This window comes from Prinia subflava, chromosome 4 (genome assembly GCF_021018805.1).
Source record: "Prinia subflava isolate CZ2003 ecotype Zambia chromosome 4, Cam_Psub_1.2, whole genome shotgun sequence".
NCBI classification, from domain to species: domain Eukaryota; kingdom Metazoa; phylum Chordata; class Aves; order Passeriformes; family Cisticolidae; genus Prinia; species Prinia subflava.
In genome coordinates, this window is record NC_086250.1 from 49,174,316 (window position 1) to 49,311,581 (window position 137,266).

At 39.3% G+C, this 137,266-nt stretch overlaps 1 protein-coding gene and 1 long non-coding RNA gene across 2 annotated transcripts; both read left to right on the forward strand.

Annotated features, from left to right (window-relative positions):
• Window positions 1-71,144: 71,144 nt before the first annotated feature.
• On the forward strand, window positions 71,145-100,348 carry TES (testin LIM domain protein). The gene is made up of 7 exons (XM_063396710.1): window positions 71,145-71,299; window positions 82,100-82,185; window positions 91,747-91,996; window positions 93,135-93,470; window positions 96,790-97,005; window positions 97,530-97,688; window positions 98,914-100,348. The coding sequence occupies exons 1-7, from the start codon at window positions 71,273-71,275 to the stop codon at window positions 99,103-99,105; spliced, it is 1,266 nt and encodes a 421-aa protein (XP_063252780.1). The 5' UTR covers window positions 71,145-71,272; the 3' UTR covers window positions 99,106-100,348.
• A 12,165-nt stretch (window positions 100,349-112,513) lies between these two features.
• LOC134550227 (uncharacterized) lies at window positions 112,514-121,300 on the forward strand. Its single transcript, XR_010080282.1, has 3 exons — window positions 112,514-113,505; window positions 116,080-116,288; window positions 118,668-121,300. It is a non-coding gene; the product is annotated as an uncharacterized LOC134550227 (long non-coding RNA).
• The last annotated feature ends 15,966 nt before the right edge of the window (window positions 121,301-137,266 follow it).

The window sequence follows — 137,266 nt, forward strand, 5'->3', positions numbered from 1 at the left end:
AGGACTCTCTCAAGCTATAATTTTATTCATAAAATTGATACACTTAGGAAGGGTGGTGGATGTTGAGCCTGGAAGTCATGGAGGAGTTCATATTTTTGTCATTAAAGCCTTTGACAACTACAAGAATGCAAAATGCTGATTATGAATTGCCACATGACCCTGTAACTTCCAAGCCTCAGTGAGGGGCAGCATTCATAGGCCTAGGCTAAAATTGGGCCAGGGGCTCTCCTAAGAGTAGGACTGCCTAGACATGTCCTAGACATAGTTAAATGTATAAGTGTGGATTGACAGGTCACTACTGCTCAGAGTTCTGAGCTGGGAATAAATACATGGGAAGAAGTCAGGACATCCTGTGATTAAACCATGACTGGTTCTCTTCTTATATCTGTCTTCCACACTTTTCCTCCTTCACATCAAGAATCACAACAGACTTAAAAAACAGTAGACAACTCCAAATCTTTAAAAGACTGTTACCCATAATTCTAATTTTGAGACAAAAATCAAATTTTGATTCAGCATTAATGCTCTCTTCAACTACTGAAGGCAGTGGATCTGCTGAACTTACTCTTTGAGTCACAGTGACATCAGTGATTTGCATACCACAGGAATTATCACACAGAGGTAGGTTAACAGCTGTGCTCAGAAGTGTAGAGGTGTGCGCAAATATAGATAGAGCAAAAATAAAAATTTAAAAAAAAACGAAAGAAAAATGAGGTATATGGGAGAAAGAATAGAGTCTGTGGACTTTAGACACTGTAAGGTTAAAAAGATGAAGACTGTGAAGTTTGAAAAAGACAAGAAAAGAAGATATATTATGAAAGTCTACAAAATAATGAGTGAGCCTGAGGATCTCACACAGATCTCTCTATTTATTTCTCACTTTCTCATCTCTTTGGTCTCCATTTTGCTCCTCCTATTTCTAGAACTTCCAAAATGTATTTTGCTTTTTCCCAATTCCCTTTTCCCTCTTATTTATGAACCCCTTCACATGATTTTCCACACCTCCTATTTTCTATGTACCTCTTCTCATGATAGAATTAGTAATACAAAATCTAAGTATTTTCTTAATATTAATAAATGTAAGTATTATTTTTTAAAATAAAAATATTATAGTGCATAGAACTAAAAAGTAATGTATTTAAAGTGACTGTCATGAAATAATCTGCATAGACTGACAGCCCTGCTGCTACAAACTGCTTCAGCAAAAAGTCTAGGAAGACTTAAAGCATAGCAACTTCAATTACTTTACCTGTGGTAATTTAACATAAAACTAAATTTTAACCCTTAACCATCATCTCACAAGCTAATTCGAAGTGGAATCACAAAGTTTGGAGAATTCTGTACTTTCTCTGAAGCAAAAAAACATAGAGGTGGAATTTGACTGTGTTTATGACAAAATGCAGATACCTACATCCAAGCTAATTATCTAGACTTTTCTTTCAGTCAACAGGGAGAAAAATATCACTTTGAGGGTGCAATCCATCTTACTTCAAAGTACATGCCTAAGGTAAGCCAGATAAATTGAATCTTAGATGGGTTCACTTGCCCACTGTCTACAATAATTGCTAAGGGATCTAGTTCAGATGTAGACACTGGTTTCATAGATAGGCGAGAGCCCAGTGAGGGTGCTCTGAAACAGATTTTCAAGCTCTATGGACAGCTGTACTATTCTAGCTTAAGTATTCTTGTGTTTCTGTGTGCTGCTGCTATGTCATTTACACAGCAGTTGTGGCCTGGAGCAAAGCCCTGTGATGGTATTGCAGAGCCTGTGGAGGGAGATGGGATGTATACATGGATCTGAAATGGTTCTTCTTGGACACAGAGGGCACTTTCAGGCTTTTAAATGATACAAAGTTTTGTGGGAGCAGTAAGACACTGCCGTTCTGTTCTCCCTTTCATAGTGTCTCCTAATCTGTCAAAAATCCTTCAAATTATGCGCCAATCCACCAAAAATACATATCAGCTTAAGAAAGGATTTGAGCTATTGTGTGAAGTGCAGGAGTTGCTGCAATCAAGAGAGCACATCTAAAAAAGAAACTGGAAAGATGCCAGTACCAGACACTGGGTAAATGAGACTCCCTGCATGGGAGGTATATGGCAGGTAGCACAGGACATTAAAGATATTTATGACTTTCAGTATACTTTTAAAAAGCCATGACTTCCCTCCTAGCAATGTCTGGACTGGACCTATTCCATCTTTAAATACAAAATTTGCCTGCAGAAAGGTTTCAAAAGAGAAAGTATTAAAATTACGTCCCAGCAGCCTAAACCAATTATTTCCAAAAGAAATATAGCCATTGACGGACAGACATATTTGTGAGAAGCTTGTCTTCAAGCTTCCTTAGTGTCCCATGTCACTGTAACAATATTACTCTTCCTAGCCACTCATTGACAAAATAATAGTAGAGTGGGTATTTTAAAGGCAGGCTCTTACACAGAGCTTTTCCCAGTATATGCAGTAAAACATTGTTCTTATGTAATTACTCATTAGTCAGGTGCCTGAAATCAGATTTCAATCACTCTCCATGGCATACCTTTCCTGTGCATTTTGGAGAACATGCTCTCAGTGTTTTGGTATCTCTTAGCTGTTGAGGGATTTTTCTGCAGGTTGCCTTTATATTTCATTTTACACTATTTAAACAGATAATGCTCCCAAAATCTTTCATGGTAATTTAGATTTTTTTAAACTTTAATGATTTACTGGTGTCTGGCTAGTCCTCACCTTCTACCAGCTTCCTACTGGATGTGTGGTGGTATGAGTTGACACAGCATCCAGTAACAGCCCGATCAGCCTCCAAATATACAGCTAAATCAGTATCCCTAGGCCTATTCAATGATTACTTATTCATTTATTTGTATACATTTTTGATATGGAAATTTTGTTTATTATTTTGCTGCAATGTTGCTCGTTACCAGTTGATCAAGGTCTCTGAATCACATCTTTGACAAAGTTATGGGTTTCCAGCACAAAGAACCCCAAGAAGAAAAGGGGAAACAGCCTCGAGTTGCTCCAGGGGAGATTTAGATTGGGTATCAGGACAAATTTCTTTGCAGAAAAGTCTTGTCAAGCATTGGAACAGACTCCCCTGGGAAGTGACAAAGTCATCATTCCTGGAGCTATCTAGAAAGAGTGTAGATGTGGCACTTAGGCACAGGGTTTAGTGGTGGACTTGGCAGTATTAGGTTAACAGTGGACTTGATGTTCTTTAAGGTCTTTTCCAACCTAAACTGTTCTATTCTGTTCCATTTTATTTTATCTTGTTTGTTAGTTTTAACTGATTGCTTGAAGAAAAAAAGATACTAAAATTTCCACCAAAACTAATATTTGACAATAACCACTCCTAGAGAAATTTCCTTCAAAGGATGTTCCTAGTCAGTATTTAAAGTGAACTTTCACTAATGTAGTGGAACACTCCTGAGGAAAGGGCAGCATGGTGTAAACCTTTGCCCAGTGACTGACAGATGCCATTCCTCATAACATATTGACTTTCACCTTATCAGGAATCTGAGCAGAAGTCACTATTGAGTCACAAACGACATCCTACTTTCACCTGGGTTTTCTTTTGAAACTTTCAATCAGGATGTTTGCTAAAGCCAAAGCATCTTACTTTATAGAGCTTACAAGTACAGCAGGGAAAAATCTGGTGGCTCTTTTACCATCTTGGGTATTTCTCTAGGTTAACCTGGCTTCCCGGACAGCACAGATAACTTCTCTTGATCAACACGGAAATTAATCTGGATCAAGATTTTGTGTCCCTAAGAGAGGTCTCAGTGTTCAAACTCTTTCTTGGGCCTTTGCTACTGTTTTTTTAAAGTACCAAACTAACCCTTTCTTGCTACTTCCCAAACCCTTGATCTCAAAGACAGTATTCTCAATGGCATTCTATGACAAATCTTCACTCAAGATGGATTCCCCATTAGTGTTCGCTCTGGGCAATGAAAAACTGCTTTAAGGAAGTTTTATTACTTGACTGCCATGCAAACATGCTACATCTGTGAACATAAGAACTTCTGGGCAAAGAAAATTTGAGACTTGCCAAAAGGTACAAGCCTCCATCCCATTAACCTCCAGATCTCAACTTTATTGCCCCTCAGAGATTTGTAACTCCTCCATTCTTTTCAACAAATCTCTTTTCTCCTTCCAAACAGCCAACAAAGACTTTGCTGACAAATCTCCAGTACAAAATTTACTCAGTAGTAAGTCTTACTACAAGGCAATGACTGAGTCCTTAAAGGTGTACTGGCACCCCACAAAGGTGAAAAGGAATCGTGTCCAGAAGTCAGACCATCTATAGGTATACTTAAAACACGACCTCTTCATTATGGATTGGACATAATTTCTTGTCTACATCCTGAAACCTGCAGTGAAAAATACCTCTGGTCTCTTCTTTGAGTTCTTCTAGAGGTATTGCTGCCTGTCTGCCCTGATTTTTTTTCTTCTAATCTTTCTCTCTAGTAATATGTGACTTTCCACATTTTTTTTTTATTTCTTACTTCTTTCTCTTTTTCTCTCCTCTTATTTTTTTTCTCAATATTTTTCCTCAGTCCTCCTAGTTTCCCTGTCTCCTATTTCTTTCACCACTTCTCTCTCCTATTCCCCCTTGCTTTAATTTTCCTCAGCCCCTTTTCTCCATCTTTTCCACTTCTTGCACTGTGATTCCCAACCTGCAAAGACTGCTATCCCCACAGGCTCTGCAGCACCCTTTGATCATCCTCTAGCCTCTGCAAGCCAGCTCCTGCAGCAGTTCCATGTGCTTCAGTTAACCCAGAGACTCCAGCGAGGCTGAGAGGGACTTGCCTTGCAGGTACCAGAGGAGGGTTAGCATTGCCCTGAAAGGTGAAGCAGAGAGGGTCAGTTTGCCAAAGCAGAGAGACTGGCAAGAAGCATGGTGCCAGCCACATGCTGCCTCATTCATGTTCCCCCAATTAAAGCAGCCTGTAGGGAAAGTAGCATGCCACTGCAGTGCCTTGGTGTACTGACCCCTCCGAGTGCTTGTTAGTGCTCACCATACTCAGCATTTCCTCTCCCTGATTGATAGGACGATATGTGTGTGTATGGCAGAGAGCAGATTCATTACAGCACATTAGCCAGACAGGCAGACAAATGCCCACAGGGGCAGAAAAGCTGTAAGGAATAAATAAAAACTTTATTATTTTTCTAAAACTTCTTTTCCCCAGGCTACATTGAGGAATACTGGAGGAACAAGAGAGTGGAGAGAGCCCAGAAGAGAAAGGGAGTGGTAGGAAATGGAAGGAAAGTTTATTAGCAGACAAAGAAAAGTTTAAAATATTCATTGTTGGATTCAGAGTTTGAAACTCTATTTATGTTTTTATTTTCAGTCCCACTGCTAACTAGGAAAGAAAGGTTCAGTGCATCAGATACCAAGGTATCAGAACATTCCTGATGTAACATGTCTGAAATGTCTGAAATCTGGCTGCTCCACTTAGTGAAATTCATAATTCCTCAGTTTTAAAAATGAAAAACAAACTAGTACCAGCCTTTATCAACAGCTGCCACCATGTGGTATTTGAAATACCACAGTTTCTTCCAAATAGAAAGAAATATGGTGGCACCATCAGATCTGTTCAGTGATGAGTTTTTAGCCTCCTCTCGGTAACTCACAACTCATAAGAGGTGATGTGGCTGTGGGGCAGTTCTGCACCCCTGCATACTCTGCTAAGGCTGAGGAGATAGCCTGTGCAAAATTGTCCTGGACACCACAGCCACTGTACCAAACCTCTTGTCCATCACCCATCCTTGGAGATGGGGGACCAGACCACCATCCAGGACTGCCCCAGGGTATCAAAAACAGTGCATGAAGAAAGTGTATTCCCAAATGTCTGGTGCCAAAACCTTTTCTGCAAGGCACAGATTTACCAGGCTGCAGCATCCTCTCTCCCTCTGTCATGAGGTGCTGTCTGCTCTGACACAGGGCAGGAAAGCAAACACAGAGCTGCTGGACTCTGTTCTCACTGCCCTCTGGCTGGATCTCAGCCTGTCTGCTGCCTGAAAATGCATTGTGGTGTTGAAAGAAAACCCCAGAGACATTTCACTATCCAAAAGGAAGATAGAGTGTAAATTGTCAGCACTGGACCTTTAGAGAGTTGATCCAACAGTTAATGATTTAAAGAACATGTTGTGAGGCAGCACAGGGACAAGACCTAGTTAGTTTAATACCTTGGTATTTGCTTGCTTGAGCCCTATTTATTTTTTAGAACATGTTAATTCTAGCAGCTTCATCTTTACCTCTCTCCTGACTTCATTTAGGTGCACTCCAAAATGAGCTAAATGTGTTACAATTAAGAATAGCTTTTGGGAGATAACACAGCATTCTGAAATCTGCTTTGTAAATATCCACTGGTAACATAGGTACCTCTGAGATTGCTGGAGCTTTGTCTGATGAAAAGTGTGTTCCCATTGGAAAAAATCCATTGAACGCAGGATACTGTGAAACTGGCATATGGCACTGTGAATAATGTGCATGGGCTTCTCGAGGGTGCTTGTCTGGCCACTTTTGATCCTGTAGCTTTCCTCTGAGCTGAAACTGTAGTCCAGTAAGTGCCTGCAGCATTGCTTTATTTCTTCCCTTCCCTCTATTCGCAGAGCTGAAAAAATCACTATAAAACACAACACAAAATAGAAGCAGCAATTTAATTTCTTGAACAGTGTACATCTACTACTAAAAAAAAAAAAAGAAAACAAAAAAACACCAGATTAATATTATGGTTATAGGGCACCCATAAGAACAGAATTCCTAACATAGTACTGGGGAGGAAAAAAAAAAAGGAAAGGAAAAAAAAAGATGAGAAGAAACAGTTGGCATTCAGTTAACAATCATGTTTGGAGGTTTGTGACTGACTTTGTTATTCCAAGGGAAGCCAGGTACCAGGCTCTTGGGATTAGGTACAAAGGCAAGAAAAAAGTGGACATGTATGAATCTCAAAGGTGACTGCTGGGTTAATAAAACAGTCTGTTTTCTGTTCACCCACTCTTCCTCTCAGTGTGCAAGTACATTAAAATATGTCAAAAGGAAAGCCATTTGCTGGGGAAAAATAATTCAGCTAAAAGTCAAAATTTCCAGCTGGTGTGTTGCCTTGGTGTGTGCAAGTGCGCTAACAAAGTGACCCACACTTCTCACTGGATGAAAGTTGGTATCCTCATTAAAGTAGAAACAAACACTTGAAAACAGGAACAACTGCCAGTTAAAAAAAAAGGACCACAATTGAAATGAGAAGCCTTCATTTTTCCACATTCTGTTTCCTACTTGCTCTATAGCAGATACTATAGATATATTTAAGTAACTACTTGAAAAGTAATGAAAGCAAAACTGATTTTGTATGCAGTAACCATTTCCATTTGCTGGGGGAATTGCATTGCTAACAACCATTCACATTATCATCTCGTGTTTAGAAGAAGAAATATTTTCACAGTCCAGTTTCTAAACTGCCACATACAACACAACGGTTGCTTCCTGCAAAGAGTCACCCTTTCAAAAGGGAGTAGCTCTGGGGAAGAAAACCTTATATCAGAATTGCTCACACTAGAAAGTGATTGTAGGATCAACCTCCAACCCTTTAAAATAAAAGCACGTTTATAGTGGCATATACTGCTTTTGCCCCAGGAAACACAATGAGACTTGAACACAATCACTAATTCACTGCAGTATGAACATTTCATGTAATATGAACAGCAAGAGACATTAGATCTTCCTTGGCCCAGGCCCTGACAGAAAGCACTGCTAGATAAACAGAAAGCAAAATGAGGGAAGTGGTACACCACAGTGTGGGCAGCCTTTTGTTTATTGATGATATGATTTTCCCTGGGGGTGAAAAGAAAAAGAAGAAAAAAGGAATAAAGAAGAATTCCAAAATCTCTGATGACCTCAGCAGAGTTTATTGTGATGAAGCACAGAATCCCTTCACGGTGAGGTTGGAAAGACCTCTGGAGATCATCTCGTCCAACTGCCCTGCTCAAAGCAGATTCAGCCACAGTATGTTGCTCAGGGCAGTGTTGAATTTTAAATACCATCAAGGACACAGATTACACAGTCTCCCCAAGCAAACTATTCCAGTGTTTGATCATGTATGCACTAAAACAAATAATTTTCTTTAGAGAAATTGAAATTTTGCCCATTTCAATTTGTGCCTATTGCCTCTTGCCCTGTCATTGGGCACTTAAGACCCTAGCTTCATCTTTTTTCCTCCCCATCCAGCAGGTGTTTACACACATGAAGGTCATCCTGAGCCTTCTGTTCTCCAGGCTGAACACTGGTAGCTCTCTCACCCTCTCATAATTCACAAGTTCCAAGCCCTTCAGCATCTTTTTGGCCTCCTGCTGACTCCCATACATCCATATCCTTTTTGTATTAGGCAGCTCAGAACTGGACCCATCACTGCACCTGCAGCCTCTCCAGGGCTGAGAGGAACAGGATCACCCTTAATGCACTTATGCAGTGTGGTTTCTGATGCACCCAAGGAGAGGCTGTTGGAATTTCTTGTTGAAAGGCAGTGCTGTGGGGCTCATAGCTCTCCAGAGTCTCCAGGGCCTTCTCTACAAGCTGCTTCCCAGATAGCCACAGATAGAACAAGGATTTGGCTTTTTTCTTTCAGTGCACCTTCAGTTAAGGCTCTGATGTTACATACATCACAAAAACTACAGCACTGCTTCTCACAGCAGCCTCTTCTAAGAGATACAAGTAAGAGGGAAGGCTGAGGAGCAGTCTAGCTAACACACCTGTGCAAATTCAAAAAGAAAATGAAATAAAGTACTGTATCTCCTAACTGCTGATGTTGTTCCTTAGTCACAGAGAGTTCTTGCGTACACAGGCTTTGATCCATTGTGCCTGCATTATTTACCAGCTCCACAGGTACATGCATAGTCAGCTCCAGTCTAAAGCTCAGCAAAAACTGAAGGCTTCCCATGTGCCCAGAAAGTCACCTTGGTCTTGTGCCTTAACCATGGGACTGACTGGTGTTGCTTCCCCTGCAGTGTGAACGATTTCTCCTCCTCACCTCCCTGGCCCTCTCTCCTATTTTGGAGACATTCAGTGTGAGTACCTTTAAAGGTCTGAAATACGAAAAATGAGAAGGTGACTGTACCTGCCCATTCCTGGTCACCACAGTCTTATCGTGCCCATTTGGTGGTCCCACTCACATACTAAAAACCTAATCTTGCAGTCCTTTTGCAAACTGAACTCCCTGTTGACTGATATGTCTTTGTATTAAAAATTTACTGGATATGCAGAGCAGCAGTTCTGAACAAAGGAATTTAGTCATTTTTCTTTTAGTTTTCCCTTCCAAAAATGCCCTAAGGCAGTCATCTATTTCAGTCAATGGAAGGCTGAAAATGTTCAATCAAAAAAAATCTATTTTTGCTCAACAGAAACATAAAAGACATCTAAAAGCCACAAATATTATTTTTGTACACATTGAGGACCAGATGTCTTCACATTTTATTGACCTTTTTGTTAACTCCTTACTTGCCAACTTTTTGCCTGGAGCTACTTTTGACAGTGAAGAAATATCTGTTTATTAAGGAATACATACTTATGATCTTTTAGTTCTATTTTTGGGGAAAGAGGAGGACAGTTATATACACAAATGTTAAGTATAAAAGACATACAGAAACTTCAAACATGCTTCCCTCTATAAAATATTCATTTATCTGAGCAATTTTACAATCTAAAAAATAATTTTTAAAAAGTTAAAATGATATTTTGAAACTAATCCAACTTAACTTACATGGTTTGCACAATATGTAACAATAGCCAAACAAAATAAATAGTAAATACAATTAATTTTACAGTAATTTCAAATACAATTTGCGTTATTCAGAAGTGATCAAGTAGTACCAGGAAATTTTTTAAAAATCATGCAGTACCCTTATCTTTTATCCTTTATAGTTTTGGACTTTCAAAATTTTCTAGTCAGACCATCAAGTCAAAGAATTCCAATGGAAACAAAAAAATGAAAGCTCTGTTAAAATTAAAACTATATATATAATTTCAAAGTTAAAAGTATCATAAGAATTTTGCATGAAGGTTAGCTTCAAGTTAAAGGTAAATATATACTGATTTGCAAATATTCAAATATAATCCATTGTAGCCTTAGCTCCAATATCCGTAGCAATGGCAAGCAACAAACATCTATTTATGCTGGTAGCAGTTTAGTCCTTGTCATGTCACTCCAGTGAAAATAAACTGATGTTTAAAAATTCAATGCACTTTATATAATGCAAAGTCTGGCTGCCTTTTTTTTTTTTTTTTTTCCCAGTTTGAACAAAATATAAGATGGAGAAATTCTGAAAAAGAAGTTTTACACTCTACAAAGGGCATAGGGAAACAAATAGGATTAGTTCAAATACTAAGTGATGAAGATAATGAGCAAGTTTGCTTTCCTGGGAATTGGAAACATAATTCACTAAAACAGAATTTCAGCAGTGTGGAAAAGGAGTATTAGTGCAATAAAAGACAGGAGTGAGAACTGGTCAGACAGCTGCATTAAGTTAAAAGGGAGGACACCAAGGAGCTTTGGAAATACACATTCAGGTGCATCACAGTATGACACAGACAAAAGCCCTGCTGTAGAACACTAACACCTAAGAATCACACCTAGAATAATGATAAATGCATACTTTCTTGAGAAGCCTATACCAGAAGGATTAATAAAGTGGAAGGAAATTAAATGAAAGTAAACAGCAAGTATTAATATGGGACTTAGGATCTGAGCTATGAAGAAAGCTTAAAAGAATTACATGATAAATAATTCTAACATATCTATTAACATACATCATTCTAACATATATATGTGCTTCTAACCTATATATTATATGTAATTATATATATAGTATATATTCTGTATGTTAAAATATATATTAAAAACCTGCATGCCAAGAAAGAAACTACTATTACAAGAAGAAAATAAGTTATTCTTATAATTATGGTGACATTAAGAGTATTAAGTAGAATATCACAACAATTATTCATAGAAAATATGGAAAAACAGGGATATATTTTTCCCAAGGAAAAAAAAAGTGATATAATCCCCACCACTTGATTTGTTTAAATTGAGACATGGCAAAACATTAGTGAAGTTATTGTACAGTAGGTCATGATCCTGTATTGGCAGGGGATGGACAAAATGACCTAGCAGGTCTTTTCCCTCTCAGTCTTCTTTGATTCTAAAAGGCTCTAAGTCAGATGTTTCCATCATTTGTCTACAAGACCAGCAGAGCTAGAGCTACCACAGGGAGACCAGTTAGGGTGAGGGTGAATGTAGACTGGCTAATAAAATATCAGAAGCCCATAAAGGTCAAGAAATTCTTTCTCTTTTATTGTTATAAATATATATGTATCTTCTTTTCAGGGTTCAGTGTGAATGACTGCGCAGAAAACTAAATTTTAAGACATTGAAAAGCAAAATGCAGAGGGATCAGGCTGGAGTAGCAGCAAAGAAAATGTGCAGTCCCCTGCCACCAACTTTTTGAAAATGTAAGTCTGAAAGGCAAGGCAGTATCAGGATTTCATGCACAAATTTTTTTTCCTGATTACCATTCTCATTGAAACAAGGTCTTGAAGAAAAGCTCCTAACAATAGTTTCATTGATGCCTGTCTATGCTATTTCCAGTTTTCCTCTAGCAATCAAAAGTATTAGAAAATAATGTCTGAGAAATAACCTAGAACCAAAGACAGCTATTTCATTTGAGGATGTTCAGGAAAAGCCTGGTGACCCTGGTGACAATTAGGGTTTCTTGTAATGAAAGCAGGAGGTGCTGACACACGATAGCAACCATTGGTGATCAGGATCTGCCGTGGCCTGGGTCTGTTTGAACACAGAGTCTGAGCACCATCCCTGGAGTTCCCTGAGGGCTTCCTACCTCCACTCTGGGTCAGAAGTGTGTTCAGCTGCGTTGGGTGTCAGGTTCACAGTGTGTGAATGGGACAGCTAAATATTACTGCTTACATCCCATTACGGTTGTGTCACTTCTGCAGAGGTGTCCAGCCTAACGCACAAGTGGAAAAAGACACAGAGAAAGGGCAGCATCAGTAGTCTCCAGCTACTGACACTCAGAATTGGGGGTGTCTGTCCATGGGGCCACCCTATTTTGCCACCTTTTGAAGCTGAAGAGAAAGCCCTCTGACCTGCTGAGAGCTTTATCTGAGGTCACTTATTACATTCATACGAGGAAACAAAGAGCATCTCTGGGGAGAGAACATGGAAAGGAGTACATAGGATAAAGTAACAAAGTCTTCTGTAAGGTGACACCTATTTTTTCTCTTTTCCAATGTGTAACAACTAGATATTGTCACCTTTTTAGCATTATCTTAATGAGAAACAGTCCACACCCACTTGTATTCTATTACATTGTTGGTTTTAACATTTTGCTGTGTTTTTTGAATGTGTACATACACACTCATTTAAACATAGGCATATTTTCTACCCAAACTAAAATGCATCAGAGCCACCATCCATTTATGATCTAAATGTATTTGCTAATATATTCTTGTGGTGTAATTCTCAGGACAGTGTTTAGGTAACAGAAGTCCCATGGCCTTTTGGAAGGGCATGTGCTCTTCATAGCAAGGGGGTTTGAAAATTCCTCTTCAGTGCATCTTCCTGCCTTCAGCATCAAAGGCAGATTCAGGAATACAGGATATAAAATCCCAATAATTCATTAAATGAGCATTTTAACACAATAACAAACATCAGAGACTATAGTACAATTAACAGAGAACCTTGAATCACCAGCTCTAGATGCCCTCAGTTGTCAGAACATTTTGCAGTCTGGAAGTGTTCCTTACAGTATTTGTCCCAGGGGCCTTAATATAATCAATTCACCAGACTACCAAAAAAAGGGAGTATTTTCTGGTTTTTGAATCAAAGAATTTTGAATCATTCAATTTCTTATCATGAAAAACAAACTAAACTGTTGATATTTTCTTTTTTAAAAAAATACTATTTTCTCTTTTTTTTTCAATAGTATATCTGCATATGTGGTAATTTTGCAACAAATTTGATTAATTACTCCCTGGTATCTTACAGATTAGCAACAATCCGCAGTTCATGACTGCAATACATTGCCTTACAGCACTCAAAGTGGAAATTAGACCCACACATGGCCAATTAGTATATTCAAATGCTGATTAGTACTGTCAATTTTGTTAATGAAAACATTAGGGACTATGAACACTATGTATAGGCATCTCTAAAAATAATACATTTGCTGTAAATGATCAGTCTGGATATTGACATAGAATGTGTAGTTTGATTTGATGATTTCCTTTCCATTTAGGGACAACGCAGTTTACATGCTGAGATTTAGGTTTCCAGCTCACAGAGCCAAAACCAGACATGGTAATTACCAGCACAATGGCAACTCTTCTGAGTGAGGCCTTCTAGGAGCAGATGACCCCACTGTGCTGGGCAGTTCAGCCCTGGGGAAGAGGCTATTAATGGATGTATAAGGGAAACAAATTCCATCAGCAATCTGGAGTCAAGATGAACAATGTAATTTTGCAATTTAGGCAGAGTTGTTTTGTTCCATTTAGGTGACCCAATAATCAATACAACTTATTGTGTTCAAAAAGATAAAATCATGAACAGTTATAATACAACCTATAAAGATACATGCTTGAAACACTGAGTAACTCCATAAAAGACATCAATACTTATCACCACCAACCATAAAGAAATAAACACAAAGTCCTTTGATTGGCACACTTCCTATTGTCAAGACACAAGAATCCTGTCCACCCCAAACAGATGGAAGAGTAACCTCTGTTTGTCACACAGTATTTGCACCATCACATCGTGAAGCTCCTGTCTCAGTGAAGCTGCAGGATTAGTTTTATATAGTTTTATTAGTTTACATCAAATGCTTGGGACTGTATATGGACGAGAGATGCTGAGAAGACTCCACAGAGCCCTCTCCATATTCATTCCCAGAGCTCACCTCACAAGGTACACCAGTACACCACTTTGCTGACAGTCTGCAGACATCCTGATCAAAACTAGGTTCACTGCAAGCACAGAGGCATCTCAATAGTCAAAAGGCACTACTGTGGTACACTCCTTTCCACTTCCACACAGAAACTTCAGCTCCCACCTCAGGCTGCTTCCTCACCCAAACTGGGCCTTCTGCAGTCCTTTGGTGTCCCCTCAGTAAGAGTCTTAGCACTTCCTAGGCAATGTAATGCAATCTTCTCCATGACCTTTGATAGAATATTTGTCTTTCAGATGAATTCAATTTCCATGGACCCTCTAATGAAAATACATTCTATCCTATGTGGAATGCAAATTCAGATCAGATAAGTTTGACAACCTCTCCTTATGCAAAGTGTATCAAAAACAGTGTTATGAACCCATTGAGTTCAATAAAGTACAAAAAACATCTTATTTCATGAAATAAATTTTAAATATAATTATTTGGGTTTAAGATTCTTAACTATTCAGGTTTTTCTCTGTATCAGAAGAGCCAAAAGCTTTTATTTTTGAAAGACAGAATGTATGAGATACTATTGTATTCATAAAATTTGAGGGAGTGAAACGGTAAGAAAATAATCACATAATACTAACAAAAACATCTTTTTTGTATGTACTATCACACTACTTGTTATGAGCTGCATGTCAGAAGAATACATCTGGTTTTATTTTTCCTCTGAGTATTAAACTTATTAAGGTAAGTATTGAGGGAGGAAATGAAGAGAAAATAACACATGCAATAAATAGGTATATACAGCTGAAAAAAGCTGCCTATGACATAAATAGTTATGTCATGATGTCCCAAGGAGGCTTGCATTCTAATACATTAAGTGTGACCTCTCTATAGGAAAAAAATACCAGGTCCTCATGCTCTAGACCATGGACTAGCCTTGCAGCAGCCCCCCACACAAATTGAGAGCAAGGCATAATCCTGTCAGTCTTACATTTTCTCTGAGAAGTCTGTAACAATGTGTGCAGCAGACCTGTTACCAGAAGCACAGTTGCTACATATTAAATCAGATGAAGAGCACAAAAATTCCTCCACAGACAGCCTGAACACACAAGTATTCACAGCGAGTGTGAATACCTGCTGGCCAGTTTTAAGTTCCTGATATTTCTCAACTTTTCTATAGGAGACTTTCCTGCTTTTGTGTTCTTCTCCATCTCCCTGTCCCTGTACCAAGGGGAGTCCTGGAAATGAAGATGAAGCATCTCTTTGATCTTCATTTTGTGACCTTCAGCAGGCAAAAGATCAGCAGTGCAAAAATTTTTTCTCAATCTCTGCAAATTTACACTGCAGCAATGCTCAAAGTGATACAAGAGATTTGTTGCTATAATTTAATTAATCCCAAGAAATTATATCAAGCTACAACTATTGAAACTAATAATATGATATGATGATAATGTCTACTATCATCATCATCATGTTTTACATGCATAAGACTTTTCTGATTCTCAGTAGCCTGCTGGGCAAAGATGAAGTGCAATTTTTACCTCATGGCAGCACAATTGTCTTTCCAATAGAAAACTGTAGGAGGTTTTAATGTTGGCCCAGTGTATTTTGCCCATAACCTTGCTCTCAGAAGTGCTTTCTACACAGGAACATGCATACAAAAAATTTGTCTGGGCCATGTCCAGGAATGAGAACATTTCAACTAGAATAGTTAATAGTTCAGATGCAATCATGCGGTTCACAAGTTTAGACAGCCTAAACAACAGACACTTCTGTCAGGTTCACCAGAATACACAGATATTTTTAAAAATCTTTTCATGCAGCCCAAGTATTCCCTCTTGTAGTTTTCAGCATAATTTTCATTCTAATGCAATAACTTCAGTCTTGGAGCATCACTCTTTAAGGGTGTCTTGTACTGAAAAATATGTGTGCTTGTTATGCCTTGTTTGCTTGCTCCTCATAGCAGGTGCTGGTATGGTGAGGAACATGGATGGATATTCTCAGTGCTGAGTTATGTTATCAAGTAAATGCTGTAATATTCTTCTTACATTCAGGACAATTGATCTCTCATAATTATCTTTCAATCTATCATGTTGTAAAACTTATATATGCAATTGTGCAGCTTCCTCACAAGATAGTTACGATATCTGCAAAAACTGTTGAACTTTAGCTTGTGTAAGATTGTAAATTACCATTTTGTAACTAAAGAAAGCTGCTTTAGAGGGAGAAAAAACTGATAGCTTTGCCTTCTTCATGTTTCACAGGCTTTATGTTTGCCTTCTCAATTCTAGAAGAGTCATGGAATATGAATAGAAACACCTATCTCCGTGGAGGTGAAAGGACTTAGGGATCGGGGACTCCACACATTTCTTATTACTCAGGTTCAAAACAAGGGTTTACATGCAAGGCACACATCCCAGTTTTAAAAGTAGAATATGTGTCTGCAAATCCGAGAGAAAGAGAAACAGAAAAATGTCTGAAATCTTTTTTCTAGTATAAGTAGGAAAAATATCTTGCAGTAGATTGGAAAGAAATACAAGCAAATGTCACCCAACTTTTCATACTGGCTGTTTGACATGATATGTGCATGGTACCAGCTAGAACTTCTCTCAACTCATCAGCAAACATGAAGTGAAACCCAAAATGCTAGAAAAAATGATCAAAGCTTCTGCCTACCCATAGTTATAATATTTAAATGAGTCCTGAGTCCTGAGATTAGGATTTTAAATCTCCTTGATTAAGCTTTAATAAATGCCACCACAGATGCATAGTTACTACGTTTAAGCTACCAGTCTGAGTATGAAAATGACAGCATCCAGTTAATAATGCCAGTTATGAGAATCTTGTGCATTCTTTTTGCCTCACTATTTGCCTTCCCTCTGGGTCTTTTGCTTCTCACTTATTCTTCCTGAGTAATATTTTTCTGTGCTGGACTTGCAGGGATAACAGGCCAATACTTTTTACTCAGACAGTTCCCTTCTTGTTCTACTTCTGGGATACAGTTTCTTTTCTCATGACTGCCACAAAATGGAAGTTTGGCCTCCTAAATTACTGGATCTTAATGGTAAGGCCATTTACCTTCACATATCAGGGCTCCTTCAAGCAACGTGCTGCCCTTGCCTCACTACACTGTGACTGTCTATTAGGTTGCCTCTGTGAAATTTCTGAAAGATTTTCTCCTCTTCTCTTTCACCTTTCAGTCTTTGAGCATGAACCTGCATGGAATGAATGCACAGAGGGCCCTGAGGACAAGAAGAATTACTCTTAAGGGAAGACTAAATGCCATCCCAACCATTCTCTGCTGACAGAACCAGAGATCAGTGCTCCCATCTTGGCTCTCTAGAAACCTTGGACCTAATTAGGTGATTGATTACATATGCGTTGTTGTCATACAAATAAACATCTGGGTTAAAACATATATAGATATATAGATATATAGATATATAAGTACTGCTGGAAGAATATCAGTTACTGAGTTCTTGAGAATTATTCTATATCAATTACAGCTGCTATGTTTTTCAGAATCCTATGACTTAGGATCCTCCCTGTTCACCTGTCTCAAGGTACCCATTACTAATGTGCTCTTCATGTAAATACCTTTATTAATGGCCTCTCTCATTTAAGCACGAATAATTTCCTTCTAAGAAGGTGTTGTGGCTTAACATAGTTCAGTTTTTAGTTAAGGAAAAATGCACAAGCTTCGGAAGTGATTCCCTGTAAGGACCTTGGCAGCTTCCTTCAGACCTGACAGAACCAACCACTACAGAAGGTTGCAACCTGTGACACATGACACCTTTTTAAAAGATAAAAGCAGAACTGTGTAATAAGTTCTGGAGTGAAAAACCCCATGGATGCGTTGAACCTAACAAATTCATCTGAAATTCATTTAGGGTATAGTTCAGCATTCCTCATCCTGCTAAAAGTACCACAGAATGTGTGATGATTGCAATGAAACCAAATGTTAGGGGTTTTTTTCATTTAAACAATAACTCAGCAATGTAAAAGGTCTCACAGCTCTCTATGGCAACAGTGGTATTTTATTATATAATCAGCTAATCATTTTATTTAAATATTTCCATTGTAGTGTACAGCACCGAGGCTGCCCCTTGTCTGTCTAACTCCCATTAAATAACTTTCTTAGGTCCTGACAAGACCATAAAGCATGTACAGCATGACAATGCCATGCACAATGATACATAGAGGTATATATCTTCTTGCCATGGATCCAGCAGGTGTAGCTCACTGGGATATTCTGTTTTCATTGAGATAACATTTTAAGGAAAAATCCAACAAGATGTACTGTATTTAACACAGCAATATTAAAACACGGGTGCAGCTACTTTGGTACCAAGAGACATTTCCTTTAGTACCAGTAGACATTTAGACTAACTTCTTAATAGAAAGTTCTGTGTTAAAACACCATGTTCTAGAATAGAAAGGTACTGAGAAACCTTTTCTGTTTTATAGGGATTGACTTCTCTTTTTCAAGATCTTCTGTAATACTTTGCTCAAAATAGCACATAAGTCCACTTCAAAAATATTGCCGACTTTTGTTTACTAAAAAAAGTTCACACTGAGAATCAAAACCATATTAAATAAAGTTGCAAAAATAATTTTGATACAGCAATCCATTCTTTTTCTGTAAAATTGGTTTGATCAATATTCAGAAGTTATATAATTATATGAATTTTACAAAATATTACTAAAACTCTTAAACAATATGTTTATGTAAGCAAATCAAATATTTTGATGCTCAAATCAAGCTACAGTTCATACATTTTGATTTAAAAGATAAAATATATGCATGAAAACAATAAACTTATTAATAGTCACTAATAGAACTACAAATAAATACTCAACTCATGTCATGTAATGTGATAAACATATACCATGTTGCTTCTATAATCTCACAGATATTTTAGTTTACGGACCATTCCATTTTGAAGATATATATTTTCCACTTAATGAAGAACATCATTTATGTAAACAAAAAAAAAATTAAAATAATTGGTTTGTTTGTTGTCATGTATTTTGTTTGTTTTTTTATCGAGAAAGTATTTAAACAAAAGACTGGTAGTTGGTAGTTTAAGCTCTGATTACAGTAGAAAAGACATATACAGATAGGTAAGCGATACAGTTTTTCCTAGATTATACCCCTTTATTTTATAATTCTTTCTAAATGTGGGGGGCTTTGTCAAAACTTGCATCTTTATGTCACAAGAAGAAGTTATTTATAAGTATATCACAATAAGATATCTGTTGCAGTCAATGAAGTTAATAATGGGATTTAATGGCATTCAGTTTATGAACTTTCAGTAATCTTGTTTTATGACAGTTATATGAAAGTTTCCAAGAGCTGCCTACATTTACTGTCAAAGAACCCTACAGTATTTCTGCTTTAGTCAGAGAATCATTGGTACTTTAATTATAAAAGCATACTTACTAGGCAAACTGCTGCAGGATTTCTACATCACAGCTTATTCACTAAATCAAAGCCTTTTCTCCTATCATGATGATTGTAAAATTTAGACTTGTCATTCTAGTCTAGATCTAGATGTAGTTTGGGATAATTAAAAGCAAAATTCAGAAATTCAGAATCTCCTTTTCCTCCCCTCTCTATTTAAACATTTATTTTTCAATGCTTTGCTTACAGTCCTGTAACAAATACTGCTACCATGCTGGTTAAAATCTCTATGCATAACAGCTAATTGGCTATCCAAGACATCTTCTTTCAATGAGCAGTGGTTATTGAATAGAATACAGTGGTATTCTTGGAAAAGGAAAAAAAAAGACAAGAATAATGGGCACTAGAATGACCATACAAAAAGAGGAGAAATCTCAGATTAGCCCAAACTCCCAGGCCCTAATCACTGACAGAAGAATCTGATAAATCAAGGAAAAAGACATCAATCCATTCAAACAGGATTAAAGGTTTAAGCTGAAAACCAACAAACTTGTTAGCCTTTGTGGGAAAAATTTGCATCAGGATATTTTAGATATGAAACAGGCAACTAAAATATTTCCAATTGCCTATTTAGTACCTCACATAAAATACAAGAAAATAACACAGAATATAAAATCAATGTTTAAGTAAACTGATTCATGTAAGAATGTTGCAGAGTGCAATGAGCAAGCAATAATCGACATTTGAAGCTGTAAGTTTACTGGCATGAAAATAAATATTTGTTATTAAAATGTATTTTTGAATGAGAACACACCTTTGTTAACAAATAGATATGTGGGGGTTTTTTTAGACTTTCAATCATCTGGTTAGAATAACATACTTCATGTGGTGGACATTTACTAGTGCTCTGGAGAAAACTGAGAGAAATTGCTATGATAGAAATTTCCTTTCTGACTACAGAAGGCAGCTACCAAATTTGTTTTATCCCTTTATTTAGTGGAAAAAGAAAAGACAGATATTGTTCATTACAGTTTATGTTATCCCTAAATCTCTTGCCATAGTGACTACAATTTAAAAGGCCATGCAACAAAAGGATGAAAATAAAATTTGTATGCCACATGCAATACCATCTACACCAGCTTTATATCACTGTTGCTGATGATTTTCCAGATGAAATGTTATTTCAATCATTCTAAAAATAAAAAGGCGTTATACCACTTTTTCTGTTTTAATGAGTAGATAAGTCATTTTTTAGCCAAATTATTAACTATAGTGCCTGATTCATTAACATTATTTGACTTATATTTGTATTCTTTCTTACTGTTCGAAACCTTTGAAAAGAAGGATTAGAAATCATTATTTTAATATCCATTTCTTTCACAGAATCAATTTTTTTTCAGGAGGAAAAACTCTTGTCGATTGCTAGCTATTTCCTTTTTTCAATAATTATTGGCAATCCTGATGCCATTCCATTTGTGACATACCCATAACTTAGATAATTATTTGATTTGCCAGTATCTTCTCTTTGCTAATAGTCTCTTTAAATATCCTTAAGGAAGCTTCTTTTACAATAAATGCATGGTAGTAGACATCTTATTTATTAAATTAACTTCAATCCCAGTAAGCATATACAGTATACCAGAAATTTAAACAATGACATTCTATGTGGAACTTGTTATTGGTCTGGGAATATTTGACCTGGAATGCCATTAACTTATCTTATACATTTTAAAATCATGTTTAAAATGCTGCAAAACTAAGATTGTAGTGAATTTAATTTCAAAGTCATTTTGGATGTCCTTTCAAACTGTATGTGGTAATCCTTGATTTTTGCACTGATGCTAAATGTTAATGAACAGAGCCACAGTGTACCATTTCACCTAGAGCAATGAAAACATTAAAATCTCTTTAGAAGACTGAATAAAACTTTATTTTATAAATATAATCCTTGTTGAAGCTCTATCATTTCACTGTACTTTTGAAATAAGAGCACATGGAAAATATGGAAGAGTTCCTTTGAGATAGCTAACTAAAGCTACAAAATGAGCATGGTACAGTATTTCCAAGGAACACGGTTCAAAAGTTGTACGATTACTACTAAGGTTGTTTTATTCTTTACCACATTTGGAACAGGAAGTCTGTGTTGTTCTTGAAGAATTCTGAAAAGCAATGTCACAGTCTGATGACCTCTTCTCCTCATTAAAACGTTCCCAAAGACAGCTCTCTGCATGATGTTTTGTAGCTTCAGCAGCCATGAACTAATTTGTACCTCTTATTTTGATCATGCACTGGTGAAAGAACCAAACAATATTTTTCTTTAAACACAGAGAGGTCTTTCAACAGCTCAGCATGCACTTCTACCCTCTTTTTAATCTTGGAGCACCTATTTATTTGCTCTTTTCACCACTAAATCTTCTTTGCTCCTTTCTGCCCCCCTGCAAAGCTGCTAGTTAAAATCTTCAGTGTTTTTTCTTCATAGGCTTAAACCATTAGAAGAGTATTACCATAAAAAGGGAGACAAGGACTCAGAGATATGGTGCACCAGAATTTGCATTTCTAATTTTTAATCCAATTAAACTAAAATAATATTTATTTAGCTACAACCTTTCTATAATGGGTATAAATTCACTAAAGCTAATGGAAAATTTTCTTCCTGGAGGAAATTAGTTATAGGTGTTCACTGTGATAACTGATTGGTTCTGCATACTGAGTGTCTCCAGATTTTGCATATAGGTAATTAGTATTCAGCCAGTTGATTGTTTATTTTACACACCTTCTTTTTGTGCGTGTGCAATTCATTATGCAAGTCATTTTTTGCTCTACATGGTGGATTCTGTATATGCAAATTTTTAGAGTGTCTAAGGGCAATAGTTTTTAATACATACCTGGAAAGAAAGGCTGCATGTATTGGCATAACTGCATTACAACCAAGTATTGTTTTTTCAGACAGCTACTGAAGAAAAACTTATGGCATTATTACTTGTGTTTCCTTTTCTATCAGTACATTTTAATCAGTAATGTATACTTGGTGTAAAAAGTATGCCTTTTGTAAATCCAAATTCATCTAAACTCACAGAGAGCCTCATTGGCTGTACAATGTACACTCAATGGGTGTACATTGATTTTAGCTCAAGTAATGAAGACAGGCTTTTTTAGCCTCTCAGGTTTTTTATTAAGGAAAGAGGATAGGAACCACTTGGAGAGAAAGTCCTAAATCTTGCCTTTTTAAGAGAGAAAAGCTGTGTTCTGACTCATGATCCCAGGTATAGCTGCGAAATGGGAAATTCCTTGCCCAGGACTTTCCCCTGCACTCCTGTATCCTGTGTGGGCACACGTCCACAAGGGCCCACTCCATGCTTGAGCAGACCCCCTGTGCACAGGGACTGCCAGCAAACTGCCACTGGAGACTGCAAACTGGCATTGGAAAGATATCCACCCCTCTTGAGGAAGGTCTGCCATAAATCACCATCCCTGCTCTCCCATCCTGACTATCTGACTCCAGAACTTTGTGGTCCAAATTACTAAGGGTAGTCACGGGCTCTGGGAATGATGGCAACGACTGTAATGACACCAAAGCAGCATTCCCTGTATCCACCACTCCTAGTCATGGATATTCACCTGCATGTATTTCACTCATTTATTTAACATTGTAGTGGATATTTTCCTCAAGTATGAACCGTTCCATTATCTGGAGAAAATGGAGGCACAGCCAATTAACTATTCCTGGTTGTTGCTCTGTATTTTACACAGCAAGGAAATTCATAGTCCTAGGAGATGACGTTCTTACCTAAAAGATTATTTTTGGAATTTTGTTTTGATTTCTTGGGCTGCAGGGAGTTTCTTAGAAGAGCACATTAACAAAACAAACAAACAAAAGCAGTTCTCAGCAGACTCTTGCATTACCTTGGTGTAAATTTTTCAAAACTTAATAATCTTAAGTTTACAAGTTTTTAATCTTAAGTTTACCTTGCATTAGAAGAGGAACAGACATGCAAATAAAAATTAAATTTTTCAGAAGTCCAAATAAATAGGCACAGCTATATACACAATTTCCCTACTTAGTTATAGGTATCCTGTGTGCATGTATGGATCAGTGAACTGTCATCAAGTACGTTCTTGCTGGTGTGTGTTGACCAGTATTTCTACAGAAAAAATAATGTTTTGTTCAGTACTGTTCAGAATGAAGTTAAGGTTCTTCTAGCATGTTCCTCAGGAGACAATTTCATTTTATGACTCCTTTTACCTTTATATGAATAATGTTTTGTTAGAGGATATAATTTATGCATTTTACTTTGAGTAGCCTTATGTTTTTCATAAAAGAAATGTCATTGGACTGAATTTTGTCAAGGGGTATTTCTGTTTGGTTTTTTAAATTAAGGCTGAAATAAATAATATGGCCTATATTAAACTGAATTTTAGCCAAAAAAGTCTGTTTTATAAACACATGTGTAACTGAAAATGGGGTGTATACCATTAGGCTGGTACCCCATCACACCCTGGCAACTCTTGTTATGGCATTTTTCTGGAGCAAAAAGACTTGCCCTTGTTGGAGAAGGATCAGACTAGGGAACATTTAAAACACATGGGTGCATATGTGACTTAGTTGCACATCATTTGTGAAGCCTCTCATGATCATCTTTCCTAGAAGAAAGCAAATGTCAGCCTCAAAGAGGGGCAAGAAGGAAGATTCAGAGAAAGGGAGACATACACAGGCTTACTGAAGGTAGTAAGGCAGAAGACCATGGAGATGATGAGAGAGGTGAAGAGGCTGAAAGGGCTGGGACTAGTCAGCCTAGAGAACTCTAAATGCTGATGGTAGGCAGCAAAAAGAAAAATAGAGACAGAATTCTCAGCAGTGCCAAAGAGACATTGGGCAGAAATTGAAATATGAAATTACAATTAAATGTAAGAAAAAGCTTTTTTTTTTACTGTTCTAACACTGGAGCAGGTAGCCTGAGGAGATTGTGCAGTCACCATCCTTGGAGATATTCAGAATTAAACTGTACACATCCATGAGCAGTGTGCTATAGCTCACCCTGTTCTGAGCAGGGAAGGTGGACTAGGTGATTGCCAGAGGTCCCTCTAATTAACCATGCAGTGATTCTGTGTTTTTTCAATGCAAGTGAATCAGACACCCCATGAACAGATTCTGACACAGTGATAAATGCTCTGAATTTGTTTCCATAATCATGCAATAATCTCAGGGAAGCTCTGTAGCTGTCATCCCCTGATGTTTGGATTAAAACTATTTACCAGGCAGGGAAAGGTTGTGTTTTCCATCAGGAAATTATAAAAAGCCCTTGCAGTGTTGGGAAGGATGATGTCAGGATTGGTGTGGCTTGTTCAAAGCAATCCAAATAACTCCTACTAGGTTAGAGAGATGCACCAATTTTATGAAGTTTTCTGTAGGTTTTGGAATAAATTTGCTGACAGCTAAAGGGAGCCTAATGCAGCAGGAATGGGCTGGGATTTTGAAAGGAAAAAATCAATCCTACTCTGCTGGAAAATTCCCACACCTTCCTCGCCTAAAATCTGGTGTTTATAATACAATCTCTATTTATGATAAGATCTTCTGACCAGATCCAGACCAGTTAGGTCTAGATTTAAGGATGGAATATTCACCACAATTGTGTATGGTGTAAGCAATTAAATGGATTTTTTTTTCGCTCCATAAAGTAATTTTCCAACTTTACTAAGCCTCAAGCTAGTTGAAACCTTTCCTTCTGATGAAAAACCACAGATAAGTGTATGACAAAACTGAGGAAATTTCTGAGATCCTCTTTTTCCGTGGAACTATTCGTTACTATTGAACATGACACAGAAAGGGCCCCAGTTGGACTGAGCAGCTGCCTGTGACTGCTGAGTAATGGTTTTGTTTCCACGCTGTTTCCTCTAACTGCTGGGATAAAGGACTACACTTTGTTTATGAAAGACAGGCTCTGGGGGAAAGGAAGCAGATGCCACATTGTACATCAAAAATGTAGATCCTTGCTCAACTGCCAGAAGAGGTGAGAGGTGCATTGAGCATGTCAAGGAGAAAAGTTAAAGCAAGAGAAAAAAATAAAAAATAAAGGCAATGTCACAATAGGGATATGCTAGAAATAACCTAATCAGAAGGACATAAAAGAGTGGGGCTTGGTAGATTTTGGGGTAGGCTTTTTTTCTTTGCAAATAATACAAGCATCCAAATGGTGCCCCTCTCACTTGTTATGGGGAACTGGAATCATACACGGAAAAGTGCTGCAAAATATCATCAGGATGAAAAAAGTCTAGTAGGCTTTCAGAACATATTGAGGACAACTTTCTTCTAGGAAGATGGAAGAAGGTACTAAGAAGTTTGCATCTGTATTACAACTGATTCTGACTAACAGGAAGGATCTGATTAAGAAGTTTGAGGTAGGAAGTAATATTGGTTAAAGTGATTACAAAACTGTGATGTTCTCGAACCTAGAAAAGGGAGGAATCAGAGCAGCTGCTTAAGGAAAATGGAGTCAAAAAAAGCAGAATTCACCAGATTGAGGGAACTGGAAGGTGTGGTCTCTTGGGACTTTATTCTAAGGGAAAGAAAAAAAGACTGCAACAGAGTTCACAGTTACTGGAAGGGACTGTACTGAAGATACAAGTGTAGACTCTCACATTGTAAAAGAAACATGGAGCACACTAAGAGACCAATATGGCTCCATCAGAAGCTCTTTAAGAGACAAGAAAAGGAAAAGGAAAGCAGAAAAATCTAACGATAAATGCAAATATAAAAAGAAATACACAAGCAGGAACAAGGACTTACAAGCATAGATGTAAGACTATAAAGGAATAACATGCAGTGTATTCATTCAAAATGAATATGAATTTCATCTAACAAAAAACATAAAATGCAACAAGAAAAACAGTTTAGGAATGGGAGGACAGCAAGAAACGGAATGTCTAGTACCTTACAAGGAAAGAAAAAGAACAGCAGATAGCAAAGCTGAAAAGTTTGTATAATCTTTGCTTCAGCACTCACAAAGGGTGAGGTTTGATCAGATATTGGTAGACAGTAAACCTATTAATGCTATTGGCACTGTTTTAAATATCATTCTTGCTTGCAAAATACAGAAATAGAGAGTACAAATAGATAAGCTTAGGTAAATAGGCGTGTGCCAACCCAGGAAAAAGCACTCACAAAGTAATTATTAAAAGTTATCTGCCCAGTTGTGAGAAGAAATCAAGCAACAGGCTGCAGACATCCATAGCAGGCTGCATTCAGTAATTTCCTCAGTTTCTTGACTGACTGACTAGAGAACACATTTGTCACATTTATAGAGCTGTTCAAACTAGAACAGGTTACAAATGTTCGGACAAACTTGGTTTAATTTTTTTAGTAATGTTAATAAACAAAAGGCACATTTTGAAATCAGCATGGTAAAATTTAATATAGGCTAAAGTTCTAAGTAAGGAATATTCAAGTGATAAATACAATAGGGAAAAAGTTGACTATTCAGCCATACTGAAAGCTTTGGGCTTTCAGTCAATCAGACATTTGATTTAAGCCAAGAATATGATACCATTGTAAAAAGACATTCAAGGACATACTTTGAGGAGCATCACGTACAAGACACAAGAATTGTTTACTGTAGGAGACATCACTTAGAGTGGAGTGTTAGTTTTTGAGTTCTGTAATGTTATACAGAGATTAATTCTCCTTTGGGAAACAGCCCAGTAGTTAATAATATAAGAGACAGAAAATATTACCTCCAAGGTCTGTTAAAAGAAATATTCTGTTTTATTAAAAAAATTAGAGGAGATGGGAATATTCTTTCAATATATGAAAGGGCTTTAGAGATAGTATGAAACCCACTGTCATTTTTGCCCTCCACAGACTTGATAAAAGCTAAAAGAACTAAGATTTGCTATCAATAAGAACATTTTAAATTTTAAGATGGTTAAGTATTTGAACAGGCTGCTTGGAAATATTCCATTAGAGGTGTTTAGGAGTAGGTTTGATAAAGAGAATGACAGGGCTGAAAAATCCCCTGTACACTATCTGGTTATTTTCTCAATATGGTCCTATACTAATTATTCTATCTTGATTTATTATAGCAAGATTTCACTAGACTGTTGTCCCATTTATTCTTGAAAAAATCTATGCAGCATCTCCAAAAACACTTTATGACATGAGGAACATGAAGAAATTTGCACTAACAGTGATCAGATTTTTCAAATCAACTAGCTAGAATACTAGATGTAAGTGTTTTAAACAGAACAGGGTTAAAAAAAATAGTGACTAGACAAAAATATTTTCTGGCTTTCCATATTGTAAGAATTAAAAATGGAGGGCCCTCTTTTTTAGCAGTTACAAGTAACCTTCCTGTCAAGTAAGATTTTTTCTGATTTTTCCAAGTATGCAATTGATTACCTCCCTTGCCTCACAGCACTCTGCCACAGCACAGTACTTTAACAAATTGGTTACTGAGAAATGTCAGGAAGTTTAGTCAAAATCTGAATTTAGAAGACCTGGACTTTTATGCTCTTCTATGCTGATTTTCATGTAAAAACTTGTCATATTAATGAGTTCAGAAAATGTTGTCTTTTTTATTGTCTAAGCCAGCCATTTTTAAAAAGGGCACAGATCTCCCATACAATTCCAGTGTTTTAAAAGGGGACAGGTGCACCCCTGGGATAAGCAGGGGAGTGAACAGCTTGTTTAACCTCTACTTTCACAATGTCTCCAATTTCATGGGCAGTTTCCCCAGTAACTCAGACAAGAGTTAGAAAGTCTGACCCTGGATATCACCCAGAGACAACCACCTGCTTACAGGACTGACTTCTGTTTCCTTTGATTTAATGGAAGGACAGGCTCTTCTATTAAAGAGGTCAACTGATCCAAGAGGGACTCTGCTTACAGCCAGGAAAAAATCTCTGGTGTGATTTTGTCTAACAGAGGATGAATCTTTTCTTTTCTAATCCGCTCATGCGCGTGCCCAAACTATTTCTGGTTCAAATGTAGTTTCATCAGGGCTATAAATTAAACTCTCACAGTGTGAAACATCTGAGAAAAGTCCCCAAAACATAATATTTATCTACTTAGTGATGCCAGTGGACTGATTGTCACTGGAGTAAGAGTTGTACTTCAGTATTGTATGATTTAGCTATATGATGCAGAATCTTGGCAAATCTCACATTTCTCTTAGGCTTAAAATCTGACTTAAATAACTGCTAGACCTTAACTACTAATTCTTCCTCCAAAGAGGCTTTTACTATTCACCCAGGACCTATTAAATGAAGGATGCAGAAGGGAAGATTTCAGAGGACAATTCCTGTAAACAAATAGCAGATGAAGGAACAGTTTATCACAATCCCATAGATCTGAATACACAAAAAGCTGAGTCTCTTCTTTTGCTGATCTTACAGTAAAACTCCATAGTAATAGTGCCTGACCACACATAGTTCTCACTAGTCTCTGGAAAACAGTAGTCAGGACTGCTGAGAACCTGGCTAGTGTAACCCAATTTGTGGGAGAGAGGATTGTCATGAGATTTCTCTGAAGAGATGAGAAGGACACTCTTCTACCATTCTAAGGAAGTAAATGTTACTCCTGCTTATGGATAACCTCAATCTACCTGTCTACTCCTGCTAATGGACTCCTTCAACCTACCTGCCTTCATGAAGAGTGCTTGTTAGAATAACTCCCAATGGATAAGGCTTAGGATTCATGTACATTTGTTAGACTTTTCCCCTTCAGAATTTTGCCATTCTGAAAAACTACCTCAAAAACTCTATGCTAAACTAAAAATCCATGGCAACTTTTCCTTTATTCAAAGAGCTTTTGATGCACTGAGAATAACATAGTATAGACTGAGTAGAATAGCTTGAATATGACCTCTGAGGAGAGGCTGTTTCTTGATTCTCTCATATTTCAGACCCAGAGTAGCCCAGTTCTTCCTTGAGGTGGTTGTCACACAAGCTGTGTCTCCCTGCTTCTTTACAGAGGCATTACTAAGTGTCCCTGTCTGAAACCACTGCTGCTACTGGCCAAAAGTATAGCTCTCTTTCGCCAACAAAAATGTAAATCAACACATATTGGTGGTGTACTGCTTCCCTACAGGTCCTTGGTATAGTTCAGTTTAGCTTCATCCCACATCATGGTTTACTACATGGCAGGGGAGTTGGAAGCTAGCTAGCTAGCTAATCATTAAAAGTCCCTTGCAATCCAAAACATTCCAGAATTCTATGATTATACCATAACACCTGCCCTCCCATATTTTTGTAAGTAATTTACTTGCCAGATAAATTAAACAATAGGAGAAAAAAAACCCAAACAAAATAAATTCCCGCATCCATAATGAAATTACATTAACTATAATTTATTATTTAAAGACAACTACGAGGACACTATTGAATTTTCGACAAAGAGGAAATTTTTTTTTTTCCAGAAATATTTAATTTACAGTTTAGAGAGAGCAAGTTTCTGTTCAGTCGTGCAAGTCTTGATTTTTGTTTTAGGGCAACAGCATTTCTAGTTCCTGGCATTTTTAGTATGTTACGTTTTCTCCACTAGATGTCCCCAGCCAGTCACAGTACAGTTGTCTTTCACTGATCGGATATCCGTAATCTGAAAGGTTAGATACTTCCTTTGAAGTGCGTATTATAAAGATATCACGATTAATGACTTTCATTCTAGAGTTCATTTTATCTGGAAGATTAGCCAGACAGGGATCCTCCAGAAAAACACAACGATTTAATTATCAGCTTAAAACATAACAGCTTCCCAGTTTAGGGAGAAATTAGGAATCATGTATGCTTTCTTCTCTGAAAATATTTAAGTAATCAAAGTCTTAAAACAAATAAAAATCCTTGTTGTACAAATCCTTCTATAGCAAAACGGAAGCCTTAGCAGGTTTTGTTGGGGTTTTTGGTGTTTTGGGGGGGGGGGGGGGGGGGTGTTTGTTTGTTTGTGTTTGTTTTGTGTTTGTTTGTTTGTTTTGTTGTTGTTGGGGTTTTTTTTGTTTTGGTTGGGTTTTTTTTCCTGTTACTCGGTTACTTTCAAAGGATCTGTAACAATTTCACAGAACCCTTCACAGCTGACTGAGCTAACACCGGGAGTCTTGCTTAATTTCAGTTTTAATGGATCTTTAAACTAGAATGAGACTAAAATCTGGAATGACCATAAATATCATTTTAAGCATTTCCCACCTCTCCAAAATGTAGGAGGTTGGAAACAAAAACTTTTGTATAGGACTTTTAAGGCAGGTAAACTGAGCTACAAGTAACTTTGCCTTTTCCGACGTGCAGCGAGCTCTGCGCGGCTTTGGGGCTTTGCGAGCCCTCGGCTTGAGCACTGCTACAGCAGAGCAGTGCAGTGCACTGAGGTGTCTCCTGTTTGAGGGGTGCAACAGGGATTTGTAAAAGGCAGCAGCGTGTCTTCATCTAGAACCATTTAGCAGCGTGTTTCCGACTCTCAGGGGATCAGCTAAAATGTTAGTGCTGTCTACAGGAGCAGCTTCTGTACCAGAGAGAAAAAGAAAAAAAAACCAAAGCAAGTACTCTGCAACTCAGTCATTCTCTGGAATGACGATAAACACTGACTAGGGGACAATAACCTTCCAGTGGTTTCATCAGCAGAGCCGCTGGGACCCACAGTGACAATAAAAGGCATCATTTTGCCAGTACAAACAATGAATAGATGTGAGGAGCAGTGAAACAAAGCCCCGTGCTCTTGTTGCTGTACATTTTTACAGTTAGTTAGGTAACTTTGTTACTTCCAGAACTCAAGTCAGATAATCTTTGCTACCAGGAAACTTTGTCTGGGGTTTTTGGTTTTTCTTTTGTGTAAAAGGCTTGAAAGAATCTTACAGTGGAAAAATGGGAGTCTTAAAGTTGAGTTGTCTGAGAAGGCGGCTGAGAGGCTTTTTTTCCTTTTCTTGTGACAAGGAATCTTGCAGGGTTTGTGTAGGGTTTGATTTTGGAAAGACAAGAGTCTAATTTGCAGGTGTTTCCTCTCAAAGCTTTTTTCTCTGTAGCCCTGATGATCAATACTTTCCCCCCCCCCAAAAAAAAAAAAAGATGAAACAACAGTATTACAGGACTCGGGGAAGCAAACGCCAAGAAGTACAAAGTAGAGTAAAAGAGAATAAAGGGAAATATTTTCAAAATTTTCTGTTGTTTTCTTTCTCTTCATGGAGAAAAGCAACAGAGGAATTTCCCTATGCCAGGGAAACTCTCCACTGACCCCATTGCAGCAACTTTCCTCTCCCCTTATGAGCATCTGGCCCACAAGGAGTTCCCGACTGCTGTCACCTGCAGTAGCTTGCGCCAGGGTTTGGCACTAACCCTCAGGAGTCAGCCTGAGTTCTCACAGTTTGAAAACTTTCCCCCCTGTCCCCCTTACACAGCTCTGTGCCTTGGCCTCTGGGCTGCACAGGATGAGGCAGGGGTGCCGGCTGGGGCTGGCAGGTTCTCAGTGTGTGAGGACAGAGCAGAGCTGCCCTGGCTGGGCTGCCAGGCTGTGGGATGGCCTGGGGAGGCTGCCAGCCCCCACCTGCCCGCGCTCCCACCTTGCAACACAGGGACCCTGGGAGCAGAGCTGCTCCTGCTCCGCTCGCCCTGCCCCACCAAATGGCTTCTCCTTCCCACGGCAACATGAAGCCTCGGTTGCTTCTTGCTTGGGCAGAGAAATCAGAGGAACACTGATGTCGCAAATATCTTAGAAAAGTTAGCCACCCTGGCTAGAAATAGGCCAGATGAGATTCCCATTTCTTTCTCTTTCAATCTTTTGTGACTTTAACAAGTGGAGTAGTGTGCATCCTCTACCTACATGCAACTAGCGACAGTCAGCACTTTGTGAAAGAACTGTGCGAAGTAGAATCAGTTTGATACTTCTTCACTTAGGCCTCAAGCAAATTCAGTCAAACAAATGGCAATAAATGGCTTGGGCATTCGTCCAAAAGTCAACAACACAGTTTTACTGCTGGCTTCCTGTGTCATCTTCAATTCCCTGAAGAGCTGCCTCTCTGAGCACCCCTGACTGCAAAGCAGAGGTAATGTGCAACCGTCTGAATTCTGTGTTAGTCTGTGAGACAGTATCAACTTCTAGGAACTAGTCTTTTTATATGTATTCTGCATGCTCACTGTATCTTATATTGGCTCACAAACAGAGTGAAGTAAGTTACCACAGAGTTGAGGTTTCCCTGAATAATATGCAAGGGTTGACTTTTACCTCCTCTGTACTCTAAAATTCATAGAAGCATACCAATATGTCCAAAACTGAGAGCTGAGGTCCTAGATTGTCTGGATTTTGTCCAAAACTAGGGCAGAGTATCTGAATTAATGCAGTGCAAAATTTCTGTGACTCTTTTTTGTGGTAGAAATAGTGTTCAGAGTTTTCAAAATGTGACTTACGCACAAGGGAGGTTTGACAATGTAAAAGGAGAACATTTCCTCCCTGAAGTTCACGTGGTAGGCTGACTAAAGCTCTCTGGGGGTTCCCCTTCTGCAGACATCAAGCAGAGGAAATATTGCCAAATATATCAGATCATCCCTTTTATTCTACCCTTTCCTGTCTGTAGGCAGAACTCCCCTTAGATACCCCATAGAGTTTATCTGGTGGACAAGGTAAAAACCTCAGCTTTTCTTTTTGTCATTTATACACTCTTAAATTTTTCCCTTGACATTCCCAACTTCTCTGCTTTGTCTTCTCCCTATTAGAAAACCATATGCTTTCTCAGTAGTCCAAGTGTCCTGATACCATAAAGAAGGGAAAGTTCATTGACTACGTAAGCCCACTCATTATCCTCTTCTACAGAGTCAAGCTCTGCTTTATTTATCCTTCTCATCTTTTTCCAGACTACATTCATCTTGCTGAAAGTTCATGTGTGGTCTAAGCTCGCCATCTAGGCTCCTTAATAGAGACATAGAAAATGATTCATTTCATGTCTGTTTTAAACCTTCAGAGGATAAAATTACTCACCTTGGGAGGAGTTTTTCTACTTCTTATCCCTCTCAAGAGAAAATCTAGACAAAAGTTTCGACTGAATGCTTAACATGCTTTGATGAAAATTAGATGGGATGACTTTCAGTCCCACTCACCAAAACCTTCCCCATAAGTATTTGCTCTGCTCCTCCATTCACTCGTAGTTTAGAAATTGCAGAGGCATCCCAAGGAGCCTCAAAAGGAAGGAGGCATGTCATGATTTATAAAGCTTGCAAAGCAGTTGATCCACTGAGCCAAATAAGGACTGGAAATACTATACAAATATTGGAAAAGGTTAGTGTTGCCTGTCGTGTCTGTGCCTCTGCAAAAGATGTGATGTCTGGAAAAAGGGGATACATTACTTCCAAGAAGCTGCACCATCTCACCACTTCACTGCTCAGAAATTACAAGTTAGAAACCAAGAGAACACTAAGTTAAATTGCACCCTAAAAAAGGGTGTTCAGATTGCCTGAACTCTCGACTCCCTTCATAGGCCAATTAGCTAACGCCATTCTGGGTTTAAAGTCATGCAGATTGACACACACCTACAGCTCCAGGATCCTGGAGTAGGAACTTCCAGCACGAGCTCTATTTTGTATAAATCTGTGACACACCGTTGCACATAGGCCCAAGGCTTTTCCTGCAGAAAGCACATAGAATGTTTTACTTGATCCAGAGCTTGTGAAATAGAAGATGGTCTTTCCTTACAATTTGCTGAACCAGAAGAATTTTTGTACTCATTTAGAGGCAGGTGGGAATCTCATTCACCATTTCTGATTTTTAATTTTCCATTTTGAAACAGCATAAACAAATGAAATAAAAACGTTAATATGAAAGTGTAAAGAAGGTAGTAAATACTTCATGTATTTTTTGTAATAAGTGGTATTTTTTTCAGTATAAACACTTGTAGAGAGGGTGTTTTAAAAATTCCCAGCTATATGTTGTACATTTTAATGAAGCTTCTTAGCTACACTGTTGTAGTTAAACCAGTATTATTTCATGATATTATAAGGCATTAAAGTGTAATATGGAACAGAGTTTAGATGGGATTGGGTGGGTTTCCTTCTAGACGCTACAGTTCTATTTTATCTTTTTATACTCTATAACTCCTATGTTCTTGAAAGATGAAACTCAAAAAACCTTGTTGTGCATAGGATTTTAATGAAATTTTCAGAAAAAAAAATGTTATTAACACAACCTGATAGATGGTCTGAACCAACATTCTTTCTCCTGTCAGATGTAATACTCTTCCAGAACAAACCATGTGTCACTTGCCTCTCACTCATAAGTGTATGTTTAAGTGTTTGGGAAAGTGAAGGATTCTGAATTTTATTTTCCGGAAAATATATTATTTTGAATTCGTTTAGGCTTAAAAAAGTATATTTCCCTTGAAAGTTCAATTTTAACAGGTCTGTTAGTTACCATACTAGGAGTTCCTTCTGAATGTAATTCTCTTTTCTAAGATAAAATCTACCAGACCATCAGATGTTCTGCTAGACTTCAGACTCCGTATTAAATCATTACAATCTAGGAACACCTTAAAAAGATGTTCATTTCACACTTTTTTTTTCTCTTTGTTTTGAATGGAGATTAACATATTCCCAAGAATTAGGAGCAGTGAAGAGGAAATAACAGTAATCATTGGGAGCTCCTAAAAGCAGTCCCTCAGAGACAAAATAAATACTTTTTTGAAAGGCATAGCACAGAGAAAATCCTTATGATGCTTAAGATCATAATTGCACAATTTAAGATATGCAACACAAAAAATCTCCCAGGAATATTGCTAAAATCTGCAAAGTGAAACCAATCAGAATAATAACAATTTCAATAACAGACATCATCATCATCATTATTACTAGTATTATTATTATTATTATTATAACTTAAGATTAGCTTCTGAGATGTACAAAATCAAACTTGTTGCTGACATTTTTTCCGAGGGAGCAGCAACCTTCCAACACAATCTCACATATTTTATACTTGTTGCACAATACCACACATTTAATATTTATTGTTGATTAAAACAATGAAGGAGCCAGAGCTCGTGTTTGCTAATGATCAAAGAACACAGAATGACAGTGATCCCATATCTCAGTACTGAAATACAGATCTGCCTGATTACAGTCATATAGCACCAGCACCTCTTGGAGTATTGCTGGCAGAGTGAAATAGTAAAATTCTCATCATTGAACAATTTAGCATGCATAGAAGTCTATCCACTACTGAAAAATCTTTACTGAGAACTGAAGAGTATAAAGTATCCATCAGTACAATCATAAAATAAAATGTAAAAACCTGCATTCATATACTTTTACATCAGATCATACAGATTAAAATGCACTGCTACAGAAGTACTTCAGGTAATCGTTCAAAAATCATGTATATCAAGAGGACTCTTTGGCTAAGGTTCAAGATTAAGAGACACCAGTTTGAGTAGCTATATATAGAAATCCTCATTGCACGGGGTATCTAAGCTTCCATTACAGCCAGTGATTTCAAGGCAGCAAGAGTAATTCAGTTTCCATTGCAGAAGTTGGTCAGTTGAATCACCCTCCAGGCAGTTCTGACCATATCAACCAGATATCCATGGAGGTCAAGCCAGTTTAGGCAGCTAGCTCACATGTGGACAAAATATTGTGTGAATCCCAGAGCAAATCCCATCTCTTTAAAGGTTTTTAAAACACGATATGATGGAACTTTCTGAGTAAAGCATAGCTTCATTCTGTTCCATCTGCTTCCACTAGGAATCGTCCTGGCTCCTGGCTTGGAAGAGCAACTTAAATGCTGTATGTAATTGATCTTCTTCTGCCCTTTGTGTATGAGACACAATATATTATTTAATTGCAATATCATATCATTTTCTCTCAAAACTCCATTTGAGAATGGAAGCAGCCTGATGGGACACATGATAAAGGAGAATTTCAGGCATAAAAGATACTGCACACTTGTTTGAGATCTCCTTCCATGGTTCTTGTATGCTTTAAAAAATCTATTTGAGAGTATTTACACTGTTCTTTGCTATTGTATTCCTCAATTAATACTTCTCTCTCTCTCTGAATCTCTCTGCACTTCTCATTAATTTTGTAGGCAAGTGATGTTTATTTTTTCCCCTCTGATTCTAATTCAAATTATCTGAGAAACAATTTACATGTAGAAGTTGGATACTACAGATCGGCCAAAACAGTATGAAAAACAGACAGGAGGGAACTGATCTGTGATGCATTCTTAGACTTGGAAATCACAGCCTTCAATGAAAAATCACAGTAATCACATTGAGAGAAGTACAAAAAAGTCTCTAGAAGTGTTTTCTAATATTAAGATGTTATTATGGTGCTCCAGCAGCTGTTCGGGACCTTCTCAGACTGCTGAGGCTGAAACCTACAACCCATTACTTCCCAGGAGATTGCCCTAAGCACACCACAAATTTTCATCTCATATTTTACACTAAGATAGAGCTCAGCCAGGCCCACTGTGAGAAGGAGGGATAGAGGTCTTGGGACCCAACTCAAGGGCCTGCTTATGCATCATGAATTGAAACATCTGTGGAGAAAATGTTCAATAGGCTTGCTTAGCAGGGACTAGCCATAGTTGCTGTTGGGAAAAAAAACCAAATCTCTGAAGCCCAGTCATAGCCATTGCTCATCCATCACTTATAAGCATGTTTTTCTCCTACTCTAAAGTAGTAGTGTCATATTAGAATGATTTCATAGAATTTTTTAATCCCTTTTTCAAGTAAATGAACACAGAGACCTATAAATAAGTTTTAAATTACTGTCTCTATCACACACTGCTGTTGAGGACATAAAATCTCCTGGGAGTTTGAGCTGTGTTAATTAAATCCAAAAAAAAAAAAACCTCCATAAGGTCTACAGCATGCTTAATGAATTAACATGGAGGCCCCATTGAGCAAAAGCCTTTTAAACTCCGGTGAAACAAATCAACCCACATTTTATTATTATCCACTTAACAAATTTAATCTGTTGCTTTATATCATGTGAGACCAGTTTTTCATAAATGCTAATTAAAACCATTAAAAATGGAAATCTTCTAAGGGGCTTATGCAAAGTGTGAATATTGATGCAAAGAGATAGGCCTGTTTGTCGTTCTGAAAGAAAGATAGTGCTTCTGCTACAACCAGCTGTGCTTGGGAAATCTGCTGGGAGTAAGCACAGGCGCCTAGAGCAATTTGGAGCATGAAGGGGCTACAAAAAGCACTGCCTAAAGGAAGCTGGTACTGCCATTTCACTGACAGGATAGCACCAGTGTTGATGAATGCCATCACATTTGAACCACAGAAAGCTGGAGAGAGTAAAACAAACTAAAACAAAAAATAAAGCTGATTTGAATCCTTAGAGTCCATACATATTGAAGGCAATTTAGGGGTGCTCTGTAACTTGGCTGATGATTGATCAATGTATAGGTAAAGTGATGCTTATAGAAAAGAGTGGAACTGAGTCACGTAGGATGCTCAACCCATCCCAGGGAACAACCCCCCCAGGAAGCAACAGGGAGTTAGAAAATTCACAGCCACACAGTTCTTCTTTAGCAACTGGGTTTAATCCGTCAAATATTTTTTTTCCAAGCGTGCCATGAGGAGAACATGCATATGATTGCTGCCAGATTTGCTGCTGTTAGATCCTAAACAAGATGGCAGATTAGTAGGAAAAACACAAAAAGAATATGAAAAGTTCAGAGTTTAAAAATATTCATAAAGTTCCTATAAGCAGACATAAATCCTGCTTTCTTTACACAAACACCTGACCTTTACTTTTTGTCTTGTACATGGAATCATTTTTCTTTTTTTTATTTAAGCTCTTCAGACTAATTCATTTCCCAACACTTCAACAAAAATCAGAAACATTAGAGCCTCACATTCACAAAATCATGGCAAATAACACCTTGAATTGCCATCGGGAAATCATCTCATCCATTCCCCAGATCTGCTATGTGATAAAATATTGCACCCATATTATTCCAGGTGGATGTTTGTATATGATTTTTTAAAGCTCCTGTAAAAGAAATACCTACAGAGAAAACTAGACACTTCTCAGTGGCAACATGTGTAGGCCTTAGCCTACACATAAGCTCAGTTTTTATTATTATCTCCTTACTGTATTTACTAAACCAAAACTCACTCACTTTTATTTTACTTTTATATTTATGTCGTGTTCGTATCATATATTAAAGTATGCACATGCACATGCCCATACATTAAAATTTTGCATATTATATAGCAGTACAGTTATATTTATAAACTTTTAAATTATATTTATAACATTATAAACTTTTTAATTATATTTTTAGCATGAAAATTCTCCTGGCTATTAAATTTTTTTAGACAAATATGTCTCTCTCTTAGTGTTTTTTAGAAGCTGCACATCATGACTTTAAGACAGTGACTATTTTCTTTTAGTCTCAACTATTCTAACAGCATGCAGACCTCCAAACAATATTACTCATCGATAAATGATACTTGCTGTCTTACTTTACATTAACATATGCCACAATATAGAATAAATAAGCTAAGTGTACCAAAAGGGCTGGCACATATTACTGGTAAATGTGATGATATTTTATTCACTTGAGGAAAGACAGCTCTGAGTCATTCTCACTCACATGATGTTCAAGTGCTCACGCACAAAAAAAGGAGTATACATAACTTTTTACCCCAGGGACTTTATACCTCAAACGTCTTAGATCTGCACTTTCACTCTAGTTTCATTTTATGTCAACATAACAGTCTGAGAACAAAATTTTGCCAACACAGAATCCTACCCCCAAAGCTGTTTCAAGACACATTAATTTGGCTCAGCCATTCCAATATAAGATTTTTCGTCCATTAGGGGATTCCTTACATACTTTTAAGTAAGGTTATTGTCTTCTCTCTTTTCCCTAAAACTTAGTTGGAATGAGAAAATAAAAATACAAAGGAGCACTACTGTGATATCTGCAGCTGCAAAGAGTTTCCAGTGAATGGGCCATATCCAGGACACTAAAAAAGTGACAAAATGCCTCCTTTATCACATCTTTCTGATTCTGTGTCATAAGCAGGTGAGAAATGTGAGAAGACAGAAAAACTCATAGCAGTAAAACTGATGTAATCAGGAGAGAAGAAAACTGAGTCATTTCTGAAAAGCCAGTAGTCAAGTTCTGTCTTATTTTCAGTAGGACTGTTCGGAAGAAAGGAAAAAATTAAATAACTATAAATTATCATTTGGCATCAGTAATAATGTCTCAAAAAGGAAAAAAAAGGGTCAAGCTAGAGGAAAACAATGGGCATTATCAAACTTAGAAATTTAACTATGGCAATATTAATATCAAAAAAGCCAGTGAGAGTATTTAGGCAAGAACATGACAGTGACTTTTAAAATGGCAGAATGATGTGAAAGTGGCAGAGTGAAAGATAGCCACAAGTCAGTGCAAACATAGACATCACCCTTAAGCTCTAGTGATAAAATAAAACCATCACAGATATTTCTCAGTTATTAACTAGAAAGTGGTATCTGATGAATAAGCAGCTGTTCTATTTGGGCTACAGCATTCACAGCATGGAACTATCACAATCAATTTTTACATTGGGTGGAAGGCACATACAACATGTTTGGGACCTAACAAATAGAATCACTGAGAATTTTGAGAGCAGCTGAACAAAATATATAGAAAAAAAAAACCAAAAAACCTTGTATTTCATTAGAAAAGAAAATGACATGCAATTACCAGGCTAAAGGCTTTACATAATGAAATTATCTTTTATTTATGAAAACTGAGCGTAAAATTAGGCTAAAGCAAAATGTTAAAATCTATGGCATAAGATAAACATATCTCACGTACATATTCACAGTTTATCATGATGCTACTTTATTGCATAAGTCAGGCAGCACCTATGCATAAAATAACTTTTTTCCTAGCTTTTCTTCTACTGTCCAGACACTTTATGTCTTTCACTTTCCTACCTTTTTCCCTATATTACCTTACTAAGCAAAAGCCTTAGTCCTACAAAGAACACAGCACCCTATTTTTTACATATTCTCAAATAAGCAACATAAATTAAGAAACTTGATGTGTTAGACTGAAAAAGTTAGAGTGAAAAGGGTCACAAAGATCCCAAAACAGTGGTGAGTCATTCAAACACAACATAGAAACAATCTTATGGAAAAACCTACTGACAAAAATGTAGTCAAGAAAAAAAATTAGTCTACACAAAAATAGCAAGGAAAGAAATACCATTTTGGAATTCAAATACATGATATTAAAAGAGCTTCTTAAATCTACATCAAACTTCATTTTTAAATTAGCTGCTTAGCAGCCAGTCCTGCAGTAATCTCTTCTCCTAACAGCACAGATTTTTTTCAGGTAAATGCATACATAACCCTTCTTCCTTCTTACACCCTAAGGACAAGGCTCCTGATCATTGAGGGTAAGCAAAGAGAAAAATAGGATTCATGACAATTCCCACCCAAAGCTATTTTCAAAGCCATAGAGAGGTGCAAGTGCTGCACCACATATACATGTGGAGATGAGTATATCTATTCTGTGCCTGTACACCTACATATTGCCCATTTCTGTCTATGCAGTTCCAGGTACTCAGTCTACATCACAAGCTGGGTGACACTGAGCTCAGTGCTGACACAATGTGCACATGCACAAAACGTGCACAAAAAGGGCACAGAGCACAACACCAGTGCAGGCTAAACCTCTATGGCCATGACACACACGTGGAGGGGCATCTCCTCTCTGGGAAGATAAAACCCTTGGATGAAAGATAGATATTTCCGTTTTGGAGGTCAAGTCCCCACTCTAGACTCCAGGACTTATTTCCCAAGTAGGAATTGCTGGGGAATCATAACTACATTTAGGATCAATTTTAAAAGGACATGTTTAAACATCACATGTTTTGCAGTATGTTGAAAGAATTTAGATCCCCCTTTCTTTATGTCTAAAAATATGCAGTGACATTTGAAAGAAGGAAGTATGGTCCAAATATAGATGGGGGAGATTTCAGCATTGTCATCTTGTACTGTTAAAAACTATGATAAAATAACCAAACACCCATTGTTCCATATACAGAGAGCCATTACCAGAAACTGAGCAATTACAGAACACTGCATATTTCCACACATTCAGGGCATGATTTTGGTGTCTTTGTTCATGTTTAACGATGCTTCACTTCTTGAGTAGCTCCACTTATGTCAGTAAAAGCACTCATACAATATGAATAAATATAACCTAAAGTTGCATTTTTTTAAAAAATTCTTCTATTGTTCTTTTAAAACATAAGTAGATAAAAATGCACCTTCCATTTATTTGTAGGTTTACTTTGGAAGAAGTCTCCTTTCAAGGATAAATAAACTGAAACGATCACTGATAAATTTTTAGCAAAGTAAAATAATAAAATCATTACTTTGAATCTTAGGTATGTCACAGAAAGATAATGCTTTTCAGATGCATTAAGAAGCTAAGACCTTTTTCTATTAATTACAGCTATTAATTGAAAAATATGTCTTAAGTACTTTGGAAAATATGAGGAAAGTGACTGCTATTAGGAAAGAAAAAACAGGTATCTCTGTTTTTTGAAAGAAATTCTAACATTTCATGATAAATTGAATGTGTTGAATGTGCATATTTTAATGAGACATCCAGTTCTAAGGACACTCTGGGGGCAGTAGTACATTAATAGGCTTCCTGCCTCTGTCAAATTTGCAGAACCTGAATGCCAATAAAACATCAAGTTTGAGTTTTGGTTTGGGGAGTGTGGGTTTGTTCTGTTTAATAATGGACTTTAAGCTGACCAAAAAAGAATCAGGACCTCATCACCTCCTCTGCACCAGAGGTTTTCTAGAACATACTTTCATTTGATTTTTTTTCTCAGTCTTTTATCTGGCTTCATTTCTCTCAGCTTGAGAAATTTCTGACAGTCAGTTAACGATTACTTTCCTACTACCTTGTATCCAGGCCAGTTATCACAAGTAGTAAATAACACTCTGTGTCTATCATGGCACCATTTTAAAACTTCTGACCAACATCAGCAACAATGATGCAACTTTACATCCTGTGTATTTATACCTAGTACTTGTAGCCAAAAGGTGAGAGGAAGTCAGTGTGCCAGAGTCCGAGTGTAAAATCATTACATCAGATTTTACATCATTCAAAATCCCACAGCAGATTTGCTGTTCTTTCATCAAAGGCATGACAAAAAGAACCAAGAGAAGAGGTAACATGGCTGATTAACTCTCCTTTCACCTCCACACAATAAATTTTATGTGGCTGGAAATCTTTCCTCCAGAAAAACTCAGTTGGAGAAGTGTAGCCCCAAAGAGAGCACCAGAGCTTACAGAATCATAGAATGGTTTGGATTGGAAGACATCTGAAAGATCATCTCGTTCCAACTTCCCTGCTCTCAGCAGGGACGCCTTGCACTGGACCAGGTTGCTCAGAGCTCCACTCAGCCTGGCTTGAACATTCCAGGGATGGGAGATCCACCACTTCTCAAGGCAATTTGTGCCATCTTCTCATCACCTTCACAGTAAACAATTTTTTCCTAATATCTAATCTAAACCAACTCTGTGTAAATTTGCAGCCGCTCCCATTTCTTCTATCACTACATGTCCTTGTAAAAATCTTGACCAGGATCAAGCCATCAGCCTTGAGCCAGCTGTGGAATGCACCATACAGCAGGACAGGAACAGCCACGGCTCTTCCTCTCATTGCTCTTCCCTTTTCCCACCCTCAGCACAGATGGGGACACACAGCTGGAGTGAGGACAAGAACCTGGCTCAGGCCTGAGCATCAGCCAGCACCAAGTGTGGAGTGCACCTGCACTCACTGCTGCAACTGTGCCTTCTAGCAGCACACAGCTAAGAATGGGATGCTCCCAAGAGCACCAGACCCGTGTCTAAACCCACCCTTTTGAAACACTACAACAGCCATGCAGTAACATCAATCTACTCAGTACATCACATACATTTATACATAATACTGAACTTCACAGCACCTTCATAAACAGATAAACACATTGGCGTAAATGTTACTCTCTCCTTTAACACATTCGTTTTCTCACTTCATTAGCCCCTTAAACCATGATACAAAGAATTTTATGGCAATGAAATATCTATTCCTGTTTGTCCAATACAATGACCTCCAGCCTATTCAGAACATCTCTGGACATCACTGTAATACAAACACATAAGTGAAAAATATTTTAGTTGCTAGAGCTTGCTGCAGTGTTATCTCTTTTGATTTAATCAATAACTAATATATTTCAATCATTTATATCTGTTTTCTTGTTTCTATTTCTTGAAGAAATATTCTGAAAAATATTACCTTCAGTAATGCTGCAGGCACATTATTTGCTGTATGCATTTTCTGTATTGGCTTTTCAGACACAGAACATGTTCTCTTTAAGTTCTAAATGAGTGTCTTTGTCTCCCCTTAGACAAGGTCATGCTATATAAACCAAAGTTGCTTCCTCTTTTTTACAGAAAACTTCTTCCCCATTTATTAAACAGAGAGCTTAAGTGATGACTAATATATGTGTAACTATTTTGACTACTGTCAGCCTCTCAAAGAAACGTCAGGATATTACTTTAAAATTAAAAATAAGAAATATTCATAAAATGCTACTCCTGTAACGTAACTCTACTAAAGAGGCCACGAAAAATAGCACAGTATCTTTTAGCAAGTGTCCAACACTGCATATGATAAAAAACCAAATAAATGTATTAGTTAGCAAATAGCAACATTATCCAACATTATTCACTAAAAGGAATACAGCTGATGACTATTTCCTTATCAGATCTACTGTATTTAGATAAAATTAAAATATGTGAATATTTTAATATGATTTTAAATTACTGTACTATTTCTCTTTAATCACTTTAAGAGTTGCAGCAAATCAATACACACCTTGTATCATTTTACAAACAATAATATTTTATCAATTTTTCAGTAAAAATGTAGGTGTGCTTAACAGGTATTTTGATGGTTAAATCCAGAAAATGATGTTTGCAATTTATTATTAAAACTCAGGATGTAAATTGTATCTCCTGCTCTGCATAAGGCTCCAAATCCAATTTCTCCTCTATTGCATTTGGTGATGAAATATATTTTTTGTCTAAATGAGTTTTAGATGTTTTTCTAGCCAATTCAGGAGCTTTCAGGAAATAAACTCTTTATGTCAAGTCTCATTCATTCACTAATCCTACATGTACTGTACACAAAAAAGGCATGTCTGACTAGAAAATGACTAATCACTTCATGGAGATTTACAAACCATTTTTCTGAGTTTGTGGCAACTTTTCCAAAGTTGTCATAGATATGTTTTTTCCTCAGGCATGTTATCTTTTCCACAGGAAACTTTTCCAGACAAAATTTTCACAAAATCTTTTCCTTTGTTTAGAACTTAATATATGTTTTAACATATTCAAAATTTAGTGAGCTCTGGATACTTCTGAAGGATGCAGGTTTCTTAGAAACCTCAGATGTAGTATGATCAGGGCCAGTTCATAAGTGTGAAATATGCTGTCACATTAGAAAATGTCCGGATATGCAGTTGTAGAAGCCTACCACCTGCCAGTACTTCAGTGCTCTTCAGAATCTTCAGTTTCCTAACTTCTGAGTTTTTAAAGCATGCTTGTAAGTACTGTATCTGTCCTGGAAATTCTCTGCTCAAGTGCTTCTATTCTTCCCCAAAATAAGGATCAACAGGTTTTGACATTTGAATCATTTTGAAGGTTTTCACTCCTACCAACAACATTCAAATCCAAAGGTCAAGAGACTGTAACTACACATTTGGCTTCTAAATCCTTTGCTATACCCAGTTTGCTTGCTGTTTCTGAGTTTTGACATTGAAGGGCAAGAAAACAATATATTGACAATTAACAATGTTTTTGTAGTGCTGTTAGCCAGGCCAAAGCCACAGCCTTTCCACAGGCCACAGAAGGTGCCAGACTGGGACCCCATGAGAGTACAGGAACCACCTGGGCTCCTCCAACCCCTGCTGAGAGTCCACTGGAGGCCACATTCCAAGCTTAACATTAGACATAATAAAATCTGACCAAATGTGAGTTGTAGACCCCCAGCATGTCATTGTAGTTGATTTCCATCCATGCTACCCTTCTCTGCTCTCACAGTTTCATTATATTGCTTCACCTGAAAATTCCCTGACTAGATACCTAACTCCCCACCCACACATAGAAATACTGTGCCTCAAGGGGCCACCTGGCTTGCTCACTCTGGAAAGAGCTGTAGGAGGAAGCATTCCCCCAACCTCAGATCTCTTTTCTATAGTTTAACCTCACTGCAAAAAACATCATACTGTAACTGCTATCAAAAAAGAGCTGAAAAGGATTATCAGCAAATGGCAGAAACTGAGGACACTTTTAAGAGTGACTAATAATTTCCTTCTTCGTAACATATTTGGTTTTGTGTCCAATACAATATCATAATGTATTGTAAGCCTTTAAAGATGAGACAGAACTTCTAGCTTGTAACATTATATAGAGTATGCTGTGACAAGATATTCTAGAGCATTCTCTAAGAGACAAACCTTCTGACCAGAATTTTTGATTATCTCAATAGTCTTATTGAAGCAGGAAGAATTAAATAGTATGGACACTTTAGTTACTACTATTTTGTTATAGGAATTTTTTCTATTCTTCCCCACTCAACTTACTGGTTACTTCCTCTTTATGACTGATTTATAAATGGATAACAACCTAGTTCTTGTTAGAAACTCCCAAGAGGTGCTGCTGTAGCAGATGCTGGGGTTTAACTGCTGAGTCATTGTGTCATCTGATTATGTAAAAAGCTACTTCCAAATTTACAGGCTTATATCAAAATTAAAATCACTTGATACTTGTAAAATGCTTTATTCTGGATCTATATTTGTGCACTCAGGATTAAGAAAATATACTGCAGACATTTACAGAGAAATGGAATGTTTAGCAGGATGAAGTGTCTCAGCGTCCTAGCCTCTATTCAGTGGGACTGTGTGTGCCTGTCTCTCCAGAAGAGACCTTACACGAGGAAATAGCATTTCTAAAACTTAAGAAGAAAATTCTTGAAGTGTAGCCTTAACTAACAGTCCACCATGAAGAGAACATAGGTGATCAACACAGGTGATTTTTTGGCACTTCTTTCATTAGCAACGTATGGAGCCAGATATGCCTATTTTTAAAAATATGCATTTTTAAATCAAATGCATGATAATGACTGGAAATAGAATAATGGAGATAAACAGAAGAAAAAAAATATTACCAAGCCAAAAAGATGACCACGGTATCCATGACCTCTTTCCCTCCAAAATTATCTGAAAGAACACAAATTCCAGACAGACCCTGCAGGCTGGGTACTGCCACAGGCTCTGTTCTCACGACAGAGACAGGCAGAGGTGAACACAAGATGGAGAGCACTTCCCCAGCACTTCCTAGAGATTGTCTATCTAGGGAATAAAGAGAGGCAGGAATATACCCTGCAAGAGCTGGACATTTCCAGCATGTACCTACCAGTGCATGCTGATTATATGCCTGCTTTAAGTAAACTAGTTGTCCCACTTTTTCCCTCAAAGATGGACATCTAATTTCAGCAAGGAAATAATACATGACCCATATGCACATCTTAAAAAACATTCCTATGTACGCTTCACTGATTGCCAAATTATCCGAGTCTACAAGGAGAAGGAACAAGAATTATAAGGAAAGAATTAGCCATGTTGTACTCAGGCAGTTCTATATTTGGTCATGTAATGACAAGGAAAGGAGAAATTAATCACAAATAAGCTATTTCTTGATGATAAATAACTGCATGTCATGCTAGAACAGGAATAATCATTATTTCTTTAGAGATTGTTGGAGTGAAGTTTATACAGCGACATCCATGTTATCTTATTTTGGCTTGCCATGTTATTCAAGAGCCTTATCATATAGCTAAACTCCCTGAAGGGAAAAAAATGATTCCTGCAACTCATGCAGCTGAAGTACAGCTGTAAACAAACCACCCACTCCACCACACCTTCCTTCCAGGTAAAGATACAGAAGAGCATTGTATAGAAGAATATATTTCTATTATCAGCATGAAGTTGCCAATCCCTTTCCCTCCCTGGGTGTATTTAATATGGGCCATTTTTGGTGAGATTTTGGCAGCTTTGCCCTAGAGAATGCAAACTTCACTGTTCCCTAAGACCACTGTCCCCACCAGGCACAAGCTGCTGCAAGGAAGGGGACAGTGAAAGCACCGGGTGAAGTGGGGAGCTCGCACAGGGGGTGTGGGGTGAGGTGCCCGGGGTGCTCAGGAGCAGCCCCGCCGCAGTGTGCACAGGCAGTGAGGGGTGAGTGCCCAGGGATGTTCAGGGATGCACAATACCGCCGCAGTGTGCACAGGCAGTGAGGGGTGAGTGCCCGGGGTGCCCAGGGATGTTCAGGGATGCACAATCCCGCCGCAGTGTGCACAGGCAGTGAGGGGTGAGTGCCCAGGGATGTTCAGGGATGCACAATACCGCCGCAGTGTGCACAGGCAGTGAGGGGTGAGTGCCCAGGGATGTTCAGGGATGTTCAGGGATGCACAATCCCGCCGCAGTGTGCACAGGCAGTGAGGGGTGAGTGCCCAGGGATGTTCAGGGATGCACAATCCCGCCGCAGTGTGCACAGGCAGTGAGGGGTGAGGTGCCCAGGGGTGCCCAGGGATGTTCAGGGATGCACAATCCCGCCGCAGTGTGCGCTGCCCTGAGCGCGGCCAGCAGCCAGCCCTGCCCCGCCGGCCGCCGCTAGAGGGAACACGGACACGCTGAAATCGTGAATGCAGGAAAATCAGACCTTGGCATTTCTCTTTTATATCCCTTTTAGAAGCCTTTTATCAAAATTCTCACCTACAAAATGTCTCTGAAATGTGTCCTACTGGTCCATTTCAAGCCAGAAAAAGTACAGTGATAAGGTTTTAAGTGAAAGTGATAGGGAAATCTTTTGAAGTTAAAATAAGTCACCTGCAATTCAACTTTTTTGCAACCCCATCTACTCCATTTTCTTTCAGATTTGCAGAAAAGCCCGGCAATATCACTAACTTTTTTGTAAGTTAATCCAAGTGAAACTTTTCAAGGAAAGCAGCCCAACAGAAAATACTGACTCGCTGAATAATTTTTTTTTCTTCTTCTTTTTCTTTTTTTTTTCCCCAGGAAAAAAAAATACTTAAATACAGTAAGTTCTTAACTTCAGCTTCCATGGAATTTCTGTGCAAAACAAAAGTGTAAATTGAGATACCAGAGAAGTCTTCCTTTCAAACTTTCCTGCATTCCAGGTGAGAGGAACAATCAAGAAGTGCTCACACAACATTGACTTGATCTATTTTTCAGAAGCTCTTTCTGCCTCCATAAACAAATGAGAAAACCTGTTGAAGCAGGAGTTCTTTCCTTATGGGTTCAATGCACCAAACTAGGAGCACATTTACTATTCTGGAATCTCTTTCTCCAAGATATTTTTACCTCCTAGTTTATAAGACAAGACAACACAGAACACTTAAAGATCAGAAAAATTTGTATAATAGAAAACCTTTTTCATATTCAGATCAACACTCTCCCAACAGTTGTCAAAAACAGTACCATATTTTGGGTTGGTTGTCTCTAATGGGAAGCATACTTACAGAAATACAAGAATTCAGTTCAGCTTCTAGCTGATCTTTCTTCCCATGTATTTAAAAGGTCTGTAGATTTAACTCTGAGATTGTTTGAGTCATGATTTCAACTGGACAAGTTACTTATATGTTGAAAGATGTGGAAAAACCTTATTATTGATTACAAGTATTTGTTTATAATGTGAACAAAATTTTACATGGTCTTGACCCCTGCTGAGAGAGGTCATTCCCTACGCATAGCTCTCTATAGCACATGGCAAGGCCAATACATTTTCAGAAGACACAGAAGCCATCAATAGATAAGCCTACATATGTAAAGCAGTAGAGTGGGTAGGAAGTTAAAAGTCTGTCATCCAGATTGCAACCCAGATTGGGGTTTTAAAAATAATAATTTAAGATCTGAAAATAATTTCCACACAACAATTCAATAGTTTCTATAATACATAAAATATACATAATTGAAATTAATAGAAGTTAAAAATATCCCTTTGAGGTGTTATAATACCTACTGAGGAGATTAGGCTTTAAAGCACCAAATGAGGCAATTTTTAATTAAAACAATTCAGGCGTTAAAACTAAAAAAAAAAAAAAAAATAGACCCTAGACAGGACAGGCTCTTTCAAGATCATCTATAGAATAAGGAAAGTAATTTAAAGAATTTTCATAATAGTGCTGCACTACTTTTAGGAAAATAAATACTTCACAAGCCCATAAGATGGCAGCAAACTCCTTTTTAATTGAGATCGGTAACTGTCCGTTCTTTTGCACAAAGTTGATGCTATTTAATATCACCTCTTCATCGTCCAGTTAACATAAAAAAAGTAGTACACCAGTAGCATATGTATTCCTCTGATTTAAAAAGCATTATTTCTCACTGTGTAAATCAGATGCTTTAATATTCAATAAAGGGAAACTAGATGATATTTAGAACCTCGGGAAAAAAGAAAAGAGTAAAACCTCCCACAATGAAGGGACAGAATGTGGCCCACTGTGAACCGACTGGTAACTTCTTTTCATGATACATCAGCTGGCCTCAGTGCTCTGGCTATTGAATGAGCACAACTAACAACATGGCTTATGTACCAGCTTATAGCAACCAAATCCCCTTCCCTAAGTTTTCACATTACTGAGCCCCACGCCTCTTTAATATTCAGTATCTTCAAGCAGCTTGGAAAATATGTTACTTTTCACAGATATGTTTACAGCTAAGAAATCTGTCCAACTGTGCATTAGAGCTTTGCTGTCAGAAATGAACAAGCAGAATTGCATATGAAATATTGTCATTGTCATTATTTCTACAACTCTATGGTTGAAACACATTATCTGTGGGGCTGACAAGTCTGTACAAGTGTCAACTACCAGCCTTGTCCTGTTTTTCAAATCTGGTTGATGCTGGAAACAAGATGCCATATGTTTGGGGTTTCCCAGCTATACTTAATCTTTTTGCACTGAAAAACATGTCCAGGCAGAGTGAGAGGTACTGTACATTTATAAAGGATTGCAAATCACAGAGTAATGGCTAGACTTCTGGCCTCACACACATCCCAGGTACTTACAGAATGACAGAAACATTTAGGTTGGTTGGAAAAGACCTTTAAGGTCACTGAGTCGAACTATTTACCCAACAGTCGAGTCAACCACTAAACCATGTCTCCAAGCAGCACATCCACGTGTTTTGAACGTTTCCAGAGACAGTGAATCTACTGCTTCACTGAGAAGCCTGTTCCAATGCTTGGCCTCCCTTTCAGTACAGAATTTTTTCCTGATATCCAATCTAAACCTTCCCTGGTGCAACTTGAGGCCATTTTCTCTTGTCCTGGCCCTTTTTTACTTGTGAGCAGAGACCAACCCCAACCTGTCCACAATGTCCTTTTAGAAAGTTGTGGGGAAAAATAAAGTTCCCTCAGAAAGATATTTCTCCCTCTGCATATATATTTCTAAACTCAGTACACATATAGTTTGCCTGGTACTTCTGCAAGTGTTTGATTACTGAATCTACATAGCACTAACATTTTCATAATTTCATCATATTTTCTGACTCTGTACAAATACTAACCCATAGCACCCACTGTCCACAGACCACACTAACACACACACACACACACAAAACTTAAGTGTTTATAGCAGACATTTAATTTCGGTCATAGTATACACTAGCCTAACCATATTACTGGAGTCTATATTGGCAATCTGAACCTGGAGTTTTGCAAATCAAGCTGTGTTAAAAGCTGCTCAGCTTGTAAAATTAAGCAAGGCAGAAGACTTGCATTCATGAGTTGTCAAAGCCTTCCTTGGCTTCATCAACAAACTAATGAATGAACAAGTTGTGGACATCTATTAAAAGAAAGATAAAGCAGACAGTGGAAGTAGATCTGAACTAGATCACCTTGTCTTATAGTCCACAGCATTTACAGATGCAACTTTAACAACTGTCACCATTGCCTTGCCTGTGAATGAGCAAGGAGCATTGAATTTGCTGTTTCCTGACTTTTTCACAGGTGTTTCCTATTCCCAGGCCTCTTCTTAGCTCTGTACATTTCAGTAGGCGCTGTTTTCCCTGTTTCTGCTTCCATAAACAATCACTGAACGTCACATTTTGTCAGCTGAGACAAAAGAGATCAATGCACAGTACGTTGATACAGAAACATCCAGTGCCAGGATATTCCTTAGACCTTCAAAAATAACATCCTTTTTTATACACATTTCATGTATTACTGTGAGCCGTCAGGTTTTATGATTTCCTGATTTAATAAGATTGTACCTTACTCAATATCATATTCAATAATTAATTAAATATTAATTTGATAATTATTCATAATTAAGGCACCAATATTTATGACTATAAATGACTTTAAATTAAAATAGTGAAAGAAATTAAGCAAGTCCAACATCAGCTCATTAAATACAATATCAGAAACTTGTCAGAGAACTGAGCTGCTTTATTCAAGAAGATTTATCAACAGAGCTTCCACATGGAAGAACTCTGACTTTTAGCTAGCACTATATTTTTTTCTTTGGACTTTGTTCGAAAGGTAATCTAACTTTGTCTCTTATGCAGAGCAAAATAAGCAATAAAATGTCTTCTCTGTATAACTAAGAATAATGCCTCAGGCAACTGGAAGATATTCATGCTTTAGCATGCTTTATTTTGGGAATGGTTTTAATAAAACCTAAAAAAATACAGTGGTCTGGTGGTGAATGGTTTTATAAATTGAATACAGAGATATTTATACATGTAATAAAATCATGGAATGAGAAAGACACATCTTTATTCAGCACTTCTATGCATCAATAACAGAACTAAATTCTATCACGTCATACAGTTATTCTGTTCCTTCAGAGCTAGAAACAGATCTTTGGATTGCCATTTTGGGAATGGAAAACATGGTTCTTTCACAGTACTACTTCTTGTATCAGTGGCTCTCTCATCTCTCCCTTTTCCCCATGTGAGGTGTAACAATCTCAAGTTGTTTACATAATAAAGCCTTAGAAAAATTGAGCTCTTGAAGCAAGGCACAGAGTGGAGCTTTCATTTGTATGAAATTTCAAAGGAAATGGATAGTATACTTCTGGAACAGAGAACAACACTGCCAGAGCTGGTTTTCTTACCCTTACAAGAAGTTATCAGCCTCACTCTTTCACTCCAGTTTGCTTTCTAGATAAGTTGAGTTGTGCCAATTACCTTGTGTTCAGAGCCACATAACAGCAAGCTTGTTGAGATCCACCCATGCCAGTGCAGCACAGAAAGGGGCACACGGGCACAGTAAAGAAGGAAGGGAGATGCTTTGTGGAAGTTAGAGGCAATTTAGATGTATCTCAAATTACAACCTGAGGCAGCTGTTTTGACAGCTTCAGACTCTCTTTGGCAAAGTCTGCTCCCCCTGGTCTCTTGCTTCCTCTCATTCCTTGATGCTAACCCTGACAGACTGAACCAATTGTAACAGGTAAACTAGCAGAATAATACCTTGCCTAGGTTTCCTGCTGGCTTAGGGAGGCAAGAAAGTTTACTGCAGGAGAGGTGGTGAACCCCTGAAACCAGGAGCCAGAAGGTAACATCTGCTAACACCAAGTTTGATCAGAACAAAATAATGTGAAAAGGAAAGTGCAAAGGGGTGGTGTTTGATTGGAAACAAGTCTGAGGCTTTCAGAAGGAGGCTTGAGCTGAGGACTACCATTAATCATGACCTTACAAAATTTCAGCTGGTGAGCTGGGCAGGTTTGGAGACCAACAATTAATTGCAAGTGACTAACTCATGGCTATGTTGGTATTAATTTGTTCTCCTGCTTCACGTTAAAACAATTAAATCCCAATTTTGCTCCATTACTTTGTCTAAGCCAAATACATCTTTTTAGTATTATAAAAGAGCAAAGGACTGTAATATTCAGTAAAGAACTCCAGCATTGATAAAAATTGCTGGAAAAGGGTTAAACAGGATGGATTGGAGAAAAAAGAAGCAAAGAAATCAAAGCCATCCACATAATATGAAACCTGTGGGCGAAACTCCCTTGCATTATGCCACAGCTAAGTAAATCAAAGTACTACTGACTCAGCATCAAGATTGTCATTGGGTCCTATGATTAATTTGGTTGAACTATTTGATTAGGTTTCTACAATCTAAAGGAGCTTTCAAAGTTACTTTCTTCTGAGTGTATACAAATACTTTTGCTTTTGATGAGAAAGAGAAAGCTGTTCTCTTAGAAAATTCTCTTTCAAAGAGAAAGAGGTATGCCTAATAATAGCTGAGATAGACAAACTAAGCAGCATTTCTTGGAACATTTCTTATTTAATAGTTATTCCAATGGAGATGTGTATTCATGCAGTCCTCCTGCTACCTTTGCTCGCCTCCAACAAATCTCCAGAGAACCTTCCGAATTCAGCTGTTCTGTGATTCTGTAAAAATGAAATAAACTATTCTGGTCTCAAAGCTGCAAATACTCACCAAGCAAAGGGTGATCTGTCAAGAAGCAGTATGATTAACTACATATGAAAGATAAAAAGTAATTGCTGTCTCTAAAGGATTAATCACATCACCCTAAGACTGGTGTGTGAGTAAGCCAGATGAAGCACACACTTGCAGTACTTAATTCTTTCCATAGATTTTAAAGACAGTGCAGAGGGACTAGCTGTGACTCAAACATTTAACTCCTACACATGTAAAACTGTATGCAGGGAATACAGGAAGTTGTAGACTACCCTACAACCTGCACTGACACCAGAACACTAATCATGATTGGACAGATTTCTACTGAGCAATGACCTGTTGTAAAGGTACGTATTGTTACCACCAGCACTGCTGTTACACCACTCACGTTGTAGTTCTCCTCTCACCAGCGACCTGGATTTGGCCTTTTAGTTACTTATTCTGGTTTGGTGTTGGTCTTGTTTACTATTTTTCTTCAGTTGTGCTTCTTGTCACATCTAGAAACACCCACAGATAAGTGTCTTTCTGACTGAGGCTTTTTCTAGACAAGTTCAGGATTAGATATTCCCTGCCTCTTTAGTCATTAGCCTTCTACTGATCCAGGAAAAATCTGCTGTTCATCCATGGTGGGGATACATTCTTAGCTGCTGACTAGAAATTCAGCAAAGAGTTTGGTAGTTAGTAGAGCAGTTTGTTTAGAGATGTTTTAAAACACATGCTCCCGGTTGCATGGAACTGTGCAGCAATGCTGGTGATGCACTGTGTGGTGCAGTCTCTGCCACCAGCTAGAGAAAGCACACAAAAGATCCCAACCCTGATGACAGTCTGGAGGGCCAGTGGACATGGCTGAAAGGAGTCTGGGCTGGGGTTAATGGTGGCCTCATCTGTGGGAGGTGTGCTTTGTTGAGGCTGCCAGGTGAAGGGGTTGGGAGGCGAGGTGACTGCGCACTACCATGGAGAAGAAAGAAAAGATCACCAGGTCTTCCTGACACCTCACAGAGGCAACAGCCTGAGCCACACAGTGAGTAAGCATGGCATGAGACTATGCTTGAACCCACGGTGGATGGAGACCCCTACAGAGGGGAAAACTGGAAGCTCATGCCTTCTGACACCAACAAAATGGGTCCTCCTCTGCCTTGAGATCTGAGATTAGAGTGCCCCGAGAGTTAAAAAATGGGCACAAGCTCCACTGGGGAGACTCTGGATTCTGAAATATGCATTAGCACCAAGACGAAATAGTATCTGATTGGGGTTGGAGACCCTCTTGCATAGGGGATAGAGTTGCTGTCATAAAGTTTCCTGTTTTCTGTGTTGATTAAGGACATTGTGGAGAAACTGCTGGGGCTCTTTGTGTCCTCTGACTAATATATCTTAATGCTTATCCACATGGGCACTGAGGGATACCTGGAGCAACCCTAGAGGTTTACTTTGCTGAAGGGGCAGAGGTGATGGACATGGGAATCCAGGAAGAATTTTCCACAGTTCTACAGGTGAAAGGGAAAGGTCAGGTAGGATTGAACATACTCTAATTTACCAGGTGGTTGCATGGCTGGTGTCATGACTAGTACTTTGGTTTTTATGACCATGTTGGAAATTCCTTTTTCCATGATGGGAGAACAATTCAGAGGCAGATGTAGGTCACAGTCAATATTTATTAGAGCATTTATTAATTAAGCTATTGTCATTAACTGAAGTTAACTATTTACATAGTACATTTCCCTCACACAGTTCACTTACACGTACACAGTTACTAGTCAGAGCAACGGTTTAAAAGCCAGCCTCAGCTGCTCACTCAGAAGCAGAGTCATATTGATCCACCAGTGGTTTGTATGAAGGTTTTGAGAATGGTCCCTCCAACAGTTCTTTTTTTAATCAGCTGTATGTGCAGTCCTGTAACACTTATTTGCATACAGCAGCCTTACTGCTTCATGATGCAGCCTGAACTACACAACCTATTGTCAATGCCACTGCAAGCCAGTGGCCAAGTACAGATTCAGCAAAACTCACCTTCTGAGTTTTCTAGCTTTTGTGGATTCAAAAGAACATCACTGATGGATGGACACAAGCTCTGTAGAAAAGAGAGGCCAAGGAGAAGAGGAGAAGGCACTATTGAATACAGAAAAGAAGTAGCTTGAGTGTTTCTTTGGAATAATAGACAGACTGGGTGAAAATTCATGAGTCAAGGTCAGAGAAGGGACCACTGAGGGCAGCAGTATAGTCAGGAAGCGAATGAAGCTTCCGTGAAGTTTTTTTAAGCAACTCAAACCAGACTCTCACTCTTATGGGGGACTTTACCTTCTCTCACATCTTCTGAAGGGGTGACACAGCAGGATGAAAATCTAGGAGGCATCTGGAGGGTGTCAGGGAAAGCTTACTACCACATATTTTGGGAAGACCAACCACGATCTTGAACAAAAACTGCTTGGCAGTGTGATGATCAATGGCAGCCTTGGCTGTAGGAACTGGGAAACTGTGGAGCTCAAAATCACAAAGGGGAAGGAGAAAGCTGAATATACAGATCTCATAATGAGAAGAGCAAGATTTGCCTTCCTTAAGGAACTGATACATCAGATCCTGTGGGAGGGATCTTTGAAAGCAAAAAGTTCAAGAGACCTGGCAGGTTCGTAAGGGAAACCTTCAAGTGCAAAACCAGAGTTATCCTAATACTCAGGAAAATTAGCAGATATTTCAGGAGACCACACTTCCTAAACAGGGAATACAGCTAAGATCCAATGTTGAAAACAAGAAAGGGCAAGTTACTAAGAAGAACACGGAAACATTGCCTGGACATGAAGGGGTGGTGAGTTATTCAATGGCTTCTTTGCTTCAGTCTGCCCCTGGCCAGAAGCTTCACCCATCCTTCACCAAGGCCTCTGTCCTTAGAGAGAATTTAAGAAAAGAACCATATGCAGTGGAAAGGAGTAGAGTCAAATATCTTTAAGAAATATTTAACCATACAGATCCACAGGATCAGGTGATAGGCATCTGAGTGCTTGCTACCACCCCTGTAAAGCTGTTTTGCACTACTTTTGAAAGACTGTAGAAATCAGGAGATGTTCTGATGACTAGAGAAAGGTTAATGTTGCATTTAACTTAAGATCCTGCTGATCTGAGGAACAGCAATCTGGTCAGACACAATTTAGTCCCTGAGAATATCAAAGAATATGTCCTTTTGAAAGCTGTTTCTAGGCAAAAGAAAACAATGTGATTTTCACCTCATGAAAATGACATAATTGGGAATAGGCAGCATGATGATATCTAGAGTATACCATAGTTAATATATCCAGTGCCAAATGCCTTTTATGATGAAAGAATATTTGAGGATGTGAGGAGGATAGTGGATGTTCCCTGTCTTTTCTTTAGCAAGGCCTTGAGGTGTTCCACAGGTTTCTTGTACCTATGTTGGCATCTATATAGATGAACTACTGGAGATTTACACTCATTTTGGCTGAGATAGAGCCAGTTTTCTGCACAGCAGCTGTGTTTTGGATTGGTGCTCAAAACAGTGTTGGTAATGCAGGGCTGCTTTAGTTACTGCTGAGCAGGGCTTACACAGAGTCAAAGCTGATTCTGGTCCTGACATTCCCTCTTCCAGGGAGGAGGAGGGGGTTGCACAAGATGCTTGGAGGGAAGATAGCCAGGACAGATGACATCTACTGACTGCAAAGATATTCCAAATCATAGGATCTTGTGCTCAGCACCAAAATTGAGGGAAGGAGGTTGATAGGGCCTTACTGGGCATTGGTCAGTTGGTGATGAGCAGTTGCTTACTTTTAGTGGTCAAGAAAAAAAAATCTTTGATTTTATTTTCCTTTCTCTTTGTTTGGGTCTTTTCCTTACCTTTTTTCTTTGTCTATCTTATTTATTATATTGTGCTTTTTTCACTCATGAGTTTTCTTCAGTTTTACCCTTCTGATTCTCTCCTCAGCACTGAGGGGGAGCAAGTGAGCAACTGCATGGGGCTTAGTTGCTACAGTGGTCAAACCACAACAATGGGTTAAAAAACACATGTGCAATTCTTCAGGCTAACTGCATATTGGGTTGTAAAGGATAAAAAAGACTGCAGCTACTAAGTCAAGGGATCAATCACCTTAACTTGGCCCTTGTTAAACCACTCTCATAGGGGCTCCTCACATTCAGTCCGGGGGCCCCTCAGTACATTAAAGACATTGACCAACTGATGAGACTTCAGCAAAGGGCCACCAAGATCATTAATGACTGGACTATTTGCCTTGTGAAAAGAGGCTGAGGGAGCTGAGCTTGTTTATCTTGTTCAGAAGAGACAGCTGCAGTGGAACTTAGGGACCATCAAGAATACAGTCAGGCTCTTTCCTAAGGTGCAGTGGGAAAATGAGAAGCAGTGTCCATAAACTCAAAAGACTGGATATCCTGACTATACAGGGAAAAAATAATTAAGCACTGGAGCAGGTTGCCCAGAGGAGTTGCATGAACTCCAGCCTTGGAGGTGTTCAAGACCCAAGAGGACAAAGCCCTGAGCAAAACTGTCTGATTGTTGATCCTGCTCTGGCCAGGAGGCTGGACTAGATGAGCATGAGCACCCTTTCAATCTTAATGATTCTGTGAAATATTCTTTTTCCCCTCCATCAATAGTATGCTGTGACAAATCGTGGGTAAGTCTGTGAATGAGAGTGGACATAACTGCAAATCCCATTCTAATCCATGCAGCAGCTGCTCTGGAAATCTGATCTGGCTTTCCAGATTAAATTCTTTCTTTCTTTATAAGTGAGAACCTTAAAAATACTAACAAAAAATAATTATTTTGAGAGGAGTATCACTTTCCCTTTGCTGACCACTGAAGTATGCCAAGATTACAATCTGTGTAATTCTAGGATCACACTGCAGTTGGTAGTTGGATGATCTGCTTCTCACCAGGTTCACTTACCCTTCAAAAAAGAAGAGAAAATCATTAATTAATACTCCCACCAAAAAAAACAAACACACACAGAGACAAAAAAACCCACCACCACCACCAAAAACCCCCACCAAAATTGGGATGGCAGTCTTGCTAGAATTTTATCTTTAGTTATATTAGAATCTCAAAGCAGAAGGTACTTTCAGGCTATACTACATGGAGTAATGCAGAGTTTACAATTTAAATCATAATTATCTCTGAAAGCTAATTTAAAATCACTGGCACTTCATAATGATCACCCAAAGACACAAAAGTCTGTAAAGCAACTAGAGCTTTTTCAGGCTTTATAGCAAGACTACTTTTAATGTAATTATAGCAATTAAGACCCTTCTATTAATAACTTTCTTTTCAGATTAATAAGCCACTTATGTAGTACAATATAAAGAGGCTTCTAATTACAGTGACAACATTGTGATTTCTGAAAACTGCTTAATAATGTGTGATAAGCGACTGCCAACTTGCATTAAGATGTTTTAGGAATCCTGCATGAACCTGATGTTTGATAATCCTGTTTTGAAGACATGATTTGAATTGCAAATTAAATCTAAAGGAAAATTCAGCATTCTTCTGCCAAAAGCAGTAGAATCTTTATTTGCAGGGCTGAGCAGACGTTTCAAAGCATAGCAGCACTTGATAAAACAATTTGTTGTTGTTTGATGTAGCTGGCCATCAGATGCAAGACACAGTGGTGACAGAAATACTTGCCCTAATAATCTCAGTGGATCAAAATCTTAAGTGAATTATCTGGTTTAAACAAAGCATCCCCTCAATAGGAAAGATAAGGTAATACATAATAAGTTCATAAATATAGATTGTTTGACTTAACTAAAATCAGAAAATAATAAGATGTTGAAACCAAGTCTCTATTTAATTGCTCCTGAGCAAGATATCTATTTCAGGTATTAACGAGGTTTGTCCCTTGCTGCATGTGAAGCTCTTGGATTCTTGATTTTTTTAATTTTTTTTTTCAAATATCATATAGATTTAAGGAAGACTTATTCTTCATATTTTAGACATGAACACTGAGATACAGAAAAATCAGATATTTCAAGAGATTAAGTTAGCTGACACTATTTCTGAATTTTTTTATCCCAAGTTCATTATTCAGAATCTTGTATCCTTTCCAGGTTACTTGAGCTTAGGGTGAATGGTTGCTAAACTACATGGTATTGACAGGTTTCAAACCAAGCTGCCAAATTGCAACATGTTTTTGAGAACACAATTTTTCAAATGCTAATATTATTATTATAAGAAACTTAAAAATTATAATTGTCTTAAACACTGTTAAGACCACCAAAGGACTTTGCCCACTGTAGGAAACTGTGCAAAGAAGAAATTGTTCATCTATAACCACTGAAGCTCAACCTTGCAGAATACATGCCTTCTGATTTCAGGAAACTGGGCAGTGAGTTAAGCCACCTGACAGAAACTTGAGATAAGATAAAGGCCCTACCATTGTCCAAGTATCTCAGGTCTAAGGAGAAGCAAACAAGACTGGGGGAGGTCACAGCCCCCAGACTCATTTGCTGAGGCCAGGTTTGCATGCTCTCCTTCCACAAACCAAGCGGCAGGAGGAGGGGAGTTTTTGGGGAGGTGGTGACAAAGCCTCTGGTCTGTATAGAACAGAGATGGTGAACATCCACCATCGAAGGCTAAAAGCTGAGATTTGGGCCAGATAAGAAGCAGATCCAGCAGGGACCAAGTGGTGCTTTTACCATGCCAGTTCTCTTCCCTTAAGCAAACTGGCCAAGTTGTAAAACTCTCCCTCCCAGCCCCCAGAAGGTCACATTTTCACAGGACATTCAACTGCCCTGACATGAGAGGCAGCTGTCAGGTCTAGAAGGTGTCATAAACCACCAAAGACCCCAGAAGCATGCCTATTACTCATTCTTGAAGCCATCCACCAGAGGATTGCTCTTGATTCACCTTTTGCAACAGATTCATTATTGCAAAAGACAGTGTAAAACATCCCCTCACCTCAGGGGAGGTATTTGGGCATTCTCACCTGTACCTGAACTATATTAGTCCACAGAACTCTGTGGATGGGACCCCCAACACCAACAGGCTCAGGGTGAAAAGGACCAAGACTGGATCCACAGGGCTAGTGACTCATTCTACTTGTCTCTCACTCTCCTTCTCCCTCCCACCCTCTCTTTCCTATTTCTTTCTCGCTTTCTCCATTTCACATTTATAGTTAAATAAAATCTGTACTGTTTGCTTTGGCATATGGTCTTACTTGCATCTTAATTTGAGCAGAGGCATCTCTCTCTAATAATCATATGGTAGCAATTATAAGGTCATAATTCAATTCATGTGTTCTTGACCAAACATGAAAAGAGAAATCCCAGACTTATTTTCTGTAAAAATTTAACTATTCATTGAACATTATGAAATATTACAAATTAGAAATACTTAGAATTACAGCTGGATGCACTTTTGGAGAGAATAATCAATTTAACAAAAAAGCAATTTTGCATTTCATAATGGCATCTATGATGCTGGGCTGAATCTGACAAATAGACTTTATTTAAAAAACCAAACCAAAACAGCCATTTTCAGGGGTCATTTACAAAACCAGGAAAGAAAGGTATATTTTCTTCCCAAACTTTATCCACTAGTGCATAATAAAGATGCCAGAGAATATAGAAATGGCCCAGTTTATACATTCTAAGTGTGACTACACTCACAATTATTCCACATTAAATGGAATCGGTAATGATCCCAAAGCAGGGCTTGCTCCTTCACAGCAGGGATTCTGCACAGAAAGGGATATATTAGAAAAAGAACACTCTTGTCAAAGCTGTTCTGTTCTGTACAAAATATTTTAAGCACATACATGGTGAGACAGATTGTTTCCTTACCTTAGAGGTTACAGGATTTGTGTGGGAGATTCGGTATAAAAATAAAAATAATTAGACAAGGCTTCAAGTACAGCTGAAGGCCCTAAACACAAGACTATCCAAGAAGAGATCAGTACATCCATTTAGGTTGTTTGCTGAATATAGCCACTGACTTCTATTCAAAATGCCTCCAAAAAAGAGACTCCATCTGTCAGAAAAATTTTCAGAGAAACAGGCACAAGAATTGTTAGTTCTGGCAAAAGAAGGAAAAATATTCTTCACTACTCATGTTCTAAGAAACACCTTAATTATGTGGCATTAACAAGAAATCATATCAACTTCTTTCTCTCCTCTAATGTTGCACATCCACAAAAACAAAAAAAAATTAACAGTCAACAAATTTTAGAAGAATGGAATAATTATGCTATTATGCTGGATAGGATGTGAAGCAGTATAGTTTTCATCCGAAATGGCTGATGCTTGATAAAGTTATAACAAGCTGAAAATAGACCCAGTACCAGGAAGCATTGGATAACCTTGGCTCTTGGTGCTGTATTTTGTCACCGGGGGAAAATAAGCAATGAAACAAATGAAAAAAGCATTTGAGAGGTAGGCACATACATAAGCACACTGAATTCTGACTTTCTTTTCTTGTGTACCTTTTTGTATATATTCCCTTAGTAACAGACAAATACAAGGTGCTATAAAGTTATATTAAAATACTTTTTTATGAGACTGGAAGGCAAAACATGGATGAGAAAAGTAAACTAAGACTTCAGTCACACCGAATAAGGGAGAGGAAGAAGGTGGAAACCAAATAACAGAGCAGCAAAGCATAGACAAAAACACACACATAGAGAAGCATGAGGGAAATATATGAAAAGCTCTAATCTGATGAACCATGTTGTTCAGTTTATTTTTAATAATGTTTTGTGATTCCTTTAGTCCTTACCAGTAAAGGAGTACAGTTGTTGCATATATAAAACAGCTGTGATAAATTGTGTTGTAATGTTTCATGCCTACCATACACAGAAAAGAATAAATACAGGAAATGAAGAAGTGAAAAACTGAAAATGAGATACAACTTCAACAGTCTCTGCTTTCCTCAGCACTCAGCATTATATTTTATCCAACAGCTTTTGAGACACATAGTATCCATTGTTCATTAGTACTAAATTCTTGAACCAGTGAATGATAGTTTTCAGTTCTTAGCTTACATACTGTTGTAATTTTACTTCTCCCTTCTGAAAAAGCCAGAATCTAGACAGTACTGTAGTTCAAGACGTACAAACATGCTGATACTCTTTGTGAATCAGACTTGCTTCTTGGTCTGTGGTATGTACGACAGCTTCTGCACAATACTGTATAGAAGACGTGAATTCTGGAGTGTCTCCTCAACAACTAGTTCTCCATGCTTGCCTCCACCTATTCATCTTCAAGGGCTAATCCCTAATCCCTTCTGGACACAAATTTGTTGTAAAGCTGTCTCACAGCTGTATTTAATAGTCCTTCCAATTCTGCTTCTGCAATGACTTCTCCCATTATCAGTCCCCCTCACTTTGAAGTTCCATGGGAACTTCTACCAACTATACCATCATGCTCCTCTCCTTCTGCTCTTTCTGGTGTTTGATTTCTTCCACAGCCAGTTCAAGTCTCTAAATTCAGCTCACTAGGAGGACAGAAAATTAAACAATCACAAGATTAAAACATATCTTCTGGTTACAGAGTTGAATTGGCTACTCAAGGAATCAGGTAAGAACCAAAGGTGGCACAAGTAAGGTCTTTAGGCTGGGCAAAGGGCCGAAATGAATGAAGAAGGAAAATCAGAACTGCTTTAGCCAGAAATGGATTTTAGATAGGACCAGATGTCCTGAGGGATGCGTGTGTACCTCGTGTACAGGCAAGCTGGCCAATGAGATGATGTGTGAACGTGTGAACAAACAACTTAGAATCTATAACTTCATTTAATGTAAACAATAAATCGGTTTCTGCTGAAATCATATTGATTCTATTATTCAGATGTCCATGCTCCTGCAACATACACCATCTGAAATTATAAATCATATCTCCTGAGAGTAATCCTTCCACAACCTGTAACTTACTAAGATATCAAGTGGGTACCTTTTTAACTGGGTTAAGAGCAGGATTGATCAGCAGAAAAAACAAGAGGTTTTGATCTATCAAAGTGACGGCTTGGACACCAATGATCCTAATGACAACTTCAGCCCACTTAAGAGGAAAGTTTGTGCTTGCAGAGCCAAGCCAGAAAAAATTTTTGATGGCTCTAAAACAAGTCTGGTATGCAGAAAGTCTGATCATCAGAGCCCATTTCCCAAGACTTAATAGATTTGCTTTTCTCAGATATGGGTGGCAAGTATCAAGATACTGGATTATGAACAGACACATAAAGAATTCAATTACCTATTAATGTTCCTTGGCATCCGTAGTCATAAAAGCATGATGTCATATACCATAACCACTTTCTTTCAATAGCATTAGACATCATCTCCTCAAGCCTAGGCTGAAGTTATTAAATACAAATTATAGCAAAAGAGTTGCTATGGTTCCATCCAGATGGTACTTAAATTATCCTTCTCTAGACATACACAATCTTTATGTAAATTATTACTAATGGAAAATCTGAGAACCACAGAACCTTTGCCGGAGCTCTCTTGCATGGGAAAGAAGCCAAACAAATGCTCATAACATTATATTGTCAGCAGAGCTGTATAGGAAATTAGTTCTTCCCATTCCACAGCTTTTTTGAGAGTATAAATAAAAAGCTGCCTCGCATAGCATTGGAACAAAACCAAGAATGTTCCAAGTGAGAAACCTGATAGAAAAAGCCTTCACCCTTTACTGAACTAACTACTCCCATTGTGGAAGTATTCCCCATGGTTACAGTCCTCTACCCTGACCTAGGCAAAACAGCATCAGACATTGCTCTTCTGCAACTCATGTAAATACCTTAGCCCTAATGAGATGGAAATTGTTTTTCTGTGTTCTCTACTGTGATCAAAAATTCTACCCCTAGTATTTGAATTCCCGCAGAAAATGTTGATTTCAAAGAACTACTCTGTTGTCATGACAAAATAAAAAACTGCCATAAAATTTCTAAATAACCATAGTTTTCAAAATTTTGCCTCCTCACAGCAAAAAAAAAAAAAAAGAAGAAAGATCAACTTATTAACTTAGATGAAGTCCATGTAGCCAATAGATAAACATCACATTTCTGATCTCTCTTCAGATGGAAAATACAAGTACGTAGACAGCTGTTACACATCAAAGTATACCTGTTTCTTTTGTCCCAGGGAGCCCAGACCTGCACAAAATACTTCCATTATCAGTGTAGAGGGGAAGGATCACCTCCCTCAACCTGCTGCTCAGGATATCCTATGTCTTCTTTGCCACAAAGGCAAATCGCTAGCGCGTGATTAACTCAGTGTTCACCAGTACCTTCATGTACTTTTCTGCAAAGTTGATTTTCAGCAGCTCAGCCCCCAGCAGGTAATAGGGCCTGGGGTTGTTCCTCCCCAGCTGCAGGACTCTGCAATTCCTGTTGAATTTCATGATGTTTCTGTCAGCCTATTTCTCCAGCCTGTCCAGATATCTCCAGATGGCAGTAGGGCCCTCTGGTGTGTCTGTTACACCCACCTGTTTTACATTATCAGCTTGCTGTGGATATCCTCTGCAGGAACGAGGATGATACTTTCATTTACCAAGCCAGTCATCTCATGGATGCCTCATGGCATCTCATGGATGATCTCATGGATCACCTCAGGATCATATCAGGTTGGTCAAGCATGACTTGGTAAATCCATGATGACTACCTTTGTCCTTCATGTGCCTCAAAATGGTTTTGGGATTAGCTGCTCCATCAGCCATCACAGGGATGAAGGTGAGGCTGACTGGCCTGTAGCTCCCTTGGTCTTCCTCCTCCTGCCTTTTTTGAAGATAGGAGTGACTTTTACTTGTCTCCCGTCTTCAGGCACTTCTCCCAGTCACCATGACGAATCCAAAATTATCAGCTGGTCTCACAATGGCATCATCCAGCTTTCTTGGCAGTCCTGGATATTTCCCATTAGACTTACATGTGTCCGTTTGCTTGTGTATGCCCTGACCTCACCTTCTTCTACCAAAGGTATGTCTTCCTGGTTCCAGTCTTTCCCACTGGTATCTGGGATTGCTGAAGGCCAGTGTTATTAGTAAAGACTGAGGTGAAGAGGGCAATGCCTTTTGCCTATCCTGTCACCACGGCCACTTCCCCATTCAGCAACGTGTCCACATTTCCCCTACTCTTCCTTCTGCTACTTGTGTACTCAAGAACTTTATCTTGCTGCTTTTGACAACATTTCTCAGCTTCAACTACAAATGGACTTTGGCTTTCACATCTTTGCATGTCACACAGGGCCTCCAGTATTCCCTTCAGGTTACCCATCCCTGCTTCCACCTTCTATAAACTCCATTTTATGTTTGAATTTTGCCAGGAGCTCCTTGTTCATCCATGAATGAAATATTTATGGAAACTTACCATACAATAATCTTTTTTAAGAACAAGAAGTGCATCATTGGCTTTACTTAGTATTTTTCTGATACCATACATTTGATTTTGTATAATTTGTAATACATTTTGAGTAGGTGTTTGAGAAGGTGTTCAGTAGAGGTTTTTGCCTGAGTAAATTTACCTCTATTAGAGATTTAATAATGCAGGTACCTTCTTCAGGTTGTAACTACTGATGTTGTGACTGGGACTGAAAACCAGAGATGAAATAAAAAATTAGCTCTCTTCTCCAGTACATAATTGCTGAGTTATATCCAATAATTGACTTAGAAACTTAAAAGTGACACGTTTAGTTGCTGTACTAGGGCACCTAAGGTACATAGAAACATGAAACAGTCATGAAGCAGTCCCATAATTCAGAACAGACTCCAAGCCATGAAGCATATTGAGCAAAAAGGAAAAAAAAAGTCAGCAAACAACTGTCTCCTAACTTGGCTGAATCACCCATACCTCATAGAAAATATTTCTGCTTGTTGGGAAACAGAGACTCCTTCTATCCCAGTTCTTCCAAAGAACACAGTACAGCTTATTCTTTCCTTTTAGAAAAGGTTTTACTTTTATTGTTTTCTCTCCTTCTCTTTATGCCCCCAAAACCGTCTAAAAAGTGGACAAGTCCCTCTTCTGGTTGAAGGAAGCTTTGATTTTCCCAGCACATGTCATAATCATCAAGCTACACTACATTTTTCCTCCATTTTGCTTTGCCACTCTTTCCAGAACTGATAAGTCACAGGACAGTCAGGGAGAACAATAAAGAGCATGACTGTAGCCTGTGTTAAGGGTTCTTTGGATAACAAGCCCTCATTCGTAAAGCTGTATGCTTACCCAACATCTGGCCAATGTAGGCCTTGGGACTGCACAGCCATGTAGACAGATTCCACTCTGTCACTATTTCAGCAAGCACTTTTTCTCTTCTGTACAGTGGTACTACTTTAAAAGCATAGTTAATACAATGTAGCCAAAGTCTGCCAGCTAGTCCACAGTCCTAAGGGATGGAAGCTGTAGTTTGATTCCCCATCATGCTGAGGAAATCTTAAGACATCGTATTCTGACTCAGGGGAAGGTTCGCTATCTACTCAGGCTTTATTAAAAAAGTGGGGCAAAACCTCTTCTTTCCATATTCTTTTAAAAAGGCAATAGCTGTTACCAAACTGAAGGTTCTTAAATTAGCTTCTATTTCATGCATGGTCTGAAATTTCCTAACATAATAAGCCTCTCTGTAGAGTGAAATACAGTGAAGTTTGGTTTCCCGACCTTGAATGGACCAAGCATGAACCAATTATCAAAATTACTGCGTCAATATTAACACTCACAGTGTCTGAAATCTAAGACAGTAAAAAGCAAAAGAATTACAGTAGAGAACCATGTATATACTTACCTGGTAAGCAGGTGCCTCCAGACTTACAACTTTTGATTTCTACACCCAAATTTCCTTCTGGGTTTTTACTGGACCTGCCACAAGACATTTCATGTAACATTCCTTTGTTTTATTCAAATGGATACAGAAAGGCAAGTGTTATTCCCTTCTCAAACTGATATTTTTTTAAAAAGCTAAATTAGTGTATTAAGCCACTTTGAGGCAAGACAGACTCCTTATATTTATATCACACTTAAGATTACATTTACAAAAAAGATGGTAAAAGCACAGTGTCATTACTTCAAACATATAAAGCACTGAGTAAACAGCAAAATTAGGAGAATTTAAATGGAAGCTAGTATCAACTATTTGCTTGAAAAGTTTAAACAGAAGAACTGTTTATTAAATAACAGCTTTACTGGGAACAAATTTTCAGCATTGCTAAGTTATGATACCTTCCATCTGAAGATGGACATATAAATCACCTATATAATCTACATATCTAATGTTTGGAGAAATGTAGTTACATTTATCATTATCGTATCTGAGTGCAAAGAAAATTGTAAAACCAGGAAAATTATCTGACAGACCATCCATTCTCTGCTGTCCATGTTCCCAGAAATGTATATGGTAGAAGTATTAGCCTTTTCCCATCTTCGGTCTGTTGGGTTTATGAATGTTGCTCTGGGAAAGTTAGTGCTGGGACACATCATGCTCTTTCCTTAGAAAATTCTAATATTAAAAACAGGTCTTGGATATTTCCCAGACAGTTATGATAAAGCTCAGCTCTGTGCCCTGGCATATCAATGTTGTTCTCCTGGGAACTTCAGAATCTTTAAGTAGAAGAGTCATATAGGATCATATCCACAGAACAGGAAATTATTTCTGCCAGACAAATTAATACCATAGAAAATACTGAAAACAGTTAGAATCTTAAAATGCATTTTTATTGATCCAGGTCTCAGAGATAGTCTACTGATTTGCAAAGCTGAAGTCTTATATTACTGTCTGCATTTTCCATTTCCAAGCGTACATGAATTTGTAGTCTTTGTATATGAATTTGTAGATAGGAAAGTTGTTAAAAGATTACTACATTCTGGCACTAAATGACACAATTGAAATATGGACAAACCACAACCAAAGCATCTCCAACTCAAGAAGTTTAGGGAAAATATAAGCAAATAAAATTATTAACTGAGCAGTGTTATAGCTTAGTAGGGGGCAAAAGAAAAATGACATGATCAAAACCATCATTATGCCATTATACCCAGAGAGATAAGGATAGGCAAAATATGGTTAAACCATACAAGGTTTTCTTCCTCTTCTTCTTTGTTTCCTAAAATGAAAATATGCTCCTACATCCATTCCCAAATGAAAAGCATATAATGAGAACTATTTCATTTCTCTGCTTAGAATGGTAAAAAATACCTATCTAATCTTTGCAATTGCTAGCATTTGACAGCACATTTACTGAACAGGAATAATCTCCTGCTTACTCCTTTGATCTTAGTCTGAGGAAGTCACGGGGCTTGATGGTATTTAAACTATAGAGTCCCAGGTACACTGACATCAGGCACTCAACTTCCCCTTGTCACCCCCAAACCAGCAGAAGATCACCACTAAACCATACAGAGTGAGAACCAGAAATGAAAACCAAAATTTCAAACCGAACCAAACAAAATACTTGCAACACCTCCTATTGTTCACCTGTTTGTGAGACACACATTACACACAGCAGCATTACCTGGGGGACTGTGTTCTCTCATTTTATCTAATGATACAGTTTGAGCCCACCCTCTCTTAGTGTTTTACTGAACTTCTTGGCCAAGGCCTGCTGCATAGATTCACCTGTAAGAGCTGTTGGCCCTACATAGCCTACACCATGATGCCAGTCCTAGCAGAAAAGTCAGTTTTGCTTTTATCTGCTAACAGACAACAAACAGACTTAGTCTCATTTTTGCTTTGTTGCAAACATCTATCAACAAGTGGTGTCAGATAAAAAAATTAAACACTGCAAGATAAGTGTCTCTGATCTCTGGGGAAGAAACAAAATGACCTAAGATCTACTTGAGAAAAGCTGGTATGTGTAGAGAGAAAACATTAGATTCTGCAAATGAATGACAAAATTATCTATCAAATTATTGACCACCACTTCCTAGGGGAGCTATAAAGTCTGTATGAATGTTTGTTACTTTTTCCAAAGGGAAAAGAAATATGAATCATTAAAATATTTATGGAAGTATTCAGTCTTGCAAATGCTTAATTTTTCTGTCATTTTACATTATGTGTACAATATATGGTAAAATACATTTTATGTTATCAGTGACATCCCAGGTGTGAACACAAGCATAAGTTTGAAGGCTGGGATCAGAGTCTACCTTTTTTTCCCCGGCAGGCAGGCAGGCAGGCAGGCAGGCAGGCAGGCAGGCAGGCAGGCAGGCGGAGCCCGGGAGCCAGCCCTTGTGGGCACGGCCCTGCCCAGGAAGTCGCTGGGAATTCGGGAGCAGGCTCAGCCAGGCGGGCACTGCAGGACCCTGACCGCTGCCACCTCCCGCCCCTCCTCAAGTTAATAAACCACAGAACCACAGAATTGTCAGCCTTGGTAGGGGCCTCTGGAGATCATCTAGTCCAACCCCCCTGACAAGGCAGGGTCACCTAGAGAAGGTGACACAGGAACTCCCCACAGGTGGGGTTTGGCAGCCTGTTCAGTGCTCTGTCAGCCTCAAAGTGAAAAAGTTCTTCCTTACGTTGAGGTGAAACTTTTTGTGTTTTCGTTTGTAGCCCTTGCTGCTGGTTGTGTCACTGGGCACCACTGAGAAGAGCCTGGCACCATCCAGCTGACAGCCCCCTTTGAGATATTTATCTGCATTAATGGGATCCCCTGTCAGTGTTCTCTAAACAGGCCCAGCTGCTGCAGTCTCCCCTCAGAAAGGAGATGCTCCAGACCCCAAATGATCTTTGTGCCCTTCCACTGGATCCTCTCCGGTACCTCTTTGTCCCTCTTGCACTGAGGAGCCCAGAACTCAACACAGCTCCAGATGTCGCCTCACTAGGGCCAAGTAGAGGGGCAGGACCACGTCCCTTGACCTGCTGGCCACCTCTTCCCAATGCACCCCGGGTTACCACTCGCCCTCCTGGCCTCAAGGACAAAGTCGCGTTACAGCCCACGATTTCCTCTTTTCTCATGCTTCGGGAGGGTCCATTTGCAGGCGTCTGTACCCGCAGGGGAGAGGCTGCACTACTGCCGCCTTCTCCGTGACCTGCCGCCCCAGCCAGCCGGGGCTGACTCACGGCGGGGCCGGGCCGGGCAGGGCCGGGCAGGGCAGGGCAGGGCAGGGAATGGCAGGGCAGGGCAGGGCCGGGCAGGGCCGGGCAGGGCAGGGCAGGGCAGGGAATGGCAGGGCAGGGCAGGGCCGGGCAGGGCCGGGCAGGGCAGGGCAGGGCAGGGAATGGCAGGGCAGGGCAGGGCCGGGCAGGGCAGGGCAGGGCAGGGCAGGGCCGGACAGGGCAGGGCCGGGCAGGGCCGGGCAGGGCAGGGCAGGGCAGGGCAGGGCAGGGCTGGGCAGGGCAGGGCAGGGCAGGGCAGGGCAGGCAGGGCGGCGGTGATTGGCTGCCGGCCGGCGGCGCCCGGCGGCGATTGGCTGCCGCGCGGCCTTTGTTCGGCTGCAGCCACTGCCGCAGGGCAGCGGAAGTTTGAGCGTCGCGGGGCGCGCGAGCGAGACTCGTCTGTGGGAGCTGCCTCGCAGCCAGACCGTCCCCGACATGAACCTGGAGAGTAAAGTGAAGAAGGTAAGGGGGGCTGCCCGCCGGGTTATCTGCCGCGCACGCCGGTGTCCGCTCTCTGGGGGGCGGAGGACCCGCCTGGTCGCCGCAGCCCCCTCGGGGAGTGCCCTGGGTCGCCCCCCGGGTGCCGGGGTCAGCCCTTCCCGGCGCCCCGCGCTCCCCGCCCGGGCCCGTCGCAGAGGTGGAGGCGGCAGAGCTGTGCCGGGTGCCCCCGGTGCTCGTACGGCTGGGCTGCCGCGCTGCTCCCGAGCATGAGCGGTGGCCGCAGTTGGTGCCCCGGGTGGGGGCGTACCGCTGTTCTGTCATGCCAGTAAAGCATGTGTTCGGGCCCCCCAGTAAACCCCTGAGATCTGATAGTTGTTTTCATGTTCTGCGTTGTGTATGTAGGTATGAAACTTAAATTGCAAGCAGACAAGTCGCTGTTTGTGGTTATGTTACTGATTAATTTCAGACCTATGATGTGACTGACTCCTTACAAGTGTGTTATCAGCGTTGCTATGGATTACGCCCTTGAGGGAGAAGTCTGGGCTTGGGTTTTCTTTCTTTTTAAAGGTATATTGACTAGTTAGTTGTGTCGAACTGGCAAGAAACAAAAGATAAGTACAAGAAAGCAATAGGTAATCCAATTGTGTTGAATCTCTTTCCAAAACTCACCATTTAAAACTTCGTATGTAAAACTGATTTCACGTGGGATGTTCAAGTAAGTCTTTGCTTCTAGTTCTTTCACAAATAAAATGTAGTGCTAAAGCACTGACTTTTTTTAAGTTAAAAACTTAGTTGTAGTATCTTTTTTGATACTATTTAATAAGGGGAAAGGAGCTTTATATGGGAACATGGGTTAAATCTATACCTAACCTTCACTTATATGTGAAAAGTAATCTTCTGAAATGCATGTTGCATGAATGTGTGTGGAGTTTATTCCTGAATTGTTTTATTTAAAAGTAGCAGCATGTTTTAAAATACACACATGCACTTTTGTATACCTGTGTGCTTTTCCAGCTTGCAGGCTAGGACCTGACTTGGGGGTGGAAATGGTTTTCTAGTGTGGAAAGCTGCCTGTTAAGGCTGAATCTGAGCAATGCTTAGCCTTGAGCTGCTGTTTGCTTCAAGTGATGTCACCACATGATAATATCACTTGAGTGAGGATCCTGCTGTGGAGGAACTGCATATCTCAACCCATAGTGGTGTGCACAGGGTTGTTCCCCTTGTGTGACTCCTTGATGCAATGAAAATAGGCTTCTTGAGTAGGTTTGCTTATATTTACTAAGCAAAATTTAAAACTTAACCTTGATGGCATCACAGAGCTTGTTGGCTGGAAGTTTTTCAAACTCCAGGAGGAAGGAGGAGAGAGATGCATATTTGTGAAAGATAGAGCATTTTAATTCAGAATTTATTCATCTAAAGAGAAAATAAATACAGGGTGTAAAATGACTGATAAAATTCTGCAGATAATAGAGTCTTGGTTTGAGGGAACCTGTAGTTGCTGAACATCTGCTTTAAATTGCACTGTAAGTATTGGGTAGTAGGTGTGTGTTTTAAATTTATTTGACTATTTTTGTCATATTTTTCTTTGCTCATCTTTTACTTCTCTTCTTCATCAACTCAGAAGATTCCTGAAGACTTTTCTGAACCTGCTCAGACACAGAAGCTAGTGCCACAAAAATAAACCAGCAAAGCTCTGTTTAATGAAAGTAGTATTTCTGTTCTGCTCTGCTTTAGTACTACTATGCAAAGATGTCTATGATTTGAAAAACTTCAAATTTTCTCTGTTTATACTATATATATATATATAGTCAGAAAACTATTTCTGTTATTGCACTGTTCCCCCTCCCTTGCTCACATTTTCTGCTCATCTTCAATTTGTAGCTAGAGTGGAGCTCGTTTTCCAAGAGAACAGAAGAGGCTCTGTGAAAGTCCCTACAGGGAGAACTGGGAAGCTTTGCTAGGTACCAGAGTTTGGTACAAAATTCTTCAATTTTTAAGTATCAAAATTTATTTAATCAAAACTTCTTAGATTTTGTACACTGAATAGAATAATAGTTCATGTCAACTCTGGAATAACTGCATGTCTTCCTTTTCTGTCCTTTAGTTCTAATTTTCAACCTGTTTGTTTTATTATCTTTTTGCTTCTCTCTCTTTTTTGCCAAATTCCTTCTTTCTTGGAGAGCGGAAGAAAATTCTGAGAAGTTTCCAGTCAAGATTATCAAAACCAATAAACTACTTAGCTTTTAGAAGAAACTTGTCCTGAGGTGGACACTTTAAAATCTGTGTCAGATTTTAACTCCCATCAGCAGCAAGGGGTTGCTTTACCACATGCTGTACTTCTCACCTGTCTGTCTTGCACCCTGAAGCAAAATAGCTTGAGTTCTCCTACAAAATGTGCTTTGTACTTCATGTAACTTTTATTTTGTAGTGATTTGTATGTTTTTATTGCCTGGCAAATAACCTGGTAAACATTATGGACTGGTGAGTGGCTAACCTGCCTGTTGGGCAGGAAGTTCTTAGAACATTGGGCAGAAGAAAGCAGGAATTACCATGCTGTTCCCAGATAAGTAATTCCGTTGCAATTTTGAACTCTGAGTTTAGATGTTGGCTGTTCTGTAGCCCTGGTGTTCAGCAGGGCAGAAGGAAATGAATGCCTGTTAGAGCAGAATGCGGTGTGGAGGCTCAGACACTCAGCTGGGGCTGTAGAAAAGCTCCTTTCCCTACCTACAGCTGCTGATTTATAACTGTACAGAGTAATATCTTGGGATGTTTTCTGCTTCTTGAAAACCTGGTAGATGAAGTTTCCAAGGTGACGTTCCTGAGATTTCTCTTAAGTGTCAGTAATCCATGAGTCCATTTGTCAGTTTGGAGCTTCTTTGTCCTCTCTTTGGAAAGTTGTTACCTACCTTTATATCTACATGCCTAGGTTTGTATGAAGGAAAAAAGCACTCAGAGAAAATCTGTTTTCATTGTTGATACTAGGTTTGGTTGTTTTGTTGTTTGTTTTTTTTTTTTTTTCTTTTTTTATTCAGATGTAACAGTTCTAGCACAGGCTGTCTGACTGGAATTGCTTCCCTCCAGTACAAGACCACTGGGAATCCAACAATTCCTGCTGTTCTTCAGCAGGAAAAACTACTGCCCTATCTACCACAATTTGTAACTTTTCATCGTTTTAGCAGTGGATGCCTGATATATTTGCTGCCCATGACAGAAAAGCAACAGTCCTGTTTAATGTACTCTTCTTAAAGAATCCTAAGGGCACAATTACTTTGGCTCAGATTTTTAATTTAACTTCTGTTTGGTTTCTTTCATGTGCTGTAAAACTAATTTTGCTGTCTTAACAAGTGGCCAAAGAAACCAGTACTAACATGTAACCAGATGTCGTGCTTGGTCTGAATCCTGGGCTCTGGACAACCACAGTCTGCCAGAAACAGAAATTTCAGCATGAACTTTCTGCACTGAGCAATATATATGCAAAACGTATGCAAATGTGTGGAATACCATTTAAATTTTGTAGTCAGTCCACCATGCTTTTTAGAGCTCTTAAATAACTGGCAAACATCTAGGCAGTGAATGGTGTCTTTTTTGGCTGCTTTGTGAATACTAAGTCTGAGACTTCCCTGGTCTGTTAGAATTTTCCTTTGAGGAGGATGGGGAGTTTAGGGGAAACTGTACATTTTCTCCTTTTTCTCTGGAGGATTTAGATCTGCTCTTGCATTTGAGTATCATGAAGATAGTGTTTGTATAAAATAACTGCTCAACAGAGCTGAAGGGTGAAAACAGTAGCTCCAACTTGAAAAGTACTTGTGGAAAAAACAGACCACTGTTTCTCCCAAATACAATATATGCTGTGTTCTCAAACCATGCTTTGAGGCTGTAGGAAAGATGAAGATTTAATGCTTTGTGTTGAATACTCTAGCAGAACTTTGTTCTAACAGCCTGGATTCTTGCCCTGTCTGCCACCTCTGTGAACTTGGTAAAATGAATCTGGAGGTCACGGTCCTGCTTTTCAGTCCTGGCAGCATGGTCTCATGCTTCACTAGAGAACGTAAGAATCTGGCAGTGAGTGTTCTATATAAACTTTCACAGTATAGTACTTGCTTTATAGAAAGAACTTTGCTTGTGATGGAGAAAGGGGCAGGGCAGTCTGGGGGGAAGAGGTGCAACTTCTCTAATGAGGAATTTGTGCATGGTTATTTTTCAGTGGTCTGAGACTTAGTTTGTTCTGTTACACTTGGAAAACCAAACACTGAGTACTTTAGACATTGCTGAGTCAACAACTGGAATGATCTTTGATTAATGGATGGTGAATAAAGTATGTATAGGAGCAAAGTCAACTTTTCTGTGTTTTGCAAAGCATGATTTAATAATGTCTGCTGGGCTGCATATCCTGTTGAGGTCACTGTTTGTTTTGGTGTTACTGCTATGCAAACCCATTATAGCAGATCTTTTTTGCTGTTTCATACATATAGTAAGATCAAGGAAATGTACTTTTATTCAGGGGTGAGTTTTACCTGCAAGTGGAAGAATGAAAACGTTTATGTAGATATGAGAGGAACTACTTCAGTTTTGTTCACAAGGAAACTAAGTAACTGCTTCCTGCATATGCTGTGGGATTTGAGATTTTTTTCCCCCATCAAAGTTAGAAAAAAACAAATTATGTGAATAATTTTTTGTAGTACCTGTCTGAATCTACCCCTCTAGTTATTTTTTTGTCCAGCATCCCTGGATAGCAGCTTGGCAAATATGGCAAGGCTAAACTAAAGTTTTTGACCTTTTTTTCCTATGACAAAAGTGCTCCCCAGGTGTCTGACTATAAGATATCATGAAATGCCTGAATAGCAAGTCAAGAAACTCTCTGAATGCAGGACTGCATGACTTAAGATCACATGAAACTTTTTTGCATAGGGTATAATTATAAGGCAACTATTTTACTTCAAGGGGGAAAATTAACATATTTTGAGTTACAGTATTCTGTCATAAAAATAACACATATCTGCTTCTGAAGTTGTTCCTGGAAAAAAAAAAAGAAATATAAGTAATAGTAATGATGAGTAGCAATTGTCAATGAAATTGTACTGTTAAAAGTTGGTTAAAGTGACTTTTTTACTTCAAAAAAGTATACTGAAAGTGTCATGCAATAAATCTTCTTCCTAGCAGATACAAAGTTTACAGTTATAAGGGTGTAGATGTAAATTTCTAGAATGTATTTTAAGATTGCTTTTTCCAATCTAAATAGATACGGATGTTTCACTTATATGTAACTAATACTTATGTGTATGGGTTGCGTATATATCTATATATGGGGTTTTTTATGGGGGTGTATATGTACAAACCCCCCTAGTATATAGATTTTGCTGGTGACCAAAGTTGGTGGAGTTCTTTTAGGTCCTGGGAACCTTCAGGAAGAGCAGGGCTGTTAAGATGAAAGCGTGTCACACTGGTTACCTAGTGTCTTAAACTTGGTCAAATGAACAGGTCCAGGGAGTAGACAGGCTTCTGTCATGACATTTCCAGAATACACCAGCGCTAACTGTACTCCAGTATTGCTGTGTATATGTTTCTGGTTTTGTTGGGGGATTTTTTGTTGTTTTTAAAGTCTGCCTAACTTTTTATTTGTGCCTTGTTTTCAGTCTGAGGTTGTCTAGCTACAGCTTTTAAAAGCAGATAAAAAGCATGCACTTTACTGCATGACTAAAGCTCCTAAAAAATTAATGTGTAAGTTTCCAGATCTACTTTTCAAAACCTGATGGTAGAGTAAGCAATTGGGTAAGAGTGCTGATGTCAAAACAAAATACACGGAGTATTGTGAAAATGCCTCTGCAGTACCGGATGATGGATGGTGTTGTATTGGAGGTTTACAGATAGTGTTATAGTCTGTGTCAGCTGCATTCAAACTTAGCAACTGTAATGCTGGACTTCCTGAATAAACAACACTTGTTTTCTATCCAGCTGAGCTATCTTTAATAGCTGTTAGCCTTTTGAAGGTACCCTATGTAGCAGTTTATTTAAATATTAAATATTCAAATATTTCAATTCTGAGCTATTTCATATTTAGTAGAAGATAGCACAATAAAATATCAGGCTACTGCAGCTCCTTGATTTATTCCTCTGCTTGTCCTGCCCAGATCATCTTCCAAATATTTTTCTTGCATGCAACCACTTTCTGGCATCCTTCTTTCTGTGCAAAATGGACTTTTGTACCCAGGTTTCTTAATCCCAGTCAACTTTTCCCTAAATCAAAATGCATATTAAAAAAACCCAGGGTCACACTTGCCATCAGTTTTAATAGACATATTAAAAACAAATATGAAGTGATTCAGGGATACTGCTCTCTGTTACAGATCTGAAATTTTTTCCCTTCTCATACAGTGTCTGTCAAAGACTTATAAGAGCATTGTCCAGATATTCATATGTCTTTTGCAGTGGTTTGTTCTTTTTTTTTTCATTCTGGAATTGTAAGAAGTATCATTGGTCTTCTCTTTTTAAAGTTTTCATGCTATAACGCATTTTAATTTTCCACTTACTGTGTTTCCCTGCTGGAGAAAACTTCTGATGGTACAGAATATAGTGATAGAAGATCAGGTCTCAGCAACAGAGCGTGCACAGCAATGAGATTTCTCATTTTTCGGAGGTTTTTTTGTTGTCCTTCCTGCTTTACCTTCCATTCTTTGAAAGTGCCTAAAGCACATTAAGATTTTCAAGAAATCTGTTGGGCTCTTACAGGTGTTTTCCCACTCAAACATCCAAATAGATCAATAATTAACTAATCTTCAAACCAGAGCATTCATAGGATTTTATGGTAAATCCAAGAATAGCTGTAGCATGGATCACTTCAATTCTTGCTTGGAGCACTAAAGAGCACAGAAGAAAGATCTGCAAAAAGGTTAATGAAGAGGATTTAGTTCTAATCTGAGGCTCACTGTTAATTGTTGCAGTCCATTAATGATAGCATTCTCACTGTATAGCCACATACTTTCTAATTCTGGAGGGATCTGTAATGTTGGAATGTTTTTTTATCTTTTGTAGAGGCTAGGTATCACTATTGTGTCTTACTGTCTGGCAGGATGGAGCTCACTTGTCTGGTGGTACAGGAGTCCTCTTGCAGTGAGGAAGGAAAAGCAGCTCAGGCCTGAGTTGACTCTGGTCTCCTGGTGGGACTGAGGAGATAAGAAATATTCAGTAAACTTAAGAATAAACCCTTCTGATAAGCCAGGTTTAAACAATTTCATGGAAACTGCTGTTCCTCTTACACTTCTAAACAAACTCTTAGACCCTTGAATATGATCATTTGGGTTTTTAAGATGATAGTAAGGTTCTATGCATGACTCCTTACTGTGAAGTTAGCCAGCTTTTGTCACTAGATTCCAGTGTGAACTGAAATAGGGCAATCTTTCACTAATTGTCACTTGGCTGTAACCACTTGGAGCTTTCTGCCCTTGGTACTGTGTAATCTTGAAAGCAGCAATGGATTATCTCAGTCACAGGTATATCATCTTCTCTACTCAGGCTGTTTAAGTCAGTACTGGGTATTTTGGTAATACCAGATGGGTTTGGTTACCTTCTGCTGTAAAATGATAATTACGGCAGTAGACAGACAGGAGCTTCCTGGCAGTGTTTGAGCTGATCTATCTGTGCCATTTCTTCGATAACTCCATTTATGGGGAAGATGGGTTCCCTGCTGTTCTCAGGTACACATTATCTCTCCGGTGCTCAGCCTGCTCTGTGTCACTGGGTGCTTCTGCTTGGAGCTGGCCATATTCTGCAGAGGACATGGGTACAGAGATGGGTAGCAGTAAAGAAGCACCACACTGCAGTTTTAGGCTTTCTGATTTCCTAAGCTACAGATGAATTGGCTGCAAAGAAGAAAGTAATTTCTGAGGCTGATGCTTTCTTACAGCTGAAGCATGTCCTGTTACAGCACTCTGGAGAAATGTGTAATGCACTGACTTCTGGATAACAATAGTCTACAGTGCTTTTGAGTTTGGCTATTTTATGTCTTAATTTTTGGCAAGCAGCCACATAGTTTCTCTGTCAGAACAAAGGCTGAGGCTATGTGTGCATCTGGAATCACATCTAATTTGGTTTTTAGTGTGCCTTTCAGTCTTGAGCGAAACCTTTTCCAGAAGGTGCCCAGACATTGTGTATAGAAAGGTAATTCCCTTCTTTCTAGTTCACAGCAAACTGAAAAATCTGTTTCCAAACAAGTCTCTCTAATTTGCTAATTCAATTTATTTGTCTTGAGCTGCACAATACAATTTACATAATAATGTGCTCTTTATTTCTGGGGAGGGAATGTATTTCTGAAGAAATCTGCGCTAAGACTACTGGCTGTGGAAGTGCAAATAGACTGGCTGGTTTTTGTCCCTGTAGTGTGGAGAGAATATGTTCTGGGTGGAGCATTTAGATAGCAGATATTTCCTCTCTTTAATTTGTTTCTGAAGAGGTTTTTTTTAGCTTAAAAAAACCCCAACCCTTAAATGTCAGGAGGTTTGGAAAGGATACTTTAAATGGGTTTTGCAATTTTTAAATATTTCTTACTTGAATTTCAGATTCTGTGTTGGGAATTCTTGAAATGTCAAGCTTACTTCTCTTACTTCTTTCTCTGTATAAAACAGTACTCTCTAAACAAGTGATCCTGTATTTCTAAATCTTCTAACTGCAATACTAATGAGTTGATCATTATTTCCCTTTCTTCTCATTCCACTCTTTTTGAAGGAAGGAAGAGCCTGAGCCTGACAAAGTAATGGCAGTTTGTAACTGAAGCAGCAGCAAGAGAGAATGGGTTAATGGTGTCTTTTTTGGGGAGTTGGGGAAGACTGGGGTTTTGTGGGAGTTTTGTTTGTTTATTTGGGCAGTCCAATCATATTTAACAACTTTTTAGAGAGGATGACATTAAAAACAGAACAAACAACACCAAATAAAAAACAATCTGTCTCTCCTTCCTCCCCCTACCCCCCAAAAAAAGTTTTCTTTTTTTTCCCTTTAGGAAACATCCTGGCTAACATCTTGGTCTTTTTGAGTGTGAATTAGGAAGAGTTCTCAGGGTTTTTGTGCTTCATGGTGTGTGTGTGTGTGCATATGGGAGATCTCCAGATTCCAGGAGAGAATACTAATATAAATGCCCATCTTCAGTGAAGATGAACTTTTATTATCTTATAGCTTATCAGAAGTGTAGCTGATGAAGAACCTAATCTTTAAAGTTATGCTTATTTTACATATCTGCTGGTAGGCTTCAGGTTAGCATCTGTAACGTGAAGTTCTTGAGCCCTTAGGTTGATGAAGATGTGTCCATGATCGCAGCCAGCTTGTATTTCATCTTCCAGATATGGAATAAATTGCGTTCTGTCCTTCTGTCCATCCCTGCAGTAGCTTAATAGCTGCCAACATACCTCTTATCTCAAAACAGATCACAATCTTCAGGGACGTTTTTCTCAGAGATGTCTGATGACTGTTGAGGCAGTGATCCTTTAAATTATAAAGTAACTGAAAACATGGGATTCCCTGCATTTTACATGTGTTCTGTATTAAACAAGGGGTTGTCAATAATCTGTTCTTTATTTTGGACAAAAACAAGTTGAAAGTTAAACTGGTTTATATCCTTGTACATACAACAATAGTAGTGTGATTTCTCTCAGTAAATGGCAAACTTAATAATAAAACTTTATCACCACATCTAATTAACTATGGCATCGTGTCATTGTTGGCAGAACTAAAATTAATACCAAAACTTGTCAGTTCTAGCTGTGTTTCTGTTCATGGTAAATACTAAACTGCAGGTGAGCTGTTTCTACCTACAGCTAGCTGGGAGCGCTCCTACTTCTGCATGGGAGTGTGGGGATGGGTTCCTCTCTGCATGTTGGGCATGAGCCTACATACCCAACTGTGGCCACATTTCTGTGGTCCTTCATCTGTCTGATTTGAGAGCTTTGTTCCTCAAAGGTTTAAAGTGCTGGCGTGACATATTTTAATTTTACTGTGTTATATAAATGCGTAAGTTATTGTGCTTCGTATTTGTTTTTCACTTCAAACCTCAAGTGGTTGTTACTAGCTTAAATTTGCTGATCTGTTGATACAATGTGTGAATACCTTTACTCTGCACTGTTTTCTATATTCTCTATTTTCTCTGCATTATGAATTGGTCACCCACCCTTTCAAAACCCTGTGCATATCACTTCTGGTCATTGATTTTGCTAACTGTGCTGTTTCTCTTTCCCCTCAAAAAGTAAGCTGGTGTGAGTTCAGCTGAAATGTAATTGTAAAGGGTGTATACTATTCTCAGTCACTATCAGAGTAGCCTTTGGAAATATTAGACCAACTACTTAGTTGTTTACTTTATTCCAGGTTAGTGCATATAAACATGGAGTCTGTTTATTTCTTGATCTCCAGTATTTTGCCAAGTCATATACTGTAAATCACTTTGTCGAGACAGCTGGATTAAATGTCCTTTAACTTGAGGTCTTCTGGCCTCACTTACTCTGGTTTCACACCTTAGACCTAAGGAAATGCTGCAAAGAGTTTGCTTCTTCCCCTATGTGAATTTTGTAGAGCAAAAGAGCTGGAGAGAAAAGTCAGCAGAAAAGTACTAAGGCTACCTCTGCCTGCTTAGCTCAACCCGGTGTACAGGCTTGTGTGAACACTGCTGTTTGTATAGATACAATAGGAAGGTGAGTGGACTCCAAAATGCTGTCCTTATGTCAGCTTAGTCAAATGCTTGATCTTCTGCTTTAGCTGTTGATTGCAGATTGTAAAGGCATCAGTAAGATCATTCATGCAGTATAATTCTTGAAGCTGACTGTAGTCATCTTTCTCTGTACACAGATGGGCTTGGGCCATGAGGAAGGATTTGGTGCCCCCTGCTTAAAATGCAAGGAAAAGTGTGAAGGATTTGAGCTTCATTACTGGAGGTAAGTGACACCAAATGTGACTCAGCTGACATACCTGTGCAAAGGTCTTAGTAACCGTTTTTGTTCTCTCTCAATTAAACTATTAAGGTGTTTTTAAAAAGCTGACACAATTCAGAGCCAGAACTTCTCAGCTGCATTACAATGGAGTATCTAATCACTGCCCTGAAGTGAATGACAATTGAAGTAGATTTGTAAAATTGTCTAACCTTACAGTAAGAGGCAGGGCAGGGAAGAAATGTGTTTTATTTCTGTAATAAATGCTTTTTCAACTCCTGACCAAATATGTAAGCTTTGATCGGAGATGCTAGGTAAAATTATTTTGAAAATATTTGAAGCTTTGTATACACCTACAACTTACGTAGATGGGGAAGAGGTGTCACTGGCGTGTGTCACACAAATTCAGGTAAGTTAGATAATACTGAACTTGGATAGTGTGCTGTTCCTAAATCAGTGAGTAGATGATAGCAGTAAATAGTCTGTTATTATTTATGCAGAAACTTTGTATTTCATTAAGACCTTTCTTCTCTTACTCAACCAAGATGTGTATATGTATATTAATGCATTTATGTATCGCTGGCCCAGTTCACTCATAATACTGGGTGTGCTCTAAGATGTAGCTTAGTAATTCTGAATTTTTAGAAAACAGGTCCCTCTCAAAGAAAAAACCCTGAAAAGAACAGGAAAATAGTTGTTAGTAGCACTAGCATATGCTATCAATGAAAATTACTGCCTTTAACCAATGCTAACTAGCTACAGTGAAAATTGCATTTGCAGTAGAATTAATCCTTTTTTTATTAGGTAGCCTTTGCATCTCAGCCACAGCAGCATCGGGTACTGATAAGGCCTAGGAGACTTTACATCTTTGCCCAAATATTTCACTGCAGAGGAGACTGTTTAGAAAATAATCAATCAAACAAAAACAAAACACAGCAAAAACTTGTTATAAGTTGATTCATAATCAAGAAGCTATATTCTTATCTGTAATATGTAGCTATTGAAACAACTTAAAAACAATGACATGGATCGAGAAGTGGTAATGCACTATTAAGTAAATGTGATCATCTAAAGAAAAAAGAAAATTAATTTATGGAAAGACTTTTTCAATATGCACTGCATGACTGAGGGGTTGTGTGAAGAAGTAATAGTAAAATAAAACAGAATTAATGTAAGTAATGCAATAAAAGAGAATTCTAAAAAATGCAAGAGTCAATAGTGTTTATCCATGGTTAGATGAGAAATTATATTACTTTCTACTTGAAAACTCTTTTGTTAATAGTCACTGTGCCAGATGGGGAAATTACAAGTGGGAGAGGAAAAAGTCCAGTTAACTTTCTCTCTTTTTATTTATTTTTTAACTTTTTCTTAGTTGCCAGTGTTACACCTTGTAATTGCTAGATAATTCTTTAACATGAAATAATTTGGAATCAAAAGAAATAAAATGGCTAAAGTGGTTTAGTCACATCATAGTACGATGGCAAAGTTAAAAGGTGCCTGCTTTGTGTGGGTATTTGGGGTTTTTTGCCTGTGTCTTTCTTTATCCATATTGTATTGTCTTCCTGTGAGTAGGGCTCATTGTCGGGTCCTGAATACATAGCTCATCAGAACACTGTCTCTTCTAGAAAGTAAGTTTGTATACAGCAGTGGATTAAAGTAAGGAAAAATGTGTAAAAACAGAGACTATTTAACTAAGATTTAATTTGGAACTGGAGTCCATATAGGATAGACCAGATAAATCAGGTGGCTGGAAGTAGTCTGAAAAGCTTCATCTAAGTGTCAGACAAATCTGGTGCATACCTCTGAAACAGTCAAAAAGTTAGTAGTTGAGAGAAGTCAAGAATGGGTTGGAAAATAGCTGTTTCTCCAGCTGAGCTGCTACTGGAGACAATAGGAGTGTAAATCTGAAGTCTTCATTCAGTTTTGTGTAAATAGCTTTCAAAGGAAAAAGTATATTAACATGCTTTGCATGATACATATATTTTAGTAGTCTGCCACTTAAATGGAAAGTGATGCATCCCAAATATGTTTACTTAATTGTTAGCCTTTAAATCTGAAACTCTTCTAAGTAGGAACAAACTTTAGCACAAGTGGACAGAATATCGTCTTTATAACATGAATAATCAAAAATCAGTTCAAGTTTACCCACTTATTTCATTGCTACTTATCTCTAAAAGACAAGTGTTGAAGTAAGAATTGTAATTAGCGAAACAGTTACACAGTGGGAGAATAACTGGGGGTAGGGATTGACCCCAGTCAGCAGCCAGACACTCACAGAGCTGCTCACTCCCTGTCCCAGACATCAGGGTGAGAGAGAAAAAAGGAGAAACAAAAGAGGGGCAACTCGTGGGCTGAAATAGTTTAGTAGGTGAAGCGGTGGGTGAGCAAGTGATGCAAAGGGAATGTACTGGCCATCTCGCACTGATGCCCAGCCAGTCTCCAAGCTGTAACTACTTAAGAAGTCAGAAACCCTGACTTCTTCATCCTTTTTTTCTGCTTTATTGCTTATCATGATGTTATATAGCATTTAAACCCCATTGACCAGAGTCAGCTGTGCCCCTTCCGAGCGTCTCTACTTGCTGAGGACTGGGCAGAGTTTAAAAACGGGGAAGCCTTGACTTTGTGCCAGAAGCGCCCGGTCCTCTCAAGGCTGTTTTAGGTACAAACCCAGAGCACAGCTCCGGAAGGGCCCTTTGAGGGCAGTGACCTCCCTCCGAGGCAGATGCAGCCCAGCAGGGCAGCGGCGGCCCCGTGTGCCGGGTGTGGTTCTGCTGCGGACTGCGCCAGGCTGACACTGCCCTCTCCTGGGGACAGCCGGGCAGCCTCAGCACATCACACAGCCCTTGGTCTGACACGTGAAAACGCTGTTCCTCAGAGAGACAACACGCAATCTCTTTTTGTATTTCCATACAAAAAACCCTCCATTCTTCCTCTGGGGAGTCAGACTGTAAAGTGCACAAAATACCCAAGGGTACCTGTCTAGTAGCAGGGCTTTACAAGGAGCTGCTACACCCTTCTTCTCTATATACTGGGACTATTTGGAATATATCTGTTCTGGGTGGCACATACTGTTTTAAGACGTTTGTGCTGTAAATCTTGACACACTCTGTAGGCAGGTTTCATAGGTGCAGAACTGTAAATTGAGGCTATTATAGAAATGGTGGTAAACTAAGCCTTTAGTAAAATTTATTCCTGAATTTTGAAGTTCTGATAGCCCCAGTCTTGTGAGCTTGAAAACAAAATGAGTAAAGTGAGAGATGTGGTCTACAATGCTAGTTGAATGGCTAATAACTACCTGGTTTGTCCTAGTGTGTTAATAGCTTTTGCTCTTGAATTTTTCCTCAGAATTTTGCTTCTGTCCAAATGTAACAGCAGCAAAAGGTGAAAGTCTTTTAAATTTAGGTGTTAGATTTCTTTCAGGCTGCAAAACAACCCCCACACATCTGGTGGGTCAGGCTGGATATAAGAGATTGCTACTCAGTTAGTTACATATTGCTCTTTGGGAATGTATTTCCCACTAGAGGGAACTGTGGGACAGGAGTGAGAAGTTGCTACAAACAGGAGCAAAGGTTCTGATTTACGTTGGTTGCGTGTATACCAGAAAGTGGTAACTGTCCCTGATGTGACTCGCTGAGATGTTAAAAAAACTTCCCAAAAACAAAAATCTTAAGCTTGGGAATTATTGTTTTCAGCATGTGGCTTCTCTGCACAGATACAGTTATGTGGAAGGCAGGGAGAGCCTTAAGTTGGCTTTAAGATTTTCTGATACTGACAGGGAAGCATTGAGATGCAGCTCAAAGTAGTTGCAATTACTTACAGCTGCATTAATAACAAGAAAACATAACAGAATGAATCACAAAATCATAGACTTGGATGAAGAAGCAACGTGCCTTCTCAGTAATTTCACTGATGATGCAAGGCTGGGAGAAGTGGCTGATACACCAGAGTGCTGTGCAGCCCTGCAGAAGGATTTTGACAGGTTGGAGAGATGGGCAGAGGCAAACCATATGAAATTCAGCAAAGGCAAATGCAGGGTCCTGCCCCTGGGGAAGAATAACCCCAAGCGCCAGCATAAGCTGGAGGCTGACCTGCTGGAAAGCAGCTCTGTGGAGAAGGACCTGGGGATCCTGTGCACAGCAAGCTGTCCCTGAGTCAGCAGTGTGCCCTGGGGTGCATTCTGCATGTGGAGAGCTGTGTCCTATTCTGTGCTCCTCAGTACAAGAGAGACATGGAGCTCCTGGAGTTGGTTCAGTGAAGGGCAGCAAAGATGATTATGGAGCTGGAGCATCTCTTTTAAGAGGAAAGGCTGAGGGAGCTTGGCTCTTTCAGCTTCGAGAAGTGATGACTGAGAGGGGACCTCATCAATGTCTATAAATATCTGAAGGGAGGGTGTCAAAGGATGGGGCCAAGCTCTGCATGTTGGTGCCGAGCAGTAGGACAAAGAGCAAGGGGCAGAAAGAAACTGATGCACAGGAAGTTCCACCTGAATATGAGGAAGAATTTCTTTACTGTGCAGGTGACTGTTGGGGGTTAGATTTGTTTTTTTTTTTTCTTCTCACAGAATTTTTTCCCATAAGTTTCCAAGAAGCCTTGATGACTTATTAGTCAGAACAAAAGGAGTACTTGAGGGATATAGCAGCACAAGGCTACACCTATTGTTTTTGAGTCCCTGGGAGTGTCCCTCAGAGGGGAGAGATGATGAACTTTGGGAAAGGCAAAAAGACAGATCTGGGGGAGGGCACTCTTGCTCTCAGCACCAAGGAGGACGGTCAGGCTGCCCTCTGCCTCTGCCTCGTCCTGGGAAATCTACAGTCATCTGCTGTGTACCCGGGAATCCTGAACTCGCTTTCTCCGGCCTCCCCCCACCACCGCTGCTTCCTCGGAGCTTTGAGGTTCCCCTGCTGCTCTGTAGCCCTGCCCTGCCCAGCCCTGCCGGGACACCCCTGCTGCTCCAGCTGCCAGCGCAGAGCTCCTCATCTCATCCACCAGCCCGGGACTTTTCCTTCCTTCCAGTTCGGCCTCTCGGAGCCCTGCAGGGGCGCCGAGATCAAACTGCTCTGGGCTTTTGTAAAAGAAAGCCCTCAAGGTTCTTGGTTCTGTTTATTATTAATGCTGTAGTTGTTGTTTGTTTGTTGTTTTGTCATATATACTAGTAAAGAACTGTTATTCCTACCCCCATACCTCTGTCTGAAAGCTCCTTTAATTTTTTTTAATTGGAATAATTTGGAGGGAGGGGATTTGAATTTTCCATCTCTAGGGAGATCCTGCCCCTTCCTAGCAGATATCTGTCTTTCAAACCAAGACAGTGACCAAGCACTGGAACAGGTTGCCCAGAGAGGCTGTGGAGTCTCCTTCACTGGAGATATTCAAGAATCATCTGGATTTCTGTGATTCTGTAATAGGAATAAGTTAGTCGTTCTACATGGAGGGCACAAGCCTCAGGACTTACTAGGTCTTTATTGAGGAATTCTGTATGCTTGCAGCTGCCGCCTCCTGTCACTATGAACCAGCATAGGAAGGATCATGATCCATCTTATTTTTTTCCTCTCCATACACTAAAAAACATAGACAATTGGGAGGGTGGTTAACATTGGATTTTGGAGAAAGAACTGGAAGTCTTTGATCCTTCCTGTCAGCAGCCATTCAGGACACAGGAATTCATTATGTGAGAGGATGGAATCTCCATACTTTTCTTCCTTGTTTTTCTAACTACTCAAGACCTGCTAGCAAGGCACTATCTAATAGACATGTCTTTACAGTGATTCCACAGATTTGAAGTTTCCTCCCTATCTTCCATGTTTTGAATGCAAAAAGCTTTTCAAATTGCTGAGATGTGTGTGGAGGAATATTGCTCTGCTTTGATGAGGTCCTGAGAGCTGTGAAGACATAAGCAGGAGTCCCTAAAACCTCCTTCAGCGGGGATCCTGCTGAATGTCCTCCAGTGAAGAGAAAATGTTTTCAACAATGAAGATGGAGAGAACAAGAAATTGTCACTGCCTGTCTTCTTGACAGGCAGTGTCAAGGAGATAAAATTGTCTAAGCATATATATTTTTATATATTTATATGTCTGTGGGTGTATGTAACAGCAATTGTTTACTCTTGGAAATGAGGTGTTCACTTTACTATCAAAGGTAAAAATAAAGTGTCAATTTTCAGACAGAGTTGTCAAATATAAATTTAAGGTAGTGGAATGGGGTCAATTCAGTGGGATAGCTGTATTAAATTCAGAAAAATTACAAGCCAGTCTATTCTAAAGAGAAGTAATTGGTCATATACCTTCTGCAGAGGGGACAGTGAATGACTAATGAGCAGGATTAGTTGTGCTGTGGCAACTAGTGAAAGAAGTTAGGACTACATTGGAAACAGTAATATTCAGAAATAGTTACATGTAAATATCAATTGGACATCTTTAAGTACTGGAAATTACTCAAGAGGAGAGATCATAAATCAGGACAGGATGCTTTTATGGGCTGTTAGTAGCTCTGTGGACATCTTCATGTGGCTGAGATCCAGGGGGAGCATTGGGGAGCATGGGAAATGGCAACAGCCATGGGGATTTTCCTTCAATTCACTGAGAAATGCTGACATCAGTTGTGACTCAGCATTCTCCACATTCTTTCTGTATTGTTTTGTCCTGTATTCAGAGGCATAATGGTACACACGTTCTAATGCCAAGGCCACTAATACACTAATAAAACACTAATAGCATAGCTCCTGTAACAGCTTCTTGCAAACTGTTGGCAAAGAGTAATTCCCTTAACTTGGAAAGAGCAAGGAGATTAAACTGAAATGTACACAGTCAAATTCTTAATTTCAGTGTATGCAGGGGTAGGGAAGATTAGTGAGTACCTCGTTATTTTTAATGCAAGTATAAAGCACAATAGTTCTATGCCAGTTTTCCAGGAAGGACCTAAGGACAAATTGTGTGCTTTCACTTCTTTGCAACTACCTATTTATGAGGAAAGCAGAAAAAAAATCTCTCACAGATACTGCAGTCAGTGAAACATGTTAAGCCTTCAAGGTGGGACCAGGAATAATGACAGCAGCTGAGTCAGGGAGTTCATCTAATTGAAAATAGAAACAGGATCTCTAAGCTATTCTGCATTCTGAAACAATACTGTTAGGAGAAAGATATGCAATTTCATGATGTAACATGAGCAAAAATAAGGTACTCTTGTGGCTTTTCCCGCACATGTGAAAGTCTTAGAATGAATTCCACCACAGCTTGTGGGTCTGGTCTGTGACTGCTGTCAATGCTGCTTCACCTTAGTTTGGATGCTGCGGAGTGGGGAGAGTGTATAGCCTGTCAAATGGCAGTTGTGACCACACGGGCAATACAGCAATATAAACTGTTCTTACTGAGGTCCATCTAGCAAGCAGAGCAGTTCTGGACAGCCTGATCATACTTCAGTTGCAGGGAACCCAAGAACATCTGGTCTTCACCAATGTTATTAAAACATGTTCTTATCAACACGCGAGACTGAAACTGGGGGCTACTATTGCTAAAGATTTAAGTTGTCAGAGTAAATAAAGTGTTTGGTGCCATTGTTTGGATGGACAAACTGCTTCAATTGCAGTAGCATGTGTGCTGTGAGGCATAAAGCTGCATGGTGATCATGATGTAAATCACTCAATCTGTAAAATGCAAGGTCCAATTCTATTGCCTGGTATGAGAGCTCAAAAAATATATGACTGAGTAATAAGGTATAAGCACTTGCATACCATAAAAGATGAGCAAAGTGAATATGAATAGCTTTTTAGTACATTAGTCTCTTAAGTATTAGCTATGTAAAGGACTTGTGTAGACAGATGCTGAAGATCTTGCAAAATTTTGTTTCCAGCACTGGAGATGCATAGTAAAGCTTTTAGGCTTAATGGGCAATGGTAGTTCATGTTTGAAGGTTTTGGTAAACTAGGAGATTGCAAAGTGATCAGTGTTTAGTAGCTATCCAGGTTAGTATCAGCTTTGAAATTCAGCACATCTTTCCTGTTGTGGAAATGAGCTGAAAGCTGTTAGACAGTCTATATCTTAATTAATGATCTCTCTAGGTATTTGTGTTGCAAAGTGGAGTCACTTCTGTTTAACATTGTTATTTTGCATGAGTGACTTATTTTTATTGCAGAGTTAGGTATTTTTATTTGGAATGGGCTTTATAACTTAAGTTACCACAGTGTATGGTTTCTGTATAACCACATGACCAGGGCACCATCCACAACACTGAAATGTTAGTACCCCTCACCCTAAACTGGTACATATAGAGACCATATATTTGGGCCTGGCTGTGTATCTCTTCAGGTGGCCAATTAAAGGTCCTCCTTCCTTTCCCATTATCTCAGGGGCTTGCTGTAGTCATGGCATGTTCTTCTTGTGTTCCTGTTACATACCTTATCTTAAGGCACTTAACTTGCCTTCAAGACTATATAAAGCAGGATGCAGAGCAGTGTTAGAGTTTGATGGGTTTTGGCAAGCAGGATTCAAAAGCATTTTATAGCTAATAGTTTATGCTATGTGGTGTATAAAGGATAAATAATCCTTTATACACTGCATAGCATAAACTATGGGGTAAAACACTGCTCGTTCCTCTTCAAACTCTAGAGATCCAGAACACTGATATATTATATTCATCTATAATAAAAACCTTTCATTAGTATCTAGTTTCACTAATTTCTGTATGCTGTGGCTGACTGTTTTGAACTGAAGTTCTAGAGATGCCATTAATAAATAAAGAACTAGCTTGTCTAATCCAGGGTTCTGTTCATTATATGTGGATTGTTTAATTATGCTTAAGGTAACAAATTGCTTTCTAATATTTGTTAGCTAAAGCAGTTGAAATGTGTTGTATATGAAAGAATATAATTTATATCCAAGTAAGTAGATATACTTCTACCTTTTAAGGCTGTTTTCTGTGAAAATTCTCTCTACAGCATGTGCCAGAGTACCTCTGACTTGGTTCAGAGCTGGGTTGAAAGGCTTTGTCCATATAAGCCTTTAACTTTTCTTTCATCTTCTCTTTAAATGCTGTGCTTTGAACAGAACTTAGTGCAATTACACTCTTTGTATGTCTGTATGCATTTTCTTCCTTTTTAGGAAATATTTGTTTTCACATGATAGCAACCCAGTGATAACCAAATATCACACATACAGTAAAATACATGTGAAGAAAATCATATAGTGTGTGTAAGATTGAATGTATGAAGAGCAGCTGAAAAACTAAAAGCCCAAACAAATTATGCTGGGGGAATCATGTTGATGCATTAAGTTATAATAAATCTGGTAGATGACTGATAATGGATATGTATGTGTTTGATCAGTACTGAGGTGTAACTGAGGAAATTACATAGCTTCCTGTTAAAAATGCATTAGTGTAGTCGACTGATACAACAAGATCTGTAAATAAATAACGTAAACAATACAAGAGAACACATAAGGAGGTATTGGACACATTGCAGAAAAAACATGTATATTTCCTAAAGAAAGCAATGGAAATAAGGGGTTTGGTTCCTGGTGATGAGAGACACCAGATGATGTGAGATTGTAATTTTGTTGCTGTTTCCATGAATTTCAGGAAAATCTGCCGCAACTGTAAATGTGGCCAGGAGGAGCATGATATCCCTTCAAGCAATGAGGAAGATCGGAAAGTGGGGAAACTCTTGGAAGATACAAAATACACAACCCTCATTGCAAAGCTGAAGAGTGACAGCAATCCCATGTATAAACGCAATGTAATGATACTGACCAACGCAGTGCCAGCCAAGAACATAACTATTGATACTGTGACTTATGAGTGGGCGCCTCCCGTCCAGAATCAGACTCTTGTAAGTCCAGCTCACATGTTTTCATGTTCAAGGCAGGAGTTGGTGGGAGATAAAGTAGTAGAGCTTACTGGGAGGATAACTTTGCCTCTTGTAGTCTTCCTTCCTTCCTCCTCAAAACTGAAAATATGGAACATATTTTATGAATCTTGCCTCTGTCATCTTGCTTTATGGATATTTGTATGTAGAAATTCTTTAAAACCTAGGGAGATGAAGTAGTTTTTAATACATAGTATTAAGAGTTAACTTCTAAGTCCCTGGAGACCAGTTTCTAGAACCTGCCCCCCCCCCTTTTTTTTTTTCCTTTTGTCTTCTCCTTTTTTTTTTTTTTTTTAATAAACTTGAAAAATTTGCATGGCTTGTGGGCTTAAAGGAAAAAAAAAACCAAACCCAACACATCAATTTATATCATTGTTTAAACTTAAGGGGAACACTTAGTCCTGGTAATAGCTTTTACTGTATATGGCAAGAACAAGGTAAGTGTTGGCATCTAAAAGAGCAGCTCTCTTACAGTATTTTTTCAGCTGAAGTAGAGGACATGGTAGATAGCCTTCTGAGGATCTTGCTTCACTTTTCAAACTTTGATTAACTAATTTATTGTACCAAAATGTGCAATGCATGCCAGAGTGACATTATCTCAAGTTATTCCTTTTCAGTGAATTAATCAAACCTTGTGCATCTAAGAATTATTTAACATTCAGTTACCAATTTGATTTTTAGCCTTATTGCTTTATTAAAACTGGGACTTTTTTTCTATGATTTAGTAGAGTTATTTGTCCAGTGGGCTGTATGCCCCAAGCAGATTATTTCAGATTCTACTTTTCTAAGACTGTACTCATGTTCAGTATTTATAGACAGAGACAAGGTGCTGTGTAAATGTTATTTGCTCAGAGAAGTAATAACTCTTTTCTGTATGTTGTAAAAGGCTTAAAAAGGAGCCTGTCTCCTACTCTGGGAAGAAGCCAATTAATGCATCTGCTGTATTTTATCTCCATTACTGTTTCAGGAGCTTAGTGTTTATGGAAAGAACCTTGTTTTTGACAAATTTGTCTGTCACTAAAAACAGCAGAGATTATTTTAGTTGTGTTTGCTTGGGTCTGTAGCTGAAGTGCCATCTGATCTGTAATTCCTCCTGATTCAGGCTAGACAGTACATGCAGATGTTACCAAAGGAGAAGCAGCCTGTCGCTGGCTCGGAAGGCGCGCACTACAGGAAGAAGCAGTTGGCAAAGCAGCTGCCTGCTCACGATCAGGATCCTTCAAAATGCCACGAGCTCTCCCCCAATGAAGTCAAGCATATGGAACTGTTTGTGAAGAAGTACAAGAATGAGGCACTTGGTGTAGGAGATGTCAAGCTTCCTGGTGAGGTTGAAGTGACAGCTTCTGATGAGAATAACTTGAAAAATGGTGGTGGCAGAGGTACTTCATCTGCTGTTGGAAGAATGGAGAAGTCCCCAAATCAGAAAGCATCTCAATATGTAAGTATAAGAAGGGAAAGATAAATATGCAAGAAGGTGTATTATAATCTGAGTGTTCTATTTGGTCATTTTTTTCCAATTGCATTGCTTGTTAATTTGGAATAGCAAAAATCTGGGGAGGGAAAGAAAGAAAGGGAACTGGAAATTGTTGTGAATGTCTGCACAGAGCCCTGGTTTCTGACAGTATTTAATGCACTGCAGCAAATAACTTCCCAGGTGACTCTTTCATCATTTTTCATGAGTGCAGAAACATGTTAGCTTGGAGATACTATATTGGGGTGGCTTTTACAAAAGAGTGATCAAAAAGCTTGTGATGTCTTACAGACTAATTGTTACATTCTTCTCCTCTTGAAGTGTTAGTTTAATTTTAGAAGCTTGTTTTCTCTTTCTTGGAAGTGCACTGAAACTACCCACTTGACAAATTGTGCTTAAAATGAAATTAAATTAAGGAATAATAAAGTAACACGTCTCCATCCTGTGTCCAACAAGTTGAGCCATATGTGGTTCTTTTGACTAGCCTTCTTTTCCTATTCAGCTCCATTTTCTTATATATTTTTTTCCTTTGCCATCTGATTTCTCCTTATAATAGCTCAATGAAAAACAAGGTGTATAAAACTACCCAGTTTTCATTGATATTTCAAAAAATATAGCTTTAATCAGTATTTCTGACATGACTACTGCTATGCATGTCTCAACTAACAATTACAAATACAAAATAGGGTAAGATTACTGAAGGAACATTCAATCAGTTTAGTGGAGGGTAGGCATTACTTAAGAGTGTCAAAAGCTCTACTATAAGTTGATTTCTAGAAATGTTGCTAAAAGCAACATTCTAAAATCTAATGTTTAGAATAGAACATTATTCTAATTCATACATATTACTATATATGTATGAATCCTTAAAATTTTCTGCAGGTTGCTTACAGAAAATACACAAGTTTTAGATGGAGGAAAAGGTTTGCTTAACATTGGTTGTAGAATGTGGCTTTTGATGTTATTGGGGGTGTGGTGTGCTTTTTTGTTGTTTGTTTCTGAACTGACAGTAAATATGACCACTGGTATAAAATATAAAATCAACATTTAGGTTTTAGCTTTGAACATGGCCACTTACCCTGAAAATTTTCAAGCTGTGCCATTTAATTATCTGTAGCTATTTGCTAATTTTTTTGTTACTGTCTTGTTATGGAGAATCTAAGAAACTAAAAAGTTATTTTACCATGGCTTGATTAGGTTACTGTAATTTTGTCTTAAATCAGCCTTTCCTGCTGGTTTACTTTAGTTTCACAACAGCAATTCTTAACTTACCTCCTCAAGGAAGACCTACAGGAATGCACATCTTGCATTGTACCTTGCTGACCAACTGCCTTGGACTGTAATAATCAATAGCAGGAGGCACGTTGTCCTCTTGAGTAATTGTATCAGAAAGTGCTTCGTTTCTACATTGCCTGTTCTTCACTTCCCAACTTCTCTCACTCCAGCACCCGAGTATTTTTCCTGCAGTTTAAGCCAAGCATATATTATCAGTGTGGGCCAAGATTCAGACAGAGGCTTGTAGGTGCTTAATAGCGTAAGTGAATGTTTGGGTTTCTCATCTGTTCTTAGGTACTGAGTTTGCACTGGGTTAAACAATCAGGATTTAGATATGGGCGTTTTTTAAGTATTTTGGGGCAGTCTGATTTCTGCAGTGAGGCTTTGTTTCAGCTCTATGATTTAGCATTGTCTCAATTGCTTTCTAACAGTTCAGCATGAATTGATACAACGAAGAGCTCTTAAATACTTAGCAAAAGAAATGCCATCCTTGTCTACAATTTTTTCAGTTGGTTCTGCATTTTTGCTCATCCAATTTTTTTGTACATTGTCTTTCAGACTGAGTTGGAAATCTGTATTTCTGTAGCTGTGGTAAAAAGAATCTCTTGAAAAAATAATTTTCATTATAGGAATAGAGTGCACTTCTTTGAAACCTGATAAAAAGTTTAAAAAAGCAAACCCGACAACACTAACAAGCAGGTCTCCAATATTAATATAAATATACCCATAGTAAATGTCTCTGTGTTTAGAAATACAAAGCTTTTTTACCATGTCTGAAAACTGAATTAAAGAAAAATAGGTACTCAACATATTTTCATCTTGTAAAAAAGGAAATTTTATGTAGCTTTTAACCACCAAACCTGGAGATGATGTAAATGGTAGGCAAGTGAATCACATTGCTTAGACCTGGGTTTAGGCAGCTACTTAACCTTCCAGTAGACTTCTCTTGGAGTATGAAGTCTAAAGTAGGAAGGTCAGAAACCTTTATATACATGTATATTTGAACTTTCCCTTCCATTAGTTTTCCTACATTCTGCATTCTGTTGCAAGTTGTTCTTACTCTTTTGATGTCTTTCTGTATATCTTTTGAAATTGTCTGGCATCTGGAATCAGATAAGTATGCCTTACAGCTGAGGCACTTTATTTGTATTTTATTTTTATATGCACACAGAAAGCCATTTGTAGCTGATGTGAGTCATAGAGGAAAACCTTCCCAGGATGTTCAGCCCAGTCCACAGAGCAGCTGGAGTGCAGGAAATGCCAGACTGGTGATTAAACTGTAGATAAAAAATTTTTGGTTCAGTAACATAAATCATCTGTGTTTTTTTACTTGATGGCAAAACCCTCTCTGTAGGCAGGTACAGGACAGAAGACTGACTGTGAACTCTCTGGAACTGTTTGTAGTGTGGCTGTCTATATACCTTTTGTAGGTACAGTACATACAGTCACTCTCCCTGTCCTAAAATCATTAATCACAGACTGTTGGACAGCAGCCATGGTGACTAGCATCCCTAGAACACAGCTTTAAACACAATCAGTTTGAAATATTCACTTTTTTTTTTTATTTTCCACACCAGTGATGCAGGTATGGCTTGGTCTGCTTATGACCTTTAAGTACAGCCATTTCCGTGGTTAGCTTTGATGGAGGGTCATTATTCTCTCCTTATTCCTAAGCGTGTAAGGTTTACAGAGCATAACATGAATTTTAATTGCCAGTTGTTTCCTTTAAACACTGGACTGCAATTGCAGAATGTGAATACAGCAAAGTACAACAATCCTTTTAAGGAGCACTAATTCTATGACAGTGGAATGTGCATCATCTTGAATTGCTTAGTTAAACCTCAACTATTGTACAGGTATATCCTGAACCACTACTATCTACTCATGGGATTAAAGTAATGCTTTGATTTCAGTCAGGAAAGATGAGGTTTGTTAAATATGTCAATAGTATGTAATTTATATAAATATAGCTCTCAAAGACTTTATTAATTTGGTAATATCCTCTTTGCAGTCCTGCTATCACTGCAAACTGAACATGAAGGAAGGTGACCCAGCTGTCTATGCAGAACGTGCTGGATATGACAAATTGTGGCATCCAGGTTGTTTCGTTTGTTGCACCTGCAGTGAACTTCTAGTGGACATGATCTATTTCTGGAAGAATGGTAACCTGTATTGTGGAAGACATTATTGTGATAGCGAAAGACCTCGCTGTGCTGGATGTGATGAGGTAGGAAACATCCTAGTCTTTTCTTCTAGCACGTAAGTTTGTTCTCCTGAGAAGGGATTAGGATGTTTGTAAAACATTTCAGTGCAGGAAGATGATACAGCTTCACCAGTTTAGCTGATATTTTAGCTGCAAAGATCGGAAACCAATGTGGACACTGCACATTCAGGAAGATCTATAGTTTGGTTTGGATTTGGTGGTGATTTTGCACAATCTATGGGGACATAGGATGTGCCATGTGAAGGCAAATTCTTCCAACAAGTCCCAGTTATGCAGTGATCTCATTATCAGGGGCACTGGGGCCAAACTGACCCTGGGCAGCAACAGGGAGCAGCCCTCCTGGGGCCTCTGGCATTTGCAGGCTCTTGGGAGCAGCATGGAGGCTTTTGGGAAATAGTTAAACAATGGTGGGACGATGGGGAGTTCTTGCAAATCACAAAACATCCAGAGGCTGTATTTATTAAAAGATACACTGTTCAAAAGAATGTACTTGTTTACTTGTATACTTGTTTATATCTTCCTCATAGCTAATATTCAGCAATGAATATACTCTTGCAGAAGGGCAAAACTGGCATCTGAAACACTTCTGCTGCTATGATTGTGACTGTGTTTTGGCTGGGATAACCTATTTAACAGTGAATGACAAGCCAGTCTGCAAATCCTGCTACATGAAGAGCCATGCTGTGGTAAGGTTCTCACAGATGTCTTGGTGTTATGAAGGAAGGGAACATAGGTCTGTGGAGCTTCAAACTCTTACTTTTTCTCAGCCTGGGAGTATCTAAAAAGTATAAATTGAATGTGCGTTTAGGCTTGAGTCAGTCATCTTCTTCCTCTTTGGGGAAAAAATTCACAAAACTCACAACTTTAGGCAGGTAAGTGTTTTGTCCCTTCATAAACTTGAACAAAAGCCACGGCCACGGTGAAGGCACCTGGGGTTGGAACCTGTTGGAAGAACACCTTGAACTTAGCCAGTGGTGAAGCAGGACATGGTAACAGAAGGAGTAAAGCAGGTGAAAGATGAGTGATGCTGCTAAATGTTTAGTTCTTTTCAATTGTAGTTCATTGAGCCTGGTGGAAATCAACTTGAGCTATTTGCTAAAAGCCTGTAGTGATAACTGCAATCTAGGTACTTTTGTTCCATTTAATTCCAACCACACGTGTTAAAAAGGAGACTGATTGACAGGATACAGCTAGAAGTTTGGCAAAGAATGGTAGTTCTTGATTCATGGTGATGCTGGAAAGTAATCTGAGATATCGGTGCGTTCATATCTGTAAGTTAGCCAGCTACTAGCTGGAGGCTTAGTCTAATGTGCACCCTACATGGTTTATATAGTGAATGGAGAAAAAAAATATCTTCTCTAGTTGTTAGTTAATAATATTATGAGGTAGGTGTGAGGAATTGGTTTTTTGGAGTCTTTTTTTTTCCTCTTAAAACATTACCTTTCTCTATATAAATTACAGTTTGTGAACAACCAGATTTTAAGATGAACTGTGTTCAAGACTTCCTAATAACCTTTAATTACTTGGCATTGCCACAGAGCTGTCAGTGCACAGGAAAATTTGTAGCTAATCTCTTCATGTATTTAGGTTAATATATGAAGATCTGTGCTGTTTGACATAAAATATTTTTATGATTATTTGGGTATTGGGAAATCCTAACCATCATAACTGTCTAAGCTTAGTCCCAGCAGCAAAAAATTCATGTGTCAATTTTATTATTCTGTGCCCTCAACTGAATTCCAATCAAAACACTTTAAAAATAAATAAAAAATCAAAAACTGGAGACTTTTTTAAGAGGCTTCTTTTAACTCCTGTCTCTCTGCTCCAAAAACATTTCAGAGTTCCAAGTTTTATTGCACTTGATGAGAGCGTGTGTGTGCTTCGTTTCAGTGTTGCTTTATTTCTAAACAGATCTGCCAAGGCTGTCATAATGCTATAGATCCAGAGGTTCAGCGTGTAACATACAACAACTTCAACTGGCATGCTACGAGGGAATGCTTCTTGTGCTCCTGTTGCAGCAAGTGTCTAATTGGCCAGAAGTTCATATCTGTGGAAGGGATGCTTTTCTGCTCAGTGGGATGTAAGGAGAAGATGATGTCATAAAAGAAGACATGCACAGAACTAATCAAGTGTTGCTGTGTTCCAAAGGCTCTTGCATTTCTACTGTAAAATATATAGTGTCAGGGCATTTAAAATTATTGAAAGTATTAAACAGCATTTCCCAAAGATTTTTTTTTTAATGTCTAAAGCTTCCTATGTAATCTTCATTTCTTATCTGTAATACTTTATTTTTTGGAATATTGTTTCTGAGTCTTATTTCAAATTACTTCATATCAGAGAAATGTAAGAAAAAATGTGTTACAAACTCTATACATTCTAAGGGAGCTCTTCACTGTAAAGAATCTTTTTGCTGTATCCTGTCTAATGGAACAAGAAAATGTGAAAATGCTCCAATTTAACTTGCTTTGTATGATGAATAACTCTTTCACCTCTGGTTTCACTAATTTATCATTTTTATATTTTTTTGCTTTCATCAAGCACTTTAGACAAAATGATCAGTTTTACTGCCATGTACTGCTTGGTGTTCCTGACTTCACGTATGCAGGAGGAATTAATTAAGGACACTTAAAAAAATTTGCATTTAATAATTTCTTTGGTTTTGTTATGTAGGTTCTTAGGGGATGGTGGCTACTCTTAGGTCTAGTTTTGAAAGTAACTCCACCAGTAGAATGTTGGTTCATATTTCTTTCTTGCAACGGTTCATGCCTGGAAAAGCTTTAATTTACAAATGCTGAGGTTATGTTATAGATTGGGGATGGGGAATGTTGCTGTTAGAAAATAAGAGCAGGTCTTGCTTAGATTAAAACAATCCACCAGAAGTAGTGGATGTCACTGTTAGCCTTTCAGAACTGGCTTCTGTTCTGTATCTTGAATGTTCCTTTCATAAGTTGTGCCTTCTATTAAGAGGGATGTGGCACACAATACTGTATGCATTTCCAAGAATGTATTTTTGCAAACGGATCCTGTGTTTGATTTCTACATTTTGAACCAAAGCATGAAGAAGTCTTTCCCAGAAAACTTCAGTATTTGAGTGAAAAAAATCACAGCTGTGTATTAGCTTTGCTTACTAGATAAACCAAATGTGTGGCTCTTTCTTTTTTTTAATAATTATAGACCTAGAGTGAAGCTTCTTAGATGCCAAACACTGAATGAGGAGTGTCTGGTCTGAAAAAAAAAAAAAATTATTATTTTTTAAAGAAAAATCTATGCAAGTCTTATGTGCGGTTCTCGTAACTGTATGGTGATTGTATTGTAACATCTAATAAAATTAGTGGTTTTCATTTAAGTTGTCTACCAGTTCTGTTCCTGTTCAATCCCCTTCAGGGGAGGCAAGGAGGAAGGGAAATGTTCCCATACTTTATTTTAGCTTGGACATTATTTCCTAAAAAATTGAAGGCCTATATTACTGTGCAGTGGTTACTGTCCTATGTAACATAGTTCATGTGCTATAGGTGCAAAACAGTGGGTCTTGCTCCAACAAATGCACAACTTCAGAACTTAGTGTTATTTTCTGTTCACATAAACTATTTTAAGACATTGAATGGAAAGTTTTGAATTCATACAAGTGAGGTAATGTGTTGAGAAAATAAAGTGCACTGTGATCCTTTGCTGCAAAAGCAGGACCCACTGAGATACATTGGGATTTTTACATGTTGTCTAAGTTGTAAACTTCACATCCATGTTCTTGAAACCTGTATAGCTTTTCTGAGAGATCCTCAGGAAGTACAAAAAAGTATATGTATTTCAGCTGATACCAATAAACTGTATCCTTGCCAGATTTGCAGGTTTAAACCAGAACACTAGAATGTCTCTGAGAGAAGGCTTTTTCCATGTAAGTGCTACTTAACCTGTAGCAGATTATGTACAGGACATGCTGTAGAATGCTGTTTGGGGGTGGTATAAGGTGTTATTTAATGATTATCCATAAGGATGGCTTAATGGTGACTGCATTCATGCAGTAATTGGAAAGGGTTATGTCTTAAGAACATCAGGTGTAATGTACAGGTGATATAGAGAGAAGACAAAGATAATGCTGTAACTTCACATTAGCTGAGAGATTATTAGGAGTGCTGAACTCTTCTTGTAATGAGCTAGAAAGGAATTTATGTTCCTGCAGATACTGCTTTCTGTGTCAGCTGAAAGACATCAACATACTGGAGCTCGAAAACAAGCATAAAGGAGATTTCATTCTGTCACTGTCATAATAAAAATGTTGGCAGTAAAGTGTTGGGGTTTTTTCTTGGATTTTTGGCTATTTTATTAGAAGTCCCTTTGGACCTATTTATCTTAATAAGCTAAGAATAGAAGTTGGAAACTTTTGCATACTTCAATAATAAAAATATATACTTTCCAGATGAAATTTTAGCCTCTCTTGAATGTTGAAGTTCTTTTTTTAAGAGTAGAACTTCATTGGTAAGAAAGAGTTGTAAGCAGTCATTTTAACAGGTAAGTCTTTATTTAAGGAACACCTATCCTGTGGGTCTGTAAAATTGAGGCTGGTAAAAGCTTTGCAAAAACTTTGAAAGAACAAAGCTAAGAAAAAGCATCTTTGAATTAGTAACATATTGGTAGGAATAATCTGTAACTTTTACTGAGATTTGATTACATTTCAAACTCAGTATGGTTACACATATGCTAGAAATAAAATAAAAACATTTTAATCAGGTCTTATATGTATTTTTTACCTCTGGAAATCTAAAGTTTATGTATTAATAGACATGCTAAAGAGCAATCAACACAGCAACTTCCCATTTGCTTCCAGAATCATAGGTTTTAAGTCTTACGGAACACAGTTAATGGTGTGAAGTAGAATTACCTGAATTTGTTGTACGATGACCATTAGCACAGAAGTATTTGTTTGCAGAACTGGAAGTACTTGGAAACTCTAGCCCCTCTGTTCCCAGAACAACTGGTGAGGTATGGGTGGCAGAATGGTAACATTTTGCTCAACAGCTTCTACATTTAGCATGGGTTTGGGATCCTAGAACTGGGAGTGGGTGGCAAGCAAGAGGTTGGCAGTCCAGGCAAGGGTCAGCAATTCACCTAGCAGCAAGCTCTCCAGGGTACCAGGGCCACAATGGCTGTGCTAAGAGACCAGGATGAAGGGAGCTAGTGTGTGTAGCAGTTCATGGGCAGAAATTGAGAGTTAGGGTGTCCTCAAGTCCTAGGCATGCTCTCCCACGACAGCAACATCCCATACCTTGTTGAATCTCAGTGGAAAGCCATCTTAAAATCACCTCCACAAGCGCAGTCCCCTGGGTCCCAAGCAGTCCTCCTTTCTCAGCCAAGTGAAACACTGACAGAGAAGATTCTAGTCTGATTCATATCAATTTATATGAATGCCTTTGTGTGGTGAAAAAGAGTAGGAAAGGCCAGTAGAAAATCTTTTGCTAGGCCCCCACACCTCTTCATGTGTCAGGACTGTGGCGTGCCCTGTTTTATCCTAGAACTGACAGGAACCCACTCCAACTGCTCCTCGCATACCCATCAGTCTCCATTGAGTGCAAATGTTATTTTCTTTATAGTTTTCAGTGTGAAACACAGGTAAGGTTTGTTCGCCTTCTTTTGTGTCTCTGAATGAGTGTTTGCTTCCAGACGTGGGAACTTTGGATTCAAGGCTGTCCTCAAGCATTTTAACTCCAAATTCTCCCTCTCACTTTCTGAATGTCCCAGCTATCAAGCTGTGGTGTCAGCTCCAAGTAGGCACCCTTCATATCATCTCTTGTAGGTAGACCAAAGCAGCTAAGAGTTTTATAGTCACCCTAAACTACACATGATACAGCTATGATTTTTAATGTTAACTGCAATAGATCATTGAAGTTACATTGGTATGCTGTTAGCACTCTACAGTGAGTAGGATCACACATAAGTAGATTTGGTGACTTTTTGTCCTACAAAGAGCTGCTTGTTAACAGTATAAAGTCGGAGCCCTTCTGCACTCCTTGCATCTACTTATTGCTTCAAAGTGCTGAGGCTGAAGAAGTCTACGGGCCAGGGCCTTCTACCTCTGCCTTTACACAATCCTTCATTTAAAAAGTAAATTGAGTTTGTTAATTAAGCATAAGGCCAAAGAATGGTACTTAATGAAGTGTACTGCCAAAGAAGTCCTAGAACGGCTAAATGGAAAACATATCATCTAAGTATCATTAAGTACTGAAAATAACGTGTTCATTTTTTCAATGTCCTTATTAACATAAAATGATGGGTAAAGGAGCTTCAGGGAGCCAAAGTCCATAACCATCTGAGCTAGGACTAGGCTTATATTGTAGACTGCCACCCTGTGTTCACTGCCTGACTCACAGAAATGAGGCAGATAGGCTTTACCTGTGGCCAGCCCCGAGGCAATCCCTGCTTCAGGGCGCCACCGCCAGAGCAGCAATATCAGGCTCGGTGGTTGCTGTGAACAGTCACAACGAAGTGGTACGGATTTGCCTCCCCGCTAAACAAGTGAAAAAAGAACCAAATAAGAGGGTGTTTCTGCTACAAATTAAGCCCAGCATTGTTCAGATTTGGATTCATGCCCGGCATTGTCATAGAAAAAGTTTGCACTCAGTTTATGAGAAACTAGTCTAGCTCCATATATTTGCTAACTTTTCATTTGTTAAAAAAAAATAGTGTCACAGTAAAGCATCGAGGCTATTTATTGTTTGCCCTGAAAGAGTTGTTTACATGAGTCAAGGGTTGATTTTTGTGTTGGCAGTACTGAACTCTTGGAAGCAGCCGCCTGGTGTTCCTCAGCTCCCCAGCAGATGCCGTCTGTGCTGCGCTCAGGGCACGGCTGCTGCTCCCACCGGGCAGGGCTCTGCAAACAGCAGGGGAAGGAGCTTTGAACTGGAAGAGGTGTTCTGAAGGCTTTAAGGAAGAGTAGGTTGAGGACAGGGCTCTAAGTCCAGGAGGCAGTGCAGAACTGGAAAAGAGCATGGCCAGGATATTTGGATAGGAGAAAGAGGCACAAGGAAGTTTTTTTTTAGAATGAACATGAGTACAGTGGGAAAATAGAGGGAAAATGTGTAATAAGCCAGGGTATAATGCTGAATCATGGAAGCACCGTGAAATACTTTTGAATCACTATTAAAAGGTAAAAAAATGAAGTACTGAAGTTCAATTACTCTAAAAAAAGGAAAGTTTATGCTGCTGTTTAATTGTTATGGGTAGAAATCAGACCACAAGGGTAAGAACAAGGCTGCAATAACCAAGGTTGTGAGATAAGAAGAAGAGCACTTCAAGATGACAGGTGGTGAGAAGAGGTTGTTCTTCAGCCTTGATGAGGCATATGTGGAGTTCTGTGTCCAGTTTTGGGCTCCTCAGTACAAGACAGACCTGGAGCTTCTGGACTGGGCTCAGCAGAAGACAATAAAGCTGGTTGAGGGACTGGAGCATCTCTTATGAGGAAAGTCTGAGGGAGCTGGGCCCGTTCAGCTTCGAGAAAAGACAACTGAGACTCATCAGTGTCTATCTGAAGGGAGGGTGTCAAGGGGATGGAGCCAGACTCTTTCTCAGTGGTGCTGAGCAATAGAACAAAAAGCAACAGACAGAAACTAATGCACAGGAAGTGAATCCTATATTCACCTGTATATAAGAAATAACTTCACTGTACAGGTGACTGAGCACTGGAACAGTTTGCCCAGAGAGGTTGTAGAGTCTGCCTCTCTGGAGATATCCAAGAACCACCTGAACACAATCCTGTGCCATGTGGTCTGGGGTGACCCTGCTTGAGCAGGGAAGTTGGACCAGATGACCCACTGTGGTCCATTCCACAGATCTTGCTCATTCTGTGATTCTATGATCCAGTGGTAATCCATGTTCCTAATGTTGCACACTGGTATCTAAAAAGTTATCTGTTACACCTGTATGGTGATAAATAGGTGTGCCTCATTTCAATAAAGCAAAAGTAGTTTTTGTGCTAATGGTCTGATGCACTATGCTGAAGTCTGCTGCCTGAGGTTAGCTTTAAGACTTCGAGCAAGGTGATCTGATTTACTTCACAGAATGGGAACCTCACTTCCCATTCTGAGGAATTAGAGCAGAAGCGAAACACAGGAATTTGAAAGGCATTTGGAAAAGTTTGGTGATTTGTTCTTAAACAAGCAAGACACTGATGTCCATTCAAATTTTCCAAAAGCTAAAGGCATCCAGGCCAGATGTTCATGCATTGGTAACAACAATAGCAAAATCAACTACCCATCTTTTAACTGTGGAATCAGTGTTTGAGGGCTCATAGGATCTCTGAAAAATTTAAACTGAAGAGACCTCTAGGAGTCATGCAGTTCAATCCTCTGCTGAAAGTGGAGTAAAATTTGTGGGTATATTGTTACTCAGGGCCTTGTCCAGCCAAGGACAAAGTCCTGTTTATTCCAATGACCATTGTAATTTAGTTCTTTTTGTCTCCTAGCCTGCTCTGGTTTTCTCTGTCACACATCACTGAAAAGGTACCTACCAGCTGCCATTTCTCCCTCTACCTAAGTTCATTGCTCCATAGTGTCTTCCTTATGAAAGTCAAAGCATTTCCAAGTACCTGAACCAAAGCAGCTTAGCTCCCAGAGGTTTTGTGATTAATTGACAACCTAATTGTATTATATTAATTTGCAGGAAGAGTTTCTCCTTTACAGACTTCAAAGAATCTAACTGGGAAACCATACTTATAAATGTATTTATGACTTTTATCATCATCTACATTTACTAGGTAGGAGAAACTCCATACAGACAAAAACTCTTGAGGTTTTCTGCAGCTTAATACATAACCTCTGACTAATGCCTTTCCCATGATTAGGGAATTCATTAGATCTTATTTGCCCATGTGAAATTTCTGTTCAGAAATTGTCTTTTAAGAGGCTGAGGCTCAGCAGAGGTTTGGCATTAACAAACAAAACTTGTTTTGCAAGTTTTTTGAAACTTTTAGGAACTTAATATTAGATGTCTATCCCTCTGCCAAGTTTGGCTAAGGTTACAGGAGAAGAGGCTCCTCTGTCTCACACACAGACCGCCTACACGGAAAACACATCCACACATGAGTCAGTCTGGAGAGTGCTTCCAAAAGTACCTTAACCAACACTTCAGTGTGGTCTGCACCCATTTCTATCTGACACTAGCAAGCTTCAGAACAGGCAGAAAAATCCATGTTCAGCATTTGCAGCATTTCCTACCCATGTGTTTTTGTGGGCTGACCCTCTGTTCAGCCTTTTGGCTCTAACATTTGCTGCATTTCAAGTTCTGGACCCAAAAATGGCACATTCTGACAGACAAGTTTCAGGTAATGACACCTTTTAGCTAGATTGTGTAGAAATTTGGCTCAATGGAAGCTTATTGAGGCTTGTATTGTCTTAGTTGGACACATATTCATCAAAGAAAATATGGAAAAAAGTCAACAACATAGATCAAAGTTCCAGCTGAAACAAGCTGGGAGGTATTTTTAATTAGTACGTTTGGTATGTATTCAGGAGACAAATCAAGAATAATCAGTCGGAATAAAATCAGTAAATAGTTCATCAGTTCTTAGAAAACATTTTAATGACCTTCCAGAATAGGGAGCCAGAACACTGTGGGCAGAATACAAACAGCATCTCTCTCATTCCAGGAATTCAATGCACATTTTTTCACTTCAAAAACTCTCAATATGATAGGCATTCTGAAGTTTTTCAGGCCACTTTTGTGGAATTGCATCTATTCTATTGCTTCTTTTTTCCAATTTCATTTTGCATTTTTTAATATGTTAGGCAAATTATCTCTAAAACTGAACATTCCTCTACAAATTTCTTAATTACAGCAAGCAAACAGGTTCTTAGCCCTCTCTAATTTAATTGTAATGCATGGAAAGTATCAATATATGCTGTTTGAAATCCTTTTTATGTAATACTTCTTTTCTGTCTAAAAGCATAAGGAATCAGCATCGTTTAGTAGACTGCAGATTGTGACTGCAAAGCAGAAACATCCAATATCTAATTCCAGTTGCTGGCTGAATGCAAGAGGACATTGTCTAAATTCCTTGGGCATTCTGTTCCTCGATTCCCATCCTATGTGGGATGGGTGTCATAACAACTTCACGGTGATGTTTTGAGGTCTGGTTCGCTCTAACCAGTAAAGTTTATTGAATCTGTAAACTGTATAACTGCAGTGCAGTTCTACAAATGGTCTTAACAGCCTTTTCTGAAATACCTTTTTTCTTAATTCTGAAATTCCTATACAAATCTGCCAAACAGAATCTGAGCTTTATATTTAGGAACCTGTAATCATTCCATGAAGTTTAAGAATTCTGGCAGTGATCTGGAAAACTTAGGAGGTAATGAAAGGTTACCAGGAGGAATGCAGAACTGCCTTGTATGGTAGTGGAGAATAGAACCAGTACATATTTTGATAATACAGCACAGCTCTTGTCTTTGGGGTGGGCCTTGGTTGTATAGCTCTGCCTGCATCTGAAATGCATGGCAGTGTAAACATCCCACAGAGATTCTCTCAAACATTTGTAAATAGTTCAGCAATTTTGAGAAATGGGGTGGAGCCTGCAGATGGCTAAAGAAAGAAGCATTATTCTCATGCTTGCTGAACTCACTGTCCCAAGCCTAGTTCTGATCCTAATGTAAACCACTGCCACTTGCCTTCAGGCAGAGCTGTACAACGTGTGTCTGACCAGACTTGGAAGGCACACACTGTTCCAGAGAGGGCTGTGCTGCATCCAAACCTGACCCAAATGTGATACCCTAAAGAGAGGATTTCTTTCTGCTTAGCAAAAAAAGGTGCAGTATTGGGTATATTGTGGGTGGCTTGGAGGAGATGCAATTGTTTTAACTGAAAACCAGTTCTGAAAACCAGAAATTCTGAGGTATCATCTTGAGACTGAGTCTTCTTTCTCTCACTGCTAACTACTTAGAGATAGCCATTACCTTTTCTAATTCTGTGGCTTAGTTTTTTAAATGAGCATGGCAGCACCAATGTTTCTGGAACTGTCTGGAGTCAATTAATAATTTTAAAATAACTTGAAGATGAAAGGTGGTAAATGCTTACTCCAGGTGACTGTTCTCAACATTCCAGTTTCACTGAACTCAGTGTGGAAATTTTCTTGGCTAGCAATACCTGGCTATTACACATAGGTCTTGAGGCTCTAGTTGTATACTGCCACTCAGCTCCCTGCCTCTGAATCTCGGCTCAAGGTGTGTTATCTTGTATTTCAGACATACTCTGATGCTGTCACTGCAGGTAAATTTTACTTCTTAGTTCAGCCAATTGAACTCGTAAACTGAGTTAACTGCAGCTATTCATTTACTTAACAGAAGACAACATTTAAATAAAGAACCAAATAGAATCAAATTTTTAAAAACCCAACATCCTTTAATCCCAAATGGCCTCATAAGGATTACATGATTAGAAGTGTGGTTTGCTATAGCAGCACTAGACTGGTCTGCATTACTAATCCTTCAGAGAACATCTGTGGGGTAGGAGATCTCAGTGCAGGAAGACATGGTATCAGCAAATGCTTCATCTTTCAAATTGATAAGAACATGTCCCTACTGACAGAAGCCTGTGGAAGGGGAGTAGGATGTGGAATTTTGGACTCCCATCTCAGAGGAGCCTGCCAGTGTTCTTCATACGTGGTGGTGCACAGGTCTCAGTCCCATTAGCAGAGGTAATAGGAAGACAGAGCTCTTTGGGAGGGGCTCTCTAGGGACTCCAGTAACAGGACAGGAATTAGAAGCCTCTGAGGAATGTCAGAGTCCCACCCCATGAGCTAACCCATATCCTTCACTTTACATGCACAGCGATAGGACTGACATCCACAAGTGAGGCAACACTGAGTCATCAGAGTCATCTAATCTAGCAAATTACTTTCACAGGATTCCCCACATCTCATAAAGTGGACAAGAAATGTGGAGGTGTAATGTTTTGGTCAAGCACGGTTCTTTCACCCCAAGCCAGTGAGACTGCCTCTTCTATTGTCTAGAGTGACCCCTACAAGAAACCTGTCAGAGGGAAGTTACAGAAGTGAGAGCTGGCCAGCAGCCTGCTCATACCAGTCTGCAGCCAATTCAGCTGACTGATAGAATCACAGCATGATCACAGTTAGAAGAGATCTTAAAGATTTTCCAGTCTAACCATCCACTCAGCACTACCACTGTAACCACTAAACCACATCACCCAGTGCCAGATGCAGATGCCTCTTCAACATCTGCAGGTATGGTGAGTCAAGCAGCTCCCTGGGCAACTTACTCCAATGCCTGACCACCCCAACAGTGGGTTTCTTTCTAATGTCAAATCTGAATCTTCCCTCTCACGGCTTAGGGCAATTTCCTCTGGTCCTCTCACTGCAGGTGCAGTAGAAGAGACCATGACACTCCTCCTCATGACAGCCTTCTTTCAGGTACTTGTGGAGATGATGAGCTCCTTACTGGGTGTCCTCTTCTCGAGACTAAACAAACCCAGTTTCTCAGCCACTCCTCATAAAACACATTTTCTAGACCTTTCACCTTACTGCCCTTCACTGGACACACTCCAGTGTCTCCGTGACCTTTTTAAAGTGAGGGGCCCAAAACTGAGCTGTATTAAATATGTGGCATCACCAATGCTGAGCACAGGAGGGAGTTCTCAGGTTTAGAGGGGCTCTTTTCTTTTGGGGCATTGTGGTTTTACCCCAGCCACCAACCAAGCCCCACACAGCTGCTCACCACCACTGGGACTGGGGGTAAAATCAGCTGGAAAACTCGTGGATTGAGATATAGACAGTTTAACAGGAAAAGCAAAAGCCATGCACACAAGCAAAGCAAAACAAGGCATTAATTCTCTGCTTCCTATGGGCACCTGTTCAGCCATCTCCAGGAGAGCAGAGCCCCATCACATACTGTAATGGTGACCTGGGAAGTCAAATGCCATCACTCCAAACATCTCCCCTTTCCCCTTCATCCCCCCACTTTACATACTGCACATGATGGTCTGTGGAAATATATGGAATATCACTGATCACTTTGAATCACCTGCCCTGGCTGTGTCTCCTCCCACCTTGCCATACATCCCCAATCTTCTCACCAGCACCAACCAGCAACAACAAAAACATCTTGATATTATCAGGTCTGTTTTCAGCACAAATCCAAAACATAGCCCTCAGTCCACTATACCTCAGTTCAAACCAGCACATGGGCTCAAGTCAGAAAATGTCGTGGGGGAAGAATTTGCTTTAATAAGGGCAAAAGGCAAAAAAGGCTCATTGTCCAGAACATCTGCATGCAGCTGACTCTTTCTCTAGTGTTAAGTGAAAAAAAGCTTTATAGATGTGCACATTATCAGGACTGTGCAACAGCTTCCTTTGGGCATCACATCGAGGCTGCATGCACTCCACGCCTAGAGAAGTAGCATGGGACAATTTCAGTTCAGCAGCGATGTAAAGTCTGGAGAATAATGTTGGAAAACTGAATTGGAAAGAAGACAAAAGTTATTTCCTTTGCCAAATGTTGCTTTTGGGTCTCCAAACTGTCTCTTAGTCCACTAGACTGTGTTAGATGTTATCTTAGAAGAAGCTTAGAATATCCACATTTTACCTTAGTAAGCATGTAAGGTAACTTCTGTAGACTAATAAATTATGCTTCACATCAACAAATAGATCAAGGGAGCAATTTCTCTTTCCCTTTGTGTATAAAATTGGTTCATCCTTCACAACATTTGCTTTTTTCTGGAGCACATCACTAGCATACTGACCAGTCAACATCTGCCAACTTAAGCAGATATTTCACTTCCCACCATGGGTGGAAGAATGAAGATTTAGGCCACCATCTTAGACAGGGCTTTCCTCAGAGTGAAGCTATTTGCAGTAGAGCCTCACAAAATATGTGAGTCCATCTTAAATAAGAAGCAATGATAAACACATATTGTGGCAACTAGACTCAGAGAAGAAAATGCAAAGTCCTGGTTTATATTAACTGAAAATAAGCCATTATGTAATAATCTTCAAAATATGTTTTCTTTCCTTTGTTTTGACTAGCTTTGTAATAAGTCAATACAATAAAAGTCAGAGTAGAGCTGCTAAAGCAAATCCTCTCTTTGGCCTAAAACAACAGTAATGCAGGCAAGAGAAGTATTTTACTCTTTCAGTCATTTTGGAAACTAAACTGGATGGCTAATTGAGTCACAGTTTAATTTCCTGTATGTTTGTCAAAAATTCAACGTTTGTTTTGCCAGATGATAACGTGCTATACTCACCATGTTCAAAGTCAAGGAATAACATTGTTTAATAACTTCTATTTTATCTGTGTCATATGTACACAAAGAGAGTTTAGCCTCTCATTGTCAAACTGCAACACAGTTTATGCAAGGCACTTATCTAGACTGCTGTGCTGTAAAATATGGTAAATACCATGTGAAAAACATTTTTGTGTTGCTTAGACACAAGATTTCAGTGAAAGCAGGGTTTGCTTGCCAACTTGCAGGGGAGTTAAATGGGCTCAAAAAGGTGCTCTGTGTTCTTGCAATATCTAATTTTTCCATGTGTACTTTATACCTTGCCAGGAAACAACCAGGCCATAAAGTTGCAATTAAATAGCAAAATAGGTAGCACTGGAGGTTATGGGCAGCTAATGATGATGTTCCCACTGTCCCTTTGAGTGTCTCTTGACTGTAAAGGGAATCTGGATTCCCAAATGTACATTTCCTTAATTGCACCTAAGGTATGCCTAAAGTAAGAATAGTATATCACCAAGTAAACATAATAATTGTATGTTAAATCTATTCCCACTTCAGCTTCTCTGCTTTTCCCTTTTCCTGCTTTTTTAAGATAACAAAAGAAAATAACTTTCAGATGCTTAGCATTCAGCCAGACGGGAGATGTACAAGCTCTTTTTCCTACACCTTCACTTCCCTCTGGTAATGGCAGATCAGACAAGGGGTAAACAAATCCTTTCAAATCTAGTCCTCACATTTTAAAGCTGTAATTGCAAATTAGAGCAATGATATTGATAGGAATTTCAAGTGCTAAACACCATTAGAGATACAGTATTTAATCCTGCAAACTGATGAGCACTCTTGACCTGATCCAGCAATACACTTAAAAAGATTTATGGCTATTTTTTTCCATAAGATTGCTACTAAATGCTTTACTGCATTGGGTGAAAATAGATAATGGCAAGATAAGGTTCATGTCACCTACTTTTAGCCATTTAACTGTAAGATGCCAATCTGAAGCTAATCATCAAAACTCAGCCAGTTACTAAAGAGAGAAGGTAAAATCACCTCCAGAGGATGATTCTATTTTAGATATTTATTTATGAATGACTGAATTTTTCCCACTTGATAGTGGCTCTTTGGCTTAAACTACACATGTGACTTTCTGAGAGTCAAAGTAATTCAGTTTAATTACCTATTCGTTTCTGCAAAATTTGTAGTGCTTTTATTTAATCTATGTATCAGCTTAAAATATTGATATAATTTGAATGCAAAGATAACGTCTGTGTCCTTCTGTTATTACAGGTAAGCAGGGAGAGAAAATAAAGGCTAGCAGCCTCTTCAACTCTTTTTTTTAATATTACACAAGAATGAAATAACTCGGCCACAACATTGTCAAAGAGAAATAATTTATTCTCTTCTTATCTATTACTGAATCTGCAGATTGCTGTCACACCCACAGTGATAAATTGATACCTAGTTCTCTGATGGAAAGAATTCAGGCAGAGAGAATGAACTGCCTGTTAGGAGAGGAGCTCTTATCTAGATGTGGAGCCTCAGCTGAAAATGAATTAATAACTTGTTGAGAAAAAAAAAAAATAAAAAGCACTTCGGTTCTTACACATCAAAAAGTTTTTTCAACAAGTGGATCACAACTAAAGCTGAAGATCATCAAAAGGCAGCCACACAGCATTGTGGAAGACTCTGTATTTGAGGTTTGCCAAAGACCTCCTTGTGTGGTCTTGAGATCCCCTGAACGCTGATAAAAATCATTTTAAAACTGTGATAATATCTAATGTCTTTGTCTCTGGAAGTGCACTTAGTACTGAAAGGCAGAAATGGAAATCTTGATCATAAAAATCTAGAATGAGTAAAATCTGGATAAAAGATACAAACTTTTGCTTGGTACCTGATTTAATTTTAATTTCCATGTAGTATCAATAAAATAAAACTTTTATCTCCAGCTTGACACAACATATTTTTGAGTGCAGTGAAGGCATCCTAATGGTATGCTCTCACAAGCCCGTTAGCACATCTTAATTGTGTGTCAGTCAAAGGGCAGTGGCAGGATGTGCTTGTGGTCCCAGCCCACGGCAAACAGGCAGCTGAACCAATCCTCATGGGTGACTGCTCACAAACCCAGCTTCTTTTGCATTTGCAACAGGCCAGGAACATGCCTGGAGCAGTCAGGCCCTACCAGATCACTGAAAGCCAGTAATAACTTGCAATCAAGAAGGCAAATGGAATTAGAAATTGAAGCCTGAAGAGCTACTGATTCTTTCACCAGTGGATTTAGGGGGGGAAATGGTAAGATTTTCCTGTTTACTACATTTTTCTTTTTTTAGCTGCCAAATAATTACATTACAGTGTAAGTCTGAGCCACAGTTTGATTAAATTGTGCTTTTTCCCACAAATTTGGGCTATATTTCTACAAATCATTGAAATTCACACATATTTCTTCTTAATAAATTATTACAGTGAGGCTGATTTACGAACCATTCCAAACTATTTACATCACCTCCAGGTCTTTTTTAATCACACAGAAATGCATTTTTTTTAAATAAATCGATTGATGCACCTTTGTTTTCAAGACCTGTATTTCTCATCTGATAGCTTATATGTCTGATTTGAGCTTATGTGGATACCTGACACTTTTTCCTTTAAATGACCTTTGTACAATTCAATCTATTCATTGATGCCAATTTAAATGTAATTTTCTTGTTGGGAGAAGTGGTAAAATTGAAGTATACCATTGAAAAGCATGCTGTATTAATTCTAAAAGGTGATGCACTGCCCTGCAGTCTGGTTAGCCTGTATGGACCCAGAGAGGTCACTGGGGTTCCCAGTGAATGCAGGAGTCAGTGTGGGATGCAGGGCTGCGGCAGAAGTATCTGTTTGCTTTACCTTGAAAATGGATTTGAAATATTCCTGGGAGGGCTTTCAGGATCTGCCCAGATGAATGTGTTCCATCTTGAAGATGCATAATACTGATAACATACAGATGTTGTTTATTTGTAGAAACCCATTACTTAGATTTTAGAAATGTCAGGGGTATACTGAGGAAAATAAATTTTCCAGTGGGGTGCAGCCTACTCCTGGTAACAAGGCATTTTATCCCTTCCATGAGCTGCAGTCCCAACAACTGACTCACAGAGTCTAAAGCAGATAGAACCATGCAGAATTGCTTTATTTGCAGGGCCAAGAGATTCTGGGAAAAGGCATCTCTGGAAATTACTTAATAGCCACAAAGCCCACATAGCATCTAAGAAAACTTCCAACAGCTCATGGGTTAGATCTTCAGCTGGTGTCAGAACATGTTCCCCACAACATTACAGCCTTGGGACAGTGGTAGTAGGTCACAACAAAACCCCATTTACTCCAGCATCCTGTCTCCAACCGTGACCACAAGTCAGTGTCTAAGGAAGAGTGTGGGAACAAGGAAAGCAAAAGATATATCACTGAAATGCATTCTCACCCGTGAGTAATATTCAAATAAAAGTAAACCCTAAGAACAATATGGGTATGCTGTAGGCTTCAGTTTGGTTTTGTTGGGTGTTTTTGAATTTGGTGCTATTGACTAATTTCTTAATCCATGGGCTTGTCCAATTTCCTTTTAATGCTCTGTAAACTTTTAGCATTCACAGCACCCTGTGGCAAGCACCTCCCAAGCTGAACTATTTCATGAAAAACAATAATCGTGCTCTTTGTTTCTCACCTATGTGCCTTAACCTAGAGATAAAAACATGGACTTTTCACAGTGACACTCATTAAGAAAGTACTAAATTCTGCAACTGTTTTATCACTGTTGGGCTCTGGGGGTTTTGTTTTTTGTTTTAGTTTTTTTTTTTTTTTTTACTGATGCCACTTGTGTCCCCTCCCAAGGAGTAGCTGGGGTCAGTTCCCAGCTCTCCCACAGGCTGCCTCTGTGCCCTCTTGGGCTGTGACCTTATCTATATAACCAAGTGTTGAAAGTACTGGCAATTTAATCCCTTAAGCTTAATTTCCACATTCTTAACAATAGTTTGCTTCCCCCACCCTATGCTTATCTTCTCTATATACACAGAATGGTTTGCTGGAAGTGAGTCTGTTTTTTTCTTAGTATACAGAGATCCCAAATCCAGAGGAAGGGCAAATAAACTTTTAGGTTGACTTTGAAATTGTAATACTTAAATCAGAAATAAAAACAATCTGTCTACTTTCTATTCTGCATCTGGTTATGAACTCTTAAGGTCTATCTTCACATTATGTAGATTGGAATCTTCTTTCATTAAGCAATAGTAGAGCTCTCACATGGAACAGGAAAAATGGGGGGAAAGGAGGGCTGAAGAACACTAAAAATCTTGAAAGCCATAATCAGAGAATGAATATCACTATCTTAAATCACTGTATCTTTACACAAATACTGAGTATTATTTTTACTGTTTTGACAGTTGCTGCTCTCAGAGTATTATGCTTCTGAGGAAAAGAAACTGGAAGAATAAAACACACTTGTGTGTCTGCAAGTAATTTTCTCCTTGATCTAGTTGTATTCATGATCATTTTACTGCAAGATAGCTCACACTGTGAAATTCAAGAGCATTTGCTTTGGGAGTATTTCAGGTGAAGCCACACGAAAATTGGGGTCACAGTGGTGTGTCAAGGTATTATCAGGGTCAGAGTAAAGAATCTTGGAATGTTCCATAAGTACATTCTTCAAGATAAGCACTTTTTTATGTCTTCTCTTAAGTCACTAACACTTTGGCTTTGAGGATGAATTGGGGTCTATTCAAAGATGCATTGACTTCCAACAGAAATTGAATCAATCTTCTTTATGCCAAATTATGCATCTCTGAATTCAGACTAACAAATATGGTTTCCATCACTTTATCTTTTCCTTAATAGATAAAAACAGAGTGGTGATAGAGCTCTCAAGATGTCACTGACTCACCTTGCACTGAAACTGTTCCCCACAGAGGGCTGTTTATCCTGACTGCAGATCCCAGTGAAGAAGAACCTGCAGTACCCCGTGGTCATCTGATGTCACTCATTGACCATACACTGCTAAGCAGAGTGTGGTGTTTGCTGAAAAGCACTCTCCATTTGGTCATTTGGTAAGTGAGATCTGCTAATTAAGGAAGAAGATCTTTCTTAATAAAGAAATTCATGGAAGCTCTCATTGTAATGCTTCCAGTCCAGGTAAACCAACTGGGGAGTCATGCTTTATTTATAACTAACATAGATTTTTTTTTTTCCCATCTCAAACTTGAAGACATTTAATACCCTAGCAAGTGCTAATTTAAAAGAAATGTGTGTTCCTTTGCAATGTACCTTTTTAGGTACTTAGCTTGAGGAATAAATGTTTTTCTAACTTTTCTTCCTAGCATACCCTTACTTAGCAGAGGCTCTTAATGAACTAAAACATTTATAACCTTCAGAGTGTGGCAGCACAGAAATGCAGTGAGGATGAGAAGCTGTCTCCTCGTCGCTGCAATGTTCAGGCACAGAAATGCAGTGAGGACGAGAAGCTGTCTCCCCGTGGCTGCAATGTTCAGAGCACAGAAATGCAGTGAGGATGAGAAGCTGTCTCCTTGGGGGTGCAATGTTCAGACACAGAAATGCAGTGATGAGAAGCTGTCTCCTCGTGGCTGCAATGTTCAGACACAGAAATGCAGTGAGGATGAGAAGCTGTCTCCTTGGGGGTGCAATGTTCAGACACAGAAATGCAGTGATGAGAAGCTGTCTCCTCGTGGCTGCAATGTTCAGACACAGAAATGCAGTGAGGATGAGAAGCTGTCTCCTCGTGGCTGCAATGTTCAGACACAGAAATGCAGTGAGGATGAGAAGCTGTCTCCTCGTGGCTGCAGTGTTCAGACACAGAAATGCAGTGAGGATGAGAAGCTGTCTCCCCGTGGCTGCAATGTTCAGACACAGAAATGCAGTGAGGACGAGAAGCTGTCTCCTCGTGGCTGCAGTGTTCAGAGCACAGAAATGCAGTGAGGATGAGAAGCTGTCTCCTCGTGGCTGCAATGTTCAGACACAGAAATGCAGTGAGGATGAGAAGCTGTCTCCTCGTGGCTGCAGTGTTCAGACACAGAAATGCAGTGAGGATGAGAAGCTGTCTCCTCGTGGCTGCAGTGTTCAGACACAGAAATGCAGTGAGGATGAGAAGCTGTCTCCTCGTGGCTGCAGTGTTCAGAGCCCCACCAACACCAAGGAAGGCCAGTGCCCCCTTCATGGCAAGGGCACACCACCTCCTGCCAGCCCACCCTGCAGGGCCCCATGGCAGCTTCCCTGGGCACCAAGGGTTTTCATGGCATGTAAACCTTTTGCTGGCTAAATGCAGAAGGGAAAAACATTTAGAAATAGCCAGCTTAGAAAACTATGTAACGAATGCAGCTCTAGTGAGGAATAATGCTTGTTGGCATTCCCTGAACATGTTGCAGATCATTTACAGGTCTCAGCAAAATTCCTACAGAGTGCCAGGCCCAGGGAGTGAATTAGCGTGCTTCATGCTGGTGAAGCCATTTTCTTTAAACAAAATACAAAGTTTAGGAACAGCATGAGCTTTCCAAACGGCATTTTGTCCTGAGCTGGATAAGGAGCAGTAACCAATTAATAATTTCTGGTTAATTACGCTTAGCTTTTTCTAATTTCTTTCAGCTCCAATGTCATTGAGCAATTTCTAAATGTATTTTAGGTCTGTTACTCATATTGCTGTCCTTGAGTTGCTTACCAGAGTCCCTGACTGCCATCTGATTTTTTTGCTTGTAATTTGCATGAGATATGTCTGTAATCTGGCAGGGAGGTACTCTATCCAATGGCCAGACGTGTTGCAAAAGCCTCTTGTTATTTTTGTCCAGCTTAGCAACGTTATTCGAGGAACTTTCAGTGCCTCAGTGTTAAATAGTTATCTAGGTATCTGTTAAAAGGGAACAATGTTTCCTGACTGATTCTAAAGTGTAGATTCTTCTTTATTTGTCATAAATAGCTTATTTCTGCTCATGTAAAAGCGTTCCTCAGACCAACTGGAATAATAATAAGGCATGCAGCTAGAGTCTGAGCAGCCAGCCAACCAGAGCACGATTCTTTATCATAGTTTTGCATTGTTCTGCTAACTGCATGATGCCAAAAAATAATAATAATAAAGAGAAATCCTTTGTTCCCTTTCACTAACCTAGAAGGTCACAAAACAGACAGTTCCTTCTTGATTACACTAAATAAATAAAAGTCTGATTCATAGAGGGGAAACAATCATCTGCCAACTGCCAAACCCTATGAAGGGTAAATCTGTTTTTACTTTATGAGCCAGATTGATGAGTCACCGAGGCTATGACTACTACCAGCAAGAATTAAAATGTACCCAAAAATACAACCTCCCTTTGTACTACACAAGGGTACCTCAACAGCAGACCCTGCTCTGGAGCAGGGACCACCCCAGAACCAGGGGCCTCCCTATCACACACACTGACACACATTTGCTTTATCCACAGGCATAAACTCACCAAGGGAGATGAATAATTGGATTATTCATTTGGGAAATCGGCCACTATGGAAACAAACACCCACCTCTCCTCCCCCTCCCTGCCCTGGGCGAGCTGCCCTCAGAACATGCCATAGCCAGAGGTTCCTCCCGAGCACAGTGACGTGCACTGGGATGCACACAGGAGGGCTCTCCGCAGGGAAACCCGAGCAGGATGGTCCAGAGGAAGGCACAGATAAAGACTGAATCTTCTTGCAAAGTGCAGATCTTGGATCTTCTTGCAAAGCCTCCAAGAGGCTCGAGAAAACAGGATGAAATGAACTGGTCACATAGTATTTTGAAAATTGTGTGAGAAAAATATTAAAACAATGGCAACAAGAATAAAAAGTATTTGTTCATTCATTTCATTTCTTTAAATGGGTGAATTTGCAAGTCCATTGCAGTCACTGACAAAATTCCTGTTGATGGTAACTATGCCAGAATTTCACCAACTGCACTTATCCCCTAAATGCGTGTTTTAGCAACTCACCAAAACTAATGCAATAAGACTTTTAAGTACAGCTCTTTCCACTGAGACACATCACAACCCACCCAAAACTATCTTCAAAGAGATAAAGGTAAATCTTTGTCATTCCTTAATTCAGGCTATGTTTAATTTCAAAAATTAACTCTTGCATGCTTAGCCATGCATGCTCAGGGTCCACATATAATCCTTAGAAATTACATAACACTTCATTTGAAGTGAACTTAAATTAAATGAGGAAAAAATAACTCTTGCCTGTGGATGAAAGTAATTGTCAATTCTCAGGTAAACATTATATTGTCAGCCTGGCATTTGAGACCCTTTGCACCAAGATTCATCATGGATCTGAACCCCTAAATTTGGGTGTTGCTTATTAAAAATAAAAACTATAATATCATCTTATATTAACTCTCCAGTTACCTGTTTAGAAATCATTTTGGTGGAGATGTCCCAATGAGAAAAACAGAAAGAATGACACTGTAATCAAACACCAAATCATTAGCAGAGAGAATGCAAATACCAGCACACTTCTTTTAGGTCTTACATGAATCTAAAGAGCAGAATAGCCTCAGCATCTCCCAGACTGGAAGAGCAGCAATTGCCTCTGAAAGCTGTTTAGAGCTGGTATTTTTATATTCTTTACTGCACTGTAATTAAATGCTGTAACCATTGGAAAGCAAGGTTACCAATGCTGAACTGGAAAAGAGTTCTATTTCTATTGAATTTTATTTGGTTTTATTTAAAATTCCATAAATTATTCATTTTTCTAATCCAACAAAGTGTTTACTTTTATTTAAATATTTTAAATTAGTTTTATTTTTATTGCCATTTAAAGCATGAGCCTGTTAAAGATAGTGGGGTTTTATGATTAAATTTTGTAATTCAGCCTTTTAAAAATTATATGCACAGCTCCATACATTTGGTAGATTTGTCTTGAGACATTTTCCTAGAAAACTCAGAAATTTATTATTAAAGCTACTTCATTTATTTTTAGTGCTGTGGTCTTTAGACTGATGGGAATGGAGTTAAAAATAGATAATTCCACATTTCTTCTACAATTTCAATCTTTCACAGTTATTGTAACAATGACAATTGGATATGTAATGAAATATAAAGAAATATGCAAAAAAACCACAGAAACATATTTGCCCTATGCATTCACAAATAGGTAGGGGAAGTCCAGATACCAAACCCACCTGTCTTGCCAGCATCCATTTAGATATAAATATCTACTTTTTTTCATGGTGGTTCCATCAGAACAGATTAGCATATATCCCTTGGGAGAGCAGGGTTATAAACTGCAGTCGTATTCCTGTCTATGAAACCTCTGAATAATGCATGTAATTTGTGACTCATATGCCAAGAATCCCAATTCAATGTACCTATCAGCAGTACTAAGTGTTCTAATCTTTTTTAATAAATGAATGAAATGTTATTAGTCAGTAATTTAACAGTTATAAGATTCTCAAAAGCACAAAAATTTTATACATACATTTTTATATATATTTTTATAGATTTTTTTATCTATATATATAAACGTGTAGAAATGGAGGACTCAGTGGGGCAGAGTCTGAAAATCCTTCCCTAACCTTGTGCATGTGGCTAATTTTTCTGCTCCTCAGTTTTTCAGGTACAATAAGCTCATCATCATTCTCTGCCTTGGAGAAGTGTTGTGATGACAAAACATGTTTATTTGAGAGATTTGCATGTACAATGATGAAGGCAGCCATAAAAATAAGTAGGCAGATAGAAGTGATTCACTGGCTGAAATAAAATGATGCTTGTTAAATTAATTTCAAATTTTGTATTCTTGTCTGTGTATAGAGACCTATGGTATGGGAAATAAACCATGGCTTTACTGCTGAGGAGTTGACCTGAAAAGAAATAATTGACATCTTTTTCTGACTTCCATTTTTCTGCTCATCTTCTTTGATCTCAATCACTTGACTTAATTTTTCCATGTCCCTTTGGAAATTTTGAAATTGTTTCCACCCCATCCTCTCCTCCCAAACGAAATGTCTGGAGAGATGTGTGGGCACGGGCTGCTCAGAGAGCTGGGTGTAGAGCAGGATGGAGCAGGACAAGGCTGTGAGCCTTGGGAGGAGCAGGGCTGTGCCCCAAACTCAGAGTGTTTGCAGAGGAGAGATCACAGATACGTGGAGAAATCTGACTTGAACTTTAAAAAGACCTAGGAGTGGGGAGAGATAAAACCCAAAGTGCCAGTAACAGAGAAAGTTTGGTCCAGTCTTACAGCTTAGTGTGAATGGCGACATACTTCTATGTTATTTACAGTGAGGAATAAAGTATAAGGTTTAGAGTGTTTTTGGCTACTATTTGTTTCAGATATGAGAAGCCTCTGAAGAGCTGCACTGTGAATCTAGATAATGCACAAGGCTGGAGGGCTGCAAGCTTTGTGCTGAACTTGGCACCTGAAGAACACTGAGTTTCTGTGGCTGAGAACCCCCCAGCTTACACCAAGAAGAAGCAAACAAAGCAATACATCCAAGCAATGTCTAAATGAGAGGAGCAGGAGAGAACTGTGGATCAAGAGAAGCTGAGGGGGGACCTCTATATACAATAACCAAAGAGAAGCAGCCTAAATATTAATGTAATCACATTAATGGTTTCTTTAATGGAAAAAAAAATCCCACACTGAAATCAAGCCAAACAAAAATTTAGCTAGAATAGTCTTCTGTCTGCACAACTGTAAATTGCACCTCTGTGTGTGTGACACAACAAAGCCCCAGAAACCTTAAGAAAACTCAATAATCAGAGAGGAGAGATTAGAGTAACATTCACTGGTGGTAACAATGTAAAACGTACAACTATGTACAAAAACATACAACCAACGTATTGACTGACTGCTTGATGCCACATGGTTTTGTCCAAGCCAAGAGAGATTGTAAAGGTGACAAGCTTTTATGTTCTTCAAGCTTTATGCAGGGGTGGTATAGAGACTTTGAGAACTGCCTCCAAGACAGAGAGAGGGCAAGGTGCAGGGAGGCAGCAACAGTACAGCTATTGTGCATGGAACAGCCAAAGCAGATGAGAAAAGGGCTGTCTTAGCATTCTGTGAGTATCTCCCACAAAGTTACCACCTCTCCCTACAGTCTGATCTCACTTAGGAAAAGGATAAAACCAGCATAAAGCCTTGAAGTTTCTTTCTTTTGGTGCCTTTATTTCTCCTTTGCCTTTGAACAGTATGTTGAGACAAGAGGATTCTTTTGAGATGTTTAGAAAATTAAACAGGGACAGAAAGGGAAAAAACACAGTGTGGCATATCATATTCCTGGCTTAAGCAAATGAAATGGAAACAGGGACATTACCTTTCTGAATTGTTCTGTATCATATCTGCATATCTGCATATCTGTGAAATTGCAATGGAAATGAAAAGAAAGATAACAAAATGAAGAGGTACCTCAACGTAGTTGAAGGGTCTAGCAAGAGAGAAAAGTCGTGTCCTTATTCCGATCTTAAAAACATTTAATGCAAAGACTCTTTTATGAGAAAAGCAGGTTCCTACAAATGTAGTGAAGAACACAGAGGTCAGCATGACACCAAACTGAATCAAAGTACTTCTATAAGTAACCATTATATGTCATTCATTCTTTTTGTACTATAACAGCAGTGGGATGAAAGTTAAAGCACATTTAGAGTAAGAATAGAGCTGTAGCTGTAGGTGCAGAGAGTGGAAAAGAATATGGATTATTCAAATCACAGTATGCGAGAAAACATGAGAACTGGAAACATATTGCAAGGGCACATTTGAATGGACACTACCAGAGACGTGATGCTGCAAACAAAAAGGAGACAACTGACCACACCAAAGGAAAAGGGAAAAAAAAAAAGGAGCAGAGGTTTCTGAGTTGAAATTTCCATGTCCAATACTTTTTATTGTGTGGCAGGAAAAAAGACTGATTAATAAGTTTCAGATTAGGGCCTGGCACAAGGAGAGGGCAGAGGCAAGGAAAGAAAAAGGAAATTGTAAAGCAAACAGAAGGAGCAGGAACAGCAGTGTTGAAGTATTAACAATTTGCCTTGAGCAATACTCAAGAGAAGAAAAGAAAATGCAATTAATTAAAGCCAATTTTGAATAATATGATGACAAGACCAATTACTAATAGAATAAACTTACATATTACTGTTTAAATTGCTATTTTTAATTGGGCTGACTGCTACCAAGTATATTTTCCTACTTGATATTGGATTTTTACAGATTTTATCCCTGATATAATTTCCAAATCCAGATTAAAGTGGCAGGGGAAGAAGAGCAGAAAGAAAATCAGATCCTGAGCATATTTCTGCTTTTCACAATGACAAGCACTTTTAAGAATGAAAGCAAGTTCTGAACAAGGACAAGTACTGCTGGGGGAAGAAGCCGGATGACAGGCTTCTGCAGGGGAAGCACTGGCATTGATTTCTGGAGACATATGTGTTCAAAACCCATTTCTGTACAGCAGAAATAGCCAGGATGAGAGAGGTGAACAAGCAATTAGTGTGTGGCATAGGGGGAAAGGCCAGAAGAGGCTTCTTTTAGAGAAGTTGCACACTTCAAAGACAGAAAACTGACCCCTCTTGTTCCTCATTGATTTTAAGATAACAGGATTTTTCATGCATTCTTTGCAACCAAGCCAGATTTCCATTAGTAGGTACCTAACTTTCCAAAGGTAATAACATAGACAGGTCTCTAAATTTGGAAAATCTGGAGCAATGTAATTTATGGGCCCAAATGCTGCATGTAATGTTTCACAACATTGCATAAACACATGAGAAGACCATCTACATGGAATTTATTCTCTGTAAGGAACATCTTTTAGCTATGTGTTTTTTAGAGTTTTAACAATATCGTGTGAGTGTTGAAGACTCATGCACAGTCTATAAATTCAGTTGTGAGTGCTCAGCCTCTGCCCACTGCAAACCATGGACATATAACAAAATCAGGGAAATAATCTGGAGTTCCTGATTAATGAGAATCACGTTTCAATATTTTTTTCATTTGTATAAGCCACTGGTACATGTGTGTGTAACTGCTCCCAAATAACAGAGAATGTGAGCTTGGAAAAATTATTAACTTACCAGCTCTTCAGTTTAAGGAATAAAGATTTCTGTCCTCAGTTGAAAAAGATATGGGCTTATTTGCTGACGTTAACCAAGGTAAGATGCATACAGCCCTGTCTGAAATCCTGTGTTGTCTTTGCAGAGGAGAACTACAAATCACTGGAGATGGATTATACATGAAAAGCCAGAGCCTTCACCCTATTATGAAAAATGTTCTGAGGAATGAGCCTTGTCACAAGCACTTCACAAAAATCTCACCATATGAAAAATGACACTGACAGTCTTTTGCCACTCTTTGAAGAACTTTGTTCTTTATGTTCTTTATTTCAATAACCTCTAAATGTGAATATAGCCACAGACAGTCAGTCTGAGCCATACATTTCCCCTCATATTGCGTGGAGAAGAGCAAAATTAGGTGCTGATCAAAAAAAGGCAACATGGAGAGTGGAAATAAATATTCTGCAAAGGAAGGACACTGCAGCGTGGGAAACCCAGCAACAGTTTTTATTCTTTGCCTTCATCTTCAAGTTATTATTTGACTTTTGTTGGAGGAAATCTTTCCCCAGTCTCACCATGTGCTTTCTGTTCTGTTTCAGAACAAGAGAGATTCAAACCTTGGCGAAGAAGCACAAGAAAGGAAATTGCAAGAACTTAGACAACAATGAAAACTTTTATTCTAGGACAAGAAATAGAACAGGCTCAACTGCTTTGGTATTTGTTGTAAAACTCTGGCCTAAGTATTTTTCCTATTAGTCCATCTGGCAGCCTTCAGTAACTGTTCCTACACCTTGACTCAGCCAGCAAGGGTGAGTCAGCGACCCAGAGAGCAGGAACACGAGCGAGGAGCTGAGCACACACCAAGTGCACTTGTAGCCAGAACTGAGCTGAAAACAGGCAGAAAAGAAAAGCTGTTCACCTAAAATGGTCTTCTCATTTCAGCTAATTTAAACATCCCTGTGGGAAAAGCTCTACCTGTGAGTCAGCAAAATGCCTTAAGCACAGTTTACTGGAGAAGCCCTATTTAAGTAAAAACTGAAAAATACACACAGGTAGAAGAAAATAATATATGTATGAGTGATGGTGGAAATTTCTGTGGTTAGGGACCACAAGATGAACTGGAAAAGAATGGTTTTGTTCCCCTAACTGATTTATGGGTTATCAACCAGAAGCCAGGAAAGCCACCCTTGGTATCAGTGAGGGCTCAAGCTGCTAGTGGTGGGACTAAATCCTGAGCTGTCTCCTCTGGTCTCTGGCCACTGGTGGAACAGTCATAAAGAAAGCTTCTTTCAGCTCTATCTCAGCTGTCAGAAAGTGAGCTCAGCTGGCAACCTGCACTCCTTGCACTTGTCTCTCACCATGGTTATTTGAGAAATTGTGTTAGTCAGACCATGTCCTCCATGAGAACCAGCTGTTGCAGCTTCATTGCTGCCACTTGCACCAGCTTGGGATGCAGCACTCATTTACAAGGGACCACTACATCCAGAATTTTCAATAATCACCCCGAAGGAATTTCAATAGAATTATAAAAATTCCATGAGAAGAGGAAAATTAATCTCAAGAGCCAGATGTTGATGTATTTTTCTTATGGAGAGATTCATTGTTTCTTGCCAGGTGCCATAGTACTAGATTGTCCTCTAGATTGCAACATATATATTCAAAAAATAGTGTAATTCATAGTAGAGAAATGAAAACAAAAGGGACAAGTAGTAACAGAGGCAGCTGAATTAATAAAGCCCTAATTACAGGTATAAGAACTTTTTTTTAAGGGAAGAAACATCCTAGCAGTCCCTGAGGCCCCTCTCTTCCTCAGGATATGGCTTATAGGGCTCTGGGCAGCCTCAGGTGTCCTTCAGCCCCTGCAACTCGTCATGATCAGGACAAAGGACCTGAGCACCTTCTGACTGAGCCTTCCCTGAACACAGGGAGTGCCTTCCTGGCTGGGAATTTGCCTGAGCAAAGCACCTGTGTTCTACTCCCAAAGGGTGGTGCCGGTGCACCTCCCACCCAAACCCACCTCAAGGACACTGGATGGAGCTGGAGAGGACAAAAGAGACAGCCACTGCCCTAAGCACATCTATAAATCCTGCTTGCACCAGAGGAGACATAACATTTCTACTCTGTCACCAAAGGGACTTGGTTTTTTGAGACATAAAATTTTTTTAAAGCTCCAAAAGGGCAAACCCTACAACACTTTCATTTTCCTGTTTTTCATGAAATCTCCTCCACTTTCTGATCACATTCCAAATGATCAGAAACCAGACAACATTAGTAAACAATATCTTTAACCAAAATGCAGTTTCCTCTCATGTCAAAATGAAAGATAATCTGTGTAACTTTGGGGATTTGGAGGTCTTTCTATCAGAAAATGTCTTTTCCTCACATTAGCTAATTCAAGAAAACCTTCTAAATAGTCCTCCAGAGACAGCAGTCCCCTTTTATTGCATTCATCTGTCTTTTATGGCTTTGCTCTCATGAAAGACTAATAGCTACAAAGGTCAAGGGCCAGTGTGAACATTTAGTCTGACCTGCATAGCTTAGGCTATCAAATTTTACCCAGTAATTCTTGCACCGAATCCCATTAATTGGAGATAAAGAATCACATATCTTTTAGTAAGAAATGTTTTCTTGATTTAAAGGCTGCAAATTATGAGAAGCCTGCTCCATAAATTTGTTCCATGGTTTATTTGCCCTGACCTGCAAATTTTCACTAGAGCTTATTCAGATTTTTTCAATGAAATATTTTACACTGGAGAAATTTGGGTATTATCAAAGGAGTGTAGCCCTTGAGCTTTATCTCACCATTTTAATTCCACAAAAGGAAAAAAAACCAAAACAAAACACAGCAAACAGACAAGTGTTGTATCCCTCAACACATTAGACTCTTCGTTCTGATTTGCTTTCTTGGTGTTCCTTTTTCCTCAGTATGAGGACAACTGGGGAGCCAGGCTACTCATGTTACCTGTGTGGTGCCAGGCAGTGGCAATGCCTCTTGTGATTCTCAGCCAGGCCACACTGAGCTGGCAGCCCCATCCTCATCACGTGCATATTCCCAAATACCCTACCATATCTATCAGGCCTGAGATCCTACTGGAAAGTGCCATAAATCCCATTTGTGCCTCCTGTGTTCAGAATAAGGCTCTGGCCTCAGGAAACTCATCCATTGCCTTCAAATAAAGCACACAAAGTAAATTAATCTGGCAGAAGGTAATGGGCCTGTAGGGGCAATCCGTTAACTTTGTGGGGAAGGGTTTGGTCTCAGCCCGTTGACAGATGGATGGCAAGCCTGAGAGCCTCTGGTGATGCACAGCCTGAGCTACACAGATTAGTTTGACCTGCAAACAGTGTGACATACATACACTGAAGTGGTGGTAGTACAGTAATAAGTTTGGATTACATTACATCCTTTCACAACAGATTCCCTTCCCCATGGACTAAAATTCAGTAACAGAAATTTATCAGAGTGGCTCTGACATGGTTTTCTAACTAATTTTTTTCCCTCTCTGTAAAATAAACCATAGATAAATATTCTAGAAATATTCTACTTATAAATAAACTTCTAGAGATAAGAAGCTGAAAGTCTTGAAGGAAACTTTTTTTCCAACAGATAGTTTTGTTTCTATAAGCTGAAGTTTAAAATAAAAATATATATTTTGCATCAAATCATTTTCAATAAAATTAGCATAATTTCCCCTTTCAAAATAGTATTTGTTTGTGTGTTTTTAAGACAATTAATTTTGTAAATTAATTTATATATGTCGTGGTTGGGGGGGGAGGTGAATTCCTCTAGGGGGATGTGGGCAGTCTAATCAGTGATCAGCTTTTCTGCTGGCACCTGGGTTGGTCACTCGGAAGTTTAGACACGCCTCTGAGGACACAAAGAGTTAAAAGCAGGAGTCTGAGGGGCTCGGCCTCTTTTCAGATCCGGGTGTCAGCAGAGAGATGTCTCAGGTCTCCTTCCCCCGCCCGGCCACGAGGCTGGGTGGGGGAGGGGAAACACGTGGTCGGCTCAGGTAAGCCGGAGCCCCCGGGGGTGGGGAGAAGAGAAGGGACAGAACTAGAACTGAGCTGCCCCGTCCAGGATAGAGAAGTAGAAAACTGTGGAAGTGCCTTCTGTGTGTGCTCACTCCCCTCCTCCCCCCCCAAACTCCGGGAGAAGGTGCTCAGCCATGTGGGGGGTTACATAGTAAATAATACAAAATAATTTTTCAAAGAAATATACCAAGCAGCTTAGCAATAAAACACTATTTTATTGAAAATGTTTTAAATTTCTTGTTTATACAGCAATGTCAAAGTTCCAAATACTACAATCACAATTTCTGACCTCACTATGACTATATTTATGTATTGGTAGCAGAAATCTGGACAACAGAAGTCTCACAAACTATGTCACTGTAGTAGAGGACAATAGAAGCCATTTCCTCAGATTCTTGTTCACAGACTTTTTGGGCAGACACAAGAACTCAAGCACACTCTTCACGTCTCCCCATTGTACAAGGATCTCAGGGAAGATGCTCTCCTAATCTTATCACCTCTGCTCCTTGGCTACCAAAGGGAGAATGAGTTCAGGTACAAGTGCCCATGGTAATGCAGGGTGCAACAGCAAAATGAGACACAGAACCTGTGAGTTTGAGAACACAGGCACAAAATTAGAAAATTCATATTTAAATATACCAACTCATATCAATTTAAAGCAATGCTTCATGCCAAAAGTGTCCACAGCTCAATCACATGGAGCAAAAGCAGATTACAAATGATGACAGCAAGACCACAAGAGTGAGATCTGGTGAGCCAGTAAACACATTTTGGTTACAGCCACAAACACACCAGACCTGCTCAGCCTTTCAGTTACATTGGCTCCTCAGATGACTTTGAATGGGAATATTCCTTTATGACAGGTGTCAATAACAAGAATGCTATGTTCACTGTTTTTTAGATTGGAAGATAGGAGGTGATCCTTGCAGATATCAAGCAACGGTGACCACATGGTGAGCAAAACTGAACACTGAAATGAATTCTCTGACACACTGAAATTTGCTGGGATAGACCTCCCATTCAGCAGCAGATTTTCCTTTCTGTATCTGATACTCCTAACAGCTATTACACTGGGCACATTCTCACAGTCTATTGTTAAATTTGAATAGTAGTTACAAACACAAGCATTTTCAAGAACTTCCTGTTTTTAGGCAGTTCAGTTCTTTTTTCCTTTTGTAAATGAGTTCCGTGATTATTTTTACAGTGCTTATTGTCTCGACTTTTTAGCATCCTATTTGAAAACAGTAAATGGTTAGACTTCATGCCCCATTCTAAAAACTTGTCATTCATGTATGTGTGCTGTGAAATCTGGAATCCGTAATATTCTCTTGGAAGAGTAAAAGTCTTTGTAGCTGCCATCAGTTTACTGAAAAGGCAGTGTTTGGCTGAACCAGAAAAATGCTCCTTTTGATTTTCAAAGTACCAGATGGAAGGCTGCTTCACCCCAGAAACACAAATTTGAATTACAGTGCCTTGGCACAGGTCTTGGAGGTGGTTTAATAATGGGTTTCACATGGCAATAAGACTCCAGGCCCTTCTCTGAATAACCTAACTGACACATAGTGTTTTGTACAAGTAATATTGGTAATATTCTTAATATTTGTAATATTTGTTTTGCACAAGTAAGCCCTGCCACAGACCTGCTGGGCACAGCTAGAACAGGGATGTTGCAGCAAAGCTCACCACTGCCACTGCTCTCATTTGTTCAGTTTGATTTTGGGAACTTTTTACATCATTTCCTACAAACCTGGCTTTTTGACATAATCCAAGAACTTGAAGCTGGGAGGTGAGGGTATGGTTGAAACATAACATTTATCCACGGAAATCACTGCTTTAGTCACAAAAATGACAATTACAAATCAAAACTAACCATTTGACTTACTTATCTTACCAGATTATCACAATTATTTAGCAGATAATTGTTCCTCATTTTGTCTCTAATGTCCAGATCAGTATTACACTTGTCTTGAGTCAGATACCATTTTTGTGAGTGCAATGGCAACAGCCTATAATCAAAACACCATTTTCTTAGCCTTTCTTTTATGATATTTAGACTTACGCCATCCATAAGATTTTACTTCTACTGCTGCAGCTTACAGCACTAAATAGCAGATCTGGCTCAAAGCTTGATGATGCTTGTCTGTGCTGTGGCATGGACTGTTTCTATTTAAGGCTACATGACATCCTCATTGCAATTGCTTGTACAAAAAAATACTTTTCAAAAATTGTTCCACTCATCTCAGTTGACTTTTAACATGTTTTTAGATCTGCAGGAGTACTTCACACTGGACTGTTAAACACCTACATACAAAATAATAAGGCTCCATGCAATATCTGATTTGAGAACATTGGTTGAATCACAGATAAAGTATAAAAAACCTGTCAAACACAAAAATTTGTTTGTTTGTTTGTTTGTTTGTTCAGCCTAGAGAAAAGGAGACTGAGAGAAGACCTCCCTGTGATCTTCAACACCTTCACAAGGGGAAACAGAGGGGCAGGTACCAATCTCTTCATTCTCATGACCAGTGGCAGGACAAAGAAAAGGTATGAAGCTGAGTCAGGAGAGGTTTAAATTGGATATCCAGAAAAGGTTTTCACACAGAGAGTGGTTGAGTACTGGGACAGGCACCAGCCTGAAAGAACTCAAGAAGTGTTAGGACAATGTTCTTGGGCACATGGTGTAACTCTTAGGACTGTTCTGTGCAGGGCCAGGAGTTCAATTTGATGATTCTTGTGGGTCCACTCCAGCTCAGCATACTCTGTGATTCTACGACATCTGACAACCAGGCAGTTTGGTCAACTGATCTCTGTATCTTGCAGAGGACATTTAATCTGTTTTCAATCCATGAAGACACAGGTTCTGAATGATACAGCCACTGACTAAGCAATAATCATACACATCTGTGTTGGTTTAGGGTTTAGAGTTTAGATTTTCTAGAGCTGAAAGTGGCAGGAAATAATTATTCATACACTACGGAGAAGGCTCCTCACAACAGGTTAGTTCAATCCAGTACAGAATTACTTATTTTCTATTTTTTTTTCCCAGAGAAAAACACTAGCCTTGAAAAAACGGCGTGTTTTTGCCACACATGGGCATAAACATCTTACTGAAAGACATTCCTGGTACTACAAGGCCAAACACAACAAGAGCCAACAGAAGAAGGTCAGACAAGTCAAAAGAAAAATGTAGCTTTTGAAAAAAATATTTTAAAATCAGGACACATAATTATATAAAGAAGTCATCACATTAAGTGATGGATTATCTGTCTGTTCACATCTGTAATCAAGATTGTATCCCTTTCAGTATATGCTTCAACCAAAGACAAGCTGTGGGATCAGTTGCAAAACAATGAGACAAAATACTTCAGCCTGTGTTAAGGAGGAAAAGTTTTCCAGGGCTTTCTTCCATCCCAAAATACTCATTAATCCCTTAAAATCTGCTCAGTCTTTTATTTTCATATTTTGTAATTTCAAACTGAAAGGTGCTTGTTCAAAACTTTGGGTACGAGCCATCACTCATAAACAATATTGCACAATAAATTAAATAAATAAAAATTAAAAAAAACCTGGCAATACAGCACCGTTTAACACCCAGTTGGTGACACAGACAGCAGGACTGAGTGCACGTTCAGTAAATTTGCTGATGACACCAAGCTGTGTGGTGCCATCAACACGGTGAAAGGAAGGGATGCCGAGCAGGGATAAGCTTGAGAGGTGGTCCCATGTGAAGCTCATGAAGATCAATAAGGCCAAGTGTGAGGTGCTGCACCTGGGTCAGTGCAATCCCAAGCACAAATACAGGCTGAGCTGAGAAGGAACTGAGAGTAGTCCTGAGGAGAAGGACTTAGGGTGTTGATGGACAAGCAGCTCATCAGGACTGTGCAATGTGCAGCAGTTCAGAATGTCAAATGTATCCTGGTCTGCATCAAGAGCAGGGTGGCCAGCAGGTTGAGGATTTTGGGATTCTGTCCCACTGCTCAACTCTGGTGAGACCCACCTGGAGTCCAGAGGAGGCCACAAAGATGATCAGAGTGCTGGAACACCTCTCCTGTGAAAAGAGGGCAAGAGAGCTGGAACTGTTCAGCCTGAGGAAAAGAAGGCTCCAGAGAGGAGTTTGAGCACTTTCCAGTATGTGAAAAGGGCCTTCAGGAGAGATGGAGAGGAACTTTTTACAAGGGCATGTAGTGATTGGACAGGGGAAATGGCTTTAAACTGAAAGAGGGGAGGTTTAGATTCCATATCAGGAAGAAATTCTTTATCATGAGGGTGGCGAGGCACTGGAACAGGTTTCCAAGAGAAGTTGTGGATTCCCCATCCCTGGAAGAGTTCCAGGCCAGGCTGGATGGGACTTTGAGCAGCCTGACCTAGTGAGTTGTACCCCTCCCCACGGCAGGTGGGTTGTAACTAGACGGTGCTTAAGGTCCCTTCCAACTCAAACCATTACATGACTCTATGATGAATACTTTTTTCTATTTTCCTAACTTTTATAGGGTCTCTTTACTGACTGACTTTTGCTTGTTGTAGTAAATAGCAATTATTTCTTCCTACTTGATTTCTGCACATGGCAGCTTCATATAGAAAGGATTCTATTCCCTTGCCACAAGACTGGCAGTATACAAATCATATTTGTTCTCCATCATAGCTTGTAGCTGGGAAAGTCAATCCAAACTGACTCCTAACAAGCTGAAAATGCTGCATAACTCGCAGTTTTCTAACTCCAAGTATGGACAACACCTTATACTGTGGTTTCTCATGTTCTGGTTAAGAACAATGTCTGATTTTGCATAGGGTTCTTCTTCTCAGTGTCATTTTGACTGTAGACTACACAAGTGCTTTTTGAGTGTGAAAAACACAGCAGACCTGCTCTTTGTGGGCACAGGGTAGATTGAAGCAATGATGAGCACAGGGTAAATTCTTGTCTTTATATATCCAGGCCATTTATGGAGAAGCAAATAGAAATTCTGAGGCATATGGCAGGAACCAAGGCTGTCCTGGCTGGGAGGAGTGCTGCAAAGAGCACAGTGTGCATTGCTCCCTCTGTGGAGGTGGCTGCACTGTGAGGGCTGGAACAGTCCTTGTCACCCTTCCAGGACAAATCCTCCAGAAGCAGGCAGCAGTAAGGCATCCTGTCCCTGCTCCTGTTGTGCACCTCCCCACGGGACACTAGCACAGCAGGGCAGCCACAGCATCAGCCTCCATGTCCTGCTTCCTAAGAGGTGATCTCTGGGCAGAGGCAGGATCATCTTTGCCCAGCTGGTCACTGTCTTCACAGAGACAGTGTGATTTTAAAAACAAGGGGTGTATCTGTTAAACCACTCATGGCAATGAGACATTGCCTATTTCTTTTCTATTTGCTCCCCTGAACGGAGATTTTTTTTTTTTAATCTGTTACTAATTGGATAGCAATACAGTAAATAAATATGAGCTTGTGACTCAAGCTCTACCAGCCCTCTGCAACAGGAAATAGAAGCTCTGAGCACTGTAGTGTCTATCACTCCTCCAACAGTCAGGTCAGCCTCTTAGTCACAGTAACTAATGGTATTTTTGACCATAGCACTGCTTTTTATAAATGCATCTGGGCTGTTTATCCCAGGCTAATCCCACCCTGGATCTGATGAGTGCTGCAGCCCAGCTACACGCTGCTAATCCTCCAGGGGAAAGTGTCCCTACAAGTGCTTAAGATGACTCCTCTCACTAGATTCCAACACCAGCGAGTGAGATGCTTTCAGGGAACTTTACAATGCTGTATCCCCTGGGATACAGTGGGGACAGCCTGTGCAGGATGAATCAACGCCATACGTCAAGTACTGTTTGTATATGTTTCAGAGTAACCAGGCAAAGCCTTTTAACTTTCCATCCTAGAGCCCGAGCAGTACTTTCCTGAATGTCAGCCAGGAAAATTTTGTAGATTTGGCAGTCGGACTGTGGGAAGCCTGGTTGAAGACCAGCCCAGAGTGCCAGAGCAGGGGCTTTATATAAAGAGAGAGAATCCAAACACCTTCCTTTGTTTCATGGTACAAACGAATACAAATGGAACCCTGAGATTGCAATCAGGCTCCATTGTATAAGCACAGGCCTTTCCATTACTCCATTACGGCTTTTTGGCATGTAAAGCTTCATTATTTTTCAGCTGGAAAACTAATTAAAATGAATTCTTTTTTATTTATCAGAGTGTTAATGCTTCAGTTCTCAAGTCTCCGCTGGCTTCTAGCCATTTAATTTTGGTCCCTAGGGCAAAGCCTGACGAATTAAGATAAAGCCATTACTTAATGTTCCCCTCCTAAGAGAAAACAAGAACTATTTCCTGTTCTTATTAATTGCACAAAGTCAATTTCCATGGTAAAATTTCAACATGATCAGAGCTTTTGCACCCAACATCCCTCTCCTCCCGTGCTCCCCACTCAGCTGCAGCAGCTGAGGCAGGGAGCGCTGCCAGGTTTCACCTGGGTTTTCCTCAACACCCTGAAAACCTCAAGGTGAACAAAGGCTTTGCTCAGGTGCTTGCCCTTTGCCATTTGGAACCACCCTCACCGGTACCTCCAAGGTACTTCTGCTTCAGGAGTGCTGTGCTTCACCTCCGAGGAGAGCCCAGCCCTGGGGATCCTGGCCATGCCAAACGGGTTAGTCAGAGCTTTGGTATGGGCGCTGCCCGGTTCAAGTGCATTCAAAGCAGCCAAAATCCGCCTTCCTTAGTTTTTTTTTTTTTCTTCCCCCAGTGTGTATATCACGAAAGTTCACGCACTTTTCCAGCAGTGTGTTGACTTACCCGGGACCTGTCCTCCTTAGCCGGGGTGCAACAGGTAACAAACAGCCCCTTCCCATGGCAACAGGTTAACAATGCCTGTGCACCATGGCAGGGGAGGACCCCAGCCTGCAGATGAGGTGCTGTGTCTTGGCTTGGGAAGGCAGCCAGAGTGATGCAAAAAGTTTAGAGGGGAGGCAGAAAAACAAACAGAAAGGAAACAGCAAAATAGCGGCAGTTGGGAGGGGACAGACAGAGAGCAGCAACACCACCACGTTTCCCTCCTGTCAGTGCCTCTGATACAAAAACCTCACACCCCTTGGCCACCAGAGCTCTGCCCAGCATTGCTCTTCCATGCTCTCTTTATAACATTCTTACATTTAAACAAAGCTGACATCATTGAAGCCCAACTCCATAGCAGAAGTTCACCCAAATATTTTTCTAAATCCAGCTTGTTTAGGGAAAGGCTTGGCCAGACAAGGACACAGCTTGCTGAGTGCCGTTGAATTGCGTTATCTAAGATGTGTTGCCACGTTTGGGACTGAGGGCAGATATTGCAAAATGTCTCTTGACTCCCTGGTAGCACAGGGCTGCCACACTGGGCCAGGCAGTGCCTGGGAGGGGTGAGTTTGTCCTGTGACCTCCCTGCAGGGCTGGGACACCTTGCTTCACACCATGCCTGTGCAAGCCCTTGCAAGGAGCCAGAAGCATCTCATACAAGTGCCAGCACACCTCTGCTGTGCTGTGCTGACATGTGCCAGGGCAGCACCTTTAGCCCATGCAGGGACAGGTCTGTCATACAGCCTTCTCCTGTCTGAGTCAAAGCGAGATCCTGCTGCCTCGCCGGGGCTGCCCAGAGGGGGCAGGAAAACACAGCCCTAAGGTGCTCCCAGGAAAACAGCCCTGAGATGCTCCCAGGCAGGGCCACCACTGAGGCTGGCAGGTCCCCAAGGCTGTGAGCAGCAGGGGAAGGCAGGGAGGAGATGGCTGTCCCACAACAGCTCGGATTCGGGCGGGGACAGAGCTGGAAGCTCCGTGCTCCTGTGTTTCTGGGACAGGCACAAACAAAAACATCCTCGAGGGCAGATGTTTGGAAAGGAAGCAAAGCACGCAGCTCCACTTCTGCTAACTTACGCCAGACCAGGAAAGCAGCTGAGTGAGGCATGTAAAGAACAAAACCTATTCACCAAAGACCTTCGCACTGCCAGAGTGAACAGCAATTACTCCCTGTTTCACCTTACCCTCTCTCAAAATCAGCTATTCCTTGCTGGGTTTTTTTAAGTGTTGCTAATTTAAAAAAAATCTATAGGATTTGAAGATGCCTTTTTAAATACTTTTTTTAAACTTCAGAATTTTCAAATGAATTATTATTGTGTATTAACTTTTTTTTACAGAAATTCATTGCACAATCTCTTTTTCTAATCTCAGCACTAATCTCTGATAGGTCATTTTGTTCTACCACCTATTCCTGAATTCCATACAGCTGAACTGTACTGAGAAACATATGCTGGTAAAGCAGCAGGAAAAATCATGAAGATTGCAAAAAATGCATCCTGATTTTATGTGAGATGATTCAATGGACTGAAACTCAGAAGTGGGCAATAGGGAGAGTCTCAAACACATTTTGGTCTAAAGTGCTTCAGATAGGTTGCTACACACCATTACAGAAAAATTTGTAACTGCCAGTGCTATGTGCTACTTCTTAAATCAACAAGATTCAAGTAGTCATTTTCACTAACCATACTGAGAACTATATTTGAAAGTGTTATAATTTTGAAATGTTTTTGAGGAAGGTATGAGAGGCCAGTTTTGCCAATAGCTTAAGCAGATGCAGTTACTGTGCACTTTTAAGTCAATAGAGAATTTGATCCCTTTTTAATTTTCCACATGCAAGCTTTAAAACCCTAACTGTGGCTGTTGTCCAGGATAAGGTCAAGGGAAAATACATGTTCTCTCTATGTTAAAGAATTTTTTAAGGTGTTTGTATTGAGAAATTTTTCTGGTTGCTTAGTAGGAAGGAAGGACTTGAATTTAGTAGAAAGGTAAGAGCTAGGATGTACTTTTTGAAGTCCCTTAGAAAATGACTAGTACACTGTGTTACAAACCCCTGACAAATTGCATTTCCCATGGACAACAGAGTTTTATTGGGTCTTACTCTGTAGTTTCTCCACTGGCTCTTCACCCTCTCAAGGTGCTCTGTGCATCTGTAGCAAGAAGGAACTAGTCACAGGTCTGGATGTGAAAGCTGTGGGCA

Bases quoted from the DNA above. Each gene is read 5' to 3' on its own strand.
- TES (XM_063396710.1), top strand. From the start codon at position 71,273: ATGAACCTGGAGAGTAAAGTGAAGAAG. The intron at 97,006-97,529 runs GTAGGAAACATC...TCTTCCTCATAG, and splicing joins GCTGTGCTGGATGTGATGAG to CTAATATTCAGCAATGAATA. The intron at 97,689-98,913 runs GTAAGGTTCTCA...ATTTCTAAACAG, and splicing joins ACATGAAGAGCCATGCTGTG to ATCTGCCAAGGCTGTCATAA.